Source organism: Columba livia, chromosome 3 (assembly GCF_036013475.1).
Source record: "Columba livia isolate bColLiv1 breed racing homer chromosome 3, bColLiv1.pat.W.v2, whole genome shotgun sequence".
Taxonomy (NCBI): Eukaryota; Metazoa; Chordata; class Aves; order Columbiformes; family Columbidae; genus Columba; species Columba livia.
Genome location: NC_088604.1, coordinates 83,675,294 through 83,819,472, shown reverse-complemented (window position 1 = coordinate 83,819,472; position 144,179 = coordinate 83,675,294). Strand labels below are relative to the sequence as shown.

The 144,179-nt window shown below is 42.3% G+C and overlaps 4 protein-coding genes across 6 annotated transcripts; 2 read left to right on the top strand and 2 right to left on the bottom strand.

Annotated features, from left to right (window-relative positions):
• Window positions 1–64,241: 64,241 nt before the first annotated feature.
• LOC102086317 (protein ELYS) lies at window positions 64,242–97,504 on the top strand. Its single transcript, XM_065057897.1, has 28 exons — window positions 64,242–64,333; window positions 68,168–68,294; window positions 69,513–69,766; window positions 71,884–72,064; window positions 72,833–73,040; window positions 74,318–74,434; window positions 75,482–75,566; window positions 76,241–76,391; window positions 77,352–77,484; window positions 77,573–77,754; window positions 78,219–78,280; window positions 79,219–79,347; window positions 80,874–80,964; window positions 81,057–81,146; window positions 82,065–82,205; window positions 82,977–83,081; window positions 83,753–83,846; window positions 85,225–85,348; window positions 85,464–85,520; window positions 86,309–86,455; window positions 86,849–87,036; window positions 87,208–87,352; window positions 87,446–87,577; window positions 88,671–88,818; window positions 88,887–89,028; window positions 89,991–90,186; window positions 94,728–94,931; window positions 97,358–97,504. The coding sequence occupies exons 2-28, from the start codon at window positions 68,174–68,176 to the stop codon at window positions 97,391–97,393; spliced, it is 3,663 nt and encodes a 1,220-aa protein (XP_064913969.1). The 5' UTR covers window positions 64,242–64,333; window positions 68,168–68,173; the 3' UTR covers window positions 97,394–97,504.
• Window positions 97,505–100,945: 3,441 nt separating this feature from the next.
• LOC102093399 (protein ELYS-like) lies at window positions 100,946–105,479 on the bottom strand. The gene is made up of 7 exons (XM_065057895.1): window positions 105,339–105,479; window positions 104,758–104,945; window positions 104,442–104,586; window positions 104,217–104,348; window positions 102,976–103,123; window positions 102,766–102,907; window positions 100,946–101,803 (listed from the first exon to the last, which is right to left on the bottom strand). The coding sequence occupies exons 2-7, from the start codon at window positions 104,886–104,888 to the stop codon at window positions 101,542–101,544; spliced, it is 960 nt and encodes a 319-aa protein (XP_064913967.1). The 5' UTR covers window positions 104,889–104,945; window positions 105,339–105,479; the 3' UTR covers window positions 100,946–101,541.
• A 939-nt stretch (window positions 105,480–106,418) lies between these two features.
• LOC102093216 (protein ELYS) lies at window positions 106,419–122,830 on the top strand. Of its 3 annotated transcripts, XM_065057913.1 has the most exons (17): window positions 106,419–106,909; window positions 107,005–107,103; window positions 109,690–109,780; window positions 109,868–109,957; window positions 110,116–110,256; window positions 111,043–111,147; window positions 111,832–111,925; window positions 113,082–113,205; window positions 113,321–113,377; window positions 114,168–114,314; window positions 114,715–114,902; window positions 115,074–115,218; window positions 115,313–115,444; window positions 116,468–116,615; window positions 116,686–116,824; window positions 117,343–117,450; window positions 117,783–122,830. In XM_065057913.1, exons 2-17 carry the CDS (start codon window positions 107,101–107,103, stop codon window positions 118,042–118,044), a joined length of 1,974 nt encoding a protein of 657 aa, XP_064913985.1. In that variant the 5' UTR covers window positions 106,419–106,909; window positions 107,005–107,100; the 3' UTR covers window positions 118,045–122,830. The 3 variants fall into 3 exon arrangements, with proteins under 3 accessions (XP_064913985.1, XP_064913986.1, XP_064913984.1); XM_065057914.1 differs by lacking the exon at window positions 107,005–107,103; XM_065057912.1 differs by having other exon boundaries at window positions 106,419–107,103.
• Window positions 122,831–123,384: 554 nt separating this feature from the next.
• Window positions 123,385–133,598, bottom strand: SCCPDH (saccharopine dehydrogenase (putative)). The gene is made up of 12 exons (XM_065057923.1): window positions 133,335–133,598; window positions 132,971–133,083; window positions 131,982–132,062; window positions 131,417–131,546; window positions 129,857–129,906; window positions 128,101–128,231; window positions 127,455–127,572; window positions 126,175–126,294; window positions 126,008–126,064; window positions 125,408–125,519; window positions 124,434–124,515; window positions 123,385–123,997 (listed from the first exon to the last, which is right to left on the bottom strand). Exons 1-12 carry the CDS (start codon window positions 133,537–133,539, stop codon window positions 123,892–123,894), a joined length of 1,305 nt encoding a protein of 434 aa, XP_064913995.1. The 5' UTR covers window positions 133,540–133,598; the 3' UTR covers window positions 123,385–123,891.
• Window positions 133,599–144,179: the final 10,581 nt, after the last annotated feature.

Below are 144,179 nucleotides of genomic sequence, written 5' to 3'. Positions count from 1 at the left end.
AATAATCCGAAACGCCAACGTAACCCTGACCGAAGCCTAACACAAACCCCACCTCTAAACCAAACTCCAACCTAACCCTAAACCTACCCTTAATCCTAACCCTAACCCTAACCCTAACCCTAACCCTAACCCTAGCCCTAGCCCTAAACCTAGCCCTAACCTTAACCCTAACCCTGCCCCTCACCATAACCATGACTCTAACCCTAACCTAATTGTAACAATAACCCTAAACTTCAACGTAACCTTGACCAAAGTCTAAAACAATACCTAACTCTAAACCAAACTCCACCCTAACCCAAACCCTAACCCTAACCCTAACCCTAACCCTAACCCTAACCCTAACCCTAGCCCTAAACCTAGCCCTAACCCTAACCCTAACCCTGACCCTCACCATAAACCTCACCCTAACCCTAACGTAAGTTTAATAATAACCCTAAACTTAACCCTAAGGCTTACATAAGACAAAGGCTAACACTAAGTCTAAGTTTATCCTAACCCTAAATTGAACCCTAAGCCTAACTCTAAACGTAACCCTAACCCTAACCCTAACCCTGACCCTCGCCATAACCATGACTCTAACCCTAACCTAAGTTTACCAATAACCCTAAACGTCAACGTAACCTTGACCAAAGTCTAACACAATACCTAACTCTAAACCAAACTCCACCCTAACACTAAACCTAACCTTAACCCTAACCCTAACCCTAACCCTAACCCTAACCCTAACCCTAACCCTAACCCTGACCCTCACCATAACCATGACTCTAACCCTAACCTAAGTTTAACAATAATCTGAAACGTCAACGTAACCCTCACCGAAGCCTAACACAAACCCTAACTCTAAACCAAACTCCGCCCCAACCCTAAACCTAACCTTAATCCTAACCCTAACCCTAACCCTAACCCTAGCCCTAGCCCTAAACCTAGCCCTAACCCTAACCCTAACCCTGACCCTCACCATAACCATGACTCTAACCCTAACCTAAGTCTAACAATACCCCTAAACGTCAATGTAACCTTGACCAAAGCCTAACACAATACCTAACTCTAAACCAAACTCCACCCTAACACTAAACCTAACCTTAATCCTAACCCTAAGACTAACCCTAACCCTAACGCTAGCCGTAACCCTTACCCTCACCATATCAATAACTCTAACCCTAACCTAAGTTTAACAATAATCCGAAACGTCAACGTAACCCTGACCGAAGCCTAACACAAAACCTCTCTAAACCAAACTCCAACCTAACCCTAAACCTAACCTTAATCCTAACCCTAACACTAACCCTAACCCTAACCCTAGCCCTAGACCTAAACCTAGACCTAACCCTAACCCTAACCCTGCCCCTCACCATAACCATGACTCTAACCCTAACCTAAGTTTAACAATAACCCTAAACGTCAACGTAACCTTGACCAAAGTCTAAAACAATACCTAACTCTAAACCAAACTCCACCCTAACCCTAACCCTAACCCTAACCCTAACCCTAGCCCTAGCCCTAAACCTAGCCCTAACCCTAACCCTAACCCTGACCCTCACCATAAACCTCACCTTAACCCTAACGTAAGTTTAACAATAACCCTAAACTTAACCCTAAGGCTTACATAAGACAAAGGCTAACCCTAACTCTAAGTTTATCCTAACCCTAAATTGAACCCTAAGCCTAACTCTAAACCTAAACCTAACCCTAACCCTAACCCTGACCCTCACCATAACCATGACTCTAACCCTAACCTAAGTTTAACAATACCCCTAAACGTCAATGTAACCTTGACCAAAGCCTAACACAATACCTAACTCTAAACCAAACTCCACCCTAACACCAAACCTAACCTTAATCCTAACCCTAACCCTAACCCTAACCCTAACCCTCACCATAACCATGACTCTAAACCTAACCTAAGTTTACCAATAATCCGAAACGTCAACGTAACCCTGACCGAAGCCTAACACAAACCCTAACTCTAAACCAAACTACGCCCCAACCCTAAACCTAACCTTAATCCTAACCCTAACCCTAACCCTAACCCTAGCCCTAGCCCTAAACCTAGCCCTAACCCTTACCCTAACCCTGACCCTCACCATAACCATGACTCTAACCCTAACCTAAGTCTAACAATACCCCTAAACGTCAATGTAACCTTGACCAAAGCCTAACACAATACCTAACTCTAAACCAAACTCCACCCTAACACTAAACCTAACCCTAACCCTAACCCTAACCCTAACCCTAACCCTAACCCTAACCCTAACCCTAGCCGTAACCCTTACCCTCACCATATCAATAACTCTAAACCTAACCTAAGTTTAACAATAATCCGAAACATCAACGTAACCCTGACCGAAGCCTAACACAAAACCTACCTCTAAACCAAACTCCAACCTAACCCTAAACCTAACCTTAATCCTAACCCTAACACTAACCCTAAATCTAACCCTAGCCCTAGCCCTAAACCTAGCCCTAACCCTAACCCTAACCCTGCCCCTCACCATAACCATGACCCTAACCCTAACCTAAGTTTAACAATAACCCTAAACGTCAACGTAACCTTGACCAAAGTATAAAACAATACCTAATTCTAAACCAAACTCCACCCTAACCCTAACCCTAACCCTAACCCTAACCCTAACCCTAACCCTAACCCTAACCCTAGCCCTAGCCCTAAACCTAGCCCTAACCCTAACCCTAACCCTGACCCTCACCATAAACCTCACCCTAACCCTAACGTAAGTTTGACAATAACCCTAAACTTAACCCTAAGGCTTACATAAGACAAAGGCTAACCCGAACTCTAAGTTTATCCTAACCCTAAATTGAACCCTAAGCCTAACTCTAAACCTAAACCTATCCCTAACCCTAACCCTGACCCTCACCATAACCATGACTCTAACCCTAACCTAAGTTTAACAATACCCCTAAACGTCAATGTAACCTTGACCAAAGCCTAACACAATACCTAACTCTAAACCAAACTCCACCCTAACACTAAACCTAACCTTAGTCCTAACCCTAACCCTAACCCTAACCCTAAACCTAACCCTAACCCTAGCCGTAACCCTTACCCTCACCATATCCATAACTCTAACCCTAACCTAAGTTTAACAATAATCCGAAACGTCAACGTAACCCTGACCGAAGCCTAACACAAACCCTACCTCTAAACCAAACTCCAACCTAACCCTAAACCTAACCGTAATCCTAACCCTAACCATAACCCTAACCCTAGCCCTAGCCCTAAACCTAGCACTAACCCTAACCCTAACCCTGACCCTCACCATAAACCTCACCCTAACCCTAGCGTAAGTTTAACAATAACCCTAAACTTAACCCTAAGGCTTACATAAGACAAAGGCTAACCCTAACTCTAAGTTTATCCTAACCCTAAATTGAACCCTAAGCCTAACTCTAAACCTAACCCTAACCCTAACCCTAACCCTGACCCTCACCATAACCATGACTCTAACCCTAACCTAAGTTTAACAATAACCCTAAACGTCAGCGTAACCTTGACCAAAGTCTAACACAATACCTAACTCTAAACCAAAATCCACCCTAACACTAAAAATAACCTTAATCATAACCCTAACCCTAACCCTAACCCTAACCCTAACCCTAACACTAGCCGTAACCCTTACCCTCACCATATCCATAACTCTAACCCTAACCTAAGTTTAACAATAATCCCAAACGTCAACGTAACCCTGAACGAAGCCTAACACAAAACCTACCTCTAAACCAAACTCCAACCTAACCCTAAACCTAACCTTAATCCTAACCCTAACCCTAACCCTAACCCAAACCCTAGCCCTAGCCCTAGCCCTAAACCTAGCCCTAACCCTAACCCTAACCCTAACCCTAACCCTGACCCTCACCATAACCATGACTCTAACCCTAACCTAAGTTTAACAATAACCCTAAACGTCAACGTAACCTTGACCAAAGTCTAACACAATACCTAACTCTAAACCAAACTCCACCCTAACACTAAACCTAACCTTAACCCTAACCCTAACCCTAACCCTAACCCTAACCCTAACCCTAACTGTAACCATTACCCTCACGATATCCATAACTCTAACCCTAACCTAAGTTTAACAATAATCCGAAACGTCAACGTAACCCTGACCGAAGCCTAACACAAACCCTAACTCTAAACCAAACTCCGCCCCAACCCTAAACCTAACCTTAATCGTAACCCTAACCCTAACCATAACCCTAGCCCTAGCCCTAAACCTAGCCCTAAACCTAACCCTACCCCTGACCCTCACCATAACCATGACTCTAACCCTAACCTAAGTCTAACAATACCCCTAAACGTCAATGTAACCTTGACCAAAGCCTAACACAATACCTAACTCTAAACCAAACTCCACCCTAACACTAAACCTAACCTTAATCCTAACCCTAACCCTAACCCTAACCCCAAACCTAACCCTAACCCTAGCCGTAACCCTTATCCTCACCATATCCATAACTCTAACCCTAACCTAAGTTTAACAATAATCCGAAACGTCAACGTAACCCTGACCGAAGCCTAACACAAACCCTAGCTCTAAACCAAACTCCAACCTAACCCTAAACCTAACCTTAATCCTAACCCTAACCCTAACCCTAACCCTAGCCCTAGCCCTAAACCTAGCCCTAACCCTTACCCTAACCCTGACCCTCACCATAAACCTCACCCTAACCCTAGCATAAGTTTAACAATAACCCTAAACTTAACCCTAAAGCTTACATAAGACAAAGGCTAACCCTAACTCTAAGTTTATCCTAACCCTAAATTGAACCCTAAGCCTAACTCTAAACCTAAACCTAACCTAACCCTAACCCTAACCCTAAGCCTAACCCTAGCCCTAAACCTAGCCCTAACCCTAACCCTAACCCTGACCCTCACCATAAACCTCACCCTAACCCTAACGTAAGTTTAACAATAACCCTAAACTTAACCCTAAGGCTTACATAAGACAAAGGCTAACCCTAACTCTAAGTTTATCCTAACCCTAAATTGAACCCTAAGCCTAACTCTAAACCTAAACCTAACCCTAACCCTAACCCTAACCCTGACCCTCACCATAACCATGACTCTAACCCTAACCTAAGTTTAACAATAACACTAAACGTCAACGTAACCTTGACCAAAGTCTAACACAATACCTAACTCTAAACCAAACTCCACCCTAACACTAAACCTAACCTTAATCCTAACCCTAACCCTAACCCTAACCCTGACCCTAACCATAACCATGACTCTAACCCTAACCTAAGTTTAACAATAATGCGAAACGTCAACGTAACCCTGACCGAAGCCTAACAAAAACCCTAACTCTAAACCAAACTCCGCCCCAACCCTAAACCTAACCTTAATCCTAACCCTAACCCTAACCCTAACCCTAGCCCTAGCCCTAAACCTAGTCCTAACCCTAACCCTAACCCTGACCCTCACCATAACCATGACTCTAACCCTAACCTAAGTCTAACAATACCCCTAAACGTCAATGTAACCTTGACCAAAGCCTAACACAATACCTAACTCTAAACCAAACTCCACCCTAACACTAAACCTAACCTTAATCCTAACCCTAACCCTAACCCTAACCCTAACCCTAGCCGTAACCCTTACCCTCACCATATCAATAACTCTAAACCTAACCTAAGTTTAACAATAATCCGAAACGCCAACGTAACCATGACCGAAGCCTAACACAAACCCTACCTCTAAACCAAACTCCAACCTAACCCTAAACCTAACCTTAATCCTAACCCTAACCCTAACCCTAACCCTAACCCTAACCCTAGCCCTAAACCTAGCCCTAACCCTAACCCTAACCCTGACCCTCACCATAAACCTCACCCTAACCCTAACGTAAATTTAATAATAACCCTAAACTTAACCCTAAGGCTTACATAAGACAAAGGCTAACCCTAACTCTAAGTTTATCCTAACCCTAAATTGAACCCTAAGCCTAACTCTAAACGTAACCCTAACCCTAACCCTAACCCTAACCCTGACCCTCACCATAACCATGACTCTAACCCTAACCTAAGTTTACCAATAACCCTAAACGTCAACGTAACCTTGACCAAAGTCTAACACAATACCTAACTCTAAACCAAACTCCACCCTAACACTAAACCTAACCTTACTCCTAACCCTAACCCTAACCCTAACCCTAACCGTAACCATTACCCTCACGATATCCATTACTCTAACCCTAACCTAAGTTTAACAATAATCCGAAACGTCAACGTAACCCTGACCGAAGCCTAACACAAACCCTAACTCTAAACCAAACTCCGCCCCAACCCTAAACCTAACCTTAATCGTAACCCTAACCCTAACCCTAACCCTAAACCTAACCCTAACCCTAGCCGTAACCCTTATCCTCACCATATCCATAACTCTAACCCTAACCTAAGTTTAACAATAATCCGAAACGTCAACGTAACCCTGACCGAAGCCTAACACAAACCCTAGCTCTAAACCAAACTCCAACCTAACCCTAAACCTAACCTTAATCCTAATCCTAACCCTAACCCTAACCCTAACCCTAACCCTAGCCCTAGCCCTAAACCTAGCCCTAACCCTTACCCTAACCCTGACCCTCACCATAAACCTCACCCTAACCCTAGCGTAAGTTTAACAATAACCCTAAACTTAACCCTAAAGCTTACATAAAACAAAGGCTAACCCTAACTCTAAGTTTATCCTAACCCTAAATTGAACCCTAAGCCTAACTCTAAACCTAAACCTAACCTAACCCTAACCCTAACCCTGACCCTCACCATAACCATGACTCTAACCCTAACCTAAGTCTAACAATACCCCTAAACGTCAATGTAACCTTGACCAAAGCCTAACACAATACCTAACTCTAAACCAAACTCCACCCTAACACTAAACCTAACCTTAATCCTAACCCTAACCCTAACCCTAACCCTAACCCTAACCCTAACCCTAACCCTAACCCTAACCCTAGCCGTAACCCTTACCCTCACCATATCAATAACTCTAAACCTAACCTAAGTTTAACAATAATCCGAAACATCAACGTAACCCTGACCGAAGCCTAACACAAAACCTACCTCTAAACCAAACTCCAACCTAACCCTAAACCTAACCTTAATCCTAACCCTAACACTAACCCTAAATCTAACCCTAGCCCTAGCCCTAAACCTAGCCCTAACCCTAACCCTAACCCTGCCCCTCACCATAACCATGACTCTAACCCTAACCTAAGTTTAACAATAACCCTAAACGTCAACGTAACCTTGACCAAAGTATAAAACAATACCTAATTCTAAACCAAACTCCACCCTAACCCTAACCCTAACCCTAACCCTAACCCTAACCCTAACCCTAGCCCTAGCCCTAAACCTAGCCCTAACCCTAACCCTAACCCTGACCCTCACCATAAACCTCACCCTAACCCTAACGTAAGTTTAACAATAACCCTAAACTTAACCCTAAGGCTTACATAAGACAAAGGCTAACCCGAACTCTAAGTTTATCCTAACCCTAAATTGAACCCTAAGCCTAACTCTAAACCTAAACCTATCCCTAACCCTAACCCTGACCCTCACCATAACCATGACTCTAACCCTAACCTAAGTTTAACAATACCCCTAAACGTCAATGTAACCTTGACCAAAGCCTAACACAATACCTAACTCTAAACCAAACTCCACCCTAACACTAAACCTAACCTTAGTCCTAACCCTAACCCTAACCCTAAACCTAACCCTAACCCTAGCCGTAACCCTTACCCTCACCATATCCATAACTCTAACCCTAACCTAAGTTTAACAATAATCCGAAACGTCAACGTAACCCTGACCGAAGCCTAACACAAACCCTACCTCTAAACCAAACTCCAACCTAACCCTAAACCTAACCGTAATCCTAACCCTAACCCTAACCCTAACCCTAGCCCTAGCCCTAAACCTAGCACTAACCCTAACCCTAACCCTGACCCTCACCATAAACCTCACCCTAACCCTAGCGTAAGTTTAACAATAACCCTAAACTTAACCCTAAGGCTTACATAAGACAAAGGCTAACCCTAACTCTAAGTTTATCCTAACCCTAAATTGAACCCTAAGCCTAACTCTAAACCTAACCCTAACCCTAACCCTAACCCTGACCCTCACCATAACCATGACTCTAACCCTAACCTAAGTTTAACAATAACCCTAAACGTCAGCGTAACCTTGACCAAAGTCTAACACAATACCTAACTCTAAACCAAAATCCACCCTAACACTAAAAATAACCTTAATCATAACCCTAACCCTAACCCTAACCCTAACCCTAACACTAGCCGTAACCCTTACCCTCACCATATCCATAACTCTAACCCTAACCTAAGTTTAACAATAATCCGAAACGTCAACGTAACCCTGAACGAAGCCTAACACAAACCCTACCTCTAAACCAAACTCCAACCTAACCCTAAACCTAACCTTAATCCTAACCCTAACCCTAACCCTAACCCTAACCCTAGCCCTAGCCCTAGCCCTAAACCTAGCCCTAACCCTAACCCTAACCCTAACCCTGACCCTCACCATAACCATGACTCTAACCCTAACCTAAGTTTAACAATAACCCTAAACGTCAACGTAACCTTGACCAAAGTCTAACACAATACCTAACTCTAAACCAAACTCCACCCTAACACTAAACCTAACCTTAACCCTAACCCTAACCCTAACCCTAACCCTAACCCTAACCCTAACCCTAACCCTAACTGTAACCATTACCCTCACGATATCCATAACTCTAACCCTAACCTAAGTTTAACAATAATCCGAAACGTCAACGTAACCCTGACCGAAGCCTAACACAAACCCTAACTCTAAACCAAACTCCGCCCCAACCCTAAACCTAACCTTAATCGTAACCCTAACCCTAACCATAACCCTAGCCCTAGCCCTAAACCTAGCCCTAAACCTAACCCTACCCCTGACCCTCACCATAACCATGACTCTAACCCTAACCTAAGTCTAACAATACCCCTAAACGTCAATGTAACCTTGACCAAAGCCTAACACAATACCTAACTCTAAACCAAACTCGACCCTAACACTAAACCTAACCTTAATCCTAACCCTAACCCTAACCCCAAACCTAACCCTAACCCTAGCCGTAACCCTTATCCTCACCATATCCATAACTCTAACCCTAACCTAAGTTTAACAATAATCCGAAACGTCAACGTAACCCTGACCGAAGCCTAACACAAACCCTAGCTCTAAACCAAACTCCAACCTAACCCTAAACCTAACCTTAATCCTAACCCTAACCCTAACCCTAACCCTAACCCTAACCCTAGCCCTAGCCCTAAACCTAGCCCTAACCCTTACCCTAACCCTGACCCTCACCATAAACCTCACCCTAACCCTAGCATAAGTTTAACAATAACCCTAAACTTAACCCTAAAGCTTACATAAGACAAAGGCTAACCCTAACTCTAAGTTTATCCTAACCCTAAATTGAACCCTAAGCCTAACTCTAAACCTAAACCTAACCTAACCCTAACCCTAACCCTAACCCTAACCCTAGCCCTAAACCTAGCCCTAACCCTAACCCTAACCCTGACCCTCACCATAAACCTCACCCTAACCCTAACGTAAGTTTAACAATAACCCTAAACTTAACCCTAAGGCTTACATAAGACAAAGGCTAACCCTAACTCTAAGTTTATCCTAACCCTAAATTGAACCCTAAGCCTAACTCTAAACCTAAACCTAACCCTAACCCTAACCCTAACCCTGACCCTCACCATAACCATGACTCTAACCCTAACCTAAGTTTAACAATAACACTAAACGTCAACGTAACCTTGACCAAAGTCTAACACAATACCTAACTCTAAACCAAACTCCACCCTAACACTAAACCTAACCTTAATCCTAACCCTAACCCTAACCCTAACCCTGACCCTAACCATAACCATGACTCTAACCCTAACCTAAGTTTAACAATAATGCGAAACGTCAACGTAACCCTGACCGAAGCCTAACAAAAACCCTAACTCTAAACCAAACTCCGCCCCAACCCTAAACCTAACCTTAATCCTAACCCTAACCCTAACCCTAACCCTAGCCCTAGCCCTAAACCTAGCCCTAACCCTAACCCTAACCCTGACCCTCACCATAACCATGACTCTAACCCTAACCTAAGTCTAACAATACCCCTAAACGTCAATGTAACCTTGACCAAAGCCTAACACAATACCTAACTCTAAACCAAACTCCACCCTAACACTAAACCTAACCTTAATCCTAACCCTAACCCTAACCCTAACCCTAACCCTAGCCGTAACCCTTACCCTCACCATATCAATAACTCTAAACCTAACCTAAGTTTAACAATAATCCGAAACGCCAACGTAACCCTGACCGAAGCCTAACACAAACCCTACCTCTAAACCAAACTCCAACCTAACCCTAAACCTAACCTTAATCCTAACCCTAACCCTAACCCTAACCCTAACCCTAACCCTAGCCCTAAACCTAGCCCTAACCCTAACCCTAACCCTGACCCTCACCATAAACCTCACCCTAACCCTAACGTAAGTTTAATAATAACCCTAAACTTAACCCTAAGGCTTACATAAGACAAAGGCTAACCCTAACTCTAAGTTTATCCTAACCCTAAATTGAACCCTAAGCCTAACTCTAAACGTAACCCTAACCCTAACCCTAACCCTAACCCTGACCCTCACCATAACCATGACTCTAACCCTAACCTAAGTTTACCAATAACCCTAAACGTCAACGTAACCTTGACCAAAGTCTAACACAATACCTAACTCTAAACCAAACTCCACCCTAACACTAAACCTAACCTTACTCCTAACCCTAACCCTAACCCTAACCCTAACCGTAACCATTACCCTCACGATATCCATTACTCTAACCCTAACCTAAGTTTAACAATAATCCGAAACGTCAACGTAACCCTGACCGAAGCCTAAAACAAACCCTAACTCTAAACCAAACTCCACCCTAACACTAAACCTAACCTTAATCCTAACCCTAACCCTAACCCTAACCCCAAACCTAACCCTAACCCTAGCCGTAACCCTTATCCTCACCATATCCATAACTCCAGCCCTAACCTAAGTTTAACAATAATCCGAAACGTCAACGTAACCCTGACCGAAGCCTAACACAAACCCTAGCTCTAAACCAAACTCCAACCTAACCCTAAACCTAACCTTAATCCTAACCCTAACCCTAACCCTAACCCTAACCCTAACCCTAGCCCTAGCCCTAAACCTAGCCCTAACCCTTACCCTAACCCTGACCCTCACCATAAACCTCACCCTAACCCTAGCATAAGTTTAACAATAACCCTAAACTTAACCCTAAAGCTTACATAAGACAAAGGCTAACCCTAACTCTAAGTTTATCCTAACCCTAAATTGAACCCTAAGCCTAACTCTAAACCTAAACCTAACCTAACCCTAACCCTAACCCTAACCCTAACCCTAACCCTAGCCCTAAACCTAGCCCTAACCCTAACCCTAACCCTGACCCTCACCATAAACCTCACCCTAACCCTAACGTAAGTTTAACAATAACCCTAAACTTAACCCTAAAGCTTACATAAAACAAAGGCTAACCCTAACTCTAAGTTTATCCTAACCCTAAATTGAACCCTAAGCCTAACTCTAAACCTAAACCTAACCTAACCCTAACCCTAACCCTGACCCTCACCATAACCATGACTCTAACCCTAACCTAAGTTTAACAATACCCCTAAACGTCAACGTAACCTTGACCAAAGCCTAACACAATACCTAACTCTAAACCAAACTCCACCCTAACACCAAACCTAACCTTAATCCTAACCCTAACCCTAACCCTAACCCTACACCCTAACCCTAGCCGTAACCCTTACCCTCACCGTATCAATAACTCTAACCCTAACCTAAGTTTAACAATAATCCGAAACGTCAAGTAACCCTGACCGAAGCCTAACACAAAACCTACCTCTAAACCAAACTCCAACCTAACCCTAAACCTAACCTTAATCCTAACCCTAACACTAACCCTAACCCTAACCCTAGCCCTAGCCCTAAACCTAGCCCTAACCCTAACCCTAACCCTGACCCTCACCATAACCATGACTCTAACCCTAACCTAAGTCTAACAATACCCCTAAACGTCAATGTAACCTTGACCAAAGCCTAACACAATACCTAACTCTAAACCAAACTCCACCCTAACACTAAACCTAACCTTAATCCTAACCCTAACCCTAACCCTAACCCTAACCCTAGCCGTAACCCTTACCCTCACCATATCAATAACTCTAAACCTAACCTAAGTTTAACAATAATCCGAAACGCCAACGTAACCCTGACCGAAGCCTAACACAAACCCTACCTCTAAACCAAACTCCAACCTAACCCTAAACCTAACCTTAATCCTAACCCTAACCCTAACCCTAACCCTAACCCTAACCCTAGCCCTAAACCTAGCCCTAACCCTAACCCTAACCCTGACCCTCACCATAAACCTCACCCTAACCCTAACGTAAGTTTAATAATAACCCTAAACTTAACCCTAAGGCTTACATAAGACAAAGGCTAACCCTAACTCTAAGTTTATCCTAACCCTAAATTGAACCCTAAGCCTAACTCTAAACGTAACCCTAACCCTAACCCTAACCCTAACCCTGACCCTCACCATAACCATGACTCTAACCCTAACCTAAGTTTACCAATAACCCTAAACGTCAACGTAACCTTGACCAAAGTCTAACACAATACCTAACTCTAAACCAAACTCCACCCTAACACTAAACCTAACCTTACTCCTAACCCTAACCCTAACCCTAACCCTAACCGTAACCATTACCCTCACGATATCCATTACTCTAACCCTAACCTAAGTTTAACAATAATCCGAAACGTCAACGTAACCCTGACCGAAGCCTAACACAAACCCTAACTCTAAACCAAACTCCGCCCCAACCCTAAACCTAACCTTAATCGTAACCCTAACCCTAACCCTAACCCTAAACCTAACCCTAACCCTAGCCGTAACCCTTATCCTCACCATATCCATAACTCTAACCCTAACCTAAGTTTAACAATAATCCGAAACGTCAACGTAACCCTGACCGAAGCCTAACACAAACCCTAGCTCTAAACCAAACTCCAACCTAACCCTAAACCTAACCTTAATCCTAATCCTAACCCTAACCCTAACCCTAACCCTAACCCCAGCCCTAGCCCTAAACCTAGCCCTAACCCTTACCCTAACCCTGACCCTGACCATAAACCTCACCCTAACCCTAGCGTAAGTTTAACAATAACCCTAAACTTAACCCTAAAGCTTACATAAAACAAAGGCTAACCCTAACTCTAAGTTTATCCTAACCCTAAATTGAACCCTAAGCCTAACTCTAAACCTAAACCTAACCTAACCCTAACCCTAACCCTGACCCTCACCATAACCATGACTCTAACCCTAACCTAAGTTTAACAATACCCCTAAACGTCAACGTAACCTTGACCAAAGCCTAACACAATACCTAACTCTAAACCAAACTCCACCCTAACACCAAACCTAACCTTAATCCTAACCCTAACCCTAACCCTACACCCTAACCCTAGCCGTAACCCTTACCCTCACCGTATCAATAACTCTAACCCTAACCTAAGTTTAACAATAATCCGAAACGTCAAGTAACCCTGACCGAAGCCTAACACAAAACCTACCTCTAAACCAAACTCCAACCTAACCCTAAACCTAACCTTAATCCTAACCCTAACACTAACCCTAACCCTAACCCTAGCCCTAGCCCTAAACCTAGCCCTAACCCTAACCCTAACCCTGACCCTCACCATAACCATGACTCTAACCCTAACCTAAGTTTAACGATAACCCTAAACGTCAACGTAACCTTGACCAAAGTCTAAAACAATACATAACTCTAAACTAAACTCCACCCTAACCCTAACCCTAACCCTAACCCTAACCCTAGCCCTAAACCTAGCCCTAACCCTAACCCTAACCCTGACCCTCACCATAAACCTCACCCTAACCCTAACGTAAGTTTAACAATAACCCTAAACTTAACCCTGAGGCTTACATAAGACAAAGGCTAACCCTAACTCTAAGTTTATCCTAACCCTAAATTGAACCCTATGCCTAACTCTAAACCTAAACCTAACCCTAACCCTATCCCTAACCCTGACCCTCACCATAAAGATGACTCTAACCCTAACCTAAGTTTAACAATAACCCTAAACGTCAACGTAACCTTGACCAAAGCCTAACACAATACCTAACTCTAAACCAAACTCCACCCTAACACTAAACCTAACCTTAATCCTAACCCTAACCCTAACCCTAACCCTAGCCGTAACCCTTACCCTCACCATATCAATAACTCTAAACCTAACCTAAGTTTAACAATAATCCGAAACGCCAACGTAACCCTGACCGAAGCCTAACACAAACCCTACCTCTAAACCAAACTCCAACCTAACCCTAAACCTAACCTTAAACCTAACCCTAACCCTAACCCTAACCCTAACCCTAGCCCTAGCCCTAAACCTAGCCCTAACCTTAACCCTAACCCTGCCCCTCACCATAACCATGACTCTAACCCTAACCTAATTGTAACAATAACCCTAAACGTCAACGTAACCTTGACCAAAGTCTAAAACAATACCTAACTCTAAACCAAACTCCACCCTAACCCTAACCCTAACCCTAACCCTAACCCTAACCCTAACCCTAACCCTAACCCTAGCCCTAAACCTAGCCCTAACCCTAACCCTAACCCTGACCCTCACCATAAACCTCACCCTAACCCTAACGTAAGTTTAATAATAACCCTAAACTTAACCCTAAGGCTTACATAAGACAAAGGCTAACCCTAACTCTAAGTTTATCCTAACCCTAAATTGAACCCTAAGCCTAACTCTAAACGTAACCCTAACCCTAACCCTAACCCTAACCCTAACCCTGACCCTCACCATAACCATGACTCTAACCCTAACCTAAGTTTACCAATAACCCTAAACGTCAACGTAACCTTGACCAAAGTCTAACACAATACCTAACTCTAAACCAAACTCCACCCTAACACTAAACCTAACCTTACTCCTAAACCTAACCCTAACCCTAACCCTAACCGTAACCATTACCCTCACGATATCCATTACTCTAACCCTAACCTAAGTTTAACAATAATCCGAAACGTCAACGTAACCCTGACCGAAGCCTAACACAAACCCTAACTCTAAACCAAACTCCGCCCCAACCCTAAACCTAACCTTAATCGTAACCCTAACCCTAACCCTAACCCTAAACCTAACCCTAACCCTAGCCGTAACCCTTATCCTCACCATATCCATAACTCTAACCCTAACCTAAGTTTAACAATAATCCGAAACGTCAACGTAACCCTGACCGAAGCCTAACACAAACCCTAGCTCTAAACCAAACTCCACCCTAACCCTAAACCTAACCTTAATCCTAATCCTAACCCTAACCCTAACCCTAACCCTAACCCTAGCCCTAGCCCTAAACCTAGCCCTAACCCTTACCCTAACCCTGACCCTCACCATAAACCTCACCCTAACCCTAGCGTAAGTTTAACAATAACCCTAAACTTAACCCTAAAGCTTACATAAAACAAAGGCTAACCCTAACTCTCAGTTTATCCTAACCCTAAATTGAACCCTAAGCCTAACTCTAAACCTAAACCTAACCTAACCCTAACCCTAACCCTGACCCTCACCATAACCATGACTCTAACCCTAACCTAAGTTTAACAATACCCCTAAACGTCAACGTAACCTTGACCAAAGCCTAACACAATACCTAACTCTAAACCAAACTCCACCCTAACACCAAACCTAACCTTAATCCTAACCCTAACCCTAACCCTAACCCTACACCCTAACCCTAGCCGTAACCCTTACCCTCACCGTATCAATAACTCTAACCCTAACCTAAGTTTAACAATAATCCGAAACGTCAAGTAACCCTGACCGAAGCCTAACACAAAACCTACCTCTAAACCAAACTCCAACCTAACCCTAAACCTAACCTTAATCCTAACCCTAACACTAACCCTAACCCTAACCCTAGCCCTAGCCCTAAACCTAGCCCTAACCCTAACCCTAACCCTGACCCTCACCATAACCATGACTCTAACCCTAACCTAAGTTTAACAATAACCCTAAACGTCAACGTAACCTTGACCAAAGTCTAAAACAATACATAACTCTAAACTAAACTCCACCCTAACCCTAACCCTAACCCTAACCCTAGCCCTAAACCTAGCCCTAACCCTAACCCTAACCCTGACCCTCACCATAAACCTCATCTTAACCCTAACGTAAGTTTAACAATAACCCTAAACTTAACCCTAAGGCTTACATAAGACAAAGGCTAACCCTAACTCTAAGTTTATCCTAACCCTAAATTGAACCCTAAGCCTAACTCTAAACCTAAACCTAAACCTAACCCTAACCCTAACCCTGACCCTCACCATAACCATGACTCTAACCCTAACCTAAGTTTAACAATACCCCTAAACGTCAATTTAACCTTGACCAAAGCCTAACACAATACCTAACTCTAAACCAAACTCCACCCTAACACTAAACCTAACCTTAATCCTAACCCTAACCCTAACCCTAACCCTAACCCTCACCATAACCATGACTCTAAACCTAACCTAAGTTTAACAATAATCCGAAACGTCAACGTAACCCTGACCGAAGCCTAACACAAACCCTAACTCTAAACCAAACTACGCCCCAACCCTAAACCTAACCTTAATCCTAACCCTAACCCTAACCCTAACCCTAGCCCTAGCCCTAAACCTAGCCCTAACCCTAACCCTAACCCTGACCCTCACCATAACCATGACTCTAACCCTAACCTAAGTCTAACAATACCCCAAAACGTCAATGTAACCTTGACCAAAGCCTAACACAATACCTAACTCTAAACCAAACTCCACCCTAACACTAAACCTAACCTTAATCCTAACCCTAACCCTAACCCTAACCCTAACCCTAACCCTAACCCTAACCCTAGCCGTAACCCTTACCCTCACCATATCAATAACTCTAAACCTACCCTAAGTTTAACAATAATCCGAAACGTCAACGTAACCCTGACCGAAGCCTAACACAAAACCTACCTCTAAACCAAACTCCAACCTAACCCTAAACCTAACCTTAATCCTAACCCTAACACTAACCCTAAATCTAACCCTAGCCCTAGCCCTAAACCTAGCCCTAACCCTAACCCTAACCCTGCCCCTCACCATAACCATGACTCTAACCCTAACCTAAGTTTAACAATAACCCTAAACGTCAACGTAACCTTGACCAAAGTATAAAACAATACCTAATTCTAAACCAAACTCCACCCTAACCCTAACCCTAACCCTAACCCTAACCCTAACCCTAACCCTAACCCTAGCCCTAGCCCTAAACCTAGCCCTAACCCTAACCCTAACCCTGACCCTCACCATAAACCTCACCCTAACCCTAACGTAAGTTTAACAATAACCCTAAACTTAACCCTAAGGCTTACATAAGACAAAGGCTAACCCTAACTCTAAGTTTATCCTAACCCTAAATTGAAACCTAAGCCTAACTCTAAACCTAACCCTAACCCTAACCCTGACCCTCACCATAACCATGACTCTAACCCTAACCTAAGTTTAACAATACCCCTAAACGTCAACGTAACCTTGACCAAAGCCTAACACAATACCTAACTCTAAACCAAACTCCACCCTAACACCAAACCTAACCTTAATCCTAACCCTAACCCTAACCCTAACCCTACACCCTAACCCTAGCCGTAACCCTTGCCGTCACCATATCCATAAATCTAACCCTAACCTAAGTTTAACAATAATCCGAAACGTCAACGTAACCCTGACCGAAGCCTAACACAAAACCTACCTCTAAACCAAACTCCAACCTAACCCTAAACCTAACCTTAATCCTAACCCTAACCCTAACCCTAACCCTAACCCTAACCCTAGCCCTAGCCCTAAACCTAGCCCTAACCCTATCCCTAACCCTAACCCTGACCCTCACCATAACCATGACTCTAACCCTAACCTAAGTTTAACAATAACCCTAAACGTCAACGTAACCTTGACCAAAGTCTAACACGATACCTAACTCTAAACCAAACTCCACCCTAACACTAAACCTAACCTTAACCCTAACCCTAACCCTAACCCTAACCCTAACCCTAACCGTAACCATTACCCTCACGATATCCATAACTCTAACCCTAACCTAAGTTTAACAATAATCCGAAACGTCAACGTAACCCTGACCGAAGCCTAACACAACCCTAACTCTAAACCAAACTCCGCCCCAACCCTAAACCTAACCTTAATCGTAACCCTAACCCTAACCCTAACCCTAGCCCTAGCCCTAAACCTAGCCCTAAACCTAACCCTACCCCTGACCCTCACCATAACCATGACTCTAACCCTAACCTAAGTCTAACAATACCCCTAAACGTCAATGTAACCTTGACCAAAGCCTAACACAATACCTATTTCTAAACCAAACTCCACCCTAACACTAAACCTAACCTTAATCCTAACCCTAACCCTAACCCTAACCCTAAACCTAACCCTAACCCTAGCCGTAACCCTTATCCTCACCATATCCATAACTCTAACCCTAACCTAAGTTTAACAATAATCCGAAACGTCAACGTAACCCTGACCGAAGCCTAACACAAACCCTAGCTCTAAACCAAACTCCAACCTAACCCTAAACCTAACCTTAATCCTAACCCTAACCCTAACCCTAACCCTAACCCTAGCCCTAGCCCTAAACCTAGCCCTAACCCTTACCCTAACCCTGACCCTCACCATAAACCTCACCCTAACCCTAGCGTAAGTTTAACAATAACCCTAAAATTAACCCTAAAGCTTACATAAGACAAAGGCTAACCCTAACTCTAAGTTTATCCTAACACTAAATTGAACCCTAAGCCTAACTCTAAACCTAAACCTAACCTAACCCTAACCCTAACCCTAACCCTGACCCTCACCATAACCATGACTCTAACCCTAACCTAAGTTTAACAATACCCCTAAACGTCAACGTAACCTTGACCAAAGCCTAACACAATACCTAACTCTAAACCAAACTCCACCCTAACACCAAACCTAACCTTAATCCTAACCCTAACCCTAACCCTAACCCTACACCCTAACCCTAGCCGTAACCCTTGCCGTCACCGTATCAATAACTCTAACCCTAACCTAAGTTTAACAATAATCCGAAACGTCAACGTAACCCTGACCGAAGCCTAACACAAAACCTACCTCTAAACCAAACTCCAACCTAACCCTAAACCTAACCTTAATCGTAACCCTAACACTAACCCTAACCCTAACCCTAGCCCTAGCCCTAAACCTAGCCCTAACCCTAACCCTAACCCTGACCCTCACCATAACCATGACTCTAACCCTAACCTAAGTTTAACAATAACCCTAAACGTCAACGTAACCTTGACCAAAGTATAAAACAATACCTAATTCTAAACCAAACTCCACCCTAACCCTAACCCTAACCCTAACCCTAACCCTAACCCTAACCCTAACCCTAACCCTAGCCCTAGCCCTAAACCTAGCCCTAACCCTAACCCTAACCCTGACCCTCACCATAAACCTCACCCTAACCCTAACGTAAGTTTAACAATAACCCTAAACTTAACCATAAGGCTTACATAAGACAAAGGCTAACCCGAACTCTAAGTTTATCCTAACCCTAAATTGAACCCTAAGCCTAACTCTAAACCTAAACCTAACCCTAACCCTAACCCTGACCCTCACCATAACCATGACTCTAACCCTAACCTAAGTTTAACAATACCCCTAAACGTCAATGTAACCTTGACCAAAGCCTAACACAATACCTAACTCTAAACCAAACTCCACCCTAACACTAAACCTAAGCTTAGTCCTAACCCTAACCCTAACCCTAACCCTAAACCTAACCCTAACCCTAGCCGTAACCCTTATCCTCACCATATCCATAACTCTAACCCTAACCTAAGTTTAACAATAATCCGAAACGTCAACGTAACCCTGACCGAAGCCTAACACAAACCCTACCTCTAAACCAAACTCCAACCTAACCCTAAACCTAACCGTAATCCTAACCCTAACCCTAACCCTAACCCTAGCCCTAGCCCTAAACCTAGCACTAACCCTAACCCTAACCCTGACCCTCACCATAAACCTCACCCTAACCGTAGCGTAAGTTTAACAATAACCCTAAACTTAACCCTAAGGCTTACATAAGACAAAGGCTAACCCTAACTCTAAGTTTATCCTAACCCTAAATTGAACCCTAAGCCTAACTCTAAACCTAACCCTAACCCTAACCCTGACCCTCACCATAACCATGACTCTAACCCTAACCTAAGTTTAACAATAACCCTAAACGTCAGCGTAACCTTGACCAAAGTCTAACACAATACCTAACTCTAAACCAAACTCCACCCTAACACTAAAACTAACCTTAATCATAACCCTAACCCTAACCCTAACCCTAACCCTAACACTAGCCGTAACCCTTACCCTCACCATATCCATAACTCTAACCCTAACCTAAGTTTAACAATAATCCGAAACGTCAACGTAACAGTGACCGAAGCCTAACACAAAACCTACCTCTAAACCAAACTCCAACCTAACCCTAAACCTAACCTTAATCCTAACCCTAACCCTAACCCTAACCCTAACCCTAACCCTAGCCCTAGCCCTAAACCTAGCCCTAACCCTAACCCTAACCCTGACCCTCACCATAACCATGACTCTAACCCTAACCTAAGTTTAACAATAACCCTAAACGTCAACGTAACCTTGACCAAAGTCTAACACAATACCTAACTCTAAACCAAACTCCACCCTAACACTAAACCTAACCTTAACCCTAACCCTAACCCTAACCCTAACCCTAACCGTAACCATTACCCTCACGATATCCATAACTCTAACCCTAACCTAAGTTTAACAATAATCCGAAACGTCAACGTGTAACCCTGACCGAAGCCTAACACAACCCTAACTCTAAACCAAACTCCGCCCCAACCCTAAACCTAACCTTAATCCTAACCCTAACCCTAACCCTAACCCTAGCCCTAGCCCTAAACCTAGCCCTAACCCTAACCCTAACCCTGACCCTCACCATAACCATGACTCTAACCCTAACCTAAGTCTAACAATACCCCTAAACGTCAATGTAACCTTGACCAAAGCCTAACACAATACCTAACTCTAAACCAAACTCCACCCTAACACTAAACCTAACCTTAATCCTAACCCTAACCCTAACCCTAACCCTAACCCTAGCCGTAACCCTTACCCTCACCATATCAATAACTCTAAACCTAACCTAAGTTTAACAATAATCCGAAACGCCGACGTAACCCTGACCGAAGCCTAACACAAACCCTACCTCTAAACCAAACTCCAACCTAACCCTAAACCTTACCTTAATCCTAACCCTAACCCTAACCCTAACCCTAACCCTAACCCTAACCCTAACCCTAGCCCTAGCCCTAAACCTAGCCCTAACCTTAACCCTAACCCTGCCCCTCACCATAACCATGACTCTAACCCTAACCTAATTGTAACAATAACCCTAAACGTCAACGTAACCTTGACCAAAGTCTAAAACAATACCTAACTCTAAACCAAACTCCACCCTAACCCAAACCCTAACCCTAACCCTAACCCTAGACCTAAACCTAGCCCTAACCCTAACCCTAACCCTAACCCTGCCCCTCACCATAACCATGACTCTAACCCTAACCTAAGTTTAACAATAACCCTAAACGTCAACGTAACCTTGACCAAAGTCTAAAACAATACCTAACTCTAAACCAAACTCCACCCTAACCCTAACCCTAACCCTAACCCTAGCCCTAGCCCTAAACCTAGCCCTAACCCTAACCCTAACCCTGACCCTCACCATAAACCTCACCTTAACCCTAACGTAAGTTTAACAATAACCCTAAACTTAACCCTAAGGCTTACATAAGACAAAGGCTAACCCTAACTCTAAGTTTATCCTAACCCTAAATTGAACCCTAAGCCTAACTCTAAACCTAAACCTAACCCTAACCCTAACCCTGACCCTCACCATAACCATGACTCTAACCCTAACCTAAGTTTAACAATACCCCTAAACGTCAATGTAACCTTGACCAAAGCCTAACACAATACCTAACTCTAAACCAAACTCCACCCTAACACTAAACCTAACCTTAATCCTAACCCTAACCCTAACCCTAACCCTAACCCTCACCATAACCATGACTCTAAACCTAACCTAAGTTTAACAATAATCCGAAACGTCAACGTAACCCTGACCGAAGCCTAACACAAACCCTAACTCTAAACCAAACTACGCCCCAACCCTAAACCTAACCTTAATCCTAACCCTAACCCTAACCCTAACCCTAGCCCTAGCCCTAAACCTAGCCCTAACCCTAACCCTAACCCTGACCCTCACCATAACCATGACTCTAACCCTAACCTAAGTCTAACAATACCCCAAAACGTCAATGTAACCTTGACCAAAGCCTAACACAAAACCTACCTCTAAACCAAACTCCAACCTAACACTAAACATAACCTTAATCCTAACCCTAACCCTAACCCTAACCCTAACCCTAACCCTAGCCGGAACCCTTACCCTCACCATATCAATAACTCTAAACCTAACCTAAGTTTAACAATAATCCGAAACGTCAACGTAACCCTGACCGAAGCCTAACACAAAACCTACCTCTAAACCAAACTCCAACCTAACCCTAAACCTAACCTTAATCCTAACCCTAACACTAACCCTAAATCTAACCCTAGCCCTAGCCCTAAACCTAGCCCTAACCCTAACCCTAACCCTGCCCCTCACCATAACCATGACTCTAACCCTAACCTAAGTTTAACAATAACCCTAAACGTCAACGTAACCTTGACCAAAGTATAAAACAATACCTAATTCTAAACCAAACTCCACCCTAACCCTAACCCTAACCCTAACCCTAACCCTAACCCTAACCCTAGCCCTAGCCCTAAACCTAGCCCTAACCCTAACCCTAACCCTGACCCTCACCATAAACCTCACCCTAACCCTAACGTAAGTTTAACAATAACCCTAAACTTAACCCTAAGGCTTACATAAGACAAAGGCTATACCCTAACTCTAAGTTTATCCTAACCCTAAATTGAAACCTAAGCCTAACTCTAAACCTAACCCTAACCCTAACGCTGACCCTCACCATAACCATGACTCTAACCCTAACCTAAGTTTAACAATAACCCTAAACATCAGCGTAATCTTGACCAAAGTCTAACACAATACCTAACTCTAAACCAAACTCCACCCTAACACTAAAACTAACCTTAATCATAATCCTAACCCTAACCCTAACCCTAACCCTAACACTAGCCGTAACCCTTACCCTCACCATATCCATAAATCTAACCCTAACCTAAGTTTAACAATAATCCGAAACGTCAACGTAACCCTGACCGAAGCCTAACACAAAACCTACCTCTAAACCAAACTCCAACCTAACCCTAAACCTAACCTTAATCCTAACCCTAACCCTAACCCTAACCCTAACCCTAGCCCTAGCCCTAAACCTAGCCCTAACCCTATCCCTAACCCTAACCCTGACCCTCACCATAACCATGACTCTAACCCTAACCTAAGTTTAACAATAACCCTAAACGTCAACGTAACCTTGACCAAAGTCTAACACGATACCTAACTCTAAACCAAACTCCACCCTAACACTAAACCTAACCTTAACCCTAACCCTAACCCTAACCCTAACCCTAACCCTAACCCTAACCGTAACCATTACCCTCACGATATCCATAACTCTAACCCTAACCTAAGTTTAACAATAATCCGAAACGTCAACGTAACCCTGACCGAAGCCTAACACAACCCTAACTCTAAACCAAACTCCGCCCCAACCCTAAACCTAACCTTAATCGTAACCCTAACCCTAACCCTAACCCTAGCCCTAGCCCTAAACCTAGCCCTAAACCTAACCCTACCCCTGACCCTCACCATAACCATGACTCTAACCCTAACCTAAGTCTAACAATACCCCTAAACGTCAATGTAACCTTGACCAAAGCCTAACACAATACCTAACTCTAAACCAAACTCCACCCTAACACTAAACCTAACCTTAATCCTAACCCTAACCCTAACCCTAACCCTAAACCTAACCCTAACCCTAGCCGTAACCCTTATCCTCACCATATCCGTAACTCTAACCCTAACCTAAGTTTAACAATAATCCGAAACGTCAACGTAACCCTGACCGAAGCCTAACACAAACCCTAGCTCTAAACCAAACTCCAACCTAACCCTAAACCTAACCTTAATCCTAACCCTAACCCTAACCCTAACCCTAGCCCTAGCCCTAAACCTAGCCCTATCCCTTACCCTAACCCTGACCCTCACCATAGACCTCACCCTAACCCTAGCGTAAGTTTAACAATAACCCTAAACTTAACCCTAAAGCTTACATAAGACAAAGGCTAACCCTAACTCTAAGTTTATCCTAACACTAAATTGAACCCTAAGCCTAACTCTAAACCTAAACCTAACCTAACCCTAACCCTAACCCTAACCCTGACCCTCACCATAACCATGACTCTAACCCTAACCTAAGTTTAACAATACCCCTAAACGTCAACGTAACCTTGACCAAAGCCTAACACAATACCTAACTCTAAACCAAACTCCACCCTAACACCAAACCTAACCTTAATCCTAACCCTAACCCTAACCCTAACCCTACACCCTAACCCTAGCCGTAACCCTTGCCGTCACCGTATCAATAACTCTAACCCTAACCTAAGTTTAACAATAATCCGAAACGTCAACGTAACCCTGACCGAAGCCTAACACAAAACCTACCTCTAAACCAAACTCCAACCTAACCCTAAACCTAACCTTAATCGTAACCCTAACACTAACCCTAACCCTAACCCTAGCCCTAGCCCTAAACCTAGCCCTAACCCTAACCCTAACCCTGACCCTCACCATAACCATGACTCTAACCCTAACCTAAGTTTAACAATAACCCTAAACGTCAACGTAACCTTGACCAAAGTATAAAACAATACCTAATTCTAAACCAAACTCCACCCTAACCCTAACCCTAACCCTAACCCTAACCCTAGCCCTAGCCCTAAACCTAGCCCTAACCCTAACCCTAACCCTGACCCTCACCATAAACCTCACCCTAACCCTAACGTAAGTTTAACAATAACCCTAAACTTAACCATAAGGCTTACATAAGACAAAGGCTAACCCGAACTCTAAGTTTATCCTAACCCTAAATTGAACCCTAAGCCTAACTCTAAACCTAAACCTAACCCTAACCCTAACCCTGACCCTCACCATAACCATGACTCTAACCCTAACCTAAGTTTAACAATACCCCTAAACGTCAATGTAACCTTGACCAAAGCCTAACACAATACCTAACTCTAAACCAAACTCCACCCTAACACTAAACCTAAGCTTAGTCCTAACCCTAACCCTAACCCTAACCCTAAACCTAACCCTAACCCTAGCCGTAACCCTTATCCTCACCATATCCATAACTCTAACCCTAACCTAAGTTTAACAATAATCCGAAACGTCAACGTAACCCTGACCGAAGCCTAACACAAACCCTACCTCTAAACCAAACTCCAACCTAACCCTAAACCTAACCGTAATCCTAACCCTAACCCTAACCCTAACCCTAGCCCTAGCCCTAAACCTAGCCCTAACCCTAACCCTAACCCTGACCCTCACCATAAACCTCACCCTAACCGTAGCGTAAGTTTAACAATAACCCTAAACTTAACCCTAAGGCTTACATAAGACAAAGGCTAACCCTAACTCTAAGTTTATCCTAACCCTAAATTGAACCCTAAGCCTAACTCTAAACCTAACCCTAACCCTAACCCTGACCCTCACCATAACCATGACTCTAACCCTAACCTAAGTTTAACAATAACCCTAAACGTCAGCGTAACCTTGACCAAAGTCTAACACAATACCTAACTCTAAACCAAACTCCACCCTAACACTAAAACTAACCTTAATCATAACCCTAACCCTAACCCTAACCCTAACACTAGCCGTAACCCTTACCCTCACCATATCCATAACTCTAACCCTAACCTAAGTTTAACAATAATCCGAAACGTCAACGTAACACTGACCGAAGCCTAACACAAAACCTACCTCTAAACCAAACTCCAACCTAACCCTAAACCTAACCTTAATCCTAACCCTAACCATAACCCTAACCCTACCCCTAACCCTAGCCCTAGCCCTAAACCTAGCCCTAACCCTAACCCTAACCCTGACCCTCACCATAACCATGACTCTAACCCTAACCTAAGTTTAACAATAACCCTAAACATCAACGTAACCTTGACCAAAGTCTAACACAATACCTAACTCTAAACCAAACTCCACCCTAACACTAAACCTAACCTTAACCCTAACCCTAACCCTAACCCTAACCCTAACCCTGACCCTCACCATAACCATGACTCTAACCCTAACCTAAGTTTAACAATAATCCGAAACGTCAACGTAACCCTGACCGAAGCCTAACACAAACCCTAACTCTAAACCAAACTCCGCCGCAACCCTAAACCTAACCTTAATCCTAACCCTAACCCTAACCCTAACCCTAGCCCTAGCCCTAAACCTAGCCCTAACCCTAACCCTAACCCTGACCCTCACCATAACCATGACTCTAACCCTAACCTAAGTCTAACAATACCCCTAAACGTCAATGTAACCTTGACCAAAGCCTAACACAATACCTAACTCTAAACCAAACTCCACCCTAACACTAAACCTAACCTTAATCCTAACCCTAACCCTAACCCTAGCCATAACCCTTACCCTCACCATATCAATAACTCTAAACCTAACCTAAGTTTAACAATAATCCGAAACGCCAACGTAACCCTGACCGAAGCCTAACACAAACCCTACCTCTAAACCAAACTCCAACCTAACCCTAAACCTAACCTTAATCCTAACCCTAACCCTAACTCTAACCCTAACCCTAGCCCTAGCCGTAAACCTAGCCCTAACCCTAACCCTAACCCTGACCCTCACCATAAACCTCACCTTAACCCTAACGTAAGTTTAACAATAACCCTAAACTTAACCCTAAGGCTTACATAAGACAAAGGCTAACCGTAACTCTAAGTTTATCCTAACCCTAAATTGAACCCTAAGCCTAACTCTAAACCTAAACCTAACCCTAACCCTAACCCTGACCCTCACAATAACCATGACTCTAACCCTAACCTAAGTTTAACAATACCCCTAAACGTCAATGTAACCTTGACCAAAGCCTAACACAATACCTAACTCTAAACCAAACTCCACCCTAACACTAAACCTAACCTTAACCCTAACCCTAACCCTAACCCTAACCCTAACCCTAACCCTAACCCTAACCCTAACCCTAACCCTAACCCTGACCCTCACCATAACCATGACTCTAAACCTAACCTAAGTTTAACAATAATCCGAAACGTCAACGTAACCCTGACCGAAGCCTAACACAAACCCTAACTCTAAACCAAACTCCGCCCCAACCCTAAACCTAACCTTAATCCTAACCCTAACCCTAACCCTAACCCTAGCCCTAGCCCTAAACATAGCCCTAACCCTAACCCTAACCCTGACCCTCACCATAACCATGACTCTAACCCTAACCTAAGTTTAACAATACCCCTAAACGTCAATGTAACCTTGACCAAAGCCTAACACAATACCTAACTCTAAACCAAACTCCACCCTAACACTAAACCTAACCTTAGTCCTAACCCTAACCCTAACCCTAAACCTAACCCTAACCCTAGCCGTAACCCTTATCCTCACCATATCCATAACTCTAACCCTAACCTAAGTTTAAGAATAATACGAAACGTCAACGTAACCCTGACCGAAGCCTAACACAAACCCTACCTCTAAACCAAACTCCAACCTAACCCTAAACCTAACCGTAATCCTAACCCTAACCCTAACCCTAGCCCTAAACCTAGCACTAACCCTAACCCTAACCCTGACCCTCACCATAAACCTCACCCTAACCCTAGCGTAAGTTTAACAATAACCCTAAACTTAACCCTAAGGCTTACATAAGACAAAGGCTAACCCTAACTCTAAGTTTATCCTAACCCTAAATTGAACCCTAAGCCTAACTCTAAACCTAACCCTAACCCTAACCCTAACCCTAACCCTAACCCTAACCCTAACCCTAACCCTAACCCTAACCCTAACCCTAACCCTGACCCTCACCATAACCATGACTCTAACCCTAACCTAAGTTTAACAATAACCCTAAACGTCAACGTAACCTTGACCAAAGTCTAACACAATACCTAACTCTAAACCAAACTCCACCCTAACACTAAACCTAACCTTAATCCTAACCCTAACCCTAACCCTAACCCTAACCGTAACCATTACCCTCACGATATCCATGACTCTAACCCTAACCTAAGTTTAACAATAATCCGAAACGTCAACGTAACCCTGACCGAAGCCTAACACAAACCCTAACTCTAAACCAAACTCCGCCCCAACCCTAAACCTAACCTTAATCGTAACCCTAACCCTAACCCTAACCCTAGCCCTAGCCCTAAACCTAGCCCTAACCCTAACCCTACCCCTGACCCTCACCATAACCATGACTCTAACCCTAACCTAAGTCTAACAATACCCCTAAACGTCAATGTAACCTTGACCAAAGCCTAACACAATACCTAACTCTAAACCAAACTTCACCCTAACACTAAACCTAACCTTAATCCTAACCCTAACCCTAACCCTAACCCTAACCCTAACCCTAGCCCTAGCCCTAAACCTAGCCCTAACCCTTACCCTAACCCTGACCCTCACCATAAACCTCACCCTAACCCTAGCGTAAGTTTAACAATAACCCTAAACTTAACCCTAAGGCTTACATAAGACAAAGGCTAACCCTAACTCTAAGTTTATCCTAACCCTAAATTGAACCCTAAGCCTAACTCTAAACCTAAACCTAACCCTAACCCTAACCCTAACCCTGACCCTCACCATAACCATGACTCTAACCCTAACCTAAGTTTAACAATACCCCTAAACGTCAACGTAACCTTGACCAAAGCCTAACAGAATACCTAACTCTAAACCAAACTCCACCCTAACACTAAACCTAACCTTAATCCTAACCCTAATCCTAACCCTAACCCTACACCCTAACCCTAGCCGTAACCCTTACCCTCACCATATCAATAACTCTAACCCTAACCTAAGTTTAACAATAATCCGAAACATCAACGTAACCCTGACCGAAGCCTAACACAAAACCTACCTCTAAACCAAACTCCAACCTAACACTAATCCTAACCTTAATCCTAACCCTAACACTAACACTAACCCCAACCCTAACCCTAGCCCTAGCCCTAAACCTAGCCCTAACCCTAACCCTAACCCTGACCCTCACCATAACCATGACTCTAACCCTAACCTAAGTTTAACAATAACCCTAAACGTCAACGTAACCTTGACCAAAGTCTAAAACAATACCTAACTCTAAACCAAACTCCACCCTAACCCTAACCCTAACCCTAACCCTAACCCTAACCCTAACCCTAACCCTAGCCCTAAACCTAGCCCTAACCCTAACCCTAACCCTGACCCTCACCATAAACCTCACCCTAACCCTAACGTAAGTTTAACAATAACCCTAAACTTAACCCTAAGGCTTACATAAGACAAAGGCTAACCCTAACTCTAAGTTTATTCTAAGCCTAAATTGAACCCTAAGCCTAACTCTAAACCTAAACGTAACCCAAACCCTAACCCTAACCCTGACCCTCACCATAAAGGTGACTCTAACCCTAACCTAAGTTTAAAAATAACCCTAAACGTCAACGTAACCTTGACCAAAGTCTAACACAATACCTAACTCTAAACCAAACTCCACCCTAACACTAAACCTAACCTTAATCCTAACCCTAACCCTAACCCTAACCCTAACCCTCACCATAACCATAACTCTAACCCTAACCTAAGTTTAACAATAACCCTAAACGTCAACGTAACCTTGACCAAAGTCTAACACAATACCTAACTCTAAACCAAACTCCACCCTAACACTAAACCTAACCTTAATCCTAACCCTAACCCTAACCCTAACCCTAACCCTAACCCTGACCCTCACCATAACCCTAACCCTGACCCTCACCATAACCATGACTCTAAACCTAACCTAAGTTTAACAATAATCCGAAACGTCAACGTAACCCTGACCGAAGCCTAACACAAACCCTAACTCTAAACCAAACTCCGCCCCAACCCTAAACCTAACCTTAATCCTAACCCTAACCCTAACCCTAACCCTAACCCTAGCCCTAGCCCTAAACCTAGCCCTAACCCTAACCCTAACCCTGACCCTCACCATAACCATGACTCTAACCCTAACCTAAGTCTAACAATACCCCTAAACGTCAATGTAACCTTGACCAAAGCCTAACACAATACCTAACTCTAAACCAAACTCCACCCTAACACTAAACCTAACCTTAATCCTAACCCTAACCCTAACCCTAGCCCTAGCCCTAAACCTAGCCCTAACCCTAACCCTAACCCTGACCCTCACCATAACCATGACTCTAACCCTAACCTAAGTCTAACAATACCCCTAAACGTCAATGTAACCTTGACCAAAGCCTAACACAATACCTAACTCTAAACCAAACTCCACCCTAACACTAAACCTAACCTTAATCCTAACCCTAACCCTAACCCTAACCCTAACCCTAACCCTAGCCGTAACCCTTACCCTCACCATATCAATAACTCTAACCCTAACCTAAGTTTAAAAATAATCCGAAACGTCAACGTAACCCTGACCAAAGCCTAACACAAAACCTACCTCTAAACCAAACTCCAACCTAACCCTAAACCTAACCTTAATCCTAACCCTAACATTAACCCTAAATCTAACCCTAGCCCTAGCCCTAAACCTAGCACTAACCCTAACCCTAACCCTGCCCCTCACCATAACCATGACTCTAACCCTAACCTAAGTTTAACAATAACCCTAAACGTCAACGTAACCTTGACCAAAGTATAAAACAATACCTAATTCTAAACCAAACTCCACCCTAACCCTAACCCTAACCCTAACCCTAACCCTAACCCTAACCCTAGCCCTAGCCCTAAACCTAGCCCTAACCCTAACCCTAACCCTGACCCTCACCATAAACCTCACGATAACCCTAACCCTAACGTAAGTTTAACAATAACCCTAAACTTAACCCTAAGGCTTACAAAAGACAAAGGCTAACCCTAACTCTAAGTTTATCCTAACCCTAAATTGAACCCTAAGCCTAACTCTAAACCTAAACCTAACCCTAACCCTAACCCTGACCCTCACAATAACCATTACTCTAACCCTAACCTAAGTTTAACAATAACCCTAAACGTCAACGTAACCTTGACCAAAGTCTAACACAATACCTAACTCCAAACCAAACTCCACCCTAACACTAAACCTAACCTTAATCCTAACCCTAACCCTAACCCTAACCCTAACCGTAACCATTAACCTCACGATATCCATAACTCTAACCCTAACCTAAGTTTAACAATAATCCGAAACGTCAACGTAACCCTGACCGAAGCCTACCACAAACCCTAACTCTAAACCAAACTCCGCCCCAACCCTAAACCTAACCTTAATCGTAACCCTAAACCTAACCCTAACCCTAGCCCTAGCCCTAAACCTAGCCCTAACCCTAACCCTACCCCTGACCCTCACCATAACCATGACTCTAACCCTAATCTAAGTCTAACAATACCCCTAAACGTCAATGTAACCTTGACCAAAGCCTAACACAATACCTAACTCTAAACCAAACTCCACCCTAACACTAAACCTAACCTTAATCCTAACCCTAACCCTAACCCTAACCCTAAACCTAACCCTAACCCTAGCCGTAACGCTTATCCTCACCATATCCATAACTCTAACCCTAACCTAAGTTTAACAATAAACCGAAACGTCAACGTAACCCTGACCGAAGCCTAACACAAACCGAACCTCTAAACCAAACTCCAACCTAACCCTAAACCTAACCTTAATCCTAACCCTAACCCTAACCCTAACCCTAGCCCTAGCCCTAAACCTAGCCCTAACCCTAACCCTAACCCTGACCCTCACCATAAACCTCACCCTAACCCTAGCGTAAGTTTAACAATAACCCTAAACTTAACCCTAAGGCTTACATAAGACAAAGGCTAACCCTAAATCTAAGTTTATCCTAACCCTAAATTGAACCCTAAGCCTAACTCTAAACCTAACCCTAACCCTAACCCTCACCATAACCATGACTCTAACCCTAACCTAAGTTTAACAATAACCCTAAACGTCAGCGTAACGTTGACCAAAGTCTAACACAATACCTAACTCTAAACCAAACTCCACCCTAACACTAAACCTAACCTTAATCCTAACCCTAACCCTAAGCCTAACCCTAACCCTAACACTAGCCGTAACCCTAACCGTAACCCTTACCCTCACCATATCCATAACTCTAACCCTAACCTAAGTTTAACAATAATCCGAAACGTCAACGTAACCCTGACCGAAGCCTAACACAAACCCTAACTCTAAACCAAACTCCACCCCAACCCTAAACCTAACCTTAATCATAACCCTAACCCTAACCCTAACCCTGACCCTAACCCTAGCCCTAGCACTAAACCTAGCCCTAACCCTAACCCTAACCCTGACCCTCACCATAACCATGACTCTAACCCTAACCTAAGTCTAACAATACCCCTAAACGTCAATGTAACCTTGACCAAAGCCTAACACAATACCTAACTCTAAACCAAACTCCACCCTAACACTAAACCTAACCTTAATCCTAACCCTAACCCTAAACCTAACCCTAACCCTAGCCGTAACCCTTACCCTCACCATATAAATAACTCTAACCCTAACCTAAGTTTAACAATAATCCGAAACGTCAACGTAACCCTGACCGAAGCCTAAAACAAAACCTACCTCAAAACCAAAATCCAACCTAACCCTAAACCTAACCTTAATTCTAACCCTAACCCTAACCCTAACCCTAACCCTAGCCCTAGCCCTAAACCTAGCCCTAACCCTAACCCTAACCCTGACCCTCACCATAACCATGACTCTAACCCTAACCTAAGTTTAACAATAACCCTAAACGTCAACGTAACCTTGACCAAAGTCTAAAACAATACCTAACTCTAAACCAAACTCCACCCTAAATCTAACCCTAACCCTAACCCTAACCCTAACCCTAACCCTAACCCTAACCCTAGACCTAAACCTAGCCCTAACCCTAACCCTAACCCTGACCCTTACCATAAACCTCACCCTGACCCTAACGTAAGTTTAACAATAACCCTAAACTTAACCCTAAGGCTTACATAAGATAAAGGCTAACCCTAACTCTAAGTTTATCCTAACCCTAAATTGAACCCTAAGCCTAACTCTAAACCTAAACCTAACCCTAACCCTAACCCTAACCCTGCCCCTCACCATAAAGATGACTCTAACCCTAAACTAAGTTTAACAATAACCCTAAACGTCAACGTAACCTTGACCAAAGTCTAACACAATACCTAACTCTAAACCAAACTCCACCCTAACACTAAACCTAACCTTAATCCTAACCCTAACCCTAAGCCTAACCCTAACCCTAACCCTAACACTAACCCTAACCCTAACCGTAACCCTTACCCTCCCCATATCCATAACTCTAACCCTAACCTAAGTTTAACAATAATCAGAAACGTCAACGTAACCCTGACTGAAGCCTAACACAAACCCTAACTCTAAACCAAACTCCACCCTAACCCTAAACCTAACCTTAATCCTAACCCTAACCCTAACCCTAACCCTAGCCCTAGCCCTAACCCTAACCCTAACCCTAACCCTAACCCTAACCCTAGCCCTAAACCTAGCCCTAACCCTAACCCTAACCCTAAGCCTAACCCTAACCCTAACCCTAACACTAACCCTAACCCTAACCGTAACCATTACCCTCACCATATCCATAACTCTAACCCTAACCTAAGTTTAACAATAATCAGAAACGTCAACGTAACCCTCACTGAAGCCTAACACAAACCCTAACTTTAAACCAAACTCCATCCTAACCCTAAACCTAACCTTAATCCTAACCCTAACCCTAAAACTAACCCTAACCCTAACCCTAGCCCTAAACCTAGCCCTACCCCTAACCCTAACCCTAACCCTACCCTGACCCTAACTTTAGTCTTAGTTTAACAATAACCCTAGACTTCAAGCTAAACCTAACCTACGCCTAACACTAAACCTAAATCTAAACCTAACCCCAACCTGACACTAACCCTAACTCTAATCCTAATCCTAATCCTAACCCTAATCCTAACCCTAAACCGAACCCTAACCCTAAACCTAACCCTAACCCTAACCCTGACCCTCACCATAACCATGACTCTAACCCTAACCTAAGTTTAACAATAACCCTAAACGTCAATGTAACCTTGATCAAAGCCCAACACAATACCTAACTATAAACCAAACTACACCCTAACCCTAATCCTAACGTTAATCCTAACCCTAACCCTTCCCCTAACCCTAACCCTAACCCTAACCCTACTCTGAACCTAACTTTAGTCTTAGTTTAACAATAACCCTAGACTTCATCCTAAACCTAACCTACGCCTAACACTAAACCTAAATCTAAACCTAACTCCAACCTGACACTAACCCTATACCCTAACCCTAACCCTAACCCTAACCCTAGCCCTAGCCCTAAACCTGGCCCTAACACTAACCCTAACCTTGACCCTCACCTTAAACCTCACCAGAACCCTAACGTAACTTTAACAATAACCCTAAACTTAACCCTAAGGTTTACTTAAGCCAAAGGCTAACCCTAACTTTAACTTTAACCTAACCCTAAACCGAACCATAAACCTAACCCTAACCCTAACCCTGACCCTCACCATAACCATGACTCTAACCCTAACCTAAGTTTAACAATAACCCTAAACGTCAATGTAAACTTCATCAAAGCCCAACACAATACCTAAATATAAACCAAACTCCACCCTAACCCTCATCCTAACGTTAATCCTAATCCTAACCCTAACTCTACCCTGACCCTAACTTTAGTCTTAGTTTAACAATAACCCTAGACTTCAAGCTAAACCTAACCTACGCATAGCACTAAACCTAAATCTAAACCTAACCCCAACCTGACACTAACCCTAACTCTAAACCTAATCCTAATCCTAACCCTAACCCTAACCCTAGCCCTAGCCCTAGCCCTAAACCTAGACCTAACCCTAACCCTAACCCTGACCCTCACCATAAACCTCACCCTAACGCTAGCGTAAGTTTAACAATACCCCTAAACTTAACCCTAAGGCTTAATTAAGCCAAAGGCTAACCCTAACTCTAAGTTTATCCTAACCCTAAATTGAACCCTAAGCCTAACTCTAAACCTAAACCTAACCCTAACCCTAACCCTAACCCTGACCGTCACCATAACTATGACTCTAACCCTAACCTAAGTTTAACAATACCCCTAAACGTCAACGTAACCTTGACCAAAGCCTAACACAATACCTTACTCTAAACCAAACTCCACCCTAACACTAAACCTAATCTTAATCCTAACCCTAAGACTAACCCTAACCCTAACCCTAACCGTAACCCTTACCCTCCCTATATCCATAACTCCAACCCTAACCTAACTTAAACAATAATCCGAAACGTCAACGTAACCCTGATGGAAGCCTAACACAAACGCTAACTCTAAACCAAACTCCACCCTAACCCTAAACCTAACCTTAATCCTAATCCTAACGCTAACCCTAACCCTAGCCCTAGCCCTAAACCTAGCTCTAACCCTAACCCTAACCCTGACCCTCACCATAACCATGACTCTAACCCTAACCTAAGTTTAACAATACCCCTAAACGTCAATGTAACCTTGACCAAAGCCTAACACAATACCTACCTCTAAACCAAACTCCACCCTAACACTAAACCTAACCTTAACCCTAACCCTAACCCTAACCCTAACCCTAACCCTAACCCTGACCCTCACCATAACCATGACTCTAACCCTAACCTAAGTTTAACAATAACCCTAAACGTCAACGTAGCCTTGACAAACGTCTAAAACAATACCTAACTCCAAACCAAACTCCACCCTAACACTAAACCTAACCTTAAACCAAACCCTAACCCTAACCCTAACCCTAACGCTAACCATAACCCTAACCCTAACCCTAACCCTAGCCCTAGCCCTAAACCTAGCCCTAACCCTAACCCTAACCCTAACCCTGACCCTCACCATAAACCTCACCCTAACCGTAACGTAAGTTTAACAATAACCCTAAACTTAACCCTAAGGCTTACTTAAGCCAAAGGCTAACCCTAACTGTAACTTTAACCTAACCCTAAACCGAACCCTAACCCTAACCCTAACCCTAACCCTAACCCTGACCCTCACCATAACCATGACTCTAACCCTAACCTAAGTCTAACAATACCCCTAAACGTCAATGTAACCTTGACCAAAGCCTAACACAATACCTAACTCTAAACCAAACTCCACCCTAACACTAAACCTAACCTTAATCCTAACCCTAACCCTAAACCTAACCCTAACCCTAGCCGTAACCCTTACCCTCACCATATAAATAACTCTAACCCTAACCTAAGTTTAACAATAATCCGAAACGTCAACGTAACCCTGACCGAAGCCTAAAACAAAACCTACCTCAAAACCAAAATCCAACCTAACCCTAAACCTAACCTTAATTCTAACCCTAACCCTAACCCTAACCCTAACCCTAGCCCTAGCCCTAAACCTAGCCCTAACCCTAACCCTAACCCTGACCCTCACCATAACCATGACTCTAACCCTAACCTAAGTTTAACAATAACCCTAAACGTCAACGTAACCTTGACCAAAGTCTAAAACAATACCTAACTCTAAACCAAACTCCACCCTAAATCTAACCCTAACCCTAACCCTAACCCTAACCCTAACCCTAACCCTAACCCTAGACCTAAACCTAGCCCTAACCCTAACCCTAACCCTGACCCTTACCATAAACCTCACCCTGACCCTAACGTAAGTTTAACAATAACCCTAAACTTAACCCTAAGGCTTACATAAGATAAAGGCTAACCCTAACTCTAAGTTTATCCTAACCCTAAATTGAACCCTAAGCCTAACTCTAAACCTAAACCTAACCCTAACCCTAACCCTAACCCTGCCCCTCACCATAAAGATGACTCTAACCCTAAACTAAGTTTAACAATAACCCTAAACGTCAACGTAACCTTGACCAAAGTCTAACACAATACCTAACTCTAAACCAAACTCCACCCTAACACTAAACCTAACCTTAATCCTAACCCTAACCCTAAGCCTAACCCTAACCCTAACCCTAACACTAACCCTAACCCTAACCGTAACCCTTACCCTCCCCATATCCATAACTCTAACCCTAACCTAAGTTTAACAATAATCAGAAACGTCAACGTAACCCTGACTGAAGCCTAACACAAACCCTAACTCTAAACCAAACTCCACCCTAACCCTAAACCTAACCTTAATCCTAACCCTAACCCTAACCCTAACCCTAGCCCTAGCCCTAACCCTAGCCCTAACCCTAACCCTAACCCTGACCCTCACCATAACCATGACTCTAACCCTAACCTAAGTTTAACAATACCCCTAAACGTCAATGTAACCTTGACCAAAGTCTAAAACAATACCCAACTCTAAACCAAACTCCACCCTAACACTAAACCTAATCCTAACCCTAACCCTAACCCTAACCCTAACCCTAACCCTAGCCCTAAACCTAGCCCTAACCCTAACCCTAACCCTAAGCCTAACCCTAACCCTAACCCTAACACTAACCCTAACCCTAACCGTAACCATTACCCTCACCATATCCATAACTCTAACCCTAACCTAAGTTTAACAATAATCAGAAACGTCAACGTAACCCTCACTGAAGCCTAACACAAACCCTAACTTTAAACCAAACTCCATCCTAACCCTAAACCTAACCTTAATCCTAACCCTAACCCTAAAACTAACCCTAACCCTAACCCTAGCCCTAAACCTAGCCCTACCCCTAACCCTAACCCTAACCCTACCCTGACCCTAACTTTAGTCTTAGTTTAACAATAACCCTAGACTTCAAGCTAAACCTAACCTACGCCTAACACTAAACCTAAATCTAAACCTAACCCCAACCTGACACTAACCCTAACTCTAATCCTAATCCTAATCCTAACCCTAATCCTAACCCTAAACCGAACCCTAACCCTAAACCTAACCCTAACCCTAACCCTGACCCTCACCATAACCATGACTCTAACCCTAACCTAAGTTTAACAATAACCCTAAACGTCAATGTAACCTTGATCAAAGCCCAACACAATACCTAACTATAAACCAAACTACACCCTAACCCTAATCCTAACGTTAATCCTAACCCTAACCCTTCCCCTAACCCTAACCCTAACCCTAACCCTACTCTGAACCTAACTTTAGTCTTAGTTTAACAATAACCCTAGACTTCATCCTAAACCTAACCTACGCCTAACACTAAACCTAAATCTAAACCTAACTCCAACCTGACACTAACCCTATACCCTAACCCTAACCCTAACCCTAACCCTAGCCCTAGCCCTAAACCTGGCCCTAACACTAACCCTAACCTTGACCCTCACCTTAAACCTCACCAGAACCCTAACGTAACTTTAACAATAACCCTAAACTTAACCCTAAGGTTTACTTAAGCCAAAGGCTAACCCTAACTTTAACTTTAACCTAACCCTAAACCGAACCATAAACCTAACCCTAACCCTAACCCTGACCCTCACCATAACCATGACTCTAACCCTAACCTAAGTTTAACAATAACCCTAAACGTCAATGTAAACTTCATCAAAGCCCAACACAATACCTAAATATAAACCAAACTCCACCCTAACCCTCATCCTAACGTTAATCCTAATCCTAACCCTAACTCTACCCTGACCCTAACTTTAGTCTTAGTTTAACAATAACCCTAGACTTCAAGCTAAACCTAACCTACGCATAGCACTAAACCTAAATCTAAACCTAACCCCAACCTGACACTAACCCTAACTCTAAACCTAATCCTAATCCTAACCCTAACCCTAACCCTAGCCCTAGCCCTAGCCCTAAACCTAGACCTAACCCTAACCCTAACCCTGACCCTCACCATAAACCTCACCCTAACGCTAGCGTAAGTTTAACAATACCCCTAAACTTAACCCTAAGGCTTAATTAAGCCAAAGGCTAACCCTAACTCTAAGTTTATCCTAACCCTAAATTGAACCCTAAGCCTAACTCTAAACCTAAACCTAACCCTAACCCTAACCCTAACCCTGACCGTCACCATAACTATGACTCTAACCCTAACCTAAGTTTAACAATACCCCTAAACGTCAACGTAACCTTGACCAAAGCCTAACACAATACCTTACTCTAAACCAAACTCCACCCTAACACTAAACCTAATCTTAATCCTAACCCTAAGACTAACCCTAACCCTAACCCTAACCGTAACCCTTACCCTCCCTATATCCATAACTCCAACCCTAACCTAACTTAAACAATAATCCGAAACGTCAACGTAACCCTGATGGAAGCCTAACACAAACGCTAACTCTAAACCAAACTCCACCCTAACCCTAAACCTAACCTTAATCCTAATCCTAACGCTAACCCTAACCCTAGCCCTAGCCCTAAACCTAGCTCTAACCCTAACCCTAACCCTGACCCTCACCATAACCATGACTCTAACCCTAACCTAAGTTTAACAATACCCCTAAACGTCAATGTAACCTTGACCAAAGCCTAACACAATACCTACCTCTAAACCAAACTCCACCCTAACACTAAACCTAACCTTAACCCTAACCCTAACCCTAACCCTAACCCTAACCCTAACCCTGACCCTCACCATAACCATGACTCTAACCCTAACCTAAGTTTAACAATAACCCTAAACGTCAACGTAGCCTTGACAAACGTCTAAAACAATACCTAACTCCAAACCAAACTCCACCCTAACACTAAACCTAACCTTAAACCAAACCCTAACCCTAACCCTAACCCTAACGCTAACCATAACCCTAACCCTAACCCTAACCCTAGCCCTAGCCCTAAACCTAGCCCTAACCCTAACCCTAACCCTAACCCTGACCCTCACCATAAACCTCACCCTAACCGTAACGTAAGTTTAACAATAACCCTAAACTTAACCCTAAGGCTTACTTAAGCCAAAGGCTAACCCTAACTGTAACTTTAACCTAACCCTAAACCGAACCCTAACCCTAACCCTAACCCTAACCCTAACCCTGACCCTCACCATAACCATGACTCTAACCCTAACCTAAGTTTAACAATACCCCTAAACGTCAACGTAACCTTGACCAAAGCCTAACACAATACCTAGCTTTAAACCAAACTCCACCCTAACACTAAACCTAACCTTAATCCTAACCCTACCCCTAACCCTAACCGTAACCATTACCCTCACCATATCCATAACTCTAACCCTAAGTTTAACAATAATCCAAAACGTCAACGTAACCTTGTCAGAAGCCTAACACAAAAGCTAACTCTAAACCAAACTCCACCCTAACCCTAAACCTAACCTTAATCCTAACCCTAACCCTAACCCTAACCCTAACCCTAGCCCTAGCCCTAAACCTAGCCCTAACCCTAACCCTAACCCTGACCCTCACCATAACCATGACTCTTACCCTAACCTAAGTTTAACAATAAGCCTAAACGTCAACGTAACCTTGACCAAAGTCTAAAACAATACCTAACTCTAAACCAAACTCCACCCAAACACTAAACCTAACCTTAACCCTAACCCTAACAATAACCCTAACCCTAACCCTAGCCCTAGCCCTAAACCTAGACCTAACCCTAACCCTAACCGTGACCCTCACCATTAACCTCACACTAACCCTAGCGTAAGTTTTAGAATAACCCTAAACTTAACCCTAAGGCTTAATTAAGCCAAAGGCTAACCCTAACTCTAAGTTTAACCTAACCCTAAATTGAACCCTAAGCCTAACTCTAAACCTAAACCTAACCCTAACCCTAACCCTAACCCTGACCCTCACCATAACTATGACTCTAACCCTAACCTAAGTTTAACAATATCCCTAAACGTCAACGTAACCTTGACCAAAGCCTAACACAATACCTAACTCTAAACCAAACTCCACCCTAACACTAAACCTAATCTTAATCCAAACCCTAAGCCTAACCCTAACCCTAACCCTAACCGTAACCCTTACCCTCCCCATATCCATAACTCTAACCCTAACCTAAGTTTAACAATAATCCGAAACGTCAACGTAACCCTAATGGAAGCCTAACACAAATGCTAACTCTTAACCAAACTCAACCCTAACCCTAAACCTAACCTTAATCCTAATCCTAACGCTAACCCTAACCCTAGCCCTAGCCCTAAACCTAGCCCTAACGCTAACCATAACCCTGACCCTCACCATAACCATGACTCTAACCCTAACCTAAGTTTAACAATACCCCTAAACGTCAATGTAACCTTGACCAAAGCCTAACACAATACCTACCTCTAAACCAAACTCCACCCTAACACTAAACCTAACCTTAATCCTAACCCTAACCCTAACCCTAACCCTAACCCTAACCCTAACCCTAACCCTAACCCTAACCCTGACCCTCACCATAACCATGACTCTAACCCTAACCTAAGTTTAACAATAAGCCTAAACGTCAATGTAGCCTTGACCAACGTCTAAAACAATACCTAACTCTAAACCAAACTCCACCCTAACACTAAACCTAAACTTAACCCTAACCCTAACCCTAACCCTAACCCTAGCCCTAGCCCTAGCCCTAAACCTAGCCCTAACCCTAACCCTAACCCTAACCCTGACCCTCACCATAAACCTCACCCTAACCCTAACGTAATTTTAACAATAACCCTAAACTTAACCCTAAGGCTTACTTAAGCCAAAGGCTAACCCTAACTGTAACTTTAACCTAACCCTAAACCGAACCCTAACCCTAACCCTAAACCTAAACCTGACCCTCACCATAACCATGACTCTAACCCTAACCTAAGTTTAACAATACCCCTAAACGTCAACGTAACCTTGACCAAAGCCTAACACAATACCTAACTCTAAACCAAACTCCACCCTAACACTAAACCTAACCTTAACCCTAACCCTAACCCTAACCCTAACCCTAACCCTAACCCTAACCCTAACCCTAACCCTAACCCTAACCCTAACCCTAACCCTAACCCTAACCGTAACCATTACCCTCACCATATCCATAACTCTAACCCTAAATTTAACAATAATCCGAAACGTCAACGTAACCCTGTCAGAAGCCTAACACAAACGCTAACTCTAAACCAAACTCCACCCTAACCCTAAACCTAACCTTAATCCTTACCCTAACCCTAACCCTAACCCTAACCCTAGCCCTAGCCCTAAACCTAGCCCTAACCCTAACCCTAACCCTGACCCTCACCATAACCATGACTCTTACCCTAACCTAAGTTTAACAATAAGCCTAAACGTCAACGTAACCTTGACCAAAGTCTAAAACAATACCTAACTCTAAACCAAACTCCACCCAAACACTAAACCTAACCTTAACCCTAACCCTAACAATAACCCTAACCCTAACCCTAGCCCTAGCCCTAAACCTAGCCCTAACCCTAACCCTAACCCTGACCCTCACCATTAACCTCACACTAACCCTAGCGTAAGTTTTACAATAACCCTAAACTTAACCCTAAGGCTTAATTAAGCCAAAGGCTAACCCTAACTCTAAGTTTAACCTAACCCTAAATTGAACCCTAAGCCTAACTCTAAACCGAACCCTAACCCTAACCCTAACCCTGACCCTCACCATAACCATGACTCTAACCCTAACCTAAGTTTAACAATACCCCTAAACGTCAACGTAACCTTGACCAAAGCCTAACACAATACCTAACTCTAAACCAAACTCCACCCTAACACTAAACCTAACCTTAATCCTAACCCTAAGCCTAACCCTAAACCTTACCCTCACCATATCCATAACTCTAACCCTAACCCAAGTTTAACAAGAATCCGAAACGTCAACGTAAACCTGACGGAAGCCTAACACAAAACCTAACACTAAACCAAACTCCACCCTAACCCTAAACCTAACCTTAATCCTAACCCTAACCCTAACCCTAACCCTAACCCTAACCCTAACCCTAGCCCTAGCCCTAAACCTAGCCCTAAGCCTAACCCTAACCCTGACCCTCACCATAAACCTCACCCTAACCCTAACGTAACGTTAACAGTAACCCTAAACTTAACCCTAAGGCTTACTTAAGCCAAAGGCTAACCCTAACTCTAACTTTAACCTAACCCTAAACCGAACCCTAACCCTAAACCTAACCCTAACCCTAACCCTGACCCTCACCATAACCATGACTCTAACCCTAACCTAAGTTTAACAATACCCCTAAACGTCAACGTAACCTTGACCAAAGCCTAACACAGTACCTAGCCCTAAACGAAACTCCACCCTAACACTAAACCTAACCTTAATCCTAACCCTACCCCTAACCCTAACCCTAACCGTAACCATTACACTCACCATATCCATAACTCTAACCCTAAGTTTAACAATAATCCGAAACGTCAACGTAACCCTGTCAGAAGCCTAACACAAACGCTAACTCTAAACCAAACTCCGCCCTAACCCTAAACCTAACCTTAATCCTAACCCTAACCCTAACCCTAACCCTAGCCCTAGCCCTAAACCTAGCCCTAACCCTAACCCTAACCCTGACCCTCACCATAACCATGACTCTTACCCTAACCTAAGTTTAACAATAAGCCTAAACGTCAACAGAACCTTGACCAAAGTCTAAAACAATACCTAACTCTAAACCAAACTCCACCCAAACACTAAACCTAACCTTAACCCTAACCCTAACAATAACCCTAACCCTAATCCTAGCCCTAGCCCTAAACCTAGACCTAACCCTAACCCTAACCCTGACCCTCACCATTAACCTCACACTAACCCTAGCGTAAGTTTTAGAATAACCCTAAACTTAACCCTAAGGCTTAATTAAGCCAAAGGCTAACCCTAACTCTAAGTTTAACCTAACCCTAAATTGAACCCTAAGCCTAACTCTAAACCTAAACCTAACCCTAACCCTAACCCTAACCCTGACCCTCACCATAACTATGACTCTAACCGTAACCTAAGTTTAACAATACCCCTAAACGTCAACGTAACCTTGACCAAAGCCTAACACAATACCTAACTCTAAACCAAACTCCACCCTAACACTAAACCTAATCTTAATCCAAACCCTAAGCCTAACCCTAACCCTAACCCTAACCGTAACCCTTACCCTCCCCATATCCATAACTCTAACCCTAACCTAAGTTTAACAATAATCCGAAACGTCAACGTAACCCTAATGGAAGCCTAACACAAACGCTAACTCTAAACCAAACTCCACCCTAACCCTAAACCTAACCTTAATCCTAATCCTAACGCTAACCCTAACCCTAGCCCTAGCCCTAAACCTAGCCCTAACCCTAAACCTAACCCTGACCCTCACCATAACCATGACTCTAACCCTAACCTAAGTTTAACAATACCCCTAAACTTCAATGTAACCTTGACCAAAGCCTAACACAATACCTACCTCTAAACCAAACTCCACCCTAACACTAAACCTAACCTTAATCCTAACCCTAACCCTAACCCTAACTCTAACCCTAGCCATAGCACTAAACCTAGCCCTAACCCTAAACCTAACCCTGACCCTCACCATAACCATGACTCTAACCCTAACCTAAGTTTAACAATAACCCTAAACGTCAACGTAACCTTGACCAAAGTCTAAAACAATACCTAACTCTAAACAAAACTCCACCCTAACCCTAACCCTAACCCTAATCCTAACCCTAAACCTAGCCCTAGCCCTAAACCTAGCCCTAACCCTAACCCTAACCCTGACCCTCACCATAAACCTCACCCTAACCCTAACGTAATTTTAACAATAACCCTAAACTTAACCCTAAGGCTTACATAAGACAAAGGCTAACCCTAACTCTAAGTTTATCCTAACCCTAAATTGAACCCTAAGCCTAACTCTAAACCTAAAGCTAACCCGAACCCTAACCCTGACCCTCACCATAACCATGACTCTAACCCTAAACTAAGTTTAACAATACCCCTAAACGTCAATGTAACCTTGACCAAAGCCTACCACAATACCTAACTCTAAACCAAACTCCACCCTAACACTAAACCTAACCTTAATCCTAACCCTAACCCTAAGCCTAACCCTAACCCTAACACTAACCCTAGCCGTAACCCTTATCCTCACCATATCCATAACTCTAACCCTAACCTAAGTTTAACAATAATCTGAAACGTCAACGTAACCCTGACCGAAGCCTAACACAAACCCTACCTCGAAACCAAACTCCAACCTAACCCTAAACCTAACCTTAATCCTAACCCTAACCCTAACCCTAACCCTAGCCCTAGCCCTAAACCTAGCCCTAACCCTAACCCTAACCCTGACCCTCACCATAAACCTCACCCTAACCCTAGCGTAAGTTTAACAATAACCCTAAACTTAACGCTAAGGCTTACTTAAGACAAAGGCTAACCCTAACTCTAAGTTTATCCTAACCGTAAATTGAACCCTAAGCCTAACTCTAAACCTAACCCTAACCCTAACCCTGACCCTCACCATAACGATGACTCTAACCCTAACCTAAGTTTAACAATACCCCTAAACGTCAATGTAACCTTGACCAAATTCTAAAACAATACCCAACTCTAAACCAAACGCCACCCTAACACTAAACCTAATCCTAACCCTAACCCTAACCCTAACCCTAACCCTAACCCTAACCCTAGCCCTAAACCTAGCCCTAACCCTGACCCTCACCATAAACCTCACCCTAACCCTAACGTAAGTTTAACAATAACCCTAAACTTAACCCTAAGGCTTACATAAGACAAAGGCTAACCCTAACTCTAAGTTTATCCTAACCCTAAATTGAACCCTAAGCCTAACTCTAAACCTAAACCTAACCCTAACCCTAACCCTAACCCTGACCCTCACCATAAAGATGACTCTAACCCTAACCTAAGTTTAACAATAACCCTAAACGTCAACGTAACCCTGACCGAAGCCTAACACAAACCCTAACTCTAAACCAAACTCCGCCCCAACCCTAAACCTAACCTTAATCCTAACCCTAACCCTAACCCTAACCCTAGCCCTAGCCCTAAACCTAGCCCTAACCCTAACCCTAACCCTGACCCTCACCATAAACCTCACCCTAACCCTAACGTAATTTTAACAATAACCCTAAACGTCAATGTAACCTTGATCAAAGCCCAACACAACACCTAACTATAAACCAAACTCCACCCTAACCCTAATCCTAATGTTAATCCTAACCCTAACCCTACCCCTAACCTTAACCCTAACCCTAACCCTACCCTGACCATAACTTTAGTCTTAGTTTAACAATAACCCTAGACTTCATCCTAAACCTAACCTACGCCTAACACTGAAATTAAATCTAAACCGAACCCCAACCTGACACTAACCCTAACCCTAACTCTAATCCTAACCCTAACCCTAACCCTAACCCTAACCCTAACCCTAACCCTAGCCCTAAACCTAGCCCTAACCCTAACCCTTACCGAGACCCTCTACCATAAATCTCACCATAACCCTAACGTAACTTTAACAATAACCCTAAACTTAACCCTAAGGTTTACTTAAGCCAAAGGCTAACCCTAACTTTAACTTTAACCTAACCCTAAACCGAACCATAAACCTAACCCTAACCCTAACCCTGACCCTCACCATAACCATGACTCTAACCCTAACCTAAGTTTAACAATAACCCTAAACGTCAATGTAAACTTCATCAAAGCCCAACACAATACATAACTATAAACCAAACTCCACCCTAACCCTCATCCTAACGTTAATCCTAACCCTAACCCTAACCCTACCCTGACCTTAACTTTAGTCTTAGTTTAATAATAACCCTAGACTTCAAGCTAAACCTAACCTACGCCTAACACTAAACCTAAATCTAAACCTAACCCCAACCTGACACTAACCCTAACTCTGACCCTAATCCTAATCCTAACCCTAACCCTAACCCTAACCCTAACCCTAACCCTAACCCTAGCCCTAAACCTAGCCCTAACCCTAACCCTAACCCTGACCCTCACCATAAACCTCACCCTAACCCTAACGTAAGTTTAACAATAACCCTAAACTTAACCCTAAGGCTTACTTAAGCCAAAGGCTAACCCTAACTGTAACTTTAACCTAACCCTAAACCGAACCCTAACCCTAAACCTAACCCTAACCCTGACCCTCACCATAACCATGACTCTAACCCTAACCTAAGTTTAACAATACCCCTAAACGTCAACGTAACCTTGACCAAAGCCTAACACAATACCTAACTCTAAACCAAACTCCACCCTAACACTAAACCTAACCTTAATCCTAACCCTAAGCCTAACCATAACCCTAACCCTAACCCTAACCGTAACCCTTACCCTCCCCATATCCATAACTCTAACCCTAACCTAAGTTTAACAATAATCCGAAACGTCAACGCAAACCTGACGGAAGCCTAACACAAACCCTAACTCTAAACCAAACTCCAACCTAACCCTAAACCTAACCTTAATCCTAGCCCTAACCCGAACCCTAACCCTAAACCTAACCCTAGCCCTAACCCTAAACCTAAGGCTTACATAAGACAAAGGCTAACCCTAACTCTAAGTTTATCCTAACCCTAAATTGAACCCTAAGCCTAACTCTAAACCTAAACCTAACCCTAACCCTAACCCTAACCCTGACCCTCACCATAACCATGATTCTAACCCTAACCTAAGTTTAACAATAATCCGAAACGTCAACGTAACCCTGACGGAAGTCTAACACAAACCCTAACTCTAAACCAAACTCCACCCTAACACTAAACCTAACCTTAATCCTAAACCTAACCCTAAGCCTAACCCTAACCCTAACACTAATCCTAACCCTTACCGTAACCCTTACCCTCACCATATCCATAACTCTAACCCTAACCTAAGTTTAACAAAATCTGAAACGTCAACGTAACCCTGACCGAAGCCTAACACAAACCATAACTCTAAACCAAACTCCACCCTAACCCTAAACCTAACCTTAATCCTAACCCTAACCCTAACCCTAGCCCTAAACCTAGCCCTAACCCTAACCCTAACCCTAAGCCTAACCCTAACCCTAACCCTAACACTAACCCTAACCCTAACCGTAACCCTTACCCTCACCATATCCATAACTCTAACCCTAACCTAAGTTTAACAATAATCTGAAACGTCAACGTAACCCTGACCGAAGCCTAACACAAACCCTAACTCTAAACCAAACTCCACCCTAACCCTAAACCTAACCTTAATCCTAACCCTAACCCTAAACCTAACCTTAATCCTAACCCTAACCCTAAGCCTAACCCTAACCCTAACCCTAACACTAACCCTAACCCTAACCGTAACCCTTACCCTCACCATATCCATAACTCTAAACCTAACCTAAGTTTAACAATAATCCGAAACGTCAACGTAACCCTGACCGAAGCCTAACACAAACCCTAACTCTAAACCAAACTCCACCCTAACCCTAAATCTAACCCTAAACCTAACCTTAATCCTAACCCTAACCCTAACCCTAACCCTAACCCTAGCACTAAACCTAGCCCTAACCCTAACCCTGACCCTCACCATAAACCTCACCCTAACCCTAACGTAACATTAACAATAACCCTAAACTTAACCCTAAGGCTTACTTAGGTAATCCTAATCCTAATCCTAATCCTAATCCTAACCCTAGCCCTAACCCTAACCCTAACCATAACCTTAAACTTAACTCTAACCCTAACATTAATCCGAAGACTAAGCCTAACCTAACCCTGATCCTGAATATAACCCGGTACATAACCGTATCCGAAGATAAAGGATAAACCTAATAGTAACCCTAACACTAACTATAACCATAACCTATCCCTAATCTTAACCCTAATGCTAAGCGTAACCATAACCTCTTCCTAACCCTAAACCTAACATTAACCCTAACAATAACCTAAGCCTAACCCTGACCATAACCCTAGCCCTAACCAAAGTTTAACAATAACCCTAAACTAACCCCTAAGGCTTAATTAAGCCAAGGGCTAACCCTAACTCTAACTTTACCATAACCCTAAACCGAACCCGAACCCTAACCCTAAACCTAACCCTAACGCTAGCCCTGACCCTGACCCTGACCCTAACTCTATTCTTAATGTAACAATAACCCTAGACTTGAACCTAACCCTAACCTAAGCCTAACACTAAACCTAACTCTAAACCTAACCACAACCTAACCCTAACCCTAACCCTAACCCTAACCCTATCCCTAACCCTAACCCTAACCCTGACCCTCACCATAACCATCACCCTAACCCTAAGCTAAGTTTAACTATAACCCTAAACTTAACCCTAAGGCTTAATTAAGCCAAAGGCTAATCCTAACTCTAACTTTACCCTAACCCTAAACCGAACCCTAACCCTAACGCTAACACTAACCCTAAGCCTAGCCCTAACCCTAACCCTGACCCTGACCCTGACCCTAACTCTAGTCTTAGATAACAATAACCCTAGACATCAACCTAAACCTAACCTAACCCTAACGCAAGCCTAACACTAAACCTAACTCTAAGCCTAACCCCAACCTAACCCTAACCCTAACCCTAACCCTAGCCCTAACCCTAACCTTAACCCTGACCCTAACCCTGACCCTCCGCATAACCATAACTCTAACCCTAACCTAAGTTTAACAGTAACTCTAAACGTCAACGTAACCCTGACCGAAGCCTAACACAAACCCTAACTGTAAACCAAACTCCACCCTAACCCTAAACCTAACCTTAATCCTCACCCTAACCCTAACCGTAACCGTAAACATAACCCTAAACTTAACTCTAACCCTAACATTAAGCCTAAGCCTAAGCCTAACCTAACCCAGATCCTGACTATAACCCTGTACATAACCGTAACCTAAGATAAAGCATAAACCTAAAGGTAACCCTAACACTAACTATAACCGTAACCTATCCCTAATCGTAACCCTAATGCTAAGCCTAACCGCAACCTCATCCTAACCCTAAAACTAACATTAACCCTAAGCCGAACCTAACCGTGTTCCTGACCATAACCCTCACCCTAACCCTAACCTAAGGTTAACAATAACCCTAAACTTAACCCTAAGTCTAACTTAAGCCAAAGGATAACCCTAACTCTAAACTTAAAATAAACCTAACCCTAACCCTAACCCTAACCCTTACCGTAAACCTAACCCTAACCCTAACCCTGACCCTGACCCTGACCCTAACTCTAGTCTTAATTTAACAATAACCCTAGACTTGAACCTAACCCTAACCTAAGCCTAACACTAAACCTAACTCTAAACCTAACCACAACCTAACCCTATCCCTAACCCTAACCCTATCCCTAACCCTAACCCTAGCCCTAACCCTAACCCTAGCCCTAACCCTAACCCTAACCCTGATCCTCACCATAACCCTCAACCTAACTCTAACAATAACCCTAAACTTAAACCTAAGGCTTAATTAAGCCAAAGGCTAACCCTAGCTCTATCTTTAACCTAACCCTAACCCTAACCCTAACCCTAACCCTGACCCTGACGCTGACCCTAACTCTAGTCTTAGTTTAACAACAACCCTAGACCTCAACCTAACCCTAACCTAACCTTAACCTAAGCCTAACACTAAACCTAACTCTAAACCTAACCCAAACCGTACCCTAACCCTAAATCTAACCCTAACCCTAAACCTAACCCTAACCCTGACCCTGACCCTAACTCTAATCTTAGACAGCATTAACCCTAGACATCAACCTAAACCTATCCTAACCCTAACATAAGCCTAACACTAAACCTAAAAGTAAACCTAACCCCAACCTAACCCTAACCCTAACCGCAAACCTAACCCTAACCCTAACCCTGACCATAACCCTCACCCTAACCCTAACTTAAGTTTAACAATAACCCTAAACTTAACCCTAAGCCCAACTTAAGCCAAAGGATAATCCTAACTCTAAACTTAAAATAAATCTAACACTAACCCTAACCCCAACCCTAATCCTAACCCTAAGACTAACCCTAACGCTAACCCTGACCCTAACTCTAGTCTTAGTTTAACAGTAACCCTAGACTTGAACCGAACCCTAACCTAAGCCTAACACTAAACCTAAGTCTAAACCTAACCCCAACCTTACACTAACCCTAACCCTAACCCTAACCCTAACCCTAACCCTAACCCTAACCCTAACCCGAACCCTGGCCCTCACCATAACCCACACCCTAACCCTAATCTAAGTTTAACAATAGCCCTAAATGTCAACGTAACCCTGACTGAAGCCTAACACAAACCGTAACTCTAAACCAAACTCCACCCTAACCCTAACCTTAACCCTAACCCTAAGCCTAACCCTAAACCTAACCCTAACCCTAACCCTAACCATAACTCTAAACTTAACTCTAACCCTAAGATTAACACTAAGACTAAGAATAACCTAACCCTGATCCTGACTATAACCCTGTACATAACCGTAACCTAAGATAAAGCATAAACCTAAAGGTAACCCTAACACTAACTATAACCGTAACCTATCCCTAGTCCTAACCCTAATGCTAAGCCTAACTGTAACCTCATCCTAACCCTAAACCTAACATTAACCCTAAGCCGAACCTAACCCTGACCCTGACCGTAACCCTCACCCTGACCCTAACCTATGGTTAACAATAACCCTAAACGTAACCCTAAGCTTAAGCTAAAGGCTAACCCTAACTCTAACCTTAACCTAACCCTAACCCTAAACCTAACCCTAACCCTAACCCAAATCCTAACCATTACCCTAAAGCTAACTCTAACCCTAACATTAACACTTAGCTTAAGCCTAACCTAACCCGGATCCTGATTATAACGCTCTACATAACCGTAACCTAAGATAAAGGATAAACCTAAAGGTAACCCTAACACTAACTATAACTATAACCTATCCCTAATCCTCACCCTAATGCTAAGCCTAGCCATTACCTAACCCTAACCCTAACCCTAACCCTCACCATAACCCTAACCGAATTTTAACAATACCCCTAAACTTAAACCTCAGCCTAACTTAAGGGGAAGGCTAACCCTAACTCTAACCTTAACCTAACCCTAACCCTAACCCTAACCCTAACCCTAACCCTAACCCTGACCCAAACTCTAGTCTTAGTTTAACAATAAGCCTAGACCTCAACCTAACCCTAACCTAAGCCTAACACTAAACCTAACACTAAAACTAATGCCAACTTAACCCTAACCCTAACTCTAACGCTAACCCTAACCCTAACCCTAAACCTAACCCTAACCATAACCCTAACCCTAAGCCTAATGCTAACCCTAACCCTGATCTTCACCATAACACTAAACGTAACCCTAACCTATGTGGGTTGTCTGAATTTAGAGTTGATGAGTTAGTTTTCTGTATTTGGAGTTAATAGGCTAGTTTGCTGTATGTTTGTTATGTGAATAAAGTTAAGTGTTGCGGTAGTTGTGAGGCGCGACTTGGAGGCGGGGAGCTTCTGGTCGGTGGGAGTGCCCACGCCCTGGAGCGGGGGGCAGCTTGTGACTGCGAGATAACGATCTTTTTACCATGCGAACACTGCCTGACCAACATTCCCGCCTTAGCTAGCTTAATGTCTGTTAAAGTGATTAGCCAATCAGCATGAAACATGTGTGCCTTAGACTATATAAATGTATGTTTGCCAAACAATAAAGCGGACATCTTGCTTGCATCAAGCTGCGTCCCCGTCTCTCAATCGCGGCAAACCTAAGTTTAACAATAACCCTAAACTTACCCCTGAGGCTAACTTAAGCCAAAGGCTAACCCTAACTCTAACTTAAACCTAACCCTAATCCTAAACTTAACCGCAACCCTAACCCTAGACCTAACCCTGACCCTGACCTTAACTCTAGTCTTAGTTTAACAATAACCCTAGACCTCAACCTAAACCTAACCTAAGCGTAACACTAAACCTAACTCTAAATCTATTCCCAACCTAACCCAAACTCTAAGCCTAAACCTGACCCTCACCATAACCCTCACCCTAACCCTAACGTAAGTTTAACAATAACCCTAAACTTTACCCTAAGCCTAACTTAAGCCAAAGGCTAGCCCTAACTCTAACCATAACCTAACGCTAATCGTAACCCTAACACTAACCCTAGCCCTAACCCTAACCCTGACCCTGACCCTAACCCTAACCCTAACCCTAACCCTAACCCTAACCCTAACCCTAACCCTGACCCTGACCCTGACCCTGACACTAACTGAAGTCTTAGTTTAACAATAACCCTAGACCTCCACCTAACCCTAACCTAAGACTAACCCTAAACCTAACTCTAACCCTAACCCTAACCCTAGCCCTAACCCTAACCCTAACCCCAACCCTAACCTAACCTATACATTGACCCTCACCAAAACCCTCACCATAACCTAACCTAAGTTTAACAATAACCCTAAACTTAACCCTAACCATAACCTAAGCCTAAGCCTTTGTCCTGGTTTTGCTAAAAACAAGTTTCTCTTTTAGTGAATTTGCCTGTCAGCTAAAGCCTTCATATTAACTGCATTTTCCTGGAGCACCAGACACATGTTTTGGTAAAGCTAGCAATGGAATGCAAACTTATTGATAAGCACAGATGGACATCTCGCGAGAGGGGCGACGAGAAACAAGTGAGCAAGAAACTGACCAACTGTGTATAACATTCCATTCACGTGAATACTTCATATAAAAGTGGGAGATCACGAGGATCTCGTTTGCTTTTCCCTTTTGCCCTTTTCCCTTCTGCTTATGGCCGACATTAGAAGAGGACCTTGCTAGTCATCCCTGCGAACTGAGGCCTAGTGAGAGACTGAATCCAGCTCCGATTGGCTGCAGAGTCTAATCCAGGACTTCAGGTGCCGGCTCTGCAGTTGCTGAGACTTTCAAGATTGGTTTTGTATATTTTGTATTATTTTCTCCATTCTTATTAGTAGCATTAGTAAAACATCTTTAATTTTTTCCAACTCTCTTCACTCTGTGCTTCTTTTCCTCCCAATCGCCTCTCCTTAGTGAAAAGGGGGGAGAGGGAGGGGGAAGTGTGGGAGGGGGAGAGGGGGTTAACAATACATCTGCCAGGGTTTTATTGTCACCCCGCAATCTTAACCCTCAACAGATAATTGGCGCCCAATGTGGGGCCCAAGAAAGGGGTAAATTTGACAATTTTTGGCTTTTCTACTGCTCTGACATACCTTTCAATTTTCTTGGCATGGTGCCAACTCATAGAGTTGTGATACTTGCGCGTCTGTTTGCTTTGGATATTATTTAGTTGTATTAAGGCAAAGTGAATTACACTGATTTAAAGATGTTATGGCATAAGTTGTATCAGTTATTTTCTACATTGTGCTCACTGATTCCATATCTGTGTTGGGCTTTCTTTTTAAATCGAAGTATTCATTATATAACAACAAGGAACTGGACAATGGTCATGATGATGCTGTGTGGTTTGTCACTGGTTTATTTCATTATACTGCAGCCACTAATTAATTTTTACTCGCTTCTGCTTTACCTTGAAAAGCCTCCAGGAGAGATTAAAGAGCAGTACGGCTCTGTGTTTGCTAATCGGTCAAGCGAATCTTTAGAAAGGCTGACTAACAATACTTTCGTTTTTTCGCTAGGACAGTTCGCAAATGTTTTAGAGAACTTTGAATATCCTTGGAGTTTTGATAGAACTGTGATGGTGTTATCTGGTTTGCTCAATGTGTGTCAGTTTGTGCTTCTGTTAAGAGAAATGGAATTCAACAGGAGGTTTGCGTCTCTTTGTTGTCCTGAGATTTGCGGTGCGTCTTCGGAAGCTTTAGCAAAAAGCACTCCGAGCCGCTCGAGAAAGAGCAAAACAGCAAAAGCTGCCGCTGCAGCCACTGCCCCCCCAACGGCGGCTTCGCAGGCTGAAGCTACAGGTCCTCCGCAGAGTTCCTCTGCCAAGGTCGCTGCATATAACATTACTTCTCCAGCCTCAAAGGCTAACAAGGCAGCCCCCCCTTCTTCACACACTGGGCACTGTTGCTGCTGTAACCACTGTGACAGTCATTTAGACTCTGGAAATAAATCAAATGATGGTGAACCCATATCAGCATCAGTTGCTGGTTGTAAGAAAGTCACTAGAAAGACCCTCGACAGCCTAACACTAACTCTAACCATATCCTCAACCTAATCCTAAACCTAACCGTAACCCTAACCCTAAAGCTAACCCTAATCCTAACCCTTACCCTGACCATAACCCTGTACCACACCCTAAGATAAACAATAACCCTAAACGTCAATGTAAACCTGACCGAAGCCTAACACAAACCCTAACTCTAAACCAAACCTCACCCTAACCCTAAACCTAACCCTAACCCTAACCCTGACCCTAACCCTAACCCTAACCCTAACAATAACCCTAAACTTAACTCTAACCCTAACATTAAGCCTAAGACTAAGCCTAAACTAACCCTGATCCTGAATATAACCCGGTACATAACCGTAACCTAAGATAAAGGATAAACCTAAACGTAACCCTAACACTAACTATAACCATAACCTATCCCTAATCTTAACCCTAATGCTAAGCGTAACCATAACCTCTTAGTAACCCTAAACCTAACATTAACCCTAACCCTAACCTAACCCTGACCCTGACCATAACCCTCACCCTAACCCTAACGTAAGTTTAACAATAACCCTAAACATAACCCAAAGCCTAACTTAAGCCAAAGGCTAACCCTAACTCTAAACTTAACCTAACCCTAATCCTAACCCTAACCCTAACCCTAAACCTAACCCTAACCCTAACCCTAACCCTGACCCTAACTCTAGTCTTAGTTTAACAATAACCCTAGACTTCAACCTAAACCTAACCTAAGCCTAACACTAAACCTAACTCTAAACCTAACCCCAACCTAACCCTAACCCTAACTCTAACCCCAAGCCTAACCCTAACCCTAGCCCTAACCCTAACCCTAGCCCTAACCCTAGCCCTAACCCTAACCCTACCCCTAGCCCTAAAACTAGCCCTAACCCTAACCCTAACCCTAACCCTAACCCTGACCCTCACCATAACCCTAACCCTAACCCTGACCCTGACCCTGACCCTAACTCTAGTCTTAGATAATAATAACCCTAGACATCAACCTAAACCTAACCTAACCCTAACGTAAGCCTAACACTAAACCTAACTCTAAACCTAACCCCAACCTAACCCTAACCCTAACCCTAACCCTAACCCTAACCCTGACCCTCACCATAACCATAAGTCTAACCCTAACCTAAGTTTAACAATAACCCTAAACGTCAACGTAAATCTGACCGAAGCCTAACACAAACCCTAACTCTAAACCAAACTCCACCCTACCCCTAAACCTAACCTTAATCCTAACCCTAACCCTAACCATAATCCTAAACTTAACTCTAAACCTAACATTAAGCCAAAGACTAAGCCTAACCTAACCCTGATCCTGAATATAACCCGGTACATAACCGTAACCAAAGATAAAGGATAGATAACCCTAAACGTAACCCTAACACTAACTATAACCATAACCTATCCCTAATCTTAACCCTAATGTTAAGCGTAACCATAACCTCTTCCTAACCTTAAACCTAACATTAACCCTAATTCTAAACTAACCCTGACCCTGACCATAACCCTCACCCTAAACCTAACGTAAGTTTAACAATAACCCTAAACATTACCCTAAGCCTAACTTAAGCCAAAGGCTAACCTTAACTCTAAACTTAATCTAATCCTAACCCTAACCCTAACCCTAACCCTAACCCTAAACCTAACCCTAAACCTAACCCTAAACCTAACCCTAAACCTAATTCTAAACCTAACCCCAACCTAAACCTAACTCTAACCCTAACTCTAGCCCTAACCCTAGCCCTAACCCTAAACCTAACCCTAGCCCTAACCCTAACCCTAACCCTGACCTTCACCATAACCCTCACCCTAAACCTAACCTAAGTTTAACAATAACCCTAAACTTAACCTAAGGCTTAATTAAGCCAAAGGCTAACCCCAACTCTAACTTTAACCTAACTCTAAACCGAACCCTAACCCTAACCCTTCCCTAACCCTAACCCTAAACCTAACCCTAACCATAACCCTGACCCTGACCCTGACCCTGACCCTAACTCTAGTCTTAGATTACAATAACCCTAGGCATCAACCTAAACCTAACCTAACCCTAACCTAAGCCTAACCCTAAACCTAACCCTAACCGTAACCCTAAACTTTACTCTAACCCTAAGATTAACACTAAGACTAAGCCTAACCTAACTCTGATCCTGACTGTAACCCTGTAGATAACCGTAACCTAATATAAAGCGTAAACCTAAAGGTAACCCTAACACTAACTATAACCGTAACCTATACCTAATCCTAACCCTAATGCTAAGCCTAACCATAACTTCATCCTAACCCTAAACCTAACATTAACCCTAAACCGAACCTAACCCTGACCCTGACCATAACCCTCACCCTAACCCTAACCTAAGGTTAACAATAACTCTAAACTTAACCCTAAGCTTAAGCTAAAGGCTAACCCTAACCCTAACCCTAACACTGACCCAAACTCTAGTCTTAGTTTAACAACAACCCTAGACCTCAGCCTAACCCTAACCTAAGCCTAACACTAAACCTAACTCTAAAACTAACTCCAACCTAACCCTAACCCAAACCCTAACACTAACCCTAACCCTAAACTTTATTTTACCCTGACCCTGACCATAACCCCCACCCTAACCCTAAACTAAGCCTAAAAACTAACCCTAATTCTGAACCTAACCCTACCCTAATCCTAGCTCTGACCCTGACCCTAACCCTAACCTAACCCTGACCCTGACCATAACCCTGTACATAACCCTTATCTAAGTTTAACGATTACCCTAAAGGTAACCCTAACACTAACTCTAAACCTAACCTAACCCTAATCTAATTCCTAAAGCTAAAACTAACCATAACCTAACCCTATCCCTAAACCTAAACCTGACCCTGACCATAACCCTCACGCTAACCCTAAGCTAAGTTTAACAATACACCTAAGCTTAACCATAACCCTAACCTAAGCCTAAGCCTAACCTTAACTCTAACTGTAATCTAACCCTAAACCTCAACCTTACCCTAACCTAAGTTTAACAATAACCCTAAATTTAACCCTAACCCTAACCTAATCCTAACACTAACCCTAACTCTAACCCTAACCTGAACCTAATCCTAAACCTAACCATAACTTTATCTGGAGCCCTAACCCTTACCCTGACCATAACCCTGACCCACACCCTAACCTACGTTTAACAATATCCCTAAACCTCACCCTCGCCCTATCCCTAACCTAAATCTAACACTAACCCTAACCCCTCCCTAACCCTAATTCTAACCCTAACTCTAACCTAACCATAACACAAACCCTAACCGCAATGCTAATGCTAACCGGAAGCTAACCCTAATCCTAACCCTAATGTTAACCCTAACTGTAACCTAACCCTAACCCTAACCTTAACCTAACCTTGACCCTGACTGTAACACTCACCCTAACCCTAACCTAACTTTAACAATATCCCTAATCTTAAGACAAACCTAACCTAAGCCTAAGCCTACACCTCACTCTCATCCTACACCTAACCCTAATCCTAAACCTAACCCTAATCCTAACCTAGACCTAACCCTTACCCTGACCCTAACCCTAACCCTAACTTAAGTTTAACAATAACCCTAAACCTCAACCTAACCCTAAACAAAGGATAACACTAACCCTAACTCTAAACTTAACCCCACCCTAATCCTGTCTCTAACCATAACCTAACCCAAATCCTAACCCTAATGCTGACCCTAACCATAACCTAACCCTAAACCCTAACCCTAACCCTAACCCTAACCCTAACCCTAACCCTAACCCTAACCCTAACCCTAACCCTAACCCTAACCCTAACTGTAACCTAACCCTGACCCTGACCATAACCGTCACCCTAACCCTAACCTAAGTTTAAATATAACCGGAAACTTAACTCTAACACTAACCTACGCCTAAGCCTAACCCTAACTCTAATGCTAACCTTACCCTAATCCTAAACCTAACAATCACACTAATCCTATCCGTATCCCTAACACTAACCCTAACCCCAAACCTAACCCTAACCCTTACCATGACCATAATTCTCAGCCTAACACTAACCTAAGTTTAACAATAACACTAAACGTCACCCTAATTCTAACCTGAGCCTAACACTAACCCTAACTCTAAACCTAACAACACCCTACTCCGAACTCTGACCCTAATCCTAAACCTAACCTAACCCTGACCATAACCCTGACCACAACCCTAACCAAAGTGAGGGTTAATAACCCTAAACTTAACCCTAACTCTAACCTTAGCCTAAGGCTAACACTAACCTTGACATAACCCTAACTCTAACCCTTACCCTGAACATAATCCTGACCCAAACACTAACCTAAGTTCGACAATAACCTTAAACGTCACCCTAACCCTAACCCAAGCCTAAGCCTAAGCCTAACCCTAACCCTAACCCTAACCCTGACCCTAACCCTAACCCTAACCCTAACCCTAACCCTGACCCTGACCATAACCCTCACCCTAAACCTAACCTAAGTTTAACAATAACCCTAAACCTCACTCTAACCCTAACCTAAGACTAAGCCTAACCCTAACTCTTACCCTCACATAACCCAAATCCTAAACCTAACCATAACCCGATCTGGAGCCCTACCCTTACCCTGACCATAACCCTGACCGGCACCCTATCCTAAATTTTACAATAATCCTAAACCTCACCCTAACCCTAACCCTAACTCTAATCCTAACTCTAAACCTAACCCCACCCTAATCCTAACTCTAACCCTAAACCTACCCCTAACACTAACCCTAACGTAACCCTAACCCTAACCCTAACTAAAACCTAACCCTGACCATAACCCTGGCCCTAACCCTAACCTAACCCTGACCCTGACAATAACCCTGATCCTAACCATAACCTAAGTTTAGTGGTAACCCTAAAGCAAACCCTAACACTAACTCTAACCATAACCTAACCCTAATCCTAACCCTAACCCTAACAATAACCCTAACCCTGACCATAACCCTCACCCTAACCGAAACCTAAGTTTAACAATAACCCTAAACTTAACCCTAAACCTAACCTAAGCCTAAGCCTAAACCTAACCTTAACCCTAACCAAACCCTGATCCTGACCACAACCCTGTACATAACCCTAACTTAAGTTTAACGATAACCCTAACAGAGAGAGAAGGATGCAGGGAAAGTAGGTGTGTGATTCCTATGAATGCCAACAGCACAAACATGTGTGACCCCAGGAATTGAGGGCCCAGGAAAACCTGTACTTTCGATTTGGCCCACTGGTCTCGTAGTGGCCTCATAGAAGAGGAGAATGGTGTGCTCCTCTTGGCAGGATTCAACAGTTTTGCAGTCCAGGTAAGATTTTATTCAAAGAACCAACTAAAAGCAGTTCTACCTAATATACAGTTGTAGGCTTGTCAGTTTGTTTATCTCCCATTATTAACATTCATATAAGTGTAATGCAAATGACTGGCATTTATCAATTTACTTGTTTGAAGCATTATCTAGATTTTATCTACATTTCTGTCATCCCAGAAGTCAGTATGATTTTCAAGTGTGTTTGGAAATCTTGATTCCTAATTTAACCTATTAGTTCCTACCGGACAGCGGTGCTTGCATATGCTTTTGCTTGCTCATTTATGAAGAGCATGCGCTTGATTGTGATTTAGAGAGTGGTGTTTTGTGAGCTTGGACAAGGAGTGTTGGAGAATGCCTGGCAAGGTTGTAACGCTTCTCTGCTGGCATGTGGTCAGACCAGCTCAGGGAAGAGGTATTAGATGATCAGATGCAGTACAGAGGTTTGGTGCCCATTGTGTGAGGAGCTCTTCAAATGCACCTGGAATCTGGAAAAGAAGCAGCAGTACCAGATGGGATTAGCACAAAAGGTTGTTTGTTTCCAAGATTTTTCCAAGTTGTGCTTTAAAAGATTCAGTTAATTTCAAATGAGCAAAAATAGAAACTGTGAGTATATGGAGCAACTTAAAATCCATAACGAATCCTATAAAATAGCATTGAATAAAAAGTTGATATAGTACAGCTAGATTTACAGATAAAGCCTAGAAAGATAATTTGTTACAGGTGTAATGAATTGATACCTAATATAGGAACCAAGCATATTACTTTTTAGTAAACCTTTTTTAACAACTGTTCCAACACTGATCTTCCTTTACCTACCATAAAGTAGGCTGATCTTTAATCTCCTGTATGTGTCCTAACTTCACTCTTACCAGCATATTCATGAGAGAGTATTTCCAGCGCCTCAGTAAAGAAAATGCTTTCCTCTGTGTGCCTTTATAGGGTACAGAAGCTTTACAGTGCCATACCTCCCCTGTACAGTAGGAGCGCTGGCTTTAGCCTTGCAGTCGAGTCTTGTAGCTGCTGGATGCTCCTGCTCCACCAGCCTCCTGTGGCACCTGCAGTGCAGTGGGAGCTGTTTTCCTGTGCAGTGGTGCCTTCTGTCTGCAAGAGCACCACCCCCCTGATTCCTGAAGGCTGCTTGTGACTTACTCCTGTGTTACTTCCCTTAAGAAAGAGCGCTCTGTTTTCCCTAACCACCCTCCCCAGCTCTGTGCCAGCCATGTGTTTTGTGTTCCTTCAACTTCATCAACTGTGCACCCCTGTGATAAACACAACAGTGGAAACCATTGCTTCCCATCTCACCATATCAACATGGAATAGCAAAACCCTATTTGAAGTCAAAGTGACTGCTATTCCAGACAGTTCTTGAATAGAGGAAAAAAATAGTGTCCTGGATCTTTATTTTGATTTTTAATTCTTAACCCTGGTCTTAACCATTAGAGAACAGGTTTCTTTTTGGTGTTAGTGGATTTGTTATTGCATCTCTCAACATTTAATGCCAGTGCCTGTTGAACTCCCTTGTCGGCAGAGATGGAGAGGTGTCTGCAGAGCAGGTGACACAGAACAGCCTGGGGCTGGGGGTGGTGAGGATGAGGAGGGGGCTCCAGTGGGGCCAGATACCCATGACCCATCTCTGCAGCACAAGGAGCTCAGCTCCCCACAGCTCCTCACCCAGGCAGCTCCAAAAGCTGCTCAGCCCTGGCAGGCAGGGCCAGTCCTGGGCTCCTCTGGAAGGGGATCAGGAGGGAGACATCTCTGCAGCCAGGGGTGTTTCTGTACCCCCTTTCTACAGGTGCAGGGGGAGCAGTATTGCCTGTTGCTTAATCCTGAGAGGCAGTTGGTCATTTGTTTTCAGGCACACCTTTGCTGTTCTTGTATCTAAAGCAATTCTTTGTGTAGAAGTTGTTCCAATACAGTTAACTATCACAGCCTATTTCCTTTGTGTTTCTGCGGAGTATCATTTTCTGTATTTTATTTAATACAGAGCAATTCATTTGGTAGTTTTTCCTGCCATTGATATAATATTTTAACAGGTTTTTCTGCTGCTGATATAATATTTTAACAGGTTTTTCTGGATGGAACAACCACCAAACAGTCAGTTATAAATTTGATGGATTTAGTAGGGAGTGAAAGGCAAAATCCTCAGGATCTGAAAGGGACAGATTGAAGGAAGGAACATGTGTAAATCTAAGTCTAACCACACTAGAAAAAGTCATCTTTTTGGTTGGTTTGTTAGTTTGTTTGTTTTTTCCTGAATGAAACAGATTTCTATATATGGAAAAAAAATAATCCCTCCATTCACGATTTCTTGCTTTGTGGCTTATAAAGATACTTAAATTAATAAAGCCTGAGATGTGCTTCTTGATCCTGTTTTGTAAAATTATGGGAAATTTAGGGACTTAATTCTGTTGAGAATGCTGAACCCCGTATTTCACATGCTGCCTTAGGGCCATCAGTCTGGATGACGGTATTGGTCCAGGCTGGGAGTTGTGCTGTGTGTTTGGACATACGGTCCTGTACAATGTTCTGCTGAGGACACCTCTTCGTTCCCTGACTGCATCAACTTGTTTTCCTGCACCAATTTGCTGTTTGTAAAAGTACGTTTCAAAATTGGATATTTTAAAGCATCTGGATGTGGTTCTGGGCAGCCTGCTCTAGGTGGCCCTGCTTGAGCAGGGGAGTTGGAGCAGGTGACCTCCAGTGATTCTGGAAGCCCTTTCTCTTCACTGTGATGCTGTGATTCTGGAATTTGTGCTGGTAGGGATAAGCACAAGGGTTTTCTACACCAAGCAATGTAGGAAAAAGCATAATTTCAGAACTGACTTCAGGAACTTTTGCTAGCTCAGCCAAGTTAGACAGGGACTGCCACTCTTCACTGAAGGTGTAGTCAAGTTAAGTTAGAGCATAGCTATAAGTGGTAGCTGGGTAAACCGGCTCTAGTGTCAGTTTCTGATCTGTGTTGGTTTGGGTTGTTTTTTCATGTAAATGGAAATCAAATCTATGATCTGCATCAGGTACAGGATCTTAGTTGTTGGGGGCTGTTGGGATAGAAGGCTGAAATTCTTCTTCTCACCTTCTGCTGCAGATTCGTGCTGCTTGGAGAGCTTGTGGTGCTTCTGCACGAGCTCTGCAAGACAGTCTGTCTGCTGCACTTGAAGGAAATAAGCCTGGTTGTAGAATTCTGATACAGACTATCTCTGTTAGGCTAGTGCCTTTTTAGACTAGAACTTAGGTTTTGGATTAAATGTAGGGAGTTTGCTTAAAACATCATTGGGAGGTTTTCTGCCTAAGTGGGAAAGAAATGACCCAGTGGTACTTGCTAAATCACCTCCTAACTCACTCACTGACTCGTCTTTTGGCAGGAGTAAAATATGGCAAAGTACAAATTCTCTGAACCTGACTACTGAGGTGCAGAAGGTGTCTTTTCCATCTGCTGCTCCTCCAATGCTTGTGAGTTGCTTCCGTTATTTCTGGCAAAAATGTAATTGAACCAGTCAATAACAAGAATTTTAAAAAGTCAGTAGTTACCCTCTTTATCAGTCATGCTGCCATCCAGAGATACTTGGGCAGGCTGGAGAAATGGGCTGATGGGAAACTCCTGCAGTTCAACAAGTGGAAGTTCAAAGCCCTGCACCCAGGGAGGAACAACCCCATGTACCGATATATGCTAGGGCTGGCCAGCTGGAAATGGAGTAGTTAAGAACTTAGTATACCTGAATGTTAAAATAAACATGCAAAAAGTGGACAAGAGATAAATGATGTGTGAAATCTACTGGAAGACAATTGACAATAAATAGTAAAGTGTAAGATCAAGAGAAAGCACTAATAGAAACTTATATCTGTTACTGAGAAGCTTTTTTAAATATTCTTTTTCTCAGATAGCATCTTACTAAAATATGTGGGTAGACTGGAACTCAGTGTATTGGTTTTCCCCATTTTTATCTTGTCAGTACTCCTGTGTCACTTTCTGGTGCTGCAGGCAGGGCTTTGGATTTTTTGATAATGGCTGGTTTTATAAGACTCCAGTCTGGACAGTGTCACGCAGGAAAGGTTTATCTCGCAGGAGCAAAAGGAGGCTGGGACAGGAATTAGCTGGGCTCATTTGGAGGGCTTTAAACTAGGCTCGAAGGGGGATGGGGTTGAAGCTGGGCTTGTCCCAGTGGGGCAGCATTCTAAAACTGATGAGGACCGGGTGGCCTCCTATGCCCCTAGGGAGAAATTGGTATGCTCTGCTCGCTCCCTGAAATGCCTGTACACCAATGCGCACAGCATGGGGAATAAGCAGGAGGAGTTAGAATCCTATGTTCGGTCGGGAGATTATGATCTGGTGGCAATTACAGAAACATGGTGGGACAGTTCACATGACTGGAATGTGGTCATGGATGGCTATGCCCTTTTCAGGAAAGACAGGCCAGCCAGGCGTGGTGGTGGAGTTGCTCTCTATGTGAGAGAGCAACTACAATGTACTAAATTCTACCCAGGAGTGGATGACGAGCAAGTTGAGAGTGTATGGGTCAGGATCAAGGGGCAGGCTGGCAGGCATGATACTGTTGTAGGTGTCTATTACAGGCCACCATATCAGGCTGAGGAAGTTGATGAGGCCTTCTATGGGCAGTTGAGTGTGGCCTCACAGTCACAGGCCCTGGTTGTTGTGGGGGATTTTAACTTCCCTGATGTTTGCTGGAAGGACCATTCAGCCAGCCAGACACAGTCCAGGAGGTTCCTCCAGTGCATTGATGATAACTTCCCCACGCAGATGGTAGAGGAGCCGACTAGGAGAGGTGCACTGCTGGATCTCATCCTCACTAACAAGGAGGGTCTGGTCGAAGCAGTAAAGGTTGAGGGCTGCCTGGGTTGCAGTGACCACGAGATGGTGGAGTTCAGCATCTTATGTGGCAGGAATAGAATAGCAAGCAGAATTGCAACCCTGGACTTTAGCAGGGCAAACTTCAGCCTTTCCAAGCAATTGCTGGGGGAAATCCTTTGGGCAAGACTGTTTGAAGGAAAAGGGGCCCAAGATAGCTGGATTGCATTCAGAGATTGCTTCTTCCAACCTCAGGATCAGAGCATCCCCACATGCAGGAAGTCAAGGAAGGGAGCCAGGAGGCCTGCGTGGTTGAATAGGGATCTGTTGGGTATGCTCAAGCAGAAGAGGAGAGTTTACAGGTCATGGAAGCAGGGGCTGGCCACTTGGGAAGAATATAAGGCTGCTGTTAGAGGATGTAGGAAGGCAGATAGGATAGCCAAGGCCTCATTAGAATTACATCTGGCGAGAGGGGTCAAGGACAGCAAAAAGAACTTTTTCAAATACATAGCAGATAAAACTAATACCAGAGGCAATGTAGACCCACTGATGAATGTGGCGGGTGCCCTGGTGGCAGAAGACACAGAGAAGGCAGAATTACTGAATGCCTTCTTTGTCTCTGTCTACTCTGCTGAAGGCCGTCCTGAGGAGCCCTGTACCCCTGAGACCCCGGATGAAGCCAGGTCAATGGAGGAGTTTGCTTTAGTTCATGAGGACTGGGTTAGGGAGCAATTAAATAGTCCGGCCATCCATAAATCCATGGGTCCAGGTGGGATGCATCTGCGGGTGCTGAGGGAGCTGGCTGAGGTCATTGCTAGACCGCTCTCCATCATCTTTGACAAGTCTTGGGAAACGGGAGAGGTGACTGAGGATTGGAGGAAAGCAAATGTCACTCCAGTCTTCAAAAAGGGCAAGAAGGAGGACCCGGGTAATTATAGACCAGTCAGCCTCACCTCTGTCCCTGGGAAAGTAATGGAACAGCTTAGCCTTGGTGCCATCTCAAGGCATATCAAGGATAAGAGGGTTATTAGGGGCAGTCAGCATGGCTTTACCAAGGGTAAGTCTTGCTTGACCAACATCATAGCCTTTTATGAGAGTGTAACAAGGTGGATGGATGATAACAGAGCAGTGGATGTGGTCTACCTTGGCTTCAGTAAAGCCTTTGACACAGTCTTCCACAGCATCCTCACAGCTAAGTTGAGGAGGTGTGGTCTAGACAATAGAGTAGTGAGGTGGGTTGCAAACTGGCTTAAGGAGAGAAGCCAGAGAGTGGTAGTCAGTGGTTCAGAGTATAGTTGGAGGCCAGTATCTAGTGGAGTGCCTCAGGGGTCAGTACTGGGGCCAATATTATTCAATATATTCATTAACGATTTAGACGAGGGAATAGAGTGTACTATCAGCAAGTTTGCTGATGACACTGTGCTGGGAGGGCTGGCTGACACACCAGAAGGCTGTGCTGCCATCCAGCGGGACCTGGACAGGCTGGAGAGTTGGGCGGGGAATAACCTGATGAAATTTAACAAGGGGAAGTGTAGGATCCTGCATCTGGGCAGGAACAACCCCAGGTTCCAGTATAGGTTGGGAAATTACATATTAGAGAGCAGTGTAGGGGAAAGGGACCTGGTGGACAACAGGATGACCATGAGCCAGCACTGTGCCCTTGTGGCCAGGAAGGCCAATGGCATCATGGGGTGTATTAGAAGGGGGGTGTTAAGTAGATCGAAAGAGGTCTTCCTTCCCCTCTACTCTGCCCTGGTGAGACCCCATCTAGAACATTGTGTCCAGTTCTGGGCCCCTCAGTTCAAGAAGGACAGGGAACTGCTGGAGAGGGTCCAGCATTGGGCAACAAAGATGATTAAGGGAGTGGAGCATCTTCCTTATGAAGAAAGGCTGAGGGAGCTGGGGCTCTTTAGCTTGGAGAAGAGGAGACTAGGGGTGACCTCATTAATGTTTACAAATATATAAAGGGTGAGTGTCACAAGGATGGAGCCAGGCTCTTCTCAGTGACAACCAATGGGAAGACAAGGGCACTGGGTATAAACTGGAATGCAGGAGATTCCACTTAAATTTTAGAAGAAACTTCTCAGTGGGGGTGACAGAACACTGGAACAGGCTGCCCAGGGAGGTTGTGGAGTCTCCTTCCCTGGAGACATTCAAAACCCACCTGGACATGTTCCTGTGTGACCTCACCTAGGCGTTCCTGCTCCAGCAGGGGGATTGGACTAGATGATATTTTGAGGTCCCTTCCAGTCCCAAACATACTGTGATACTGTGATCTCATAGGCATGAGAAAAGCAAAGGATTCTCCTTTTACTCCGCTGTGAGATCAAAAACTGTCCTGAGTGCCATTTTTAAGAACAAGGTACAGGTGATGTATCTGAGATTATTCACTGCATTCTGATGAAACTTCTGTCAGTCTCAAAAATGTTTATGGCTGACATGAATATTTCTGTATTCTATTTTTTTTTTTTAATTTGCAGTGAAGAATGCGAGACCTAACGGCTCAGGTAACGAGCAGTCTGCTGCAGTTTCCGGAGGTGACTATTCAGGCACTTGGGGAAGATGAGATAACCCTGGATTCTGTGCTGTTTGGAAAGTTTTCTGGAGGTGAGCATTTTCCTTTAAATTTGGTTTCGGTATAAAGTTGTTATTGCCTGGAGGTTACCTGAGGCGTAGGTTTGTAGTATCAGCTGTGTCAGGCTGGGGTTGTTAAGATGCATCAGGTTTAGAGAGAACAAAAAGGATGTTTTAATGGTTAAAAATGCTAATGTTAAAACATCAGTATGATCGAACTTTGAAATTACAGCAACCTGCACCAATCTTGTGTTATGGAAATAATTTACTGAAACATGCTGAGCCAGTGAGATCTCTTCATTTTTAAATAAATAAAAGGCAGTTTTCAAAAAAGTAATAGTATTGTTTTGGGCCATATTTATTTGTACCAGCTCAAGGTCTATGACCATCATCATAACATCACATGCAGAAATAGTTCTCCTGTGGTGTTACAGAGGCAAAACCTCCTGCATTTTCTCTTCTAGTCTGAACAAAAACAGAAGGAAGAGGGAGGATAAGAGAGGATAAGCACTGCAGCCATATTTCCAAAGTATTTAATTGGATGCAGATGAGCATCCAGTGAGAGTTGCTGCAAGTGGCTAAGCAGATTAGGTAGCTGACTTTCTCGGTGATCGGGAAGTAGAGCTGTTGGCCTGTCTGGATGTCCAGGCTTCTGTGAAAAACAGGTGGAACCTGACAGCAAATGTAGTAATTGAGTTAATACTCCTTGGAGTTTGAAGTGGTTCTGTGAAACACAATACATTAAATTGTTTCTGTGATCAGCAGGTGCGAAAGGTTGAATTTACTCCTGCAGTGCCTGTGTTAAGATAATTTCTTGTTGAAGTCCAAATCCATGCCTGAAGTAGGCATGTGTCAGGTCATATTAATGAACTAGAAATGAGTTGGCTTAGATTGAAGACGTGTGCTTGAAGATTCGCATTCCCATATGCATTTAGATGATTTCTAGCAAAAACAAGCCTAATATGGTCTAAAGCCTGTAGATCAACACATTGTCATCTCTTTCCCAAACAATCGAAATTCTCCAGTGCAGGAATGACAAGTGCAAATGCAAAATAATAAGGTGGTTAATTTTAAGATGTATTGCTTGAGGATTTCAGTGGGTGATTTCAAATAACTGACCAAGATTTATGTAAGTCAGTCTTCATTTTTTTTGTACTTTCATGGGAGGGAAGGGACTGTGACAGTGGTTGTAGAGTTGTTTTCAGTCTTCTGTTGGAAATTTGCTGTAGTCAGCTCTCTTTCCTCTTACAGGGAGAAATGGCCTGGCATGGTTGGCATGTGGCCCTCAACTGGAGGTGGTGAACTCACTGACAGGAGAGCGGCTGTCTGCGTACCGTTTCAGTGGAGTGCATGAGCAGCCGCCCATCGTTCGTGTGGTCAAGGAGTTTTCCTGGCAGAAGAGAACTGGACTCTTGGTCGGGCTGGAAGAAGGAGAGGGGAGTGTTCTTTGTCTGTACGATCTTGGAATATCACGAGTGGTTAAAGCAGTTGTTCTTCCAGAAAGGGTATGTGCTTTCTATTGCAGAACCAAAGCTTTTTTATTGTTGAGTGCTGCATAGTCCCGTTTCAGCTTTTTGCTCTGGAGCATTTCTTTGTAGGAGGTGTTTTTCCTATGTTGTGTTAAAATACGTTCACATCAGAGTGTCCAGTCAAGAGGGCCTTGATGTAGAATCTTGGGGTTAATGGTAACATTATCCTTTGAGTTTACTGGTAGTAAACCAAGTTTTCTGATTTCATTGTAGAGCACATAGTTGCCTAATTCTCCACTTTCACAAAAAGACGAAGAGAAGGAAAAGAAAGCAAAGAAACCCCACCCTTCAGAGTGTCTGTAACATGCATCTCCTAAATGCTTGATTTCTGTCAGAAAGACTGTCTTTTAGCTATCTCAGACTTCCCTAGTTGTGCTGTAAATGGCTTGGACACATTCCCATGAATCTCAGCCCAGCAAGAAGGTTAATTCAGAGCAGAACATAAAAATGTGCTGACTTAGGGTAGGGAAAAAGAGCCTTTAGTGAGCTGTCTGACAGTTTGTGGGAAGACTGACTCTTTCCCATGTGGGTATATCTTCTGTGGGCATCTAATTTGTAGAGGTTAACACAAACTTCTTTGTTCATTCCAGAATGAGCTGATAGTGGTCTAGAAGACTATGAAAAGCGAGTGCATAGTGCAATAGAAAAATGTGCAATTTCAGGAGCTTCTATGGGGAAAATAGAAGTGTTAAAACTGGGAAACATTTGTACCATGAAAGAATCTTGGAGAAATACAAGTTAGAACCAACACTTGAACTTTGGTTAGTTCGGCAGCAAGATATGTACAGTTGCTCTGTTTTCCTCATAAGGGTCATCAACACTTGGCAGAGCAAGAATTTGAATAATCAAAATGCTTTTGATAGTCCTTCGAGTAGCAGAGAAGATTAGAAATTTGATTCCATTTATATTAAATCTGAAACAAAATAAATGTTGTCTAAATGACCATAGGTACTTCTAAGATTAGAATTCTTGTGAGCAAGATGAAAGGCGAACTCTGTAGTGGATTGCCAGGCAGTGTAGTCATAGCAAGTGCTTAATGGGGGAGAGAGAAAGCTTTGGGGCCTAGGGCCTTGGTTATTTTTGCCCACCTCTGTGGCTAAAATAAAAAAAAACAAAGAAGTGGATCCCCTTATGATGTTCACTTATTTGTTCTATTTTCCTGTAAAAGTTTGTTGCTCGTGTAAAGCTTCCTGTCTTCATTGTGTTGCCTTTTGTAAGAAGGCTGAACGATGGCCCATGTTGTTTTGTTACCTGGCTGTAGTGCAGGAATGTCCGTGTGCTGTGTCCCTGCCCTGGCAGTCAGTGCTGTCCTGGGCTGTGCTGCAGCGTGTGCGGAAGGGTCTGGCTGCACCTTGCGATCCAGTTGCACAGGGGCTGCTCCGCGTGTGAGAGAGCCAGGTGTGCTTCTTCCTCAGCTGGAGTTCGCTTTTGATCTAACAAGCTGCTGTTCCTTTTGCTGTCGTTTTAGGCTGGCTTTTGAAATCCTTGTTAACATTGATTAAGGTGCTGGTGTGCATTAAAAGCTTTTTATTTTTTTTTTTACTAATCCAGGATCTCCTTTGATCACTTTCTAAAGATCTTTCATTCCCATGGAAATGGTTTGTCCACCATGCAGCTTGAGCGCTGCCTGGTTTGACTTGCAGCCAGGATTTATTGTGATACCTGTTTGGCAGACAAGGCGCAGACTGATGGGCTGTGAGCAGTGGGAGAGCTGGATTTAGTTTTGTCCTTCTTTCTTTCTGAAGGCCCTTCCATAGGATGAAGTTTCCTGCCAATAACAGACTTTGTATATTTTCTTAGGGTTAATTATTCGTAAGTAGGAAATGGAAATTGGTAAGCTGTAGAATGCACTGTTTACACTGCAGTTGAGTTCAAAAACTGTAGGAAATCTAGAAAATGGAAGGCAGTAAAAGATTTTTGAACAGGTCACACCTTGTTTTTTCTTGATATGATTGGAAACAATGTTTTGGTTTTGAGCTTTATGCTCTGTGTTTACTTTCTTGTTTCTGATGTGCTAGTTCTGGCTTCACTTGTGAGTGATTCCTGTTTAGCCTGTCAAACAGCTTAAGCATTAACTTGTGGGTTTCCTGCAGGTAACTGCTATAGAGCCCATAACTAATCATGGAGGAGCCAGTGTGAGCACTCAGCACCTGCACCAAGGTCTGCGCTGGCTCTTTGGAGTGGCTGCAGTGGCTACAGATGTGGGTCATCTCCTCCTGGTTGACCTTTGTTTGGATGATTTGTCTTGCAGTCAGAATGAAACAGAGTCATCAGGTAAGCTTGTGGTTTTCCACCTAGAATTTAAAAGTAAGAAAGCTCCTGTCTTTTAAATGGCCAATATGCATCCCACACTGAAGATACTGGTGTGCAGGCATTTATGTCAAGTGATTACAGGTGGCAGTTGACCTTTATAGTCTTGACCTCTGCTTCAAACTGCGAGTGGCTTAGTACTCCTTCTAATGTCCTAAATGCCCATTTCCCACCAAGTTCCCTGTGTCACTCTGATTCTTGCCAGCCAGGTGTAGGAATTTGACCACCTGAGTCAGTTCAGCTGCCTGGGAGGAAATTTTGTCAGGGTTGCCCTATTTCTTGAGAATGTTCTGCTGCTGCTGTTAGTGGCCTTGGGGCAAATTTTAGGCTTGTTTTTTAAAATCAACATGACGTGTCAAAAATAGTGCATTTGGGTGCATAAAATCTCTAATTTGTTTACTCAGACTGCATCCACTGGTTCAGCTGTTCCATCAGTGGCTTCAGGAGTTGAGGTCACTTCAAATAGCTCTATCATGAGGCCCAAACTCCTGCTTTACAGAGTCCAAGAAGAATTCGTCTGTGAAGGTTACACTGTTACTTGGTTTTGAAATGCAAGTAAGAACATCTGTCTGCTCTGGGTTTTCTTCTGTTCTTTGAATACAAGCAAAATGGACATAGCCAAAAAAGTGTTGCGTAAATGGGTATTTCACCTGGGATGGTAGAATCAGATTATACATCTTGTCACCTAAACAGCATAACACATTGATTTATTACCTGGTTTTGTGTGTATAGATCTGGAAGTGTTCACAAGAATTTCTGCAGCAGTTCCACAAAGAAGAGACACTGTGACCAGAGAAGGGAGACATCTGTCCTTTCAATTACAAAATCCTTCAGGAACATCAATACCAACCCTGTGCTACATAAGCAGAAGCAATCAGCTGGCTGTGGGATTTTCAGATGGCTACCTGTCCCTCTGGAATATGAAAACTTTGAAGAGGGAGTAAGTAGGCCTTGACACTTGGCCATGCCTAGAGGGGCAGGGTTCTCAGTTTTTTTCTGAAGGTAGTATGTTAAGTTAATACAAACTTTTTCAGGAACTGAACTTTTGAATATAATCTTGGAATGTTTAGAAATCCTCTCCTGAAGTAACTCAGAAGTCACACATGGATTAAATGGACCGCCTTCTCCACAATGGATTAGGATTGATGTCCTTATTGTGCCTTCTGATTGAGGAATCGTGGAAAGCATGTATCTCTGGGTTATATCAAGCAGTTAGGATGGGATAGAGCTGATTTTTATTATACAAGACAATTTGTTTTCTCAGCAGTTATTCAGTGAAAGCAGGAAATGTGTGTATTTCAACGAAACAGACTTTAGAAATTATTCTTCCTAGCCAGTTCCCGCAATTAGGACATACATTGAAAGGCTTAAGTATGTTAATAATGTGGTTTTAGTGATAATATTATTTGAAGGATGCAGGATGCAACTAGTGAGACATGAAAACTCAGTATCTGATCTGTGTCTGGAAATATATTCTTCCCTACATTTTAGCCTGGACCAAAACAGGCGATCGACCCATTCCAAGACAACAATACATGTGAACGAAAGTTTGCTCAGAACGCTTTGAGATGATAATAACGGACATGTAAATTTCCGAGCAATAGAAGAATTACTTAAAGTCTGCCAAAGAACAATCTCACTTGAAATATTTGACCAAATTCAGATAGGGATTCACTTAAGCAAATCTGCAGTGACTCTACTGACTCAGCAGAAACTGTTGGATGAATAAACAGACAGTGGAGGAATAATTAGGTGGCAATAACAGATTGTGAAGGTACAACTAAGGTTCAGAAATCTTTAAGAAATATGCTTTGCATAGTCCAAGATACAAGAAACTACTTGTATTTGGCTCTGATTTAAATTTATTTAGAAGATACGCTGCATTTTAAGTTCAATATTGAAGTAGGCTACAAAAGTAGGAACAATCTTTTTGCCTGGCAGCTGAAGTGATCATTATGTTCCTCCTCCTCAGGCAGAGGAGGACATAAAACCAGGATATTGCATTTGATGGAAAGTAAATTCCTCACCTCCTGACTGTTGCATACAAAGTATTTGCTTCCCTCACTTGTTTGAGGTGGAAATATGACCTTCTGTACTTTGAGGACAAGCATGTAAGGTGCTCTTTTCTCCGAAGAAGCTTCTACCTTCTACAAACAGTTAGGGCCTATAGGCTCACCCTTCTGTTTTGTTTTGTTTTGTTCTGTTTTAAACCTGTAGATACCACTCTCAGCTTGAAGGAGGAAGGATTCCTGTCTATGCCGTTACTTTTCAAGAGCCTGAGAATGATCCTTACAATTGTTGCTACTTGTGGGCTGTTCAGTCTACACAAGAAAGGTGGATGAAATATTAGTCTAGGCCACTGAAATAATTTTTATTTTTTCTATTTGTTCACATACAGTTAGAACACGTATGTTTGTTTTGTTTATTTAGATGTGCAGAAGATTTGGGTATGGAAGCTGTTAAGCTTACAATGAGGTTTTTACAGGGTTTAACAGACATAAAGAAGGACCTACTTGTTTCTACCTCCTGAAAGAAGGCAAAGCAACAGAGGCTTTATTTTTGTGCTTGCATTCTTAAATGAAACCCTTTATTTCTTGAAGACTGCTTCATAATTTGATGATATGCAAACCACTGTATTGAAAATACCATGAAAAGTAGATCTACAACAGTAAACGCACTGGCGTAAGAGCTCACTGACCCTAAAGGAGGGTGGTGACAGAATTGCTGATTCCCTGGTGCCACCTTCAGCAGCCTTTGGAGTCTTCATGTTCAGTTCCCCTGGGAGAAAGAAATCCCTGTTCAGCAGAAAAGTCAAGGACTGGAACTTTGTTGGGAAAGGGAAGGGAAGGGAAGGGAAGGGAAGGGAAGGGAAGGGAAGGGAAGGGAAGGGAAGGGAAGGGAAGGGAAGGGAAGGGAAGGGAAGGGAAGGGAAGGGAAGGGAAGGGAAGGGAAGGGAAGGGAAGGGAAGGGAAGGGAAGGGAAGGGAAGGGAAGGGAGAAAGGCCTCTCTCTTTGAGCATCAGCAAGTTGTTTAGTCAGCTCAGCTGTTCACAAAGTGGCAATTGTTTTAAGTTTGATTTTACAGCATTTTTGATTGAGAGCTCTTCACTGTGAAGAACTATTTCCAACAATGTTTAGGCCATACAAGGTGTCAAAGCTTTCAAATGGTATGGGTAGCATTTGCCCCTGAAGCTGCTAGTGTCACATCACCTCCTTTCTAGTTTAATGGCTAAATGTGACCAATTATCATGTTTTGGGAAGTGGTGTTATCCTTTTCAGCAAGAGCATGCCATTAAGAAGCTTCAGTCAAGATCTAATAAAATGAGAATGAGGACTATAAAGCAGCTTTGTACTCAAATTTCATAATTGCTTCCTTTTTCAGTGAAGGCGATGTTGTGAGTTTGCATCTGTTGCAGTTAGCATTTGGTGACAGAAAGCGCTTGGCATCAGGACAAGTCCTGTATGAGGTAAGACGTGCATGTATGTGGAAAGAAGAAAAAGGTCATTTTTCTCTGAGTATCAGTTAAGTTGGCAGGGGTCATATTTACCATCCAAATTCAGAGATGAGAAAAAAAAAAAATCTTTTGCCAAATCTTCTTGGGCATGGCCTTTGTGCACACTTTTTGAAAACAAGCTGTACAACTTTATGCTGCAGAATTTTGTGTTTGAACTAGATTCAGGATGTTCTGCACATGGATGTCCTCTCGTTATGTGCAATTTTTTTGCTGCAGCAATGCCGTGGCTACTCCAGCTTCATCTGTTTTGTAATGAAGGCATGAAACAAAGAGCTTTGCCTGCATGCATCACAATATCTACTTTTAGATATGTATTTAGCTTTGTAAAGAAACCTTGATGTTGCAAGGAATTCTGCAGCACATGTTTAGAACTGGATGATGTCATGGAAATGCTAAATTTGGAAAACATGCAAAGCCTTTACAGCCCAGCTTACCCATTACGATTTCATGCCTCATTCTCTTGCGTGTCAGATGCAGTTTCTATTTGCCATTGGAAAGAAGCTCACAGGAAATACACATGTATAGCATGCATATTATATTGGATATACACATTCTTTCACATTTAGGTATAATGTACGTTTTTATGTCAAAACGACCTTTTCTCTCTTCTTTTATTTTTTAACCAGGGTCTGGAATACTGTGACGAAAGGTACAGTTTAGATGTCACGGGTGGAATCTTTCCCTTGAGAGGGCAGACCACCAATACCAGGTTACTCAGCTGTCAAACTGTAGAAAAATTTCGCAACCATGTTGACAGAGAGGACAGCATTAATGAAGGTTTGTTCTGATGCCTGTGTTTGGTTATTCTAAAAGAAATGGATTTGAAATCTAAGCAGTGAATGCTGTTCTGTACCCACTGCCTGAAAGTCTTATCCATTGAGTGCACCCTTGGATGACACCAAGTTGGGCAGGAGTCTTGATCTGCTTGGGGGTAGGATGGCCATACAGAAGTATCTGGGCCAGCTGGCTTGATGGGCTGGGTCCAATTGTATAAGGTTTAACAAGGCCCAGCGCCAGGTCCCGCACTTGAGTCACAACAACCCCAGGCAGTGCTACAGGCTCAGGGAAGAGTGGTTGTAAAGTTGCCCCATGGAAAAGGGCCTGGGGGTGTTGACAGTCAGCTGCATATGAGCCAGCAGTGTGCCCAGGTGGCCAAAAAGCCAACAGTATCTTGGCTTGTGTCAGAAACAGTGTGGCCAGCAGGACTAGGGAAGGGACCGTCCCCCTGTACTTGGCCATGGTGAAGCCGCACTTCAAATACTGTGTTCAGTTTTGGGCCCCTCACTACAAGAAGGACATTGAGGTGCTCAAGCGTGTCCAAAGAAGAGCAATGAAGCTGGCTGTCAGGCATTGGAACAGGCTGCCCAGGGTAGTGGTGGAGTCACCGTCCCTGGAGGTGTTTAAAAGATGTGTAGGTATGGCGCTTAGGGACATGGTTTAGTGGTGGACTTGGCAGTGTCAGGTTTAAGGTTGGGCTCAATGATCTTAAGGGTCCTTTCCAGCCTAAATGATTCTATGATTCTGCAATCTGCCTGTCTGTTTTCCTCTTATAAGTTCCTACACTTACAAGTTCTCATCACAGAGATGGTTATGTGAATTTTTTAAACTGTTATTAGTAAGGGTTATGTTTCCTGAGGGATATGACAGAATTTAGCCAAAACAGAAAGTGATGTTTTAACAATATCAGGTATATGATATTTTTGCTACAAATAAGAAACAATGTCTTGTCTTCTACAGCAATCTCTCCTGACACCAGTGTATCGATCTTCAGTTGGCAAGTGAATACCTATGGTCCGGGAAAACCATCTACTTATTTGGGTGTGTTTGACATCAATCGCTGGTATCATGCTCAAATGCCAGATTCACTAAGGTAGATTTTTGATAACGTTGTTTTCAATATCTGTGCAAATAATGCATTTGACAGTCAGCATTTAGCCCAGGGTCTTTTTTTCTTTAAGGCCAGAAGAATTCCTTGTTGATTGCCCCTATTTTGCATTGTGGTCACTGGATGCTGTAGTAAGCATGACTTCTCCAAACCTCATTTTGAATATTCTGGTACATGAGCGGAGCCTAAGTCGGGGAGTTCCTCCTTCTTATCCACCACCTGAGCAGTTTTTTAATCCAAGCACCTATAATTTTGGTGAGTATTTCACTGCTTTTAGTAGTGATGAGCTAAGCTGATGTCAAATGCCTCTTATTTGTTTTCCTGTTCCTTACTGTCACTCAAAAATCAAGCCAAAAAATCCCAACCCCCTAAAAACCCAACTCAGATTACATTGTACAAATGAAGTATTTAATATAGTGAAACATAGCTGAGAGTCTGCTGCGTTTAGGGTTTTGTGCTTTTGTAATGTAGCCTGTGCAGGGATGATATTTATCAAATGAAAGGACTTTGAACTGAAGCTCTAAGCACAGCACCCCAGCAGGAGTAGAGAGAGAATTTCTATACACAGTAATGATTTTTTTAGAAGTTTGTAAGTGATCTGATGAAGGAAATAGCTACTTAGTTATATATTTTCAGATACTGCTGTTTAAAAAATGTGAGCTGGTCAGAACAGAACTGTGAGAGTACAGAATGTTGTCAAATCTTTGTTGTTTCTGCAGATGGTACGTGCTTGCTGAACTCCGGAGTTGTTCACATGACTTGCACTGGCATCCAGAAGGAGGTGATCTTTTGCTGCATCTTTATTGAGAATGTCAAGAGATGTACATGTTCTAAGTTTTCTGTTGCACTGCTCTCAGTGCAGTAGTTCATGCTCGTCCTGCCCAGCTACTCACATAATTGCAATCGTATCCTGCCAGTTTTGTGCAGTTGGTCATGTTTGAGGTCCACGCTTGGGACTGCAGAAGTACCCTTGTCTGCTGTTGAAGCACAACCAGGGACTGAAGTTCTAGAAAGGAATACAGCATTGCTCTAGGAGCAAGAACAAAAACGTTGTGGAAGTTAGGGAAAACTGTTCCTTCTTTATTATCCATCAGTCAAACTGCCTGCCTGGTCCTGAGTTAGGGTTTTGATCTCTGATTCACTTGAAAAGGCAGGACAGAATGGAGAAAATGAAAAATTATTTGAGTGTTTGAGAAGAAATTAATTTTTTTTTCTCCCAGACTTAACGGAATTATAACTTCCTAGGCACTGCACAGATTGTGACAAATAATTTTGAATTAAGTTTCAGCTCACTAAATATTTCCAACATAAATGAGCTTCTCCACAAACAGGCATAGAAAGGGTCTTCCAGAGTGTGGTTTAAAGCTGTGTGTTAGTTTTAGTTTGTATATAATGCCTTTTGTGTCGGTCCTGAAGGAAAAAGAACAGCCTGTGTATGGACAGAAAAGTTAGACAATCCTTAATTAAGCATTGCAAGGGCTGACCTTTTGTTTTACAGGAGTTTCTTTTTTTAAACTGTAACTGTTGGCTTGGTTGCCATCTTTAAGACTCTCCATAGTCCTGCTTACTCAGATTGCTAACCTACAGCATCCTTCTGATGCAAGCTTTCTGGCAGTTTCAGTGAACATTTCTATTTCTATTTCTCTTTGTGGTTATCCAGAACCTTAGTGATTGGATAAGAATGCTGTCTAAATCTGTGGGTTTTGATTGATGTTTCAGACCTTGAATTTTCTAAAGAGATCTGGTCCTTCAATAAGTGAAGCCATTCACGAGAGCTACAATAGGTGTCTTGTAGCTGGCCTGCTGTCTCCAAGACTAGTTGATGTCCAGCCATCCAGCTTGAGTCAGGTGAGTGCACATCAGGGAATCCAGGTCAAACGCATCGAGCTTGTCTGGCAGGGCATTAGAGGCTGATGCCTCTAGATCATCTGATTTTCATATTATTTGGAAGTTGCATTGAAATAGAGATCACTGACTTGATTTAGCAAAAGTGAGTGTTCTTAGATCCAAACAACTGAGCTTGACAGGGACCAGGCCTCTTAGATCTGTCTTGAGAGACCCATCTGCTGATTCAGTGCCACAGATGTGCACAAGGAAGCGTGCAGATGATCAGCGAGTCGTTGTGCAGTGGAGCAGTGAGTAGGAAAGGGAGAGCAGTCTCCCCAGTGCCCTCATCTTCCTGTCTACTGGATTCTTCACCAGATTTGTGGAAGTGCGTTAGGGCAGATGACACTTCTACCCAGTGTGGTAGCTAAAAGAAATCTCTTGGCAAGTTGATTGAACCCACGGACTATTAATTTTGCAAGCCTGATGTAGGCTCTTACATTCAAATCAGGTGTTTTGATATGAAATCCAGTTTGGAAGTAACTTGGGAAATCAATAAATTTGTAATAAACTTTGCTGAATTGTGACTATATAATTCAGAGACTTGTTCTGCAGTTGAGCAGGCATTTATTTTGAATGTTAGTAAGACACATTTCAGAGTTATGGTCAAGAAGCTTGGTTTAGGGTTTTGTTTGCCATTGTAAATAGTATTTTGTGTGTTTCTTTGTTTGAAAACAGTTTTCAGAAAAACAATGGAAATATCATGTGTATTCTGATGTGTAGAAACCTCTTTAAATATAAAGATTTTACCTCAAAGGGAAAGACACTTTTGAACATGTTGAAAAAAACTACCAACCAAACGAAGTAAAATTCTATGAAGGATCATTTCACCTGAAAGAAATATTGGAACACCATCTGAAATAAGCTACTACTTAATATCGCATGTCTGTGCATACCTGGGTATTATCCCTCTATAGGATTGCCACCACATTATAATACAGTACTTGAACAGCCTAGAATTTAAACCTGTTAGAATTTATATGTTTAACTTCTTTTCTGTCATTTTAGAAAATTACAACTTAATGTTTTGTATGTCAGACCTGCTTCATGTCTTCATAGTCTAGAAAGCTCCTTGACCTTAGTGCCCCTGTTTCCATGCAAGCATAGCAGATTTGTATTTGATCTGTCCCCTTTGTCCATTTCTGGTGACAAACTTATATCCACATAATGCCTCTTGGGTATTACCAGAGCATGTTACTGAAATTATTAGTGGGAACTCAGTAAGTTGAGACTATGATGCAGAGACATGTGAATAAAGATTTGAAGTAGCTTTCAGTGAGTTGAAATATCAGAGGAAAAGTTCCACGTGTTGCTCAGACCAGTGAGCAGTCCAGCCTGTGACTAAATGAAGAAGAATGTGGAATCAGTTGCATGTGTACTATTTGACTTTGAGATGTCTGAACGAGTATGCAGTTAGAAACAAACACCGCTGATGGTTCTGATGCTGCAAGTATGTAAGATTCTCATTTTATTTTGTCTGTTCTGTTTAGGAGGAGCAATTAGAAGCGATATTGTCAGCTGCTGTCCAGACAGGTTCTTTAGAACTTCTGACTGGATGCATTAAACATTGGACATCAGAAGGTAATGCTTCCTACTTTTTTTTTTCTTACGTGATAGATTTTTTTTCGTTTGAAATGGTCAATTCATTTCTTCTTTGTTTTATGTCTTTAAAGAGCAGCCAAGTTCTGCTGCTAACTTACAGTTTCTTCTTGAGTGGACATGGAACAAAGTGATGCATGCAAAAGCTGAATTGGATCAAATATGTGAGTACTAGTGTAGTCATTCTGCACACATAAAATTATTCCTTCTAACTGATCTTCTTCAGTAACCTGCCTGTATACCAGAGAACTGTAGAATCATAGGACACCAGGCTGGAAGGGTCCACAAGGATTATCTGATCCAACCTTTCTTGGCAAAAGCACAGTCTAGATAAGATGGCCCAGCACCCTGTCCAGCTGAATCTTAAGTGTCCATTGTTTGGGAATCTGCCACTTCCCTGGGGAGGTTATTCGAATGGCCAGTTACTCTCATCAAGAATAGCTTCCATCTTGTGTCCAATTAGAATCTCCTTAACAGTAATTTGAACTCATTACCGCTTATCTTTTCCATGTGACTCCTTGTAAAAAGGGAGTCTCCATCTGCTTTGTAGCCACCCTTTAAATACTGGAACATGGTGATGGGGTCTCCCAAGCCGCCTTCTTCTTTCTGGGCTGAACACCCCCAGTTCTCTCAGCCTTTCCTCACATGGTGGCTTCTCAGTCCTCTGATCATCTTTGTGGATCTTCTCTGGACCTGTCCACATATTTTTGTTTAGTAGGCACCAAAACTGAACTCAGTAATTCAGGTGCAGCCTGACGAGCACTGAGTAGAGTGGGATAATAACTTCTTTGTCTCTGCTGGTGATGCCCTTGCTAATGCAGCCCAGCATACTGTTGGCTTGCTTTACCACAGCAGCACACTGTTCACTCATATTGAGGTTGTTGTCCAGCAGGACCCCCACATTCCTTTCCACAGAGCTGCTCTCCAGCTAGGGAGATCCCAGACTGTGCTGCATTCCTGGATTATGTTTCCCCACGTGCAAGACCTGGGAAGCATATTATATTACACATGATTCTTTAAGTGTACTTTGAAACTCTGAAATTGCTCTGTAGGCTAATGATTTAATATTTATTCTTATACAGGTGTTCCACTGTTTGATGGCTATTGCAACTTTACTGACCCACAGGCATTACAGGCTCTTCAGCGCTGCCAGTTGCTTTTGCACAACCTTAGAACAGTCTTAAACTGTTTTCTAACAGAAGCACAAGAGCTTACTGAAAAAGGTTTGTAATAGTAACACTATAGCCTTGATATTTTTGATGAAGATTTGTAATTATGCTTGGGTTGTAACTGTGGAAACGTGAGCTTTTGTTGGTTTTGATGACTGGAAGACAGTCACATTCAGCTGGGAGAGAGAAGGGGCTCAAGGCTGAGAGGCTGAGACCACCCCTTAATATGCATTGAGTTCAGGGAAACAGGTTGTTGTGGAGTTCCTGCAAGTGGGTCAGGGAGGCTACATTCAGCAAGAAGCTGTGTAACCAGCTGGGCTGAAATGACAGCAATCAAATGTAGCAATGCTGAAAATTGTTCTTTTTAATTCTTAACAATTTACAAATACATGCAAATATTGTATTGCAAATTACTAAACAACAGGAAGCATAAATGAGTAACTTGTCTAGTAAGTTACCTGAACTTCTATAGCTTTCGATAATATCAGTTGTTTTGGGCATATTGAGGAGCGGGACGGAAGAATTTCCTTGTGCTGTAGTAAACACCTCTGCTACGTGTCTTATTCATGAGTGTATTTAAGAGTTCAGGCTTTTCTGTTATGGTTCTTATTTTAGCCTTTAGTGAATCTGGTTATTTGTAGGGGTTGTTTTTTGTTTTGGTGGTGACTGTGGGTTTTTTCTTTAACTAAGAAAATGAGAGCAAAAAATGCCAAGAGAAATATTTCTACCATGTTCATTCCAGACTTTCTATTTAGTCTGATGAAGGGAGTTTTGTAAAAACTAAAGGAATTGTATATCACAAATAATCTTACGCCTTTTTTTCAGGTTTTGCAGACTTGACAAACAAGCACATGGTCACCAGCCTCATTTCATTGTACGCACAAGTGGTCGCCTGGTTCTGTCGATCCAGTCTCCTTCCAGAGGGTTTAGGTAAGCATCAGCTCTCGTACATTGGTAATAGGAGTAACATGCAGTACATGATTCGTATGAACACAAGCTTAGCTGTGCTTTTGTAAACATTTTGCTGTGAACAAGTCATGTTTTTCAGTGTCAGTGGATGCTGAAGATCTGCTGGTGAAATTGAGAGGTAACTGTTTTTTCAAATACATAGTGTAGAATACTGGAAGCAGCTTCTTTCCTGGATGTTTTTTAGAAATAACAATAAGCCTCTGACTTCAAAGAGCTGCTTGTGTCTGCAGCTTGAAATACTTGCAATATTAAACAAATTACTATTAAACAACATGTACCTGAATGCTTGCTTTTACAGTAAAAGCATCACCTGCATGTTTTGAATTCCTTATTGGTTGAGGAAAAAATGCTTTTTTTTTTTTTTTTTTTCTTACTGGTGAACTTGCACTTACACTACACGTTGTGAATGCTACATCAACTGTAAACTTGAAATGGTACTTGAGAAGGAATTGAGTCTCATGTCTCACATCTCTTGGGGCAAAGGCAGAAACAGATTGGCTTCTTTCAAAGTTGGAGGATTGCCTGTGTTTCTTGATGCTTAGCTAGTATGAGCAACTGTCTTTTTAGGCAAAAAAATCCGTTTAATATTGTGATATTAATTCTATAACATGCATTTACTTTCTTGCCTGTAGATGACAATATGTATTTGTCTAGACCTTTCTACAATTATCCTCTGATTCATAACTACTATACTGCTCATCGACAGAAACTTGAGTGTTTATCGAGGTAAGACTTACAGGAAAACTCTATAACACTGCCACTGCAAATTCAGAAGAAGAAGTGAATGATGTTCGTATCCACAGTTGTACTGGCTCCGTTTAATGCCTTTGCAGGCAATCCTCTTCAGTGATGTGCATGCTCTGTTGAACACAGACGTTACTTTCATGTGTTAAAATGTGTATATGTACCTCTGCTTCTACCATTTGTTGGAGTGACAGTTGCAAACACCCCGATAAGGTCCAGAGCTCTCAAGCAGACAGCTGATGGCTTTTATCACCTTTTGTACCCCACAGTATTGGCCTAAATCTCCTACTCACAAGCACATTTGTGTAATTGAGTAACACAGTCCGAATTCCATGTAGGTAGCACACCTCGCCCTGTCCTGGCTATTGGATCAAAGTCACTTCCTCATGTAAACTCTTTTCTGGACTGGTTTACTAACGTGCAGCTGATATGTCTTGGATTAGATGACAATAGATTTTTCTTTGCAAATGGTACTGAAAAGTAAAGGAAGACCTAAAGAAGCTTAGGCTATGGCACTGCAAACGAGATGCTGCAATACGAGTTAACGTAGAAGCTGCAGTGTATTCGGTGTTGACTTTAAAGTTCATCCTGCGTAGCTGCTCAACTTACAGACAGCATCAAGCTCCTTAGAAGCATTACAACATCTAGTCCTCTAGTGTGCTGCTTCTGCTTTTTGTAATCAGGAAATTAAGGGGTAGCATCACAGTTAGCAGAAGATGGTGATGGGCTTTCGAATAATGTAATTTTTAAAAGTTCAGCCATCCCTAATTGAAATGGCATGTGTATAGAAACGTAAATGTTGCTGAAGATGATACTAAAATTATCTGTGTGCTCAGCTTTCTGAAAAGATCTTTATTGCAGTAACAAAAGTGAGATGCTGAGAAGTCTGAAATTTCCATTGCATTGTCTCACAGCTGTGTATTGGAACACTCCGATTTGAGGCATTACATTTGTGATGAAGAATAGTCCTGCTATTTTGATACTGTTACCTTTCCTCTGCCAGACAATATAGGAGCGGTTACTTTGGTGCTTAAAACACTTTGTTTATGCTTCCTGGTATTAGAAGAAAACTTGGAACCTAAAAGGTTATTGCGACTTTTCCCTCTCTAAGAGAGTTTTTAGGATTTCTTTTTGGAACTCCTCTAATAAATGAACAGGGTCTAGCAAGCATCTGTCATCTGACTCAGAAATGTCTTCCATGTGCATTTCAAGTCACCATAATGTCTTTGTATGTTTGTTATTTTCTTGGACTCATGGGAGCTTTTTTTTTTTGTTTTGACTGGAGGAAACGTGTTACACAGAGAGCCTGGAATTAGTCCATATCTGGCTCTGTCCGAATTCTTGATACCTTTTGTTGCAGAGGAAAATGGGATTCTGACTGCTTGATGATCGATGGACTGGTTTCCCAGTTAGGAGACCAAATTGAGAAGTTGTGGCAGAGAGATGAAGGAGGAACTGGGAAATATCCACCTGCTAGTTTACATGTGAGTGTTCTGCTCTCTGGAAACAACAATAAACACCAACCAACCCCTCCAAACCCCACCCAAAACCCAACGATTTAGGAAAGACAAGAGGTTTAAAAAATCTTTTTCATTTCAGGCACTGCTAGATGTCTACTTGCTAGAAGGCATTGAAGAAAGCTACAAACATGCAATTGTATCCCTTCTAGTTATTTTTATTACACCTTCATCCCATTTCCAGCACACCTAACAGGTCTTGCTTTTGTTTTCTTGAAAGTGCAGGCGCACTGAATAATAAATGGAGATGAGAAAATAGTGATTTTTAAGCTGCTAAAATGTAGATAATTGCTTTTGCTGTTTGTTGCCTATCCTGAGAGGGGATCCTAGAGAGCAAGAGATTTAAAAACTGCTACCCCAGGCCATCTTCTGAGAGTATGGCCCTAAAAAGGGATGTCAGAAAGAGAAAATGAAACTATCAATGAGTGATCCACGTAGTGGTTTAAGCCCAGTTTTAATCATTCAGAGCTAAGCTTTATTGTAAACACTCCATAGTTTACATTGTTTAATATACTCTGGTAATGAGGAAGAAAAAAAAAAAACACAAAAAAACAACAACAGTAGGATTTGTTTTCTTTAATAATGAAGCACTGGATGTTCAAATTTGTTGAAAGTCCAGCTGGTAGCTCCACTTACTAAAGAGGGAGCCTGAGTTTATAAGGGAAGTAGTTAAATATGTGAAGTTTACCCTTCTGAATGCCTTAGAGAAATCAAAGACAATTTCTGGTGATTTACCCAGAATGCAATTTTCTGGTTAGGACATGACTGTTTTCAGGTTATAACAGCTTAAATGGCAAGGCTAAGACATTTGTGTTTTCTGCTTCCTACCACTTTTATATTCTCATTTCATTGTGTCTTTTCTAAGTGCAATGTGATATATTTTTTGTCTTGCAAATTTATTTGCCTTAATTAGATACTTGATACCAGACAATTTACTTGCTGCTGGATATCAAGCATTCCTTTCCAACTAAAACAGAAACTTCAACTGACTCATTTCCAAAAGCCTTCGCTATCCCTTGGGGTCTTGTTAAGCTTATTCAAGGTTTTTGGCTTCTAGATCACAATGATTATGAAGTAAGTATGTTACAGTTTAATAACACACGCATTGCAGTACAAAACATTTGTCTATAAACTATTTGTTTTAAATGGTGCTTAGTTAATAACAGGTCCTAAAACATTAGAAGCTTTTTTGTAATAGTGCTACAATGTCTTCAGCAATAAGTTATCATGTGAAATTGATTAAACCAAAGAAGACATCACCTTTAATAATGCTTGATATTTGAATTCACAGAGCCACCCATGTAGGTTGTTTTCAGCAGAACAGTTGAGCACTTGTCCAGTATCAAGTATTTTGTTAGTTGGTCACGGAAGTTCATTTAACGCACCCTTACTTAAGAAACTTTTGACTATTTTTGTTGCATGTGTGTATGTGTATCTCTTAACAAAGCTGATCTCTACCTACCACAGAGTGCACTGGCCCTGCTCTTTCATCCAGCTACAATCAAAAGTGTGTCATGGCAACATATGAGAGTTCTTCAGTCCCTCATGTGCCAGGGAGAGCACAGGCGAGCGCTCAGATACATCCAGATGATGAAGCCACCAGTGTCAAGCAGCAGTGAAGTGCGGCTTTTCCTCACCGTGCTGTTGTCCAATAGGTAAAGAAATACATCCCACTGCTTGGCCTTCAAGTCTTGTGAAAGGTGGAGAACAAATAATACCAGTCACAACCACCTACACTTCCTTTAAACTTTGAACACAATAGTTTTGGGGCATCTTTTTGGTTATACCATTTGTATTCCTTTATATCTCAAATAAATGAATTTCAGGTGCCTGGTGGAGGCTTGGGGTCTGTTGCAGCAACATACCACCAAGTTAAACATGGAAGAGCTGTTAAAACACATGTATGAAATCTGTCAGGAGATGGGCCTAATGGAAGACTTGCTGAAGCTGCCTTTCACAGAGACTGAACAAGTAAGTGTGGACAAGGAAAAAGTCATAATCACCTCTTTGAAAAGAGAAGAGGCAGAATCCTACTAGATTTTTGCAATGCATTATTTCTCACAGGAGTGTTTGGAGAAGTTTCTACAGACCAATGCTGGTGTCCAGAGTCGTGAATTTCTTTTAGTCCACCATCTGCAGCGTGCCAACTATATCCCAGCACTACAGCTGCATCAGTCAATGAAGGTTAATCCTACGGTAAGCGTTAAAGTTCTGTCAAGTGTGCAAGCTTCAGTTAGGTGTTACTAATGGGTTTTGGTAGTAGTCACTAACAATCCTGCTTTGTGTTTTGTACCCTTCTTTGAACAACTAGGAATACGTTTCTACAGCTTAAGCTACCTCTGAACCTAAAAGTTGAACAAAATACTTCCGACTCCACTTAAAATAACCTGTTTGCATTTGAGGAATAAATATATATTTTCTCTCTTAGTCAATCCTATAATTAAGTTATTCAGATATGTATGTCATGTAAGGTTTAGATTACTGGAAGTTGTTTGTGTCATTCCTTTCTGTGGAATGAAGAGTATATTGTATGTAATCTCTTGTATCTTGCCTGCAAATTGATCTTTCTAGCTGAGAGCAGTCAGAAGGCCAAAAATTCAAAATTTGTTTGGTAATCTTTTTCACCTTTTTTTTTACATTTCCTCAAGTTATAGCATTAGCTCTACAATGCCAGGCCTCTCATGTTACCACTTTTATGACAGAAATTGGTATCTAACTTCTATTTCTCACAATAAGCAGATCAAATTTGGTGTTCTGTGAACGTCTGTTATGACTCTGTGATGCACTTGCTGTTTTCCGGAACCATAGGTTTCCTGTTAATCAAACTTAAAAGGTGGTCTTAGAACTTTCTGGTCCCTATATCTGAAAACTCATCCAGCCAGGTATGTGTAGGTGGCTTTCACTTACTCATGTTAATATCCACATCATATTGTCCAAGGTAATTTGCATATGCCCTGTACATTCAGTCACTTCAGACAATGGTGTTTCAGGAAAAACAAGGCACACCTGCTATTGTATAAGCTGTTTGAAAAGTACAGGTGATAATACGTGTATCACAATAAGGTTCTGCAGAGTGCCAGAACTGTTTTCACTTAAAGGTGAGGGTTCTGTTATTATTCCCATCTGCCTTTCACTTCGCTAAAAATACCAGGTGAAGCTGGTGTGAGTTGATGGGTAGAACTTGTTGCTGCTCTGGGCAGGGCATGGATTTTACTCTGTCTCTAAGGGAAATGTAGCCACTCCTTAGAAATAACAGTTAACTTCTTGCTTTATGCTTTTCATTCATCAGAATGACTGTGATCTTCAGTTGAGAGACAAAGCAGTTGTCAGAAATGCTGTATTAGACCAATATGGCAAGATCCTTCCTAGAGTTCAAAGGAAGCTGGCGGCAGAGAGAGCTGAGCTTTACCATTTGCCTTCATCAGCCCTGAGAGAAGGTAAGTTTTAGGGGGTAGCCATCACATTGGTTACACAAAGCTGATATGTTTTCCCTCTTGTTTTACAGTCTCCAGACCAAAGCCATTATCAACAGTAACAAAACAAGCCAATGCAGAAAATGTGTGTATTTTCATCAATAATGTGTTGTCCAAAATTGGAGAAGTGTGGGTAGGAAATGAGCAGAAACCCAGTTTCTCACAATATGATAGGTAAGCAGCCTCTGAACAAAGTTTAGTCTGGACCTACATGTTTGCAGAGAGAAGAATCCATTGGAATGGTGTTAGTGTTTTGGAGGGAAGGTGCACCTGAAGGAAGCTTTAGTTGGCTTTTTTGCACATGCAGCCTAGAGCCTTTAAGAAATAAAAACATCGTGAGTAATATTAGGGGGTAGAGTTTTTCTGCTATGTTTTTCTGGTGTTTGATAGACTTGATTATCTGATCAAACAAATCTTTTACGGCTTTTTGCCCAGTTTTGCCTTCGTTTCTGCCTCTATTTATTTAAAGATAGGCAGAACTACGAAGAGTGAAAAAGTAGTTGTCTGATTATTTTCCTACAGGTGGTATGGTCAAATAAATCTGAATTCTGGGATGTTTGGACTTCTGGGGAATGAAAGTCAGTGAAATTTTCCTTTTAATTCCAGTTGTAGAGTTACAGAACCACGAGTCCTGACACACCCTATCCCTGATGCAGAGTGGCCCAATGCATTTGTTGGGACACTGCTTACAAAATATTCATGAAAGTGTTCCAGGTATAGTATAGTAGTTCTACAAAATGAGTATTTCAAAAAGGTGTCATATATATATATATATATATGTATGTATGTATGTCTGTGTATGTATACACTTTCTGTGTTTTGAAAGTGTTTTATTGACATTTAGACTGGTATCAAAGAAAAGGTCAATTTAGGGACACAACTAAGTGGAGAATTTGAAGTGGTCCCATCTTTGAAATGTAGATAAATTTTCTTCTGACATGGGAATGACATAACTGGTGCAATCAAAGAGAAAATGCCTATAACTTGTTCATGAGCCTGATAACGTCACCCCAACAGTAAGGGTTCACCTGCATTTCTTGTTCATTGTATGACTTTGTTCTGTATCATCTCAGATTTCTGTAATGCAGTAGGGTTTTTATATTTATTTTCATATTCCCAATTGTGTCTCTTAACAGATTACTGCATTCAGTGGTTCATCCTGTTCCTTCATGTTCTGCAGCACAGGGTGGTTGCTGGCAGTCGCCATGTGGAGCTTCTGCTTCATTCATGGCATCCAGCCCCTTGAAATCAAATCTGCACAGTTCCATCTCACAAAGGAACTTTTCAGGATCAACACAACTGAATCTACTAGAGACTCCCCCTGTGGTTAAGGTTTGTAATTTAAGAAAACTGGAAGAACAAAGCAAACCAAAAGCCTGTCAACTACATTTAAAATGAAAACACCAAAGTATTTTATCACAAACACTGTGGGATTGAAATTGTGGAATATTTTCAGTATCATGTGGTTGTTGTATCTACAGACCTTTCAGAAGCAGCATGTTGAGAACAGTCTTGAAGAGCTTAATTCTAAGCTAGTTGTAGTATGCAAGTTGTCCGGGTTCATGAAACACACTTGATTTTTATTGCATGGAACAAAGGAAGTTAAAATTGGATTTTCCAATACAGTTAAACACTTAGAGATACAATTTGTATCTTGAACATCTCATTATTTAAGTGCTCAATAGCTCTGTATAGTTTGTCTTGCTTACCTAGAAGCAAGAATGTTATTGCTTCAGTTTCTTAATCTGGTCAAGTGAATGACAACTAAGTGATCTCAGTTAAATGATGTAAGTTTCTTGTCAAATCCAGTGATGGCTTTATGCAGGAATTTTAGTCATTGTGTTCAACTGTACTTCTATTCACTGCCATCAAACTCTTATCATGCAAGGAAATAACACTTGACCTATCTTGTTGGTGCTGTTCATTTTGCCTTTGCCTTCCTGAACAAAATAGTTGTGGTCTCTGTGAATTATAACCTTTTTCTTCTTATTAAATATGGTCCATATCATTAAGCTTGTTTCTTTGTCCTCACAGTATCACAGTATCACAGTATGTTTGGGATTGGAAGGGACTTCAAATGATCACCTAGTCCAATCCCCCTGCTGGAGCAGGAACACCTAGGTGAGGTCGCACAGGAACATGTCCAGGCGGGTTTTGAATGTCTCCAGAGAAGGAGACTCCACAACCTCCCTGGGCAGCCTGTTCCAGTGTTCTGTCACCCTCACTGAGAAGAAGATTTTTCTCAAATTTAAGCGGAACCTCTTGTGTTCCAGCTTGATCCCATTACCCCTTGTCCTATCATTGTTTGTCACCGAGAAGAGCCTGGCTCCATCCTCATGGCACCCACCCTTTATATATTTATAAACATTAATGAGGTCCCCCCTTAGTCTCCTCTTCTCCAAACTAAAGAGACCCAGCTCCCGCAGCCTTTCCTCATAAGGAAGATGCTCCACTCCCTTGATCATCTTTGTTGCCCTCCGCTGGACTCTCTCCAGCAGTTCCCTGTCCTTCTTGAACTGAGGGGCCCAGAACTGGACACAATATTCCAGATGTGGTCTCACCAGGGCGGAGTAGAGGGGAAGGAGGACCTCTCTCGATCTACTTAACACCCCCCTTCTAATACACCCCAGGATGCCATTGGCCTTCCTGGCCACAAGGGCACAGTGCTGGCTCATGGTCATCCTGTTGTCCACCAGGACCCCCAGGTCCCTTTCCCCTACACTGCTCTCTAATATGTAACTTCCCAACCTATACTGGAACCTGGGGTTGTTCCTGCCCAGATGCAGGACTCTACACTTTCCCTTGTTAAATTTCATTAGGTTATCCCCCGCCCAACCATTAGGTCATTCCCCAGCCTGTCCAGGTCCCACTGGATGGCAGCACAGCCTTCTGGCGTGTCAGCCAGCCCTCCCAGCTTAGTGTCATCAGCAAACTTGCTGATAGTACACTCTATTCCCTCGTCTAAATTGTTAATGAATATATTGAATAATATTGGCCCCAGTACTGACCCCTGAGGCACTCCACTAGATACTGGCCTCCAACTAGACTCCGCACCATTGACTACCACTCTCTGGCTTCTCTCCTTAAGCCAGTTTGCAACCCACCTCACTACTCTATTGTCTAGACCACACCTCCTCAACTTAGCTGTGAGGATGCTGTGGGAGACTGTGTCAAAGGCTTTACTGAAGTCAAGGTAGACCACATCCACCGCTCTGCCATCATCCATCCACCTTGTTACATTCTCATAAAAGGCTATGACGTCGGTCAAGCATGACTCACCCTTGGTAAAGCCATGCTGACTGCCCCTAATAACACTCTTATCCTTGATATGCCTTGAGATGGCACCAAGGCTAAGCTGTTCCATTACTTTCCCAGGAACAGAGGTGAGGCTGACCGGTCTATAATTACCCGGGTCCTCCTCCTTGCCCTTTTTGAAGACTGGAGTGACATTTGCTTTCCTCCAGTCCTCGGGCACCTTCCCCGTTTCCCAAGACTTGGCAAAGATGATGGAGAGCGGTCCAGCAATGACTTCAGCCAGCTCCCTCAGCACCCGCAGATGCATCCCACCTGGACCCATGGATTTATGGATGGCCAGACTATTTAATTGCTCCCTAACCTCATGAACTAAAGCAAACTCCTCCATTGACCTGGCTTCATCCGGGGTCTCAGGGGTACAGGGCTCCCCACGACAGCCTCCGGCAGAGTAGACAGAGACAAAGAAGGCATTCAGTAATTCTGCCTTCTCTGTATCTTCTGCCACCAGGGCACCCACCCCGTTCATCAGTGGGCCTACATTGCCTCTGGTGTTAGTTTTATCTGCTATGTATTTGAAAAAGTTCTTTTTGCTGTCCTTGACCCCTCTCGCCAGCTGTAATTCTAAGGAGGCCTTGGCTATCCTAGCTGCCTTCCTACATCCTCTAACAGCAGCCTTATATTCTTCCCAAGTGGCCAGCCCCTGCTTCCATGACCTGTAAACTCTCCTCTTCTGCTTGAGCATACCCAACAGATCCCTATTCAACCACGCAAGCCTCCTGGCTCCCTTCCTTGACTTCCTTCGTGTGGGGATGCTCTGATCCTGAGCGTGGAAGAAGCAATCTCTGAATGCAATCCAGCTATCTTGGGCCCTTTTTCCTTCAAGCAGTCTTGCCCATGGGATTTCCCCCAGCAATTGCTTGAAAAGGCCAAAGTTAGCCCTGCTAAAGTCCAGGGTTGCAATTCTACTTGCTGTTCTGTTCCTGCCACACAAGATGCTGAACTCCACCATCTCGTGGTCACTGCAACCCAGGCAGCCCTCAACCTTTACTGCTTCGACCAGACCCTCCTTGTTAGTGAGGATGAGATCCAGCAGTGCACCTCTCCTAGTTGGCTCCTCCACCATCTGCATGAGGAAGTTATCATCAATGCACTGGAGGAACCTCCTGGACTGTGGCTGGTTGGCTGAATGGTCCTTCCAGCAAACATCAGAGAAGTTAAAATCCCCCACAACAACCAGGGCCTGTGACTGTGAGGCCACTCTCAACTGCCCATAGAAGGCCTCATCAACTTCCTCAGCCTGATCGAGTGGCCTGTAACAGACGCCCACAACAGTGTCACCCCTGCCAGCCTGCCCCTTGATCCTGACCCACACACTCTCAACTCGCTCGTCATCCACTCCTGGGCAGAATTTAGTACATTGTAGTTGCTCTCTCATATAGAGAGCAACTCCACCACCACGCCTGGCTGGCCTGTCTTTCCTGAAAAGGGCGTGGCCATCCATGACCACATTCCAGTCATGTGAACTGTCCCACCATCTTTCTGTAATTGCCACCAGATAGATCATAATCTCCCGACCAAACATAGGATTCTAACTCCTCCTGCTTATTCCCCATGCTGCGCGCATTGGTGTACAGGCATTTCAGGGAGCGAGCAGAGCACACCAATTTCTCCCTAGGGGCATAGGAGGCCACCCGGTCCTCATCAGTTTTAGAATGCTGCCCCACTGGGACAAGCCCAGCTACAACCCCATCCCCCTTTGAGACTAGTTTAAAGCTCTCCAAATGAGCCCAGCTAATTCCTGCCCCAGCATCCTTTTGCCCCTGCGAGATAAACCTTTCCCACTTGACACTGTCTGGACTGCTGACTTATAAAACCAACCATTGTCAAAAAATCCAAAGCCCTGCCTGTAGCAGCAGTCTTGGAGCCAACCATTAAGAGACTGGATTTTCCTATTCCATCCCACATCGTCCCTTGAAGATGGAAGGAGTGAAGAGAAGATCACTTAAGCCACTGAGTCTTTCACCATCCTTCCCAAAACCTTGAAATCGTTCTTCATTCCCCTTCATTGTCCTCCTTTTAAGCCCTCTCAATACTGTCAAATCTTTTTTGAGCAGACATAAGAAGACCTGAATGCTTCTAGATGGCGATGTGTGGGTACTTTTACAGCAGTGTATTTTTACAGCATCACTCAATTTAGTCTTGTGTAAAGACTATTTAATTGGTGAAAAACAAGCTATTGCTGTCGCTTTGTTGATTGCCTTTTCTCATGGCAGCATTTTCAGTTACTGTCTGGGGTAACATTTGAAGTTGTATGTCTGTGAGAAGAGCGGTGTAGAAAATGCAAAAATTACTGGGATGGGAGATAACATTGCAGACAACAAGTTGCCATATCCTTCTTTCCTCAGGAAATTAATTTGAAAAAAGAAGCATAAAAAGCATGGGGTTTTATTATTTGGGTTTTCATACCTTTGGAAAAAGAACAGTACAGAGGCTAAACTTTGTCCTCTCTGCTGGCACAAACTCAGTTTGTAGTTGAAAATAATACGTTTGACGAGTGAAGTTGTCTGTCTTGAAGATTTAAATGGTTTTAAATGAAATGTTTCTGTTTCTTTTCATAGAGAGCTAAAGTTTTGGCTACATCTGCTTCTACGTCTGCTTTTCCTGGATTTACTCCTCAGTCTATTCTCAGATCCAGTCTTCGCACCACACCCCTGGCAACTCCCTCTGCATCTCCAGGACGATCAGTCACTCCTCCTCTAAGAGCAAAGGAATCCAGAATATCTTTCAGGGAAGAGAACTCGAAAGCAAGAGGGACTGCTGGGGTAAGCTGGGCTGTCGTTGGTGGGTTTTACAGTTAAAGCCTTTATAGAGTGTGATTTGAATTAGATTTTTTTAAAGTTTGCCATAACCCCTTATATTGAGAATTGGAATTATAAATCAGAATGGCAGACATGAATTTGGTAAAAAAGGTTATGTCAAACCTTCTGTAGCATCACGTGCCTGCAGGAACATATTCACCAAAAATATCGGTGACCCTGGCAGTTTTTACTCAAGTGTTTTTAGGAGCTGTGATGGTTCCCAATGGCTGGTTCAGCTTCCCACCATACCTTTTCAAATGCTACTATGGCAGGAAGGTAGGGATTAGAGATTGAGCCAGTTGTTTGGGTTGTTAAACCTTGTGAATGAAGCACCTTTTAAAGCAACCAAAGGCATGAGCTGCATTTCCTGTCAGTCTCTCTGTTTGCAAGACTGGGTTTACTTCAGTTGCGGTCAAAGCCGACTCCTGATGAAAAGAGCTGTACTGTTGTCTCTGCTCTGGCTGTGATGTTCTTGGTGTTGCTTTTTGCCTTGCACCAGGGACAGCATTTGTGGAGCTGTCAAACGAAGCTGGTCCATCCAAAATTTGCCCCATTCTACTCCTTTTGCTCTGATAGTTGGATTTCTTGATCCTGCTCATCATGCAAATGCCAAATTCATGTTCCGAAATCCAGTTCAGAACAGTGGCCTGTGCTAGAATGAGCTTTCTATACGTATACTAACAAATTGTCATAATCTAGTTTTATGGCACCTTTTATTGCCTGTTATAAAGAGTTACTCAGTTGTCACAAAGAACCTCTCTCTCATATGTGGAGTTCTTAGTAATAAAGCAGTGTGGCCAGATTAATGTACTGGTTCCATGCTACAGGCAGAGCGAACACTCAAATATTTTAGTCGTGAATGCAAGTTGGAAAGAATATTTCCAGTTACTTAAAACCTTTTATTTTTAATATAAAAACATGAGATTTTAACAGGTAAACTTTGTAAAACACAAATTTTACAAGGTTGTTCACATGGACTGAACATTAGAACTAAAGATTCTTTGGTTGTCCCAAGTTTTTCACCATTGTTCTTACTTCTTCTAGGGCTCATGAGTTATTTGGAATCATTGTGGATGTCTCTTAAGTACATATAGAGTACACTGTCAATTTCCTATAGGACTGTACTCACAGGAATTCACGATAGTCAAGTGAAACACAAACTGAAAGGCAGATGTACCACAAGTAGGTTGGTCTTAAGTAACAGAAAACACTTTTCAGTGTCCCAGATTTCAGATTAAGTTAAACAGGCAGTCACTTGTTTGGCTCGCCTCGGCTTTGGGATTAGGACAACACTGTAGAGATTATGATTATGGACTTGGGAATACATAAATCTCCTATGGGAGTAAGTGGAAAATTTGTGACAGGAAAAAGGGAGCAGGTACAGGAGATGGTCCCAAAGCTGATGCAGGCATTCTGGTAGCAGTACAGTGAAGGTTTTTCTGCTTTTGTTATGACTGGTTCTTACTGATTTATGTGTAAACATCTGTTTCTGGCTTGTCTGCCTTCACTGAATTTAGGACAAACTACTTCCTGCTTTCTTGTTTGTGGATTTGTAAGCAAAAAGGAAAGCTTTGGGGATGAGTATTTATTGAATGTAGTGCTGAAGCATGGCATGTTGCTATCGTATGATGCTTTGGCAACTTCTGACAAGGCAGGAGGCAAGAAAATAAGCAGATATTTTGTAGACTCCTGTTGAGTGGCTTCTCCCTTCTGCCATCATTGGCTGGCACTATAACTCAGATGGTTGGGCAAAGGTCTACACAGTCACTAAATTCTCTTGATCATCTGAGTCACTTGAAATACTTAAAAGGTACTATTTTTGTTCTCAACATAAAAGCCTGAGTATGTCATGTGGATTTAGAAGGAAAGAAGATGGAGGTATTGAGAATATAGGTGTTGTCTCACACAATCCCAGTGACTCTTTCAAGTGCAGTGTTGAGACGTCGGATAAGATACCCGGCCAGTCTGACCAACTATCATGACTGAAACTTTAAACTGTGGTAACATAAATGTATGTTACCCTGATAGATGCAGAGCTGGTCACTCTGTGTGGATTTGTAGCCAGTCCAGAGAGTCCTGCAGTGGGATGATTCCTGCCACTTGTGTTGTGAAGCTTCTTGCCTTGTTCACGGGTGGTGGCAAAGTGTTATTCATGAACAAAAATATCAGAAATGGAGCCCGTGGTGGCATATGCTGAGCACTGTTCTCTGTCCCTTAAATACATTGTCTTTTGTCTCCAGTAGAGAGTACATTGTATGTTCGTAACTTTACATTTGGAGGTGATGTGAAAGGAAAAGAAGTGTTTTGCTGTCCTCGATTTAATCTAGCTCAGTTTGAAGTTAGTCTGTTTGGTAATTAATAATGCATTAACAGTAATTTCTTAACTTTAGGTTATTGAAGATAATGTGTTAAGGCACAAACCTTAGCAGAAGCACCTGAACCATCATGCTATAGTGAATTACATCCATCAGGTAATCTTCAATACAGCTATGAGAATGCAGAACAAGAGTTTGCATGTGCTTTGCCTGATAATAAAGATGGTGAATGTGATGCAGCTGATGGAGAGATTTTTATATCTCAGAGTAATTTTCAGAGCTTTTACATACCTGGACCCTTGACTTCAGTGCAGATCTTTACATTTGGTTTGCCATTCTAGGGATCTTGCCCCTCACTGTAACCCTCGCCAAAAAAGTCATTGTGAAAGAGGTTCCATCCATCCGTAGTGGCCAAGACAAGTGCGGTCACCAAAACAGTAACTCACATCAGGCAAGCACAAGTAAAAATATATATAAGTATCTACTATGCCAAATACTATGATCCATTTAGATACAAGAGGCATAATCCTGAGTTACTGCTTAAAAGGTATCATGTATCATGTGGACAGTGTCACGTGGGAAAGGTTTATCTCGCAGGGGCAAAAGGATGCTGGGGCAGGAATTAGCTGGGCTCATTTGGAGAGCTTTAAACTAGTCTCAAAGGGGGATGGGGTTGTAGCTGGGCTTGTCCCAGTGGGGCAGCATTCTAAAACTGATGAGGACCGGGTGGCCTCCTATGCCCCTAGGGAGAAATTGGTGTGCTCTGCTCGCTCCCTGAAATGCCTGTACACCAATGCGCGCAGCATGGGGAATAAGCAGGAGGAGTTAGAATCCTATGTTTGGTCGGGAGATTATGATCTGGTGGCAATTACAGAAAGATGGTGGGACAGTTCACATGACTGGAATGTGGTCATGGATGGCCACGCCCTTTTCAGGAAAGACAGGCCAGCCAGGCGTGGTGGTGGAGTTGCTCTCTATATGAGAGAGCAACTACAATGTACTAAATTCTGCCCAGGAGTGGATGACAAGCGAGTTGAGAGTGTGTGGGTCAGGATCAAGGGGCAGGCTGGCAGGGGTGACACTGTTGTGGGCGTCTGTTACAGGCCACTCGATCAGGCTGAGGAAGTTGATGAGGCCTTCTATGGGCAGTTGAGAGTGGCCTCACAGTCACAGGCCCTGGTTGTTGTGGGGGATTTTAACTTCTCTGATGTTTGCTGGAAGGACCATTCAGCCAACCAGCCACAGTCCAGGAGGTTCCTCCAGTGCATTGATGATAACTTCCTCATGCAGATGGTGGAGGAGCCAACTAGGAGAGGTGCACTGCTGGATCTCATCCTCACTAACAAGGAGGGTCTGGTCGAAGCAGTAAAGGTTGAGGGCTGCCTGGGTTGCAGTGACCACGAGATGGTGGAGTTCAGCATCTTGTGTGGCAGGAACAGAACAGCAAGTAGAATTGCAACCCTGGACTTTAGCAGGGCTAACTTTGGCCTTTTCAAGCAATTGCTGGGGGAAATCCCATGGGCAAGACTGCTTGAAGGAAAAAGGGCCCAAGATAGCTGGATTGCATTCAGAGATTGCTTCTTCCACGCTCAGGATCAGAGCATCCCCACACGAAGGAAGTCAAGGAAGGGAGCCAGGAGGCCTGCGTGGTTGAATAGGGATCTGTTGGGTATGCTCAAGCAGAAGAGGAGAGTTTACAGGTCATGGAAGCAGGGGCTGGCCACTTGGGAAGAATATAAGGCTGCTGTTAGAGGATGTAGGAAGGCAGCTAGGATAGCCAAGGCCTCCTTAGAATTACAGCTGGCGAGAGGGGTCAAGGACAGCAAAAAGAACTTTTTCAAATACATAGCAGATAAAACTAACACCAGAGGCAATGTAGGCCCACTGATGAACGGGGTGGGTGCCCTGGTGGCAGAAGATACAGAGAAGGCAGAATTACTGAATGCCTTCTTTGTCTCTGTCTACTCTGCCGGAGGCTGTCGTGGGGAGCCCTGTACCCCTGAGACCCCGGATGAAGCCAGGTCAATGGAGGAGTTTGCTTTAGTTCATGAGGTTAGGGAGCAATTAAATAGTCTGGCCATCCATAAATCCATGGGTCCAGGTGGGATGCATCTGCGGGTGCTGAGGGAGCTGGCTGAAGTCATTGCTGGACCGCTCTCCATCATCTTTGCCAAGTCTTGGGAAACGGGGAAGGTGCCCGAGGACTGGAGGAAAGCAAATGTCACTCCAGTCTTCAAAAAGGGCAAGGAGGAGGACCCGGGTAATTATAGACCGGTCAGCCTCACCTCTGTTCCTGGGAAAGTAATGGAACAGCTTAGCCTTGGTGCCATCTCAAGGCATATCAAGGATAAGAGTGTTATTAGGGGCAGTCAGCATGGCTTTACCAAGGGTAAGTCATGCTTGACCAACGTCATAGCCTTTTATGAGAATGTAACAAGGTGGATGGATGATGGCAGAGCGGTGGATGTGGTCTACCTTGACTTCAGTAAAGCCTTTGACACAGTCTCCCACAGCATCCTCACAGCTAAGTTGAGGAGGTGTGGTCTAGACAATAGAGTAGTGAGGTGGGTTGCAAACTGGCTTAAGGAGAGAAGCCAGAGAGTGGTAGTCAATGGTGCGGAGTCTAGTTGGAGGCCAGTATCTAGTGGAGTGCCTCAGGGGTCAGTACTGGGGCCAATATTATTCAATATATTCATTAACGATTTAGACGAGGGAATAGAGTGTACTATCAGCAAGTTTGCTGATGACACTAAGCTGGGAGGGCTGGCTGACACGCCAGAAGGCTGTGCTGCCATCCAGCGGGACCTGGACAGGCTGGAGAGTTGGGCGGGGAATAACCTAATGAAATTTAACAAGGGAAAGTGTAGAGTCCTGCATCTGGGCAGGAACAACCCCAGGTTCCAGTATAGGTTGGGAAGTTACATATTAGAGAGCAGTGTAGGGGAAAGGGACCTGGGGGTCCTGGTGGACAACAGGATGACCATGAGCCAGCACTGTGCCCTTGTGGCCAGGAAGGCCAATGGCATCCTGGGGTGTATTAGAAGGGGGGTGTTAAGTAGATCGAGAGAGGTCCTCCTTCCCCTCTACTCCGCCCTGGTGAGACCACATCTGGAATATTGTGTCCAGTTCTGGGCCCCTCAGTTCAAGAAGGACAGGGAACTGCTGGAGAGAGTCCAGCGGAGGGCAACAAAGATGATCAAGGGAGTGGAGCATCTTCCTTATGAGGAAAGGCTGCGGGAGCTGGGTCTCTTTAGTTTGGAGAAGAGGAGACTAAGGGGGGACCTCATTAATGTTTATAAATATATAAAGGGTGGGTGCCATGAGGATGGAGCCAGGCTCTTCTCGGTGACAAACAATGATAGGACAAGGGGTAATGGGATCAAGCTGGAACACAAGAGGTTCCGCTTAAATTTGAGAAAAATCTTCTTCTCAGTGAGGGTGACAGAACACTGGAACAGGCTGCCCAGGGAGGTTGTGGAGTCTCCTTCTCTGGAGACATTCAAAACCCGCCTGGACATGTTCCTGTGCGACCTCACCTAGGTGTTCCTGCTCCAGCAGGGGGATTGGACTAGGTGATCATTTGAAGTCCCTTCCAATCCCAAACATACTGTGATACTGTGATACTGTGAGGACAAAGAAACAAGCTTAATGATATGGACCATATTTAATAAGAAGAAAAAGGTTATAATTCACAGAGACCACAACTATTTTGTTCAGGAAGGCAAAGGCAAAATGAACAGCACCAACAAGATAGGTCAAGTGTTATTTCCTTGCATGATAAGAGTTTGATGGCAGTGAATAGAAGTACAGTTGAACACAATGACTAAAATTCCTGCATAAAGCCATCACTGGATTTGACAAGAAACTTACATCATTTAACTGAGATCACTTAGTTGTCATTCACTTGACCAGATTAAGAAACTGAAGCAATAACATTCTTGCTTCTAGGTAAGCAAGACAAACTATACAGAGCTATTGAGCACTTAAATAATGAGATGTTCAAGATACAAATTGTATCTCTAAGTGTTTAACTGTATTGGAAAATCCAATTTTAACTTCCTTTGTTCCATGCAATAAAAATCAAGTGTGTTTCATGAACCCGGACAACTTGCATACTACAACTAGCTTAGAATTAAGCTCTTCAAGACTGTTCTCAACATGCTGCTTCTGAAAGGTCTGTAGATACAACAACCACATGATACTGAAAATATTCCACAATTTCAATCCCACAGTGTTTGTGATAAAATACTTTGGTGTTTTCATTTTAAATGTAGTTGACAGGCTTTTGGTTTGCTTTGTTCTTCCAGTTTTCTTAAATTACAAACCTTAACCACAGGGGGAGTCTCTAGTAGATTCAGTTGTGTTGATCCTGAAAAGTTCCTTTGTGAGATGGAACTGTGCAGATTTGATTTCAAGGGGCTGGATGCCATGAATGAAGCAGAAGCTCCACATGGCGACTGCCAGCAACCACCCTGTGCTGCAGAACATGAAGGAACAGGATGAACCACTGAATGCAGTAATCTGTTAAGAGACACAATTGGGAATATGAAAATAAATATAAAAACCCTACTGCATTACAGAAATCTGAGATGATACAGAACAAAGTCATACAATGAACAAGAAATGCAGGTGAACCCTTACTGTTGGGGTGACGTTATCAGGCTCATGAACAAGTTATAGGCATTTTCTCTTTGATTGCACCAGTTATGTCATTCCCATGTCAGAAGAAAATTTATCTACATTTCAAAGATGGGACCACTTCAAATTCTCCACTTAGTTGTGTCCCTAAATTGACCTTTTCTTTGATACCAGTCTAAATGTCAATAAAACACTTTCAAAACACAGAAAGTGTATACATACACAGACATACATACATACATATATATATATATATATATGACACCTTTTTGAAATACTCATTTTGTAGAACTACTATACTATACCTGGAACACTTTCATGAATATTTTGTAAGCAGTGTCCCAACAAATGCATTGGGCCACTCTGCATCAGGGATAGGGTGTGTCAGGACTCGTGGTTCTGTAACTCTACAACTGGAATTAAAAGGAAAATTTCACTGACTTTCATTCCCCAGAAGTCCAAACATCCCAGAATTCAGATTTATTTGACCATACCACCTGTAGGAAAATAATCAGACAACTACTTTTTCACTCTTCGTAGTTCTGCCTATCTTTAAATAAATAGAGGCAGAAACGAAGGCAAAACTGGGCAAAAAGCCGTAAAAGATTTGTTTGATCAGATAATCAAGTCTATCAAACACCAGAAAAACATAGCAGAAAAACTCTACCCCCTAATATTACTCACGATGTTTTTATTTCTTAAAGGCTCTAGGCTGCATGTGCAAAAAAGCCAACTAAAGCTTCCTTCAGGTGCACCTTCCCTCCAAAACACTAACACCATTCCAATGGATTCTTCTCTCTGCAAACATGTAGGTCCAGACTAAACTTTGTTCAGAGGCTGCTTACCTATCATATTGTGAGAAACTGGGTTTCTGCTCATTTCCTACCCACACTTCTCCAATTTTGGACAACACATTATTGATGAAAATACACACATTTTCTGCATTGGCTTGTTTTGTTACTGTTGATAATGGCTTTGGTCTGGAGACTGTAAAACAAGAGGGAAAACATATCAGCTTTGTGTAACCAATGTGATGGCTACCCCCTAAAACTTACCTTCTCTCAGGGCTGATGAAGGCAAATGGTAAAGCTCAGCTCTCTCTGCCGCCAGCTTCCTTTGAACTCTAGGAAGGATCTTGCCATATTGGTCTAATACAGCATTTCTGACAACTGCTTTGTCTCTCAACTGAAGATCACAGTCATTCTGATGAATGAAAAGCATAAAGCAAGAAGTTAACTGTTATTTCTAAGGAGTGGCTACATTTCCCTTAGAGACAGAGTAAAATCCATGCCCTGCCCAGAGCAGCAACAAGTTCTACCCATCAACTCACACCAGCTTCACCTGGTATTTTTAGCGAAGTGAAAGGCAGATGGGAATAATAACAGAACCCTCACCTTTAAGTGAAAACAGTTCTGGCACTCTGCAGAACCTTATTGTGATACACGTATTATCACCTGTACTTTTCAAACAGCTTATACAATAGCAGGTGTGCCTTGTTTTTCCTGAAACACCATTGTCTGAAGTGACTGAATGTACAGGGCATATGCAAATTACCTTGGACAATATGATGTGGATATTAACATGAGTAAGTGAAAGCCACCTACACATACCTGGCTGGATGAGTTTTCAGATATAGGGACCAGAAAGTTCTAAGACCACCTTTTAAGTTTGATTAACAGGAAACCTATGGTTCCGGAAAACAGCAAGTGCATCACAGAGTCATAACAGACGTTCACAGAACACCAAATTTGATCTGCTTATTGTGAGAAATAGAAGTTAGATACCAATTTCTGTCATAAAAGTGGTAACATGAGAGGCCTGGCATTGTAGAGCTAATGCTATAACTTGAGGAAATGTAAAAAAAAAGGTGAAAAAGATTACCAAACAAATTTTGAATTTTTGGCCTTCTGACTGCTCTCAGCTAGAAAGATCAATTTGCAGGCAAGATACAAGAGATTACATACAATATACTCTTCATTCCACAGAAAGGAATGACACAAACAACTTCCAGTAATCTAAACCTTACATGACATACATATCTGAATAACTTAATTATAGGATTGACTAAGAGAGAAAATATATATTTATTCCTCAAATGCAAACAGGTTATTTTAAGTGGAGTCGGAAGTATTTTGTTCAACTTTTAGGTTCAGAGGTAGCTTAAGCTGTAGAAACGTATTCCTAGTTGTTCAAAGAAGGGTACAAAACACAAAGCAGGATTGTTAGTGACTACTACCAAAACCCATTAGTAACACCTAACTGAAGCTTGCACACTTGACAGAACTTTAACGCTTACCGTAGGATTAACCTTCATTGACTGATGCAGCTGTAGTGCTGGGATATAGTTGGCACGCTGCAGATGGTGGACTAAAAGAAATTCACGACTCTGGACACCAGCATTGGTCTGTAGAAACTTCTCCAAACACTCCTGTGAGAAATAATGCATTGCAAAAATCTAGTAGGATTCTGCCTCTTCTCTTTTCAAAGAGGTGATTATGACTTTTTCCTTGTCCACACTTACTTGTTCAGTCTCTGTGAAAGGCAGCTTCAGCAAGTCTTCCATTAGGCCCATCTCCTGACAGATTTCATACATGTGTTTTAACAGCTCTTCCATGTTTAACTTGGTGGTATGTTGCTGCAACAGACCCCAAGCCTCCACCAGGCACCTGAAATTCATTTATTTGAGATATAAAGGAATACAAATGGTATAACCAAAAAGATGCCCCAAAACTATTGTGTTCAAAGTTTAAAGGAAGTGTAGGTGGTTGTGACTGGTATTATTTGTTCTCCACCTTTCACAAGACTTGAAGGCCAAGCAGTGGGATGTATTTCTTTACCTATTGGACAACAGCACGGTGAGGAAAAGCCGCACTTCACTGCTGCTTGACACTGGTGGCTTCATCATCTGGATGTATCTGAGCGCTCGCCTGTGCTCTCCCTGGCACATGAGGGACTGAAGAACTCTCATATGTTGCCATGACACACTTTTGATTGTAGCTGGATGAAAGAGCAGGGCCAGTGCACTCTGTGGTAGGTAGAGATCAGCTTTGTTAAGAGATACACATACACACATGCAACAAAAATAGTCAAAAGTTTCTTAAGTAAGGGTGCGTTAAATGAACTTCCGTGACCAACTAACAAAATACTTGATACTGGACAAGTGCTCAACTGTTCTGCTGAAAACAACCTACATGGGTGGCTCTGTGAATTCAAATATCAAGCATTATTAAAGGTGATGTCTTCTTTGGTTTAATCAATTTCACATGATAACTTATTGCTGAAGACATTGTAGCACTATTACAAAAAAGCTTCTAATGTTTTAGGACCTGTTATTAACTAAGCACCATTTAAAACAAATAGTTTATAGACAAATGTTTTGTACTGCAATGCGTGTGTTATTAAACTGTAACATACTTACTTCATAATCATTGTGATCTAGAAGCCAAAAACCTTGAATAAGCTTAACAAGACCCCAAGGGATAGCGAAGGCTTTTGGAAATGAGTCAGTTGAAGTTTCTGTTTTAGTTGGAAAGGAATGCTTGATATCCAGCAGCAAGTAAATTGTCTGGTATCAAGTATCTAATTAAGGCAAATAAATTTGCAAGACAAAAAATATATCACATTGCACTTAGAAAAGACACAATGAAATGAGAATATAAAAGTGGTAGGAAGCAGAAAACACAAATGTCTTAGCCTTGCCATTTAAGCTGTTATAACCTGAAAACAGTCATGTCCTAACCAGAAAATTGCATTCTGGGTAAATCACCAGAAATTGTCTTTGATTTCTCTAAGGCATTCAGAAGGGTAAACTTCACATATTTAACTACTTCCCTTATAAACTGAAAATTTCATGCAATGGAATGAATTTGGATGAATTTGGATTCAAGGATGAATTTGGTAATCAGAAGAATATTCTCGTATTTTTTCTTCTGTTCTGATCACTCCCAAAATCCAACTCCAAAGTTTGCGATGTCACTAGAAGTAACTTAGAACAACTTCGAGACGCAGTAAATGAAGGGACATGTTCTTTTTCAGTAAAAAAAATGAACAAATCAGCTAAACGGAACTTATCTTCAATTCTACTAGATGAGCATCTATGTATTCATGTTGTACTAAAGTCCTAAATGTATCTTTTTAGTATTTAATAATATGTTAACAAGCCATATAATAAATATTGGAACAGTTAGGAGATGCCATGTTTCACATCTTAGGCTTCTTATACCTTCTTTTAAGTTTTGCACCAGCTACCAGAACAGGGGCATATCCTATCTTTTTTCGAAGCTTCCTCAGGTTGCCTTGATCCGCAAGGCCATAAACAGCTGACTTCCAGGTCCCATCATGTACACAAGCACGCTGTGACATACGATGACATAGGAGTTAATTCAGAGGCTAAAGCTTTCCTGTGTTATCTTAATAATGACCTTGTGATTATTACATGTATTACACATTAGTCCACCACGAACTGTCCGGTGAAGCCCGAGGCCCCGAACACCACCAGCTCGTAGGGCCGCTCGCCCGCCCCATCGCCGCCGGCCGCCATGGCGAGAGGAGCCGCCGCACCCGCGCAGCGCCAGGCAGCGGCGCAACCGCGCGGACACGCCCAGGACACGCCCCTCGCCCCCCACAGGGGCGGAGCGCGAGGGCCGATCGCGGGGCGGCCGCTACGGTCGTTACGGGCTCGGGGTCCTGGCGGTGTCAGGGGCGTGAGCCGCTCCCCGCGCCAACCGGCAGCGGCACCGCCGGGAGAAGTGACCTTGCTCTCGGTCCTGCAGCGAGGAGAGAGCGGGAGGAGCTCTCTGAGGGGAGTTTTAACTTACTGTCAACACATGAAAGTGTACCAGGGTTTGGCCAAGTGGTTTCAGACCCCAGCAGTTGTTGAAGCAACGACGTGTGTAGGGAGAGGCCAGCATCACTGACCCACAGCAGACATTGTCTCCTGCTGAGCACGGGTCATTACAGCGAGTTATTGACATAAGCGTTTCAGCACAGGTAATGTAGGTGAACTGAGGACTCTTAGTAATCAAAAAGAAAACCTTAATGGCCTAGAAATAAAATGAAACACTCTGTTTCCCCTACAATCACAGCAAATATTTATGTTTTGCTCAACAACAAAAGCAGAACAAGGGAAAATCTGAAGTTCTTGTTGCAGTGGGGAGAAGCACTGACCCTGCAGAGCCCAAATGGTAAGGAGCACTCACAACTGCACAGCGCGGTGAGGTATTGTGTTCTCTGTGCTTTTCATGGCCAGGCTGCCCACCTGGAGTCCAGAGGCTTGCAGCAAGTCACTTGCGAAGCAACCTCGTGAATCCTGCCCGCTGGCCCTTTCTCCCAGGGAATGTCTGCCATATGTAAAACATTCCTGACAGATGGCTGTGTAACCTGTTTTAACAACCTCTAGTGACAGACACTTTCACACTGTTCCCCAGGCCATCACCTCCTGCACTTTGTTATGCATATGACTGGAGACAAGAAGCTAGATCTCCACATCCTGTAGTTTCAGCTCCATACCTTGTCTCTCCTGTTTCTAGAGGACATTGGTAAAAGATATAATCCCCGAGAGTACATAAAAAGTTGGAAACTTCCATGCATCTTCTCAGTCTTCCCCAGGTTAGAAAGCACTTACTATTTTGATCTTTGCTCATAGACCACTTCATATATACAATTTTCTTTTTCTCTTGCGAACTCTCCAGTGGGTTTATATTTTTCTTGAAATATAGTGCCTGCTACTAGGCCCCACATTGACATTAGTCTTTACCAAATCGATTGAGAAGGTTATATGATGTGCATGAATTTATGCCAGTTTCTACATGCCCAAAGATTTGCCTTTTTTGTTTGTTTGTTTTGCAAGTGTCACACTATTGATGCAGATGCAGCTGATTTTTTCTTCCACCTCAGAGGCTCTTTCAAATCACTGCTGCTTAGCCAGCCTTTTCCCGTCTCAGATTTGTAGTGAAGATTAATGTCCTTTGTGAATACATTCTAAACATCTCACCTCCAAGGCAGCAGGAGATCCTGACCTCGAAGCATCAACATCAACTCCTTGAGTGGTGCAGATTTGTAGGCCTACACTATCAGCTGTATCAGTGAAACAACTCAGCCTAACAAAAAACAAAGAGTCAGGGAGTGAAGGACAAAGCCTGGTTTTGTGTTCTTCTTTAACCCAGATCATCTTGTTGATCTGATTTACAGAGCAACCCTGCAAAACCAGTTTCTCGTCTTTGAGGTCACTGAACATCACACTTAGTCGAGCTGGTCTCTTGCTGCCTACCTGTCCTTCCTACACACTGGGATAATTTCCAGCTGTGCTCGTGATACTGTTGAACCTCTCTGAGCTACTTTCCTCTTACACTCAATTTTTCACTTCTGCCACCAATTCTCAAAGTAAAGTCTGTTTTCTTCAAGGCTTCTGTCTTTGGTCTTCTTTTTTCCCTTCTCCTTTGCACAAGCTTTGCAAAAACATTGCAACAATAAGCAATAGATACTATTCTCCTAAACTGAAGTTAACAAAAATAATTATTTCTTTCAACTTTGCATTAATATTTAAAATTGTTCAGTGACAGGAGATTGTGCGGAGCCTGGAAATTGCAGAGAGATTCTGACATAGCTTGCAGGGCAGGCTAGGATCTGCAGCCTTCTTTTTTCATCCCTTTCCTACAGAAGCATAGTTTACTACCTATTTTATCTCCTACTTCAATTTTTTCCTGGTTATTGCTTCCTAGGCGTGCTCTGCCGAGTACCCCCTTTCTTTGTTCATTCCACAGTATATCCCCACTGCTCTATCCTGTCCTGTACTTGTCTTGAATATGATGTTTCTGTTTGGTTGCCTCCTTTTTCTGCTCTTTCACATATATCAGCTGGTTGTCTTCTTCTTCCTCTTCTGAAATTGCTCCTCATGATAATATTCTGTGATCATTCCTCCTTTCTTGTGCAGCATTACAGCATTGCTGAAGGCACCTATCAAAACAGTTGAATATCGAAGGCTTTTAAAAGATGCTATTCACCAATCCAATTTATCTGTATTATTGGTATGATGGGTTACTCATAAAAAACACCAGTTAAATAATTACAATTAAGCTAAGCCAGAATGTTCATCAAATTTTGTGGCTTTTTGCTCTCTGGAGCCCCTGGATACACTGCAAAACTTCATCCCGTTGTCACTTTGAAATGATCACAAGTGATAATAATCACAATGATCAAACCCAGTGAAACTGCAACACATAAGTTCTCCCACTTGGAACTTGATCTCTGCTACTTGTGAATGGTGGCAGAGGGATCAGGCTGGCTGCAGTAGTGTCCTGCAATCCTGGCTTTGCCATCAGCAACATTTTCCCCAAATGTTGACTCATGCTTTATTGCAGACTCTGACTTACAGTTCCCATGTTTCATGTGCTCATTCTTGTCATGCTGGCAGAAGATACTGGAACATATTGTCAAAGAAAGTGCTGTGATTGAAATGTAGGAGATTTCAATGCTCAGTCTTCAGAGCATAATCTTTTTCCACAAAAGTGCGACACCTATGAATTGTATTTATTTATATACATTTCCCTTTAATAACTTTGTGTTGCTCCCAGCATCTAGTCTACAAAATTAGATGCAGTCTCCTATGATGTAAAGAAAATAGCTTATTAGTGCACAACAGAAGAAACAATTATGAAACTAAAATATTGTAATACTAAATGACTATACAGTTAGAAACAAATGCTTACTGTTGATGGTTCAGATGTTGCAAGTATGTAAGATTCTCATTTTATTTTATCTGTTCTGTTTAGGAGGAGCAGTTAGAAGCGATATTGTCAGCTGCTTTCCAGACAGGTTCTTTAGAAATTCTGACTGGATGCATTAAACATTGGACATCAGAAGGTAACACTTCTTACATTGTTTTCATGTGATAGATATTTTTTGCTTGAAATTGTCAATTCATGTCGTCTTTGTTTTCTTTCTTTAAAGAGCAGCCAAGTTCTGCTGCTAACTTACGGTTTGTTCTGCAGTGGACATGGAACAAAGTGATCTATACAAAAGCTGAATTTGACCAAATATGTGAGTACTACTAGAGTAATTCTATGCACATAAAATTATTCTAATTGAGCTTATTCAGTAATCTGTGAGTATATAATATTACATGTGGTCCTTTAAGTGTACTTTGAAACTCTGAAATTGCTCTGTAGGCTAATAATTTAGTATTTATTCTTGTACAGGTGTTCCACTGTTTGATGGCTCTTGCAACTTTACTGACCCACAGGCATTACAGGCTCTTCAGCGCTGCCAGTTGCATTTGCGCAGCCTTAGGACAGTCTTAAACTGTTTTCTAACAGAAGCACAAGAGCTTACTGAAAAAGGTTTGTAATAATATTACTATATCATTGATCTTTTTGATGAAGATTTGTAATTATGCTTGGGTTGTAACTGTGGAAACGTGAGCTTTTGTTGGTTTTGATGACTGGAAGACAGTCACATTCAGCTGGGAGAGAGAAGGGGCTCAAGTCTGAGAGGCTGAGACCACCCCTTAATATGCATTGAGTTCAGGGAAACAGGTTGTTGTGGAGTTCCTGCAAGTGGGTCAGGGAGGCTACATTCAGCAAGAAGCTGTGTAACCACCTGGGCTGAAATGACAGCAATCAAATGTATTAATGCTGAAAATTGTTCTTATTAATACTTAGCTAGCAATTTACAAATGCATGCAAATATGGTATTGTAAATTACTAAAAAACAGGAAGAATAAATAACTTGTCTAGTAAGTTGCCTGATCTTCTATAGCTTTCAACAATATCAGTTGTTCGTGGTATATTGAGGAGGGGGGAAAGAATATCCTTTTGCTGTGTTAAAAATCTCTGCTACATGAAAAAATAACGTCTTATTCATGACTGTATTTAAGAGTTCAGGCTTTTTTTCATTATTAGTAATATTTTAGCCTTTAGTGAATCTGGTTATTTGTAGGGGTTGTTTTTTGTTTTGGTGGTGACTGTGGGCTTTTTCTTCAATTAAGAAGGTGATACAGGGTGAAAAATGCCAAGAGAAATCTTTTGTCCATGCTAATTTGAGACTTTCTATGTAGTCTGATGAAGGGAGTTTTGTAAAAACTGAAAGAATTGCATAGCACAAATAATCTTATGCCTTTTTTTCAGGTTTTGCAGACTTGACAAACAAGCACATGGTCATCAGCCTCATTTCCTTGTACGCACAAGTGGTCGCCTGGTTTTGTCGATCCAGTCTCCTTCCAGAGGGTTTAGGTAAGCGTCAGCTTTTGTACATTGGTAATAGGAGTAACATGCAGTACATGATTCATATGAACACAAGCTTAGCTGTGCTTTTGTAAACATTTTGCTGTGAACAAGTCATGTTTTTCAGTGTCAGTGGATGCTGTAGGTCTGCTGGTGAAATTGAGAGGTAACTGTTTTTTCAAATACATAATGTAGAATACTGGAAGCAGTTTCTTTCCTGGATGTTTTTAGAAATAACAATAAGCCTCTGACTTCAAAGAGTTGCTTGTGTCTGCAGCTTGAAATACTTGCAATATTAAACAAATTACTATTAAACAACATGTACCTGAATGCTTGCTTTTACAGTAAAAGCATTACCTGCATGTTTTGAGCTTGTTATCCTTAATTGTCTTACAAATGCTTACATGACATTGACATTGAAAAAAACATTCCCTTTGAGAACAGTTTTATTAATGGTGAACTTGCACTTACAGTACTGAATGCTACATCATACCTTGAAATGGCACTTGAGACAATAAGTGTCTTGAACCATTTTGAGCAAAGGCAGAAAGAAGATTGGCTTTGTTCTCAATGGGAGGCTTGTCTGTCCTTCTTGATGCGTAACTTGTATGACTGTCTGTCATTTGAGTCAAAAATTTTAGTATAAAAATCTGATATTACTTCTCTAACTTGCTTTTACTTTCTTGCCTGTAGATGATGATATGCGTTTGTCTAGACCTTTCTACAATTATCTTCTGATTCAGAGCTACTATACTGGTCACCGACAGAAACTTGAGCGTTTATCAAGGTAAGACTTACAGGAAAACTTCAGAACACTTCCACTGCAAATTCAGAAGAGGAAGTGAATGGTGTTCATATCCACAGTTGAATTGGCTACATTTAATGCCTTTGCAGGCAATACTCTTGACTTCAGTGACGCGCGTGTTCTGCACAACACAGAGGTTACTTTCGTATGTCAAAATGTTTATATGTACCTCTGCTTAGTACCATTTGCTGCTATCATTTTTTGTAGCATACTTTATTCATTGTCTAAACTATATAATTTGCTGAAAAAGATTGTGTGATTAGTATAGGATCTGGTATCTACAATTCAGCAAAGGCCAGTGTTCACAGAACAATTGTCCATTAACTTCAAGAAAATCCCTCAAATATCCCACACATACTTTTTTAAAAACTTAACTGGTAATAGCTGATAAAAATTGTATTTCCCTAGATCTCCTACTCACAAGTAAGTTGGTGTAATTCTGCTGCTTTTTATCTTCGGGGATCTAAAGGGTAGTGTCACAGCAGAAGACTGTGATGGGCTTTTGAAGAATGTGATTTTTTTAAAAGTTCAGCCACCCCAAATTGAAATGGTATTTGTATAGAAACATAAACACTGATCAAGATGATACTAAAATTACCTGTGTGTGCTAGCTTTCTGAAAATATCTTTTTTTCAGTAGCAAAAGTGAGGTGCCAAGAACAAAGTCTGAAATTTCCATTACATTGTCACACAGCTGTGTATTAGAACACTCCAACTTGAGGCATTACATTTGTGATGAAGAATAGTCCTGCTATTTTGATACTGTTACCTTTCCTCTGCCAGACAATATAGGAGCGGTTACTTTGGTGCTTAAAACACTTTGTTTATGCTTCCTGGTATTAGAAGAAAACTTGGAACCTAAAAGGTTATTGCGACTTTTCCCTCTCTAAGAGAGTTTTTAGGATTTCTTTTTGGAACTCCTCTAATAGATGAACAGGGTCTAGCAAGCATCTGTCATCTGACTCAGAAATGTCTTCCATGTGCATTTCAAGTCACCATAATGTCTTTGTATGTTTGTTATTTTCTTGGACTCATGGGAGCTTTTTTTTTTGTTTTGACTGGAGGAAACGTGTTACACAGAGAGCCTGGAATTAGTCCATATATGGCTCTGTCCGAATTCTTGGTACCTTTTGTTGCAGAGGAAAATGGGATTCTGACTGCTTGATGATCGATGGACTGGTTTCCCAGTTAGGAGACCAAATTGAGAAGTTGTGGCAGAGAGATGAAGGAGGAACTGGGAAATATCCACCTGCTAGTTTACATGTGAGTGTTCTGCTCTCTGGAAACAACAATAAACACCAACCAACCCCTCCAAACCCCACCCAAAACCCAACGATTTAGGAAAGACAAGAGGTTTAAAAAATCTTTTTCATTTCAGGCACTGCTAGATGTCTACTTGCTAGAAGGCATTGAAGAAAGCTACAAACATGCAATTGTATCCCTTCTAGTTATTTTTATTACACCTTCATCCCATTTCCAGCACACCTAACAGGTCTTGCTTTTGTTTTCTTGAAAGTGCAGGCACACTGAATAATAAATGGAGATGAGAAAATAGTGATTTTTAAGCTGCTAAAATGTAGATAATTGCTTTTGCTGTTTGTTGCCTATCCTGAGAGGGGATCCTAGAGAGCAAGAGATTTAAAAACTGCTACCCCAGGCCATCTTCTGAGAGTATGGCCCTAAAAAGGGATGTCAGAAAGAGAAAATGAAACTATCAATGAGTGATCCACGTAGTGGTTTAAGCCCAGTTTTAATCATTCAGAGCTAAGCTTTATCGTAAGCACTCCATAGTTTACATTGTTTAATATACTCTGGTAATGAGGAAGAAAAAAAAAAAAAACACAAAAAAACAACAACAGTAGGATTTGTTTTCTTTAATAATGAAGCACTGGATGTTCAAATTTGTTGAAAGTCCAGCTGGTAGCTCCACTTACTAAAGAGGGAGCCTGAGTTTATAAGGGAAGTAGTTAAATATGTGAAGTTTACCCTTCTGAATGCCTTAGAGAAATCAAAGACAATTTCTGGTGATTTACCCAGAATGCAATTTTCTGGTTAGGACATGACTGTTTTCAGGTTATAACAGCTTAAATGGCAAGGCTAAGACATTTGTGTTTTCTGCTTCCTACCACTTTTATATTCTCATTTCATTGTGTCTTTTCTAAGTGCAATGTGATATATTTTTTGTCTTGCAAATTTATTTGCCTTAATTAGATACTTGATACCAGACAATTTACTTGCTGCTGGATATCAAGCATTCCTTTCCAACTAAAACAGAAACTTCAACTGACTCATTTCCAAAAGCCTTCGCTATCCCTTGGGGTCTTGTTAAGCTTATTCAAGGTTTTTGGCTTCTAGATCACAATGATTATGAAGTAAGTATGTTACAGTTTAATAACACACGCATTGCAGTACAAAACATTTGTCTATAAACTATTTGTTTTAAATGGTGCTTAGTTAATAACAGGTCCTAAAACATTAGAAGCTTTTTTGTAATAGTGCTACAATGTCTTCAGCAATAAGTTATCATGTGAAATTGATTAAACCAAAGAAGACATCACCTTTAATAATGCTTGATATTTGAATTCACAGAGCCACCCATGTAGGTTATTTTCAGCAGAACAGTTGAGCACTTGTCCAGTATCAAGTATTTTGTTAGTTGGTCACGGTCACGGTCAGTTCATTTAACGCACCCTTACTTAAGAAACTTTTGACTATTTTTGTTGCATGTGTGTATGTGTATCTCTTAACAAAGCTGATCTCTACCTACCACAGAGTGCACTGGCCCTGCTCTTTCATCCAGCTACAATCAAAAGTGTGTCATGGCAACATATGAGAGTTCTTCAGTCCCTCATGTGCCAGGGAGAGCACAGGCGAGCGCTCAGATACATCCAGATGATGAAGCCACCAGTGTCAAGCAGCAGTGAAGTGCGGCTTTTCCTCACCGTGCTGTTGTCCAATAGGTAAAGAAATACATCCCACTGCTTGGCCTTCAAGTCTTGTGAAAGGTGGAGAACAAATAATACCAGTCACAACCACCTACACTTCCTTTAAACTTTGAACACAATAGTTTTGGGGCATCTTTTTGGTTATACCATTTGTATTCCTTTATATCTCAAATAAATGAATTTCAGGTGCCTGGTGGAGGCTTGGGGTCTGTTGCAGCAACATACCACCAAGTTAAACATGGAAGAGCTGTTAAAACACATGTATGAAATCTGTCAGGAGATGGGCCTAATGGAAGACTTGCTGAAGCTGCCTTTCACAGAGACTGAACAAGTAAGTGTGGACAAGGAAAAAAGTCATAATCACCTCTTTGAAAAGAGAAGAGGCAGAATCCTACTAGATTTTTGCAATGCGTTATTTCTCACAGGAGTGTTTGGAGAAGTTTCTACAGACCAATGCTGGTGTCCAGAGTCGTGAATTTCTTTTAGTCCACCATCTGCAGCGTGCCAACTATATCCCAGCACTACAGTTGCATCAGTCAATGAAGGTTAATCCTACGGTAAGCGTTAAAGTTCTGTCAAGTGTGCAAGCTTCAGTTAGGTGTTACTAATGGGTTTTGGTAGTAGTCACTAACAATCCTGCTTTGTGTTTTGTACCCTTCTTTGAACAACTAGGAATAAGTTTCTACACCTTAAGCTACCTCTGAACCTAAAAGTTGAACAAAATACTTCACAAATCAAAAGCTGCTCTATGAAATTACAAATTAAATATTCAGACCATTTTTACTCCACTTAAAATAGTTATGTGTTACTGATGGGTTTTGATAGTAGTCACTAAAAATCCTGCTTTGTTTTCTGTACTATTACTTGAACTACCAGAAATAAGTTACCACCAAACCTAGAAGTTGAACAAAATAGTTCACTACTCCAAAGTGACTCTTGTGAAGTTATATATGAAATATTACAGACTTTCATTGACTCCACTTCAAATAATTTGTTTGCGTGTGAGAAATAAATAGATATATTTTCTCTCAGCCAATCTTGTAATTCAGTTATTCAAATACTGATGTTAAGTATTGTGTGAATTATTGAAAGTCACTGCTTTCTGTGGAATGAAGAGTATGCTGTAGTTTGTCTCTTGTATCTTGCCTGAAACATTATATTTATAGCTGAGAGCAGAGCATATGCTGATCCACAGGTAAAAATTTGTGTGTTTTTGTTTGTTTGTTTTTGGTGTGGTGCTTTTTGTTGTTTTTGGGGGTTCTGTTTGTTTGTTTGTTTGTTTCATTTCCTAAAGATACAGTGTGAATTTAATGTTACCAGTTTTATGACAGAAATCCATATCTAACTTCTATTTCTCAGAATAGCCAAATCAAATTTGGGAGTCTGTGAACTTCTGTTACGACTCTGTGATGCACTTGGTGTTTTCCAGAACCACAGTCTCCCAGTGAATCAAACATAAGGTGGATTTTACTCTGTCTCTAGAGGAAATGTATCCACTACTTCAAAACAGCACAGATAGTTCTGTGCAATGAACTTCTTTTAATGAGTTAACTTCTTGCTTTATGCTTTTCATTCATCAGAATGACTGTGATCTTCAGTTGAGAGACAAAGCAGTTGTCAGAAATGCTGTATTAGACCAATATGGCAAGATCCTTCCTAGAGTTCAAAGGAAGCTGGCGGCAGAAAGAGCTGAGCTTTACCATTTGCCTTCATCAGTCCTGAGAGAAGGTAAGTTTTAGGGGAAGTAACCATCACCTTGGTTACACAAGGCTGATATGTTTTCCTTCTTGCTTTCCAGTCTCCAGACCAAAGCCATTATCAACAGTAACAAAAGCCAATGCAGGAAATGTGTGTATTTTCATCGGTTATGTGTTATCCAAAATTAGAGAAGTGTGGGTAGGAAATGAGCAGAAACCCAGTTTCTCACGATATGATAGGTAAGCAGCCTCTGAACAAAGTTTAGTCTGGACCTACATGTTCGGAGAGAGAGAGAAAAATCCATTGGAATTATGTCAGTGTTTCGGAGGGAAGGTGCACCTGAAGGGAGCTTTGGTTGGCTTTTTTGCGCATACAGTGTAAAGGCTTTTAGGTATCTAAACATGATAAATAATATTTGGAGAGTTTTTCTGCTATGATAATATTATTTACGCAAATACATATATTTACATTATGGTAAATGTGTTTACAGTATGTCAGATAGCTGAAACTTATGATTGCCATAAAGCTACTGTTGTACAGAGTATGACAGACTTGATTGTGTGATCAAACAGTAATCCTTTACTACTTTCTGCCCAGTTTTGGCTTATTTCTGCTTCTTTTTATTATTAAGAGCAGAAAAGAGGCTAGTAGTTGTCTGATTATTTTCCTACAGGTGCTATGGTCGAATAAACATGAATTCTGGGATGTTTGGACTTCTGGGGAATGAAAGTCAGTGAAATTTTCCTTTTAATTCCAGTCCTAGAGTTACAGAACCACCAGTCCTGACACAACCTTTCCCTGATGCAGAGTTGCCCGGTGCGTTTATTGGGACACCAGCTACAAAATTTTCACAAAAATGTTCCAGGTAGTGTGAGTATTTCAAAAAGGTGTTGCTTCCCATTGTGTGTGTGTGTGCGCTATACACTTGCTGTAGTTTCAGTGTTGAATTTACATTTAGATTGACATCTATTAAAGACAGAGGCAGTGATTTAGGAAATTAAGTACGAAATGTTAAGAAATAAGTAAAAAAAAAAATAATGCCTGTCACTTGTTCATAGGCCTGATAACATCACCCCAACAGTAAGGGTTCACCTGCATTTTTTTCATGTTTCAGTTTTTTATCTTCTTATACTTCTTGAACACTTTTTTTCCCATTTATTTATTTATTTTCATATTCCCAATTGTGTCTCTTCATAGATTGTTGCATTCGGTGGTTCATCCTGTTCCTTCATGTTCTGCAGCACAGGGTGGTTGCTGGCAGTCGCCATGTGGAGCTTCTGCTTCATTCATGGCATCCAGCCCCTTGAAATCAAATCTGCACAGTTCCATCTCACAAAGGAACTTTTCAGGATCAACACAACTGAATCTACTAGAGACTCCCCCTGTGGTTAAGGTTTGTAATTTAAGAAAACTGGAAGAACAAAGCAAACCAAAAGCCTGCCAACTACATTTAAAATGAAAACACCAAAGTATTTTATCACAAACACTGTGGGATTGAAACTGTGAAATATTTTCAGTATCATGTGGTTGTTGTATCTACAGACCTTTCAGAAGCAGCATGTTGAGAACAGTCTTGAAGAGCTTAGTTCTAAGCTAGTTGTAGTATGCAAGTTGTCTGGGTTCATGAAACACACTTGATTTTTATTGCATGGAACAAAGGAAGTTAAAATTGGACTTTTCAATACACTTAGGTGCAATTTGTAGATTAACCACATCATTATTTAAGTGCTCAATAGCTCTGTATAGTTTGTCTTGCTTACCTAGAAGCAAGAATGTTATTGCTTCAGTTTCTTAATCTGGTCAAGTGAATGACAACTGAGTGATGTCAATTAAGTGATGCCAGTCTCTATCAAATCCAGTGATGGCTTTATGCAGGAATTTTAGTTATTGTGTTCAACTGCACTTATATTCACTGTCATCAAACTCTTATCATGCAAGGAAATAAAACTTGACCTATCTTGTTGGTGCTGTTCTTTTTGCCTTTGCCTACCTGAACAAAATAGTTGTGATTTCTCCAAATTATAACTGTTTTTTTTTTTCTTATTAAATATGGTCCACATCATTAAGCTTGTTTCATTGTCCTCTTTTAAAACTGTTTCAAATACTGTCAAATCTTTTTTGAGTGAAGGTGATGTTTTAGTTTAACCCCAGCTAGCAATCAAAACCTTGTAGGGGAGAGAACTGAAAGAGAAGACAAAAATGCATAGATTGAGATTAAAACAGTTCAATACAATAACATAATACTAATATACTACTAGTAATAAAAATACATAGAAAATGAAAATAAAACATAAAAATAAGTGATTCTTAAAGCAATTCCTCAGTAACTCTGTCCATGTCAAGTAGCCAGTCCAGAAAAGAGAGCAGCCTGGTCCCAAACTGCTGATCCTGAGGAAAGAGAGAAAAAAGGCCAAATAGGCAGAAAGGCCCAGAAGCCAACTGCAAGATGACAGAATTTCAAAAGAGCAAACTAAAGGAACTCCTGAATGGAACTCAACCAAAACAGACCTGAGCTGGAACAGGTCTTCCTAGCCAGAAATCCACACTGTCATTAAATACACAGCATTATGCTAATGGCATGGAATATTCTCATTGATCAGCCTGGATGTCAGTCAAGGTCTGTTCCATCCATGCCCCCCTTTCCAGCTGCTTCACATCTGCAGATAGAAAGCCCAAAAAGGCCTTGGTCTCGCAGACAACAGCTAAGGTAACAGTTCTTACATTCTCTTCTTATCAACACAAAAACACTGGAAAGCCACATGACAAAGGATATTAATTCTGGCCCAAAGTGCCATCTTGTCCTCAAATGAAATCCAAACGATGACCATGTTAGCTACAAAAAATAAGAGTTTCCAACTGCATGAAGAAAATTAACTCATTTTAAGTCAACCAGCACATTCCACCCCTTATTGCCTATCATTTATGTCATGCTTAGGTATTACTAATACACTCTAATTAATTACTACTACTATATATATACACACACACACATATACATATATACAAACAGATATGATTCCCTTAGTCCATGGGCCTTCCTTCTGAAATATTCATTGAATTCATTTAGTTCATGAGTTTGAGCTTCATTTTATCACAACAGTCTTCCAGCGTGGGAAAGATGGTGTATCTAGTGCAGCTCATACCCACAGTTCACGGGTTAAAGATGTCAACTTTGAGGAAATTGCCAGGTGCCACTTGTTGAAGCCAGCTCTGGTTTCATCATCACTACGTTAATCCGAAAGACGCTTACTGAACACAGTTAGTATGGCCTACAGTATTATGTAGCAATTAACATTATGCAGTTCAATATTGAGCATTCCTACCCAGAATCAAATCTCTCCAAGATACACATCAGACTTCTCCATCCTTCATCATCACCCACCAGGGGCTCCCAGGTCCTTGAGCAAAAGCAATCCCAGGAATGGGTTTGCCTTTGCCTGAGGCAAGAGTAACCCAGACTGCCTTCCCTAACATAGTTTTCACATGCACTGCAGGGACTTTATCTCCTTTTACAGTACACAGAAGTCACTTGATAGAGAGGGCTCACAATCTGACCAGTCTGGAATGTACATTCTCCAGAAACGTAAAACACCCAAGAAAGCTTGTGTCTCCTTTTTATTAGTTGGTGGAGACATAGCTGCTGTTTGGTTGATCTGACATTGGGATCTGACAACATTCATCTTGCCATTTTATTCCTAAGAAAGCAGATCTGATTTCCTTGATTTCCTATAACAGCTTTTCAAACCACTCTTCACATTTTTCAGACAGTCTCTCCACAGCTGAAACACAGGCCTGTAAAGAGGTAGCAAGCTTGTTCTCTAAATCCCAAAGTTGGTCAGCTACTTCATTCACCTTCTGTGTACCTGTGCTTGTCCACCTCATTCCTGCCAAGGACATAGCACATGACAGTGGTGCACTCTAAATGAACTTCTGCCACATGGGTCATCTACAATTGATTTCACCTGGATCTGTTTAGTCCTGACTGCCTGGGCCAAAATAAACTATCTCTCACAGAGCTAATTCTCTCAGGCAGAGGGTACCTCTCTCCGTAGTGTTCCACCTCCCTGGATGACATACAACATCATCCTTGAAGGGATACCTTGCCTTTGTGGCTGTCAGGAGTTGCCTCCAGAGGCTGCAGGATTCTTTCTCTTTTCAATCACCCTGCCAAGGGCTGCTTCCCTCGACAGAGATCCCAGCTGCTTAGCTTCCTTACCCTCTAGTTCCAGACCACTGGCTCCATTATCTGATATATAGCATCGGAGCAGCCATGTTACAGTATTTTTGTCTTCATGATGACTGAAATCTCTTGGCATATCTCACAGCTCATTTTGAGATAACCACTCAATCCTTATCTCTTGCTCTGCCCCCTGCCATGATGATAACACTCCCTCATCCTCATTTGCTATGTTAGTCTTTCTTGTGACTCTTTACAAGGGTGACTGGTGCTGACACAGGCTGTTCACCTGCTTGACTTATTGCCGGTCTGGATAGTCACAGTGTGCACTGCAGGGGACTGAGTGGCTGAAGTGGCTGTCACCAAAACTGGAGTAGCTGCAGTACCTGCTGTCAGGGTTGGAGTAGCAGCAGTGCCAGACATGGCAGGGCGGAGTAAATGCAGTGGCTGTGTGGGAGCTGCAGTAGCTGCGTTGTGTGTCACTGAGGCTCAGGCAGATGCAACATCTGTCACAGGAGCTGGAGTAGCTGCAGTCCTAATTAGCCTTATTTCCTTAAATAATGTTATCGCCAGCAAGAACTGACACACATTCAGCAAACCCGGCAATACCAACAGGGTACGATCAAATCCCCAAGGATATTCTAAGTTCTCAAAAACTTCCGTACTCCGTCCTAATGAAAAAGGAAAGGTGTGGTTAGATAGCTCTTCTATAGCCTGGCTCATCCAATGGAAAAAAAACAGAGGTACAATTATCTTTAATTTCCACTGGAGGGCTCTCAAGGTACAACAATAATGAATATAAGTTCACTATTGGCTTAAGTTCAATTAGTGCTGAGCCACACAGCGAAACCATTACTGTAGACCAAATTCCAGCAGTGACAGACTGCACAAAAGTACCGGTAAAATATGCTTGGAACAAATAAGGTACTGCAGAACAGTTCAGAGAGCATGACGACACAAGGCTTGACACAGAATTTTTAAACCAATATGATAAATGCATTCTGCTTTACCACTGCTAGATGATGCCCAAAGAACACAGACCTGTGATTCTCTCAACCCTTCAAGGTGGTACCTTGCCAAGAAAATCGAACTTGAGTCATAACAATAAAAACACCAAACCTCAAAACTTTAGCCCCTCTCTCATGCCAGATTTTAGCCAAAAGAGACTGTCATGGTTTAACTCCAGTTAACAATCAAACCCATGATAGCTGCTCACTCACTCCCCACCCTCCAAGTGGGTGAAAGAATTGAAAGGGAAGTGAGAAAACTCAGGGATTGAGGTTAAACAGTTTAATACAATACCGAAATAATACTAATACACTACTAGTCATATACATAAAATGGAAAAAAAAAAGTGATACTCAATGCCTCATGAATTGCATCCACATTGAGCAGCCAGTCCAGGAAACAGAGTTCCCTGGTCCCAAACAGCTTATCCAGGGTAGAAAAAAAAGGGAAAAAGGAGAAGAAAGGAGAGAATATTGCAGACAACAAGCTGCCTTATCCTTCTTTCTTCAGGAAGTTAATTTGAAAAATAACATTTTATGTTGGCATAAAAACCACAACACCAAAACAAAAAAGCACAGGTTATTATCATCAAGATTTTTGTACCTTTGGAAAAAGAGCAGTACAGAGACTAAACTTTGTCCTCCCTGCTGGTACAAACTCAGCGTGTAATTGAAATTAATACTTTTGACAAGTGAAGCTGTTTAGAAGATTTAAGTGGTTTTAAATTAAAAGCACTTCAAAAAATAACCACTAATTTATTTTTTTTTTTAAAAGCTTTTATTTTCATAGAAAACTAAAGTTTTGGCCACATCTGCTTCTGCTTTTCCGGGGTTTACTCCTCAGTCTATTCTCAGATCCAGCCTTTGCACCACACCCCTGGCAACTCCCTCTGCATCTCCAGGACGATCAGTCACTCCTCCTCTACGAGCAAAGGAACCCAGAATATATTTCAGGGAAGAGAACTCGGAAGCAAAAGGGACTGCTGGGGTAAGCTGGGCTGTTGTTGTTGGTTTTTACAGTTAAAGGCTTTATGGACTGTGATTTCATTTATTTTTTTTTTTTTTAATTAAAAAAAACCCTTATATTGAGAATTGGAATTTGAAATCAGACCTTCTGTAGCATCCCGTGCCTGCACGACCATATTCATCAAAACAAGCAGTGACCTTGGCAGTTTTTACTCAAGTGTTGTTAGGAGCTGTGATGGCTCCCAATGGCTGATTCAGCTTCCTGCAGTACCTTTTCAAATGACAGTGTGGCAGGAAGGTTTGCAGCCCAAGAGCGGCAGCGGAGGGGCAGACACCGCCCCGGGCTGTGCCGGCAGCCACGCCCGGCGGACCCCGCGGCAGCACCGGCCGCATCCCCACACTCACCGGCCCCACGCAGTTGAGCACCAGCCACATCTGCCTCGCCATGGGACCCTGGGACCGCGCGGGCCCTGCCACCGAACTGTTCGCCATTGTCCTACTGCCAAACCCTACAAGTACTTCCTCTCCCGTTTTAGCACAGCCTACTACATGCAAGCAAGTAAGGAAAAAAGTTAATGCACCTCAAGTCAACAGTTCAGTGACGGCTGATCTTTATAATAAACCAGAAAAAAAAAGACAAAACTATGCCTTAAACTCTGAGAAACAACTCCTCCTCTTTTATTTCATTATGGGCATCAAGGCTTTAAATGTAAGAACACCACAAAGTAATAGCGCCAATCCCCAACAGGCATGGGGAGTAACTAATGGTTTCGGCTGCTAAGGCACTTGTTATCCAAGGCCTGCCTGCTTTTAGTAGTTGGGAAATGGGGCAAAGTGAGACAGCTGTGGTTAATTGTGAAGCAGGTGCCATAGTGGTTCCACTAAGTAGTAACTGAAAAGTTAATGTAAGAGATTAAACAAAATCCTAGAACTAGTACGCAGTAAGTCACAGATTTAACATACTTGTTAATTAATACTCAATACCCTTTACGGGTTTGCTCACTATAGCAAATAGTATTTTAACTCAATTTTTCTTCTGTTTCTCTGTAAAGAATACCACAGTGAAACTATTTTATGATTAGGCTTTTACAGCCAAATAAGTTTTATTGGAGTTAGACCCAGGGAAGGTGTTAGTTCATATAGTCATGTCCTGACTTCAGACTTCAGGCTTGCTAATAACAGAGAACTCCACACCACGTTTGTTGAGGCGATCAATCAGTTTTGTTTTGGAGAAGGCCGCTCCTGGAGAATATACACCACCTCTGTATTGAAAATGAGAAGATAAAAACATCAGTGGTGACCGGCACCTTTTTTTTTTTTTGAAGTCAAAGATGTGTCTTCCCACCCAAGAAAGAAAAAGCCATTTCATCCCACAGGAGAGCAAGCTGGTAATATTCATAGTTCCATTTCTGCATCCAGCAAACTCAATAGAAACCATTCTAGTAACTGAAACTACAGACACTGATGGAATAGATGCTGCAAAAGCATTACCAAAAACCTATGACTAGATCCTTTCAAATTGAAAAGCAGATGAAGGATAAGTAGGTTTAAATCAGCTCATGGTGAAGTATCTCCTTTGCACAGCCATTTGGGTAACACAAAAATCCACAGGTTTATGAGTTGTGTATTTTCAAAGAGAAAATACACACAGAGTAGCTTTAAGGGAGATCAAGCTGTACTGCATGTGAAAGTACTTACTGCTTAGGCAGACAAGCTGTATCCTCCAGAAGAGATACAGCTGCTTGAACCATTGCAATTGGTGTAGCAACATAGCCAGGTTCTGCCAAAAAAAAAACCCCAAACAAACAATGAACAGCATGTTAAGATGCAGAATGTAATCTTGCTCTTACCTACGGCACGCTGAAGGATAATCTAGTTGGCAATGAAACAGCCTTCCCCACCTAAGAACAGCTTTTTTACTTGGCAATCATCCCCAGTAGCTGGTGAAGTCCTTAAGATCTAATCTGGACAAATACTGCTTCAAATACAGGCCTATAAACCGACAACAACCACAAGCAATCACCTCTCCATGACAGAGAACACTGTTACAGCAAGAGCTTTCCCCATCCCATACTTAAATTCAGGCTTTTGCTGTGAGACTGGCAGATTTGGCTACATCTCTAGTTACTTAAAGAAGCTATGCTTCATTAACTCCTTTCCGAATACACATTCTTACTGTCTCCAAACTTTACTTCAGCTGTCATCTCCCCTCAAAGGAATGGTCTGAACACAAGTATGTTATAGCTAGAAATGACACCATGCCAGATCTGTTTAAATTCACTCACAGCAGACACAAAATAAACAAATAGTAAGTCCAGGCTCTAGCAACTGAAAATCATCCTTAAAGCATTCTGCCTTAACTGCTTTACTCTGCAGAAATGGAAATGGGAAAGTCCCAGAATCACAGAATGTCAGGGATTGAAAGGGACCTCAAAAGATCATCTAGTAGAAAGAATGAGAAGGACAAGAACGCAAATGAATTAGCTACTTCAAAAAAAAAAAAAAAAAAGGTCACAATGAATGCTAGTATCCAAGGTAATACTCTATAAAGGCTGTTGACTTTGTCCATGTTGCAAGAACTCCTTGAAGGTGAAAATAGCCATGAAAGCATAAACCTATTTTAGAGCAGGGAATGTGAGGAAAAAGCAGTTAGCTGCTACTAACATACATACCTGGCCCCTTGACTTCGGTGCAGATCTTTACATTTGGTTTTCCATTCTGGGGATCTTGGCCCTCACTGTAACCCTCGCCAAAAAAAGTCATTGTGAAAGAGGTTCCATCCATCTGTAGTGGCCAAGACAAGTGCAGTCACCAAACCAGTAACTCACATCAGGCAAGCACAAGTAGTAAATATGAGTATCTATTATGCCAAATACTATGATCCATATAAACATGAGAGTCATTATTTTGAGTATTGCTTAAAAGGTGCAATCTCATCTAAATTTTTAATCATTTCCACCTTCTTGGAACTGGTATTGTTTTAAAGCCCACCTCAGTGCCTCCAGCCCAACGCTTTCACTACTCAGTCTCCCCATCATCATTTGAGTGCAGTGAGCGAGCCATGCAAATATATCAGACCCAGCAACATGATCCATTTTTTTCTCCGGTCTCTTCCACTTACTTCGATGATTATTTAAATATTCAAAGCTATCTCAACAGGCACAGAAAATGTGCATTTAGGCATCATTTGAAACTAAGCAGTTGACTCTAGATTACTATTCTACCACCACAACAAATGTGTTCAATAATTGTAATGGAAAACAGTCGGTTACCTGTTTCTGGGTTGGTCCGTCCTTTGTGAAATGTCCAGCAGAGAAAAATTCTGGGTACTACATAATAAGAAAGTAAAAGAAAAAAAAAAAAGACAAGACCAACAATAAGCTACAGAGAAAAAAAAAAATTCCCAAACACTTAATTCTTTTGAGTCTTGAACACTTACTTTTACCAGAAGTTTTCTTCCAAAGCTAAACTTCACAAGAAGAAGAAATAAAATGCCAGCAAACATCAGCTTGATAACAGAGCCAAGACCACCTATGTTCACATAAGCACCATACTGCACCTGAAGCAAACACATTTTCAGTTATATAATTTGCATTAAAATTTTTGCATCAATTCATTTGTAAAAAGAAATCTACCCCCAAATTATGATGCAATTGTTTGATACTATAGAGAGCTGTTTAAATAGGGCCTTAAACAACTTTCTTAGTTCTAAACAATTCTTTGAATAATACTTCATTTTATAATTCATTATGAATAGACAATACAACTACAGAACGGCGAGGGAACGAGCATGGTAAACAAGAGCAGAAAACTTTAAAGAAAGATGTGCTTTGGTATCTGATTTCAGGCTTCTTTCCTCAGATATTCTTTCCTCCTTTTTGTGTTTTAGTTGAAAAGAAACCAAGGCCTTGCTTTAAAATTCTGCAATAACAATGGCAAGCCTTTCTTCTTAGTAGTTCCCAAGCATATTTTTAGAGTGCTTTCTCACCTTCATCTCTCAACAACAGATGCGTGTGATTCTGCCCAGCTGTAACAGATTGTTGGTGCTGGTCTCCTCTCAGGAAACCATGGAAAAAAAAACCAACTAAACATTTTTCTACCACCACCACTTCACATTGCCTTTACTCTCCACACCAGAGACCCAAGCGTCGAAGAAATCTCCAGATACAAATGAGCAGTGTATGAATTCTCTACCAGAATATTTACTACACTACGCTGACCTGACTGTAGTTGCACAGACTAGAATTATGATGCTTTTAGAAACTCTACTCATACAAAGAAAGAAAGCCTCAGAAACAGAATTAAACATACTTATCATTCCCCAAAATCATGGAACCTACCTCTCAAATATTTCTGTGACTCAAGGCTTCCGTTCCCTACAAATCCATACCCAGGAATCAGACAGCATGAGAACCCTACAAGAGACTCCCGTAACAATGACGCAAGCAGCAGTAACCACGCTCATCAGGCAGAGTATCAAGTAGCATGAAACAGCCCGTGCACACAGAAGAACCTGGACCACATCAGGTCACGCAGCTTCCAAAGGTGACCAACAGAACAAGCCTCCTCTATAGAAGCAAAAGCACATCACAGTCCTCACTATTCACCTAACTACAGAAACCCTACTACACAGATCTGCACCAAGAACAGTTATTACACAAAGGAAAGATTCACTGATAATGGTAATACAGACAAAGTATACTAATAATAGTAACTTACAGGTGTTTCCTGCAACTCTGTGTGCAAATAACGCTGAGACCGTTTCACCACAGAAGCATCAGATCCCATGAATGGAATGCAGTACTCTTTGAATTCCTGATTGAAAAATACAAGACCTCTGCAAATGGGGGAAAAAAAAAAAAAATTCAGAAAAAAGGTTCAAACATTCATGCAAACTGCAAGAAACTGATCAGAACAGCCCTGCCAAGACTGGCTTTTTCTCAAGCATTTTTATGACAATCTCTCTTTTCACTGAAAGCTAACCACTCCAAATTATCACCATCTCAACTCAAAATTCCATGCACTCTAGCAAGGATGAGTTTGATAATCAGAAGAATATTTTCACATTTTTTATTGTTCTTTTCATCACCACTGAAAGCCAGACCCAAAGTTTGCCATGTCACTACAAGTCTCTTAGAACTTTGAGACCCAGTAAATGCAGGGAGACATTATTTTTTCAATAAAAAATGAACAAATCGGTTAAGCAGAACACATGTACAATTCTACTAGATGAGCATCCATGCGTTCTTATTGTACTAAAGTCCTAAATGTATCTTTTTAGTATTTAATAATATGTTAACAAGCCATATAATAAATACTGGAACAGTTAGGAGATGCCATGTTTCACATCTTAGGCTTCTTATACCTTCTTTTAAGTTTTGCACCAACTACCGGAACAGGGGCATATCCTATCTTTTTTCGAAGCTTCCTCAGGTTGTCTTGATCCGCAAGGCCATAAACAGCTGACTTCCAGGTCCCGTCATGTACACAAGTACCCTGTGACATACCATATCATGGGAGTTAATTCAGTAGCCAAAGCTTTCATGTGTTATTTTAGTAACAGCCTTAAAATTACTACATGTATTAAATATTATCACAATTATTACAAATATGTTACAATGACATTAATTAAAGTATATTGAAATGTGGTGGGTTGACCTTGGCTGGACACCACGTGCCCAGCAAGCCTCTCTATCACTCACCTCCCCCTCCTCAGCATGACAGCAAGGGGGGAAAATAAGATGGAAAAAAAACCCTCGGGGGTCACCATAAAAGCAGTTTAATAAGGCAAAAGTAAAGTCCGCAGGCAGAAGCAAAGGAAAACCACAGATATATTCTTTACTTTGCAAATGCAGGCAATGTCCAGCCACTTCACAGGAAGCAGGACTTCAGTACATATAGTGGTTGCTCCAGAAGACAGAAGTCATGATAACAAATGCCCTCCACTCCTACTCCTTTCTCTTAGCTTTTACTGCTGGGCAGACATCGTATGGTATCGAATATCCCTTTGGTCATTTTGGATCAGCTGTCCTGGCTAACAACCCCTCCCAGGATCCTGCCGACCCCCAGCATACTGGGTGAGGAAAGGGGAATGTTGAAGAGACAGCCTTGATGCTGAGCAAGCACTGCTCACTAGTAGCCAAAACATCGGTGTGTTATCAACACCCTTCTAACCACCAACACAAAGCACAACACTGTGAGGACCGCTATTAGGAAAATTAACTCCATCTCAGCCAGACCAAATACAATCTGCACCCCTTATGCCACACAATTTGCATCATGCTCAGGTCCCACATAATTTAATACATGTATATATATATATATATATGTATATGTATGTATGTATGTATGTATATCTATCTACTAACCATCCCACTGCATTTAATTCTCATTACTGAAATCCCTTCTTACCAACACTTACAACTTATATTACATACTTAAACCATCCTTATACCCACCATAAAGATTCATTCATTCTCATAAACTATTATCCCCTGTCCTTTAACAGATATTACTCTCCCATTCTATGGGCTTACTCCACTTCTCCAGATGTTCCTAAGAACAGCCTATGACTTGGACCCCACCTGTCAAGATGCTCAGGTGCTCAGGACTGGTAAAGAAATATGTTGATTGTCAGCCACCAACACCAGCTTGGTTCGGGTCATCATTGCATTATTGTAATAATGACCTTAGAATTATTACATATATTATACATTATTACAATTATTATGTATATGTATAATGCTTACATGCCTTGAAATATACTGAAACAACCCCCACCACAGAAAAAAGACCAACAGCCAAACACTAGGATTATTGCCAACACACTCTGCATCTGTTATAGTTTACTTGACTCCTTCCCACATCTCTGCAAAAACTTATTTCTTGGAATAGCTTAACACAACAAACCTTAGGTAGACAGCCTATGTAACTGAACCTTACAAAAGGGCATTTGCTTGGGATACTTTCATTAGCTCCTGAAGAATAAAGTTCTTAGACTCATCATCAAAGAACTGTCAGCTTGTTCTCTGGTCTGAAATAATGTAACAACAGTTATCCTAAGGGGCTGCAGTGATGTTATCACAAATACCTCTGAGTTTCCAAGGTATAACCCAACTCACCTCAGGCCCAGATTTCACCTTCAGGAAACTTTCAACAGCAGTTAACGTACCTTTAAGGGAGGAGAAAACATTACTTGGCATATACAGTCATTAGTTCACAAAACCAGAGTACACTCTGGTAGGCTCAAATAGCAGCACACTGACATTGAAAAGGCAAAGCCACATCTTCATCTCAAAGTACAAAAAGCTAAGATTAAGTTCCACAGCTATTTTACCTAGCAAGGATCAAACTTGTAACGTAAAGTACTTCAATAAGGGTCACCAATATTATCTTTACTAATTTTTCGTTTGTCTTATCTAGTTAACAAGATAATGTAAATAATCAAATCTAGAAAAAGGAAAATAATATTAAGAGCCATATTTAGTTTTCCTCCAAGTTTCAAAGTAAAGGATGGTGTAGGCTGTGAAACCGGAGATGGACTTAAGGATTTTGGTAGACCTTTTCTAGTCACAAAACAAAACCAACCAAAAAATCCCCCACAAAACCAAACCAAACAACCCCCCCCCCCCCCCCCCCCAAAAAAAAAATCAAACCCACAAAAAACCTGAACCACACAAGTTATCCTAAAACATTTAATTTTAGCATATCTTGAGTTCTGCAGAGAATGGTTAGTTGTGATGAACAGCAAAACAAAACAACTACTCCTAATTCTGTTTTGTTTTGCTTTGCTCAGTTCCTTCTGAGATTGTAAAACTGTACTTGTACGGGCAAATTTCAACACAGCAAGCAACTGGATAGACAGGAAATGATACCATAAAGTAAAAACAGGAAGAGATATAAAACATCTTCATTCAAATCTAGTATTGGGCATCAAATTATAACCCATGAGCAATGAGATACTCATTTCCATGCCACTCCTCCCCCTCCAATCAGATCCAGATTGTTTTCTTAAACTGAGAGTTGATGACACGCTCCAATGTAAAGCAATCCCACAAATAGCCATTTTAATACTACATAAAAGCAAAACATTTGGCTACTCTTATTACCCCTTGCAGTTGAAAATCAGACCTCATGAATGCAGTATCCTCATTTGAGATTAGGATCAAGCATGATTTACACAGAATTAAATAATTTCAAATATTTTCTCCAATACAGTTATCTTTCAGTTACTACCTATCGCCTCTTAAAGAAAAAGGCATTGTATGCAGCTTGTACAACTTACAAAACCTGATCACCTACTCATTTGCGATCTTTTTCCCGTCGCCTTCCTGTCCCCACTGTCTGTGCCCCACAAGATTCTCACTCCACAAGAGGCAGTGTGCTGAGGTTTGCCTAAGGACATCCACAACACAGGCTGAGCAGCCTAGAGGTTCTGCTCTCTCAGTGAGTAACATTACCTTGAATCCCTCCTCTACCTAATGAACAACCTTCTCCAATCTAATGGGAATCTAATTTACTTTTAAATTTTCATTACCAGATTTGGTTGAAAGTGGTCAGCTGGTAAAGGCAGGCAAAAGACAGACTGAAAGTTTCCACATAAGTGCTACTCCTTTAAGAAACCAGATGAAAGAATCATCCATATTTCTTTTTCAGCATGAGGTCATGTTTATGCAAGTCACCTTTCAACTTGTCTCTGGTGTAGAGTACTCCCATATCAGCTGGTATAGAGTCAAAGCCACAGCTTCCAACGATGTATACTCCCTTTTCTGCAGCCTTTTTGTTGTATTTCAGGTACATTCCTTCCAGAAACTAAAACAAAGTCAGAACAAATATTTTAAGCAGAACTCCATATTTGGCCATCAGCACTTCACTGTCATACTTTAAACCACTCAGAAGAATCTTTAGATAGATACATATTATTCCTGATTTATGCTATGAAAGTGTCAGAGAAGTGCAATGAAATGTGATATACCAAAATTCCTACACGAAATCACAACTGAGAATTGAGGCAGAACTCAAAAATCCTGGATTTCCAGACAGAACCTGAGAGGCTCTTGTCTAAAAGTAAGAAAAATATACAACAAATATACATCAATGTACTTTAAAATAATTAATGCATATTGAAAGTATAGATCAGGAGGCGTAATTTGCCTTCATGTTCAAAAACATTAGCAGAAACATACTAAACAAATACTCCTTAAACAGATCCTTGATATAAGGGAGTGTTTTTCTGCTGTCACCTACCTGGGGTTCTCCACTGATGTCAATGCAGCTTGCACCATTTTCAACACAAGCTTCTACTACAGGCTCTCCAAAGAATCTATACTATAGAAGGAGAGAACACCACACGTAACAAAATAAAACCCACACAACACAACTCACCCAATGTGCTTTATCTAGCATATGTATCTACAATAAAATTAAATGCTTGATGGCTTGATTGCTTGATGCTTGATGGCTTGATTAATCCTTTTGCTAAGTGAGGCAAAAATTTAACAGTTCTTGTATATTTTCAGAGGCGGGGAGAAGAAACAGCATAACAAATTTCATTGCTGGTAAATGAGTTTCCTGTGCAGATTACTCCACTGTATTTTTCTAAGAGAAGATTGCCAAGGCCAATCTAATATATCTAATCTCAATTTATGATTTCTGCACTCATATTACCAGCATATTCTCTACTTAAATACTCTTTAACTTCAAAGACGTTGTCATGACCCAACTTCCAGCTCTTGTACTTTGATCCCCTCTTGAACGCGCTGGAAACAGTGACATTGAGAGGTTTAAAGAGAACAAGAACTGAAACCAGCAAGTCATCCTGGCTTCTTTTCCAACTCTGTCTTCAAACAGAACGCCACCTAAAACACTTCAGCCCAACCCAAAACTCCTCCCCACTTTACCGTGCTTGCTATGCTGCCTGTGAAAGACGTAAAAAAACCCCAAGCCTCTATGAATTACAGCACCAGGAGGCTCTGGTGAGAAATCTTCAGGCAATTACGGTATACGGCTGTACTTTGGGTTCCATTTCAAAAAGCTGCATTTCACGCGGACGGCTCCAGGACCTCCGGAGCCCCGCAGCGGGTCTCCGGCAGCCGCCGCTGCTTTCCCTGCCCCCGAGGAGCACCGGCCGCACGCAGCCCAGGAGCGGCGGCGGAGGGGCAGACACCGCCCCGGGCTGTGCCGGCAGCCGCGCCCGGGCGAACCCGCAGCAGCACCGGCCGCATCCCCGCACTCACCGGCCCCACGCAGTTGAGCACCAGCCGCGTCTGCCTCGCCATGGCGGCCAGCGAGGCCGCGTCGCCCACATCGCACAGCAGCACGCCGACCTCCGCCCCGAGCGCCGCCTTGCCTGCGCACCGGAGACCGCCGTCACCGACAGCGCCTGCCGCGCCGCACCCCTGCCCGCCCCGGGCCGAGCCGCCACCTCCCCGGCGCAGCCCCCACTGCCAGGGGCCCGTTCCGCCTCGACCCTCAGCCCCTTCCCCTCACACCCGCCCGCGGTCCGCTCCGAGCAGACGGGGCCCAGACACTGGGACCGCGCGGGCCCCGCCATCCCCGGACGACAGCCATGCGCCACACGCCCCCAGCCGCGGCCCGTACCCAGGCTCTCGGCCGCGCGCTGCACCACCGCCTGGAGCTTCTCCCGGCTCCGCCCGGCCACGGCCCAGCGCAGGGCCCCGCGCAGCTCCCCGCTGCTCGCCGCCCGCGCCACCTCCTCTACCACGAACTGTCCGGTGAAGCCCGAGGCCCCGAACACCACCAGCTCGTAGGGCCGCTCGCCCGCCCCATCGCCGCCGGCCGCCATGGCGAGAGGAGCCGCCGCACCCGCGCAGCGCCAGGCAGCGGCGCAACCGCGCGGACACGCCCAGGACACGCCCCTCGCCCCCCACAGGGGCGGAGCGCGAGGGCCGATCGCGGGGCGGCCGCTACGGTCGTTACGGGCTCGGGGTCCTGGCGGTGTCAGGGGCGTGAGCCGCTCCCCGCGCCAACCGGCAGCGGCACCGCCGGGAGAAGTGACCTTGCTCTCGGTCCTGCAGCGAGGAGAGAGCGGGAGGAGCTCTCTGAGGGGAGTTTTAACTTACTGTCAACACATGAAAGTGTACCAGGGTTTGGCCAAGTGGTTTCAGACCCCAGCAGTTGTTGAAGCAACGACGTGTGTAGGGAGAGGCCAGCATCACTGACCCACAGCAGACATTGTCTCCTGCTGAGCACGGGTCATTACAGCGAGTTATTGACATAAGCGTTTCAGCACAGGTAATGTAGGTGAACTGAGGACTCTTAGTAATCAAAAAGAAAACCTTAATGGCCTAGAAATAAAATGAAACACTCTGTTTCCCCTACAATCACAGCAAATATTTATGTTTTGCTCAACAACAAAAGCAGAACAAGGGAAAATCTGAAGTTCTTGTTGCAGTGGGGAGAAGCACTGACCCTGCAGAGCCCAAATGGTAAGGAGCACTCACAACTGCACAGCGCGGTGAGGTATTGTGTTCTCTGTGCTTTTCATGGCCAGGCTGCCCACCTGGAGTCCAGAGGCTTGCAGCAAGTCACTTGCGAAGCAACCTCGTGAATCCTGCCCGCTGGCCCTTTCTCCCAGGGAATGTCTGCCATATGTAAAACATTCCTGACAGATGGCTGTGTAACCTGTTTTAACAACCTCTAGTGACAGACACTTTCACACTGTTCCCCAGGCCATCACCTCCTGCACTTTGTTATGCATATGACTGGAGACAAGAAGCTAGATCTCCACATCCTGTAGTTTCAGCTCCATACCTTGTCTCTCCTGTTTCTAGAGGACATTGGTAAAAGATATAATCCCCGAGAGTACATAAAAAGTTGGAAACTTCCATGCATCTTCTCAGTCTTCCCCAGGTTAGAAAGCACTTACTATTTTGATCTTTGCTCATAGACCACTTCATATATACAATTTTCTTTTTCTCTTGCAAACTCTCCAGTGGGTTTATATTTTTCTTGAAATATAGTGCCTGCTACTAGGCCCCACATTGACATTAGTCTTTACCAAATCGATTGAGAAGGTTATATGATGTGCATGAATTTATGCCAGTTTCTACATGCCCAAAGATTTGCCTTTTTTGTTTGTTTGTTTTGCAAGTGTCACACTATTGATGCAGATGCAGCTGATTTTTTCTTCCACCTCAGAGGCTCTTTCAAATCACTGCTGCTTAGCCAGCCTTTTCCCGTCTCAGATTTGTAGTGAAGATTAATGTCCTTTGTGAATACATTCTAAACATCTCACCTCCAAGGCAGCAGGAGATCCTGACCTCGAAGCATCAACATCAACTCCTTGAGTGGTGCAGATTTGTAGGCCTACACTATCAGCTGTATCAGTGAAACAACTCAGCCTAACAAAAAACAAAGAGTCAGGGAGTGAAGGACAAAGCCTGGTTTTGTGTTCTTCTTTAACCCAGATCATCTTGTTGATCTGATTTACAGAGCAACCCTGCAAAACCAGTTTCTCGTCTTTGAGGTCACTGAACATCTCACTTAGTCGAGCTGGTCTCTTGCTGCCTACCTGTCCTTCCTACACACTGGGATAATTTCCAGCTGTGCTCGTGATACTGTTGAACCTCTCTGAGCTACTTTCCTCTTACACTCAGTTTTTCACTTCTGCCACCAATTCTCAAAGTAAAGTCTGTTTTCTTCAAGGCTTCTGTCTTTGGTCTTCTTTTTTCCCCTTCTCCTTTGCACAAGCTTTGCAAAAACATTGCAACAATAAGCAATCCATATTTTTCCCCAAAATTGAAGTTAACAAAGATCATTATTTTTTTCAACTTTGCATTAATATTTAAAATTGTTCAGTGACAGGAGATTGTAAGGAGTCTGGAAATTGCAGAGAGATTCTGAGATGACTTGCACTGCAGGCTGGGATCCGCAGCCTTCTTTCTTCATCCCTTTCCTACAGAAGCTTCCCTCTCCCATACTATCTCCTTTTCACATCTAATCCTCTGTCACTCCCAGAAAACAAGGCAATTTATAAACCTATTAATCTGACTTAACCCTTTATAAAGAGCCAGGACTGCACAAGCTTCCTTGGGCTGTATGTATTTGATAAGACTTGCATTGTTGCTTGGCAAGCACAAACTTGTATGCAGTGCTGAGCACCCTGTCTCCTTTCAGTGCCTGAAACTTTACACCATATTGGGCAGAGTCATCCTGTCTGTCAATCCACAACTCTCAAGCTTTCATCTACTTGTTCAAGGTCAGCTATATTTCTTTAAAACACACCTGCTGGAGCAAGATAATATATATAAATGGCAGGTTACACAAGCAACAAATCAGATGTTCAGAGCTGCAGAGGGACACCTGAAAACCAACTACAGGGGCATCAAAACCTGTTTTGTTTTGTTTTGCTTATGTACAATATTGTTATGGTAGCTCAACTCATTTTTTTCTCAGGAGACACCTGTGGTTGGCAAGTGGAAGTGTTCTGTTTTAGAAATCTCCAGTTTCACTCCAGCTCACTGGGTTAAAAAGAACAAAAAGCAAAGTCTCCTAGCCAGTTTTCCTTCCTGCCTGTGAAACTAACAAGTAGAGGGGGAAGTTTCAAAATAGCAAATATCAAGGGAATGTCAAGGCTCTGATTTTAAATGGGAGGCTTACAGCAGTCTTGATTGAAGACAAAGGTTAACCTGTTTCCCTAGTTAGTGTTGCCAACACAGGATTGCAAAAATTATTCTGTGGGAAAGCAGTAGGAAGGTTTACAGTTTTTCCTTGTCCAATAGGAAGACAAGAAGGGCCAGATCTGCTGCCAAGTGCTGTTCTGCAAAGGAGGTTCCCACTTGAATTAGCTTTAGAATCTCACAAGAAAAGATATTGCCGTTCCTTTTAAAATCTTGCTTTTCAGATTTGAAGGTGCTTTTGTTTCTGTGTTGTTTTGTGGTTGTCGTTGCTGTTGTTGTTTTTCCCATGTATATCTGCAGACAGATATTTAAAGATTTCAGGGCTTTAAATAAAGCCTCATTTAGCCAGGCTGACTCTGTTTAAAATAACTTCAATTCATAGAGGTCTCTGCCATTTTCTTTGGGCCAGAGAAGCACATACACGCACAAGCCATATATTTTCAAATGCCTTAAATAAAAAGAGGTATGCCTCCCCTTGCTAGCTTCTCCTGTTCCTCCTCGAGCCTCTGCCAGGGTCCGAGGAGTTTGTGTAGGCATTTATAAGAGCACATGTATATCCCATCATTTTGTAAGGTACATGATCTGATAAAAATCCTTCCTATCAATATGTATCTATTTCTTGGACACCAATATTTGTGGTAAAGTTTTTATACTCATTCATAACTTTAGGGTAATTTTTGTTTATTAAAGTGGAAATGCGGATGTTGTTCCATGACTACTTTTTAATTAGTGTAATAATATGGTAGCAGAAAGAGTGCAATGTGACTTCAATTGCACAATGCTGTGTGAAGGCAATTTTCTTAAATACAACATGGTAATTGTCTTGTACCCTAAAGGATGAAATAAGATTACTGGCTTGCATCATTGCAAAAGTTACTACAGAACACCAGAAAAATAGAGCACAAGAGTAGGCAGAGGTGTTGGGAAATAAGGTTGATTAACAATGCATGGGTAATTCACTACAAGGTATGAAGAACTACATGGGTTGGTATATAAGGGATTAAAAAAAAAAAAAAAAGCCATCTATGTACCTGCTACAGTTGCTCAGTACTGTAAAACCATGAAAAAAACATCTTTCCGGAACAAAGCCCCCAGTTCTTAGTGCCGTGCTGTATCTTATCATTAATTTATGCAGAATATTACTTTATGGTCAAGAGGCAATAGGCTGCAAAAAGCCACCCCATACAGAACTTAAGAATTTGTGATAAACCAAATCATTTAGACAAGGACAAAGAAGAGGAGTCTGAAATTTAAAACTGCAGATAATCCATCAGAGACTTACTTGCCGCATGTGGCAGTTCAGGAATGCTTTATTTATTTTAATTTTACTTTAAAATTAAAACATAACCTAAACTTTTTGAAAAAAAAAATCATAGAATCATTCAGGTTGGAAAAGACCCTTAAGATCATCAAGCCCAACTGGTAAACTAGCACTACCAAGCCCACCACTTAACTATGTCCCTAAGAACCTCATCTACACATCTTTTCAACACCACCAGGAATTGTGACTCCACCACTTCCCTGGGCAGCCTGTTTCAATGCCTGACAACCCTCTCCATGAAGAAATGTTTCCTACTATCCAATCTAAACCTCACCTGACACACTGGAGGCTGTTTCATCTTGTCCTATCGCTTGCTACTTGGGAGAAGAGAACACCACCCTCCATGCTACAACCTCCTTTCAGGTAGTTGTAGACAGCAATAAGGTCTCCCCTCTGCCTCCTTTTCTCCAGGCTAAACATCCCCAGTTCCATCAGCTGCTTCTCATCAGACTTGTGCTCCAGGCCCCTCACCAGCTTCGTTGCCACCTCCATGTCTTTCTTGTAGTGAGGGGCCCAAAATCGAACACAGTGTTCAAGGTGGGCCTCACAAGTGCCAAGTACAAGGGGACGATCACTTCTCTAGTCCTGCTGGCCACGCTGTTCCTGATACAAGCCAGGATACTGTTGACCTTTTTGGCCACCTAGGCACACTGCTGGCTCATGTTCAGCCAGCTGTCAGTCAGCACCCCCAGATCCTTTTCCACCAGGCAGCTTCCCAGCCACGCTTCCCCAAGCCTGTAGCCCTTCCTGGGGTTGTTGTGACCCAAGTGCAGGACCATCTTAATATATGTGTATACATACACATATGCGATATGTATGTTATATACATATATATATTCAACCAAATAAAAATAAGAAATTAGTTATTTCCACCTATTTCACTTACTTCTAAATTGGGAGATTACAAAACAACACATGGCAGCCTATGGCACCAGCAGATCCCACTTTTTTTTTTTTTTTTTTTTTTTTTTAATAAGCCATATACACAATTCTATTCATATACAACTCTAACCAAGATCTTAAAAGAAGAAATGAAGTCACCATAGATCCATGGAAGTATGGCAGAGGTCAGCGCTTTTGATTGCCTCTGGAGTTCAGGCTCTTTATTCAATATTTACTGCCACTGTTACTTCTCACAGTGAACTTGTAACAATTACAGGTATGAAAAGACTGATAAATGTACAGGTTTTTTTAGTAGAGACCAAGCAAGAAAATGTAGGGAAATAGCACATTTTTCTGATGACATTAAGTATTAACCAACATTGCATTAGAATGCCCTATAGTAAAAGTGGCCGCACAATAAATTAAGACATAAAGAGTTAAACACCAGAGTGCTCTTGCTGGGTACTGCAGGGCTCTGCCCTACCTCACAGCTCAGTAGTCATTTTGAGGACAGCAATTAAAGATTTGGAACTTTCTCCCATAGTTTCAGAGAAATTATTTAGAGGCAGCTAAGAATTTAAGAGTGAAAGAATTCAGAAAATGCAAACTAATCTCTGCTGGAGAAGTTAAAACCTGGAATGCTAAAAGAAACAAGAATAAATATTTTGCCCAGTGAATGGCAAATGTGGGAGATATTAGCAAAGTAGAAGCATCAAATTGCATAGAAGGAAATAAAAATGTCTCAATTTGAAAGTCTCATTTTAGACATTGCATTCTGGTTCAGCCACTTCCCTACAATGAACAGACTGGCAAATTACAGACAGTTCCAAGAAAACAATCCAGGAAATAATGAATTATCCAGGTGTAGGAATGGACACATCTTCTACCAAAAAAAACTGAAATTAAAGGTATGTATTTTTAAGCTAAAAGTAGCTGCAGAGGTGTGATAACACTTTGCAAATATCTGAGGATGTAACTTGTAGGGATGGAGGGTGAAGGACTTGGAATGCAAAAAGAGGTGCAAAACAGAGCAAACGTGGCTGACAGAGTGACCATCACAACCCATTCCTCACAGCAAGGGTAGTGTCAATAGGAGAATGAGACCAGTGGTTTGATGAGTGCCAATGGACGGGACATGTGAAACTGAGCATGTAAGTAGGTGGAACAATGCACTAGAATGTTAGTGTGAGGAAGCCATACATTCCAGCAAGAATAAGCGGATAGTTAGATAGATTGCCTGTTCTTGTCTGCCTGCAGTCTTCAGCATCAGACTGAACTGTAAAAGTATCTAGCCACATTTCCCTCAATTATGTTGTGAATATAACAACAGAGTCTAATTGTTCTTAAAATATTCCTTGTATCTTATTTACACAAGGTCATTATAAAGGGAAAATATCTATGTGCCATAGTTAGCTAAAACTGTTTGCAGGCAAAACTATACATTTCCTCAATCTTATTCTCCATACTCTGCTGACTTTAGTTACCTACAGAACTTCTTGGGGGCCAGCCAAGGCCTGACCCCACACCCAGATGCCTCTGTTCAGTGTATTTGAATGCTCTGTCAGTGTTAATGCAAAGTATCCACAAGTACTTTTCTTCTTTCAGGTCGTATACTGTCTGTTCACACACCAGAAAGACTCTCAGATTGAACAGTTACACACAATGGCAAAACCACAAACACTCATTTTTGTCACATCTACAAATCTCAGCTGAACTACACAGGCGTTACTGTTCTCAAAACCCTCAGCTGTCTTTGAACTGATAATATATTCTATCATGTGACCTCCACAATATTTTTTTTCCCCAGTACTTTCTTGAACAGCTCCTGTGTGAGGCCATCTATCCAGTGCATCTGTTTCCTTTACAGTAAGGGTTAGGGAGGATGGTCCTTCACAAAACTCTGATCTTCATCCCAGAAAATATGGCAGCTTAGTGCAAAACACAGCCCCCTCACATTCTGCAAGCAGAGCACATAGCTACTCCTTCTAACCCTATAGGAGTTTTAAAACCTTTGCACCATCATAACTTCCCTTGAAACCACCCTCTCTCACTTACACTACATCCTCACGAACTGTCAGAGACTGAAGGGAAGGGAATTGCTGATAAGGGGAGAAGAAATGATGCAGTGGTGGAGCTTTTCTCACTCTTGCTCCTGTGAAAGAAACTGGGAGAAGAGAGCACACCATTTAGTTTTGTGCAGCTGCTCTTGCTTTGTGTGGATGTTTTGTGTCAGAGAATTACTGCAGAATTTTGGGAGAGCAGAATGCCAAATATCCTGTGCTCTCAGCCACTACACCCTGCAGAGGTATATCTATGCTGAAATATGGGTGAGCAACAACACTTCAAAGCTGCTGCTTCTATGTCTCCCATGTAGCTACTATTCAGTAGGCCCTAACTGAGCTTCTGGCAGGGTAGCTGCAATTGAATTTAGATCTGTCTGTAATATGGACAAAGGCAAGATGTCTTTCATCTTCCTCATAGGAAAGATCCTAACAGATCTCTAGGGTCTGTAATGTTGGAATGTGGCACATTTCCCAAAATCTGCAGCTCACAAATGTATCTCATCAAGGAGGTTTTCAGAGAATTGCCACAAAAATGATCAACTATATCCTTTTGTTCATTCTGTAGAAAGCAGAAGTTTAGCTTTCAGATCACTGTCTTCCCTCGGGACTGCATTTAGAATTAAGAAGTCAGTACATGTAGCATTTACTGTGAGGACGGAAAGAACAAAAACACATAATATAATGCAGAGACAGCAAATTCACCTTATTTTATAGAGCTGACATGCTCAGCAGCATACAGAGCCAGTAACTGAACTTTGAGAAACACTAAAGAACCAAGTGGTCCTACAACACGGGAAATATCTGCAGTGCAGCACACTTTTCCATCTTCTTTGGCATAACTCCAAAACCCCTCTTTGCAAGGCCCGTTTAGAGAGCCCTGTATCAGTTTGTATCAGGACAGAACCTCATTTACCAACACAGAGACAATACTTTTCCACTTTTCTGAATTTCTGGAATAGCATCAAGGTATCTAACCTGGACTGAGAAACAGTTATTTAAGGCTTTACTTTAGTAAAGATGTGGCACACAGACTTTTTTACAAGTGTTTTTTCAATGAAAAATCGGCTTATGTGGCAGCAGTAGCAGATTCCAAGTCTGCTGTGCTGATTCTTGTCTGAATAAGAACAAATACTTTCACATGAACAGCGACTGTGTGATGTAGAGAGGGCTGCCTGATGGCAGATAACTACCGGACCACAAGGGAAGCATATTTATGAAGGTCTTTACTCATTAATCATTTCCTGAACATTAGATAAACACTTTCACAACAGCAGTTACAGCCAGTCAACAGTCACTGCTGTATATAACGCATTCATCTGCTTCTCTCAAAATGCCTCCAGCAGCAACCTAGGTGGCGCCTGAACCTGCCTTCGCAGCTCAGGATGGTGGAGCAAAGAAAAATAAGGGGAAAGAATAAGTTAAAGCACAGGATATTGGTGAAACCTAATGTTCTTTAGGAAGGCGAGTGGGTTAGGTGGGGGTCACACGGTAAATGGGCAGAGGCAAAAGGTCTGAGTGAGGTGTGTTACTCAGGCAGGGAAGTGGAGCACCTAAGGTAAATACACCAGCTTGTAGGCGCATGACATGGAGCAGAAGGATGTCAGTATAGGGATCTGAGGATCTGTTGAAAGGGACAGAATGCACTAAGAGGGCAGAGGCAGGCAGGAGTGGAAACAAACCTCTTCTGACCCATTTTTATGGTCTGGAAAAACGTGTTCTGGTAATATCTACCTGTGCTGATGAACAAATTAAAGTTTGAGACTTTCCTGCCCCAGTTCAGTATTGATTTGCAAATTATCTGCAATGGAAAGTTCAGTGTACTTTTCATAATGCAGGCTATGTAGTTGCCCACACAGAAACTGTAAGTTTATCAATGCGAGTGATTTACAGAGAAAACACAGGGCAAATAGCAGGATGAGGTATGGTAGCTGCTTGCTAGACTCAGAAACTGTGTCTGAGCTCCCTCTAGTGGGTTTTGTTGGTTCTTCACAGTCAAAGATCAGTACCAGCTTATTGATTGATTAGCCAAATTGAAACCCAAAAACTTTTAAAACAAATAAACAGGCAAAAGATCTTTGTACCTGTCCTGTAACAGTTCATATCAGTTCTGATTCACAAAGCCACGTTCCTCTTTTCAGAAGTTTCCAGAAAAGTAAAGAAGAACAAATTAAGTTTTAATGGTGTTAGAGACAAATTGAAACTAGACTTTTACCAAAGCACTTGCAAATAAAAGCAGCAGGCTCTCATAACTTCCTACTGCAGGTAGCATAAATATTTTCTAAAACACAGAAGGAAGTGTGGTAGAGGGCTTTTGCTGTCATGAATGCAAAACAACTTTGAGAAATAAGGCTGGCATGTAGATCAGCTAACTTGATATCTGCTGGAATAAACAAATAGGTGAGTCACTAACGTTAAAAAAAATTCAGACTGCTTAATTTTTTTACGTGACATGAACCTTGCCACTGAAAGCCTGAAAAGGACACTGTGCAATTCATTTAAGTGTCGGGATTTGGGGTCCTCCCTCAATTAGATCCCCTTCTCAAACTTTAAAAAAATGTTTAAAATCATTCAATTTTTTAAGCCATTAAAAAATACATTAAAAACAAAACCAAACCAAAACAACGAAACAAAAAACCCACCAAATAAAAAAACCCAAACAAACAAAAAAACAACCAACAAACAAAAACTCGTGGAACATGCAGCTTCAGACATGTATGTTCATCCTGACAGTGGTTTGCTGTGAGGCTGTACACAGTTTACTTTATCCATCTCTGTAGCATACAGGACACCGCTGGTCTTGGTTGTAACCACTGATCTAGGCACTACTGTTACAGCAAGCTGTGGACATCAGCATTACTGTTTCCTGACATTGCTGTTCTCTGGCTTGTTATCAATTCTGCTATGCTCATGCAACTGCATTTTGCTGCATTGTTTAGCCACAGACACAAACTGACTGCCATTCAGGTACTTGTCCTTTTTCAAGATTCCTGTGCCAGCAAAACATCCCTCTCACTTAGGTATTTGGGACTAACAATCTTTTACAGTCCTAACCCGCTCTGGGTACAGCAGAGAAGTGGTTCCCTCACAGTTTCTGTCCTCACACTGCCCTGCCTGGACTTCATTTCAGGAGTTATCTAATCCAGGTACACATTTAGGAGTGGGCATGACAGCAGCCATGAAGTTAATCAGAGCAGGGTGAGAAGTTGTTATCCCATCAGTCGAGGATGAGCGAAAGCTGTAGAGGAAGTTAATTTACACAAATGAGGAAGAGAATGAAGAACTGCAGCTTTGCATTTAACATTACCGAGCAGCAATATTTCCCTGCCCACCACATCAGGCTCGTCATAGGCTCACCAACAGGAGGTTTGTGCACTTGTTTTTACAAAAGGTCTCAGAAGGAAAGGAAGCACCCAAAGACTGTGGTAGTAGAAACCACTGCACTTTCTCTCCACCTCCCAGGTTAGTTCACCATTTGATCACACACTAAGCTTTTGAATAGAACTTTTCAAAGCAGTTTCTCTATCTGATCCTACAAATT

Excerpts from the sequence above, each read along its gene's own strand:
- LOC102093216 (XM_065057913.1), top strand. Across the intron at positions 114,903-115,073 it reads ACCGTGCTGTTGTCCAATAG|GTGCCTGGTGGAGGCTTGGG; the intron begins GTAAAGAAATAC and ends AATGAATTTCAG. Across the intron at positions 116,616-116,685 it reads TTCATCAGTCCTGAGAGAAG|TCTCCAGACCAAAGCCATTA; the intron begins GTAAGTTTTAGG and ends CTTGCTTTCCAG.
- SCCPDH (XM_065057923.1), bottom strand. The coding sequence starts at position 133,539 with ATGGCGGCCGGCGGCGATGGGGCGGGCGAGCGGCCCTACGAGCTGGTG. Across the intron at positions 129,907-131,416 it reads CACCAGAGACAAGTTGAAAG|GTACGTTAACTGCTGTTGAA; the intron begins GTGACTTGCATA and ends CCTCCCTTAAAG. Across the intron at positions 125,520-126,007 it reads ACGGACCAACCCAGAAACAG|ATGGATGGAACCTCTTTCAC; the intron begins GTAACCGACTGT and ends TGGCCACTACAG.
- LOC102086317 (XM_065057897.1), top strand. The coding sequence starts at position 68,174 with ATGCGAGACCTAACGGCTCAGGTAACGAGCAGTCTGCTGCAGTTTCCG. Across the intron at positions 72,065-72,832 it reads GAATGAAACAGAGTCATCAG|ATCTGGAAGTGTTCACAAGA; the intron begins GTAAGCTTGTGG and ends TTGTGTGTATAG. Across the intron at positions 87,353-87,445 it reads CTTTCACAGAGACTGAACAA|GAGTGTTTGGAGAAGTTTCT; the intron begins GTAAGTGTGGAC and ends TATTTCTCACAG.
- LOC102093399 (XM_065057895.1), bottom strand. The coding sequence starts at position 104,888 with ATGAGAGTTCTTCAGTCCCTCATGTGCCAGGGAGAGCACAGGCGAGCG. Across the intron at positions 104,587-104,757 it reads ACCGTGCTGTTGTCCAATAG|GTGCCTGGTGGAGGCTTGGG; the intron begins GTAAAGAAATAC and ends AATGAATTTCAG. Across the intron at positions 103,124-104,216 it reads CAATGAAGGTTAATCCTACG|AATGACTGTGATCTTCAGTT; the intron begins GTAAGCGTTAAA and ends TTCATTCATCAG.